Genomic DNA, 144,179 nt, shown 5'->3' with positions numbered 1-144,179 from the left:
TATAACTTAATTATAACGTGGACCGAACCTTTTTACTTCGAAACCGATCGTTGTAATAATCAAGTTACGTAAAAAAGATTTTACAGCAAAGAAAATTTTTAGATTCTTAAACTATATTGTTATTATTCTCAATATTATTAAAATTTAAAGCATTTCCTTCGTGGTTAGTCATTTTTACTTATTTATTTATTTACAAAATGTTGATAATATTAGCATATAAACACTAACCAAGTGAGTGATTATATACTTATAATATAACTTACTAATAATAATACTTTATTAATATAGCATATATTTTTTGAATTTTTAATTATTTTAATTTTTTATATAACATTTAAAACATTTTTTATGTAAGTAGATTAAAACAACTTCATTAATTGATGTGTCGCAATTGATTTGTTCTTTTATACATACTTACGTAAATGGTACAATAGTACCGTATATCGCTCACTTCTTTCAAGAACGTCATAAATCAAAAAACTTGATTTTTCAGTAGAACGTTTTCAAAGTTTAAAAATATAATAAAATGTATTAAAAATAAATATCAAGCCACTTACTGAACTTTTTAGTGTGCAACAGATCTTTTTAGGTAAAACCTGAAGGTTTTTTCTCCATTTGAAAAATATTCAGTATATTTAAAAAAATAATTAAACAATACCTTTTCTTCGAAATACAAAAACAACACTTTCTGCCCCGTAGCGGGTAAAATATTAAGTTAAAAATATGCCTCTTTTGCTGGGATATAGTAAATTTTTTGGGTATTCCGAAAACATGCACAAATGAAAATTGATGATTTTTTATTTATGACGTTCTTGAAAGGAGTGAGCGATATATCAAAAATGTTATTATTCACAATATACAGAGCATACGGTAAAGAGTTAGCGCAATATCCGTGGAACCTTAATCCCTGAAACACAAGGTGTTAACTTACCGTTCGTATTTCTAATTTTCTCATTCTTTTCCTAATCTTTTGTTTTACGGGTGTTTAATTTGTATTCCGGTGGCGTTTTCATCCCAGATGTCTAAAGCCGAACTTTATTATGTATCCCTTTTGCCTTACAAACATTTAGCTCGTCTTATGTAGTTAATTATTATCGCCGAAGATTTAAAAGCTTTGTCTAGAAAGATACCTTAGGATAATAATAACGAATTGCTTCAAACACCTTTCTTAACTTATTATTGTATTCTTGAACTTATTTATAAAAAAATATTTGTTTGTGTTTTGTGTATTAAAAGCATTATTAACTTTTTGGTATTGTAATATAACAAAGTAAACAATAAATGATAGGGAGAAATATAATCTCATTTATATTTGAAGCACTAACATTGTGATTTTCCGTTGTATAATTAAAACATAACTTTGTTTTAAAATCACTTTAAATATTTTATTATAACTGAATTATAATGTTTACCGGTTTTGAAGCTTACCGCTTTTTTATCAAGACTGATTAATCAGTCTTGATAAAGAAGCTGTTAGCTTCGAAACCGGTAGACATTTTAATTAAATTATTATAAAATACTTAATTATATTTAGAAACATAATCATTTTGTTGATATTCTAACTCTTGAACTGTTTCGGAAAGTTTTACTCTTATTTATATAATACATTGCATGGCAATATAAAATAATCGACTCGTAATAATGGTATTGTTTTTGCCTAGCTTAACTAACCTGTGACAGGCCATTTGCACTGAAAATGTTTACAATATTTTATTTTATTTTATCTTCCAATTTTTTGAGATATAACATATTTGTACACATAAAACAAACAAACCATCACCTCAGGGGTATGCAGAGAGATCACCATACTACTATATCTTTACCAAAAATCTTCACCTCTTCTTCATTCAGGCATCTCCTCATGACCTTTTATCATCTCCTCCACTGACCGATTATTCTGAGTCCTGATTTTCATTTTTTTTTAATTTATTACGCCATATTTTCCTTCTTCTTCCCCTGCTCCTATTTGCAACTACATTCTTCTGATTAATTCATTTTACTGACCTTAATTTTATTGATAATGCTTTGATATATGTTAGTAAATGTGTAAAGTATACAAAAATTAAACAAATGTTAAATCTTTTATTACTTTTTGGGGCAAATATTAAAAAAGCATTGAATATTTTTACTTTTTGGTCCTCCCTTAGCTTGGAACAGAATACTGAACGCAGATTTAATGAAAAACTAAGCTGAGATTCACGAGGTCAAGTTTAAAACAAAGTTTAATCGAAATCTGATAAAACTTAAAATATGGGCGCGTTATAAAAAAATAATTTAAAAAAATATATTGAATTTCAAACTATCGAAAAAGTATAAAAATAGAAATGTCACTGATGAGACGACTATCGCGTTACCCTCAGAAATTTACATTATTTTCTTCTAAATTTTCATAAAATTTACATATATTTAAGAGATTGTCCATGGTCTTATCCGGTTATATAATTTAATAGCTGAAAGATTTTGAAGTGGTTCCTAAATGACATCCCTTTCAGCTACCAGGCTTTATGTTAGAGGTACAAGCGTTTCTCTACAGTGTGCTCCGTATATAGTATAAATTCCGAAATCTTGGTGATATATTATTGCCAACAAGTATTCTCAAAACAAGCAAGACTCAAGTGGCAATGAGCGGGACATGTTGCAAGACAGGACTCCATAAGATGCACCTCTAAAACTTTTAGATGGAGACCTTGCGAGAGTAAAAGAGTCGTTGAAGACCTAAAAAAATGGTTCTATGACATAGTTCGCTGTGAGGGGTAGAAATTGGCTGCAAGAACCAATTTACCAAAAAAAAATGGAAAAGGCCTATATCCAGCAATTGAGAACATATTAAAAGCTGTCCTACCGCATTCCCAGATCTGATACATAAGTATCTAGGCTTTCTGACAGACCTTCTCTTGCAAAGCATTTTTTGTTGTTTTTGTTTTATGAACTAAGTTGCGAAATTAAAAGAAATCTTGAAACAAATTTGATTCCCGATTTTACTGTGAATGTAAATTCAAATGCTTTTAATATTCCAGTCCTGTTCCTGTCTTAGTAAATACAAGTTTGTAAAACCAACACTGAATTTTCTAGAAATGCCCGGTGTAGGCAGTGGAAGACAGAAGGCTTAAGAAGAAGATCTCTGAATAGACTTCAATAAAAGTGATAATTAATTATTACATTTTTGGCATCTTATGATGCATAGGCACTGCATCAAATGGATGCAAAATTAATTCAGTTGTTTATTACATGAAAGCAAGGTAATCAGTCCTGCATTTCAGGTAACAATCTAGGGTAAAATTAAATAAGTAACACTGAAAATAATATAGATCGAAAATTTAGTTAGGTGGGGAAGAAACAATAGTTTGCGTTTATAAGGAGAATGTAACCATCCAGACTTTCCCCACATTGGACTGCACGGCCAACCCCAAGAGATGGATTAACTGCTGGGAATCGACATTGCAGGGGGCTAATCTATCTTAAAAACAGGCCACAAGGCCTACACCAAGCAGAAGAAGAAGAAAAAGAAGAAAAAAAACACCAAAGTTTGTTTTAAACCTCATTTTGAATACCAGTATAAAAATAAATAATGAATCTCATTTTTGTATTCATTATTTGATGTTGACACTTTTTAAACTTTTTTTAGGGTGGAGACAAAAACCTCCACACGAGAGACAGGTTTTCGACGCCACAGCATTTGATAGCAAAAAAGTGTACAAAAGGTTTAAAAGTATAATCGGCTACAGGAAGTACCCAACACCATTGTCGGTCCGTCCTTCATAAACCACAGATACGTTTGAGTATCAGCGGATGACGAGATCTATTTATCGACACTATAAATTTCATATCTCCATGGGCATGAAGGCATATTGTTAAAATATCCACATTAGATGACCTTCAAATGTCGCAAACACGAGTTTGTATTATGATAAAGCGACGGATTACAAAGTATTTTTAAGATTAGCACCAGGAATATATGTTAGTAGCTGGAAAATTGTCTTAAATATAGGTTGGATAAAGAACAATCAGACGATTAAAAGAATGAAATAAAATAAAAAAAGTATTCTAAGTTACTAAACAATCTTCATTTATTCTCCTTGAAATCAAATCAAATGTACTGGGAAAATTCATCCTTCATACATCTCAAAATAAATATGATTTGTATTATTAAATAATAATAATTTATTTTGTACCTATATTAAAAGCAATGAAAACTTTATAGTATGGTAATAAAACACTCTCCTTATCATCCATCGTTCACTTTGTGAACAATAATTTTGTTCATAATAATTTTAGTATTGGGGTACTACCACTCCCAAAAGACCATATTCAAGATAGAAAAATGGCGAGAAACTGCTTTCATTTTTATTAAAGAACTTCTATAAAAAACAAAAAAGCCTGACGATTCACTCGCTCCTTTTAACAACGTCATATACCAAAAATCGCCAATTTTCAGCTGTGCATGTTTTCGGATTGCCCAGAAAATGTACTTTATTCCAGCAAAAGCGGCTTTTTATTAATTTAATATTTACCCGCTACAGTGCAGAAAGTGTTGTTTTCGCATTTTGAAGAAAAGTTATGGTTAAATTATTTAAAAAAAAAACTTAATATTTTTCTTCAAAAAAAAAACCTTTAGGTTTTACCTAAAAAGATCTGTTGTTAATTAAAAAATTCATTATGTGGCTTGATATTGACTATTAATACATTTTTTATCGATCTCCAGAAATATCCGTTTTTTGATAAATGACGTTGTTGAAAGGAGTGAGCGAATTGTATGATATTATATCCTTTCAGAGTTTTTCTACGGTGATGAAATCTGGACTAAATATCTCAAGTAATTAAAATGAGGTGCTATAGATAAACGTTAAAATAAGAAGGGATAAGAGAGTTTGAAACAAAGATTTTGAAAGAAACTAGAGCCATATAAAAACGGAATAATAATTTAGACGAAAAAAAATTTACAAAGAATTTTATTTAAAATCAAAAGAAGCAGATGTAGCATAGAAAGATGACGATTATCTTGGCACAAGAGATAGATTCTAAGTCGCTATTAAGAGCGACTTAAGTCAAAATAAAAATTTCAGTAGTTGTAGGTAGAAGAAGATAAAAATATATACAACAAACGATAAGAACGAATATAGTAATTTAACCAGCAATATTTTTTTTGTTATATTGAATTCATTAACCTTAAATAAAAGAAATAAGGAAGCATATTTTCGTTTTCGATCAACGAACACCTACCTACCTGAAAAAATCTCATCCATATTTGTTATTCATGAATCGTGACAAAATGGTGAAAACATAGATCATAAAGCAAATTGCTTTGTTTTTCAAAACATATTCCTTACAATTTGTTTTTATACTCTTTCATTTTTACAATCATATAATAATACCAGGATGTAAGAAGATCCTTCTTATGACCTTGCGAATTATTCCAGAAATAAAAATTATAAAGGATCTAATCCTAATGAATCAGCTTTATACAGAAATAATGTCTTGATTAGAAATTTTTACGAGTTTTTAAGAGTATTTTGACGTTCAATTCAGTACTACATATTTTGTATTGGGAAAACATCATATTAAATCGTTTATGAAAAAATCAATTACTGTTTAATATTTTGACTAATATAAAATGAACTCCATGTACCTTCTTTGTTTTTCAGTGGCTTAAGATAAAAAAATAAAATTCATTTCCACGTTATACATATTATGAAAGTTCAAACACGTGTTTTATTTTCACATGAATTAATTTTGTAATGCCTAATGAGGCCCAATAAAAATATTTTTTGATTCATTAACTTTCACATATATGGTACACCGGATTTTCAATTTCGCATTCCTCACGATACATTAAGTTAAATAAACATGGTATTTTTCATCCACGAAAGGCATAACATATTTAACGAGTAAATAAAAGAGATTAAAAATGTTTTACTTACTTTTATATCCATGATATTTTTCTGAAATCGTCTTTTTGTAAATAAACACTACACATTATCCTTATAAATAAAGTGTACTTAACAATAGACTTAAAATATTTAACTGTTTTTAAACAAATGTATTTTTAATAAACTATCGATTTGAATCTACTTTAACCAACTTAATTATGATCACTTAATTCAATTTATTTTACATATTTAACTAAACTTATCAATAACTTCACTTAACTTCATAAAAAAATTAAGTTACGTTTTTAATCGTTGAAATATGTATTAATTACAGCGAAAATAAACACTAAATATGAGATGTTCAGAGGACAAAAGACTGTTGAAGTTTTTAATCACCGCTTTCAAAACTTTCGACTAAAGTTTCGAAACAGATGAAACGGATAACGTTGTACGAGAAGGCTTTTACGCTGAGACGATCGCGCATACTGGCTGCCAGGAGGCGACTGTCGAGAGCGAATCTCTACAGCGAAGGCTTTTAGGGGTTGTTCTAGTCTAGGTGTTACGACTAGGTACAAGAGTACATTACAGTAGATATTTCTGATGTTTCTGTAAAAGGGGTAGGTGTGCACTTGATAAATTATCAACTTGACAATAAAGGGTGTTTTTACACACTTTATTTTAGTTACAGCGATAGTACAAAAAAGGGTATAAATATTTTGTTTTCAAGGAGCGCGTTTAAGTGTGTATTTAAAAAAAAACATTTTACTAACACTCTCCTTTTCATTCATCATTCACTTTGTATAATATCAGCTTAAGAAAAACACTATTTTCAATGTCCTTATTTTTTCTGTAATTCACGATACAGAGATTAAAAGATACTTTTTTTGTCAATACGATACCGATTATCATAATAACTGAGCATGTATCGATACTTTATATACGGCGATACTTTTATTGATACCAAAACGATATATAAGTCAAATCACAAAACAAAAACATGCTCATACGTATGATGAATTTGTATTTTAAACAAATTACAAATACAAAAATTTGTATTTGTATTTTTTCTACAAAAAACGTCAAAAATCTTAATTATGAGTTTCATTAAATATAATTACACTTAATTCTGGGTGTTTAATGTTAATCAGTAACAAATTAAATCAATAAAAATATCAATTACTAAAAATGATGTTGACAAAAATTGTTGTCTGGTTTAAAACTATTCAATTTTCATTTATGTAACTTCCGTAGAATTATTGAATTGGCTTAAAACTGACTTCTCTGCGTTCGAAAGTCTGGAAGTCATATTAAGTTTTAGTGGATGATTAATAATTTGGTTGAACATAAATCTAGCTCTAAAGGGTTTCATGCACTGCAAATCAAACTAATAATGAACTTAAAATTCATATGAATTGCCATAAATTTTACAATGAGACAGTTTTCTGCCAACGTACCGATGTCATATAATCTTTCTTTCTAGTTTTTATAAATTTATGAGTTTTCCGAAATGTGAGTGCATTAAACATATTTTTGAAACCAACATAGGTATGATTTCTTTTTGATAATAATTATTATTCTGGAAAAAAATTAGCATGATAGCAGACCTATGATATAATATAATCAATTGTTTATTCTCTAACGAAAAATAAAAAATAACGACTGTTTAACAACGGGTTAATTTAATTTAGATTAAACGTAAATTGCCTAGTCAATTTGTTGTATCTGGTACATTACATCGAACGTACTTTAAACACATTTCAAAAAAATATGTCATGAAGATGGCTAAAAACTTTAAAAATATATCCAACCAAAAAAAGTATTTCACGAACAAAACTAAAGTTTTGTTTTTTTTAGGGCTGTGCGACATAATTTAATTTCTGGTGTTGCAAATGCACATATAAAAAGACTTTTCTTTAAGGCACAAGGGAAAAACTGTTTATTTTTTAAATCGATAGATACAGCTTTCTGAAAATATTATGTACCTTTTTCTTCATTCGTTATACGAGAAAAAAAACGTAGATTTTTTTTCCACAATTCGATTATAAAATCTTCTATTAACATAATAAATTAGTATATATTTTTTAATGACGAAGAATAACGTCATAAATTACTATTAACCTTCCTTAATCAAAGTTTCTAAAAATTACACATGTTTTGACGGGGTTTATTTGATAGATTTCCAAGTCGTATTTATAGAAATATAAAATACAATAATAATACGGAGCTTGCGACATACGTCGGCAGTCAGTGGCATATTCAGATCACTTAAGCAGATTCACAGATTATCGGTGATACTTCTCATTCATTATCGGAAGAATTTAGTTCATTATTCCTGTCTCATTTCTTCACAGTTGTAGCACGCAGTAGTTAAAGTGAAAAAAAAGGCTTATGTTAACATAAATAACACACAGACATGGATCATTCGACCATTGGATCACGCGTAGATACATTTAAATATTCATTTAAACAATTTTAAAACATTTTAACAATTGTAAATTACGCGTTTTAAGTATCATAAAACAAAAAAATGTAAAGTTTGTCTAAGATTTTTTTATGAAGATTTTATTTTTTTAATCAAATTTCATAAACGATTATTAAGTCATGTAGGGACACATTGTTTAAGGTCGATTTCAAATCACTGTCTTACGTCCGGGTAGGTTAATAAAATTTAAGGAAAATAATAATAAAACATACTTATAAAGAGAAATAATTGTTCCTTAACGTTATCAAAAAGTTACGTTACAAAATTATATATGACAGATTAGGACGAAAAAAAACGTTAAAAGAAATCTTTTTTTATGAATTAGGGAAGATTGATGATTTTGTTAGGAAATTGTGTATATGGGGATTTTTTATTATCTAATAAGGGTTTTTGTGATGGATTAAGTTTATTATCATTGAGTGACTATATACTTTTATATATATATATATATTTTAATATAACTGTACATACACAAAATATAACATACAATGAAGCAATCTTGTGCACGTCACTGTGAAAGAAATATACTAAAAATATCAAGTGATTTTTCAAAATAAATATATTCAATATGAATGTTAATGAAGGTGTGAAATAAAGTTTGTCACTGGTGTTAGAGTTGAAAATATATTATTAAACCCTTATTTTAAATTACTGTGTTAGTTAGAAGTTTTGAGCCCTCGTATTATGAAGTTTGGACTATGTTCTGACACTGAAATATTAAAAAAGTTTACCTGCAAATATGAATACTGTTACTTTTCGACTAATTGAAATGACATAAATTTTTAACTTTATGAATATGCATGCTTTTAATGAGTACTAAAATATTAAGTAATAATATCTTCCAATAACGAAGGTTTGATATTCCCAAGAATAAACAATAAATATGGGAGTTGAACACTGCAATATATCGTTTGAACTTTTTAAATTTGTTGCCGAGGGTGTCAGAGGTCAAAATAAAATATAGAACAAAGGCAAAATAAAGGAATGGGTAAATGATCAAGAGTTAATTTTATGAAAATTGTAAAATGTATATATTCATAATTTTTTTCTCTTTTTGTGTGTATATTAATTAGGTTAAAATGCTTAAAAACAATAAAAAATGTTTTTTAAATGTTTTTGTATTTTGGATCTTGTAATATTTTTAAAACTTTTTTATAAATTGTGTCAATTATGATTAGTATGCTTTGCTGGAAGCTGCTTGTGTTGTGTGAATGTTGTGTTGTGTGAATGTAATTCTTAAATGCATATGTAAGGATTGTTTTAGAATAAAGTTGTTTCACTGTCGTAATATGTAATTTATTAAATATTTCCTCTGTTAAATTCCATATGATACTTCATGCTAGATATGGCCACGAGATTAAGATTTTATTGGAATAAGTCGTTACTTAATACGGTCATTTAAAGCTTATCGTACAAATTAGAGTAAAAATTCGGTAATTTTTTGCGTATTTCTAGTTTCTAATAATGTATTTGACATTTTACTTCAAAAACCCGGAAAGAAACAAATATAAACCGAGAAAAAGTTACGAATTTCATTGAAACTACGTAACCGAAACAGTTAGTCACCCATTAGTCACATCACTACTTTATACTACCCTTATGTAAAAAAAAGATACATTAATATTTTTAACGTCCCGAATTTCACAAATTGAGTTTTATTTCTTAAAACGGAAGCGACATATTTTATTATTTAACTGCTGACTCGTGTGAATGTTCATATAAAACGTTTGCGAATAATTTTAGCCAAGTCAGGGTAACTTCCTAAACTGTATAAGTATGCGCATATTACGAATATATTATTAAATGCCTTCCAGCTGGTACGGAATCTAAATAGGTATCTAAAATGCATGAACTATGCAATTTCGCAGGAATAATAAAGGTGTGGTATTGACAAAACGGGACTGGAATGGAGGAACAAATATTAATTAGCAAACAATCTTCAGTACCTATTGACTTTCATATCAACAATCACTTGGTAAAGAAGCAATATTCTCTCGTAGTTAAATAATTTCAAGCGATTTCAAAAAAAATAATATCAGAAAATATACAAAAAAAAAATATTATTTATTGATTCGGCATTAACTTTGTGGAATGAAATAATTATTTTATTAAAATTAAACACTTGAATATACCACTTGTCCGCCTCCGTAGTGTAATGGTCAGCACGCTCGGCTACCGTTCTGGAGGACCCGGGTTCGATTCCCAGGGGGGGGTAAAATAAATATGAGTGATTTTTTCATTGTAATATTTATTCAATATTACCCTGGACTGGTAACTGAAGCGGAGGGCTGATCACCATTCTTTCATGTGTGAACGATCAAGATAACACTGCGTTTATATGACGCAGTGCCCTATGCACCATTGGGGTGCGGATAAGGGTTTTATTATTATTATTATTATATACCACTTAAATGAGTTTTATTTATATATTCAAAAACGAAAGATGTTTCCATCTTCTGGTACAAAAATCTTATCTTTATATTCAATGAATATAAAGATAAGATTTTTATAAAGATAATCTTCTTTAAATCAATAATGAAGAAATGTTTAAGGGTTTTGTCTAAGCATTGTAATAAATCGTCTAACCAGTACCGAAGGGTGACAGCTAACTGTTTAATGGAAAGACATTTGATTTTCGTAGAGTACTTAGTATGTTCTCCATTACACGGAACGTCGGCTAACCGACGAGAGAACTATTGAGAATACAATTAGTTACACCAGAATGAGTAATACTCACATGTGTAGATTGTGTAATCTAACCTTGAAATATTTTCTTTCAATTAATTGAAAAAAAAGCTCACATTTCAAACAATTCATTAGTGAAATATTTCAATTGTAGCAGGTTTATTTAATATCTGAACATTGCATAAATTTTAATAAACTACTGTCAATCTATTTCTGTGATTGTGAAATAATACGTTTGTAATGAATTTAATGAAAACATAAATTATGACAAAGGAAATATTGGAAGCGTCTATTTCCTTTGAAATATGAAATAACAGGGTATTCATAAATAAGTTCAATAATTTTTAATACAAAATATTTGTATTGTATGTCATATTTTTGACATTTTTATGAGAAGGCAACATATATATATTTCATTGATGTAGTCGTATTTTTTTTGTTAAAAGGCGACATGTGATAACACTTGTTTATAAATTAAGTCACATCACTTTACTCCTTAATAAACTTCTTTAAACCCTTATCCACACCTCAATGGTGCAAAGGGCACTGCATAATATAAACCTAGTGTTATCTTGATCGTTAACACATGATGAAAATGTAATCAGCGTTCCGCTTCAGGTACCAGTCCTGGGTAGTATTGAATAAATATTGGAGTGAATAAATCACTTATACTTATTTGACCCGCCACTGGGAATCGAACCCGAGACCCCCAGAATAGTAGCTGAGCTGACCATAAACTACACTTGATAAACTTTTACAAAACTCTGACTGATTATGCATAAATCAATGCATAATTTGGCTATTTAAAACAGAGTATTTAAAAGTGCTGTGCATTCCAGACGATTTAGCTGATGATCAGATACAATAACTACATTCGTAAAGTGATCTTACAAGCTCTCAATTAGAGTACTTAATTTGGAGATAGTGCCTTTGCTGTTAAGGGATCTTTGGGATAGAATACTTTGCGAGAGTACGATAAGCTTTATTATAAAAATAATTATAATAAAAAAAAAACCCTTATCCGCACCCCAATGGTGCATAGGGCATCATTTAAACGCAGAGTTACCTTGATCGTTTACACATGAAGGAAAGGTGATCAGCCCTCCGCTTCAGGTACCAGTCCAGGATAATATTGAATAAATATTACAGCGAAAAAAACACTTATATTTATTTGACAAAATCAAAACTGAAAAGCTAGAAACTGATTAACTTCTTAACCAAATTAATAATTTTATTTACCCCAGTTTAATAACAGCAAGGCGAGATAGAATGGACCATTATTTATCAAAAATCATTATTTCACAAAATATAACATCAATTTATACTCAATTTGGTAGGTACCTACTTACATACAAAGCTTATATAAAAAGCTAATTTATTCTCATTCACCACTATAAATTGATTCACTTCAATAAATTGTTACAGATTTTTAAAATGGTAGTTTTTCAGTACTTCATTATCATAATTAAGGGTTGTAAAATGTGATCGCTTTTTACGAATGCAAAGATAAACTTTTATAGGGACGTTAAGTGTATAAAATTTGGAGAAAAAATGTCGATTAGACGATTAAACGATTATTGTCAAGGGATAGGCATGGGGTGAAAATATTCCTCGGCTACTTTACCTGATGATTCGCAGTTTTTATTTTAATATTAGACGATAAGCAGCGTACATATTTTATCAATATATCCGAACACAAAGTTTTACCAAAATTAATTTTTTAATCGAACCTGCGATATGTGCAATGTAATGTTTAAAGAAATAGACATCAATATGGTTTCTTTTAATACGTTTAAGAAAAATATTATTGTTTATTTGACTAGTTGATAAAGAAAATTTCCATTATTTGTTAAAAACATGTAATGTTAGTTTATTATATAGTTATACTTTTATGTACATGACAGTTAGTTTATTTTTATTTTAATTTTAAGATAAGTTAAGCGAAATCCTCTTACTGGAATGAAAAAATGTAATTTTTTAAAATTTTAATATATTACGTTAATTTTGTTAAATATTTTCTTGGTTTTCCAATAAAAAAACGGTTTTTCGCCTTCTTATTCAGATTTTCGTCTTCTTCTGCTCGGAGTAGGCCTTGTGGCCTATTTTTACTATTAGCCCTCTGCGATGTTAAATCCCAGCTGTCAATCCATCTCCTTGGTGGTCTGCCCGGGAGTCTTCTACCTCGGGGTTGGCCGTTCAGTGCAATAATTCACATATTAATTCATATTAAATAACAAAATAAACTTACTAACGATCATGCCACTTCAACAAAGGGGTAAGCAGACAGGATAAAACGCTACACTTATCTGTCTTAGTATAATCATTCATCTTCTCATACATACCCACCGATTATTCCGACTCTTGACCCTGACCATTTTCAAGTATTTGAAATACTCCATCATCCCAAGCTTTCTACTCTTATCCTCTTGTTCTACTACCAACCACATTTACCTCATAAGTGTGTTTTACTCATCTTTTATTACTCGTTCGATTTACACGTCCAAATTATTTAAAAAAACCTTCCTTCATTTTATTAAAAATGTCCATCTCTGCCTTTCATTAATTCCTTATATCACCATTCGACCATCTATCATACATCGTTTTGTCACACATTCCTCTGAGAGAACGCATTTTGACTTCTTTTTTACATTACTTGTACTGCTAAAATCAATTCGCGTCAATTATCAAAAACTTTTTTAATGAATCAAAATATTTACATTGCTTTACATTTTAAAAACTTTGGCGTAGAAGTTCGTGAAATATCCTCTATATGGTAAATGATTTTATAATAAATGTTATCGCTACAGCGCTCGGGCAAATGTTTTCACGAATGCATATCACGCACGATCCGTTTTGTATCTTGTTTTGGTTTTGTGTTTAGTATTTCCTGTCAGGCATACATTTTTGAGGCGATCCGTGATTTCGGGTTTTGATTGCAGATGAACGTTGCGGAAATTAGTCTAGTTCTGTCATACGTCATGCCATGGTGTGCTTTTATTATTTTTGTTTACCAATAACCGTCCCAGCGCAGGGTGAAAGTACACTTGAAAAGGTTGGAAATTTCAAAACAACATCCATGGTTGCCAGGTTGCAATTTAAAGAAATTATGATTGGTCCTTTAAATGCCTTTGTGAAGTCATTTAAATGTGCACTCTATAAATTATAATTTTCTACATAAAATCTGCTTATTGAGTAATAATAAATAAATAAATGTATAAATGATCTCCTTCTTTTCTGACAGTTATCTACACCCGGTGATGCAAAGGGTAAAGCAACATATCAACACAGTGTTATCTTGATCGTTTCTTACATGCAGACCAGGTGATCAATTTTGAGCTTCAGATAACATTTCAGGGTAGTTTTAAATTAATGTCAGAAGAAAAATTCAGAAATATATATTTAACCCCCCCCCCCCTCTCCCCTTTTTGGAAATCGAACCCAAGACTTACAGAACGGTAGCTTAACAATTTTACTATAACACTGCGGAGACGGGTAAAATAACTGATAAATAACATTTTTGAATAATTTTTATAGCGCTATTTTCGTATAATACTCTCTCAAAGGCATATTATCTTTGTATGTTAATTTACGAATTTTTGTTTTTACTGAAATACAACTTAGTCTTGTCTCCCCATAAAAATTGTTTTTCGAAAAAAATATTGTAGTAAGCTTCTTATTTTGATGTTTTAGAAAAATATAAGTTGAATCTGAAAATAAATTGGTTCAATTAAGTGGGTTGTTGTAAAAAATAAATTTATATTAAGAATTCCTCGAAAAGTTTATTAAAGTAAGTAAAATGCCTATATCAAATTAAATACGGCCACCTCCATTACATAATACAACCACCCAAGACATAGTATTTAGAGAGAGGCTATAAATTCTCTTAATGATCGACTAAATGGTGTTGGTTGGTGAAGGAAAATTACATTATGGGATTAAGCTCAGTAACCTCCTTGAAGATATTTAAGATGACTTATTTTCCAACTATTTATTGTAAATTTAAGGTGAGTTTAACTTCCTCACCGGATGTACCTATCTTAAAATAAAGGTATTTGAAAGGCCCCAGTGGTATTCACAGAAATATTGTATGTGATATGATGTGACCACGGCGGGTATGTATGAGGAGATGCATGAACGTGGAAGAGGTAAAGAATGTTTGCAAGGACAGAGTAGGGTGGCGTTCTATTCTCTCTGCCTATCCCTGGGGGGAAGCGGCATGATGATAAGTTAGTTTTTTTAAATAATGTGACAAGCGACGCGCGACGTTCAGTCAGGAGTACGTTCACAAATTGACTGCGTGAATTTTAAGGAAATTGAAAGAATGCGGTTAATAATTGCTGTCTGTTGTGGCGCGCAGTAGCTAGAGAGAAATAAATAAAATGTTTCCGGTAAACATAAATGGCACACAAAAACCTTATTTTTATCATATAAAAAAATTCTTATTATCTTTTTAAGGATTTTTTTAAATATGTAGATCACATTGCTTGAACATTGTGGAATACGAAATTTAGGGGAATTTCACATCTCTCTACTGGATAGGTTTAGTACATCCTATTTTTGGGTCTGATATAGATTTTGCTGGTGAAAATGTATTGAAGTTTTGTAAAAAAGCGAACGGATATAACCAATTTATTTAGCATTTTAAATAATCTGTAAATAATGAAATTAAGAACTAAAATTTAAACAAACAATAGAATCCCCGCCGTTGAAGAAGATTTAAAAACACAATACTGATAGAATACGTCGTCGTACTTTCTTTGTTTTTTCATATGACGAGATATTTCGTCTTACCCGGCTTAACAAGGTTAACAAATTAAGATGGTTTTCAATTAAACACATTTATTAAAAGTTGCTTGGAAAATATGTTTTGCAACTTCACCAACTTTCATCTTGTTGGACGAAATGAGAAATTCGAATGAAGAGCATTCGATTTAAGGAAAATCTTCACAACTTTGCCAATTTTCGGAAGCACTTTTAATAGAAGCCATATTAAATAACAAAAATGCCATTCTAGTCATAATGCCTGAATAATAGAAAAGTGAAAAAGATTTAAATAATACTTTTTTTATTTCACACTGAAAGATTATCAAATTTAAAATACAAAACTTATAAAGGCTTTGCTATGTTTCAAAACAATTTTTTTTTTATTCAAATGAAATATAATTTTTTTAAGGTAGTGTGAGTTCATAAAAATACATCTGGGATTATTAAAACACATATTAGCAGCATTAAATGAAAACTATATTGGCCCAGCCGTTAAAACAAGTTTAGCTCAAAAAAAATTTTCATTCCATGCTCCAAAAATATTTAATTTGCTGCCCGAAACCATTAAGATTTCCAGGAGTGATCAGGTCTTTAAGAACAGTGTCCGTCGATGGTTACTTAACATTGGAAGGGACAAGGTGGAAAGTGAGTTAATTAATGTCCAGGTGTAATTATCACATTGAAAAACCTTAAACTATAAATTATTTTTGTATCTCCTGTATGTTATGTTTATAATCTAATCATTAAAAAAAATATTATTAAAAAATTAAAAAAAAAAAAAAATTTAAATTTTGTATTACCATGTTAGTATTCGGCTTAACACAGGCCATGCCTAAAGAGCCGTAATACGTATAATAAATGTATATATGAAATGAATATGTATATTGAATGTATCTATGTATTATGAAAATAAATAAATAAATATATTTAAAAAAAAAAAGCTTTTTAAATATAGTTTAATCATTTGGATGAAGTGATCCATCATCTGAAAAATCGTTAATATGAAATTACTTTTCGACCTTTTTATACCTACATATAATTACGTACATCATTTCTTGGAAATATTAGGGAAGCTTACTGACTCCATTTGGCGATAAATTTTTAACCTATCAAAATTGGTGTTATGTGTAATCCACAACTACATACATACTTAATATATATCTAATTCAATTTACTTACAATTTCATTTTTTGGAATGGAAATCATAAATTGAACTATTCGATAATTATTTCGTTAATAATCCTCGCAAAAAGATGATTTTTACCGACCCATTGAAAAAAAATTGTTAAACAAGTTTTTTTGATAAAGCGCCTTAAATTGAGTGATTCAAGGTTATGTCAAATATGTAAGCGTTTTAATCCCCCAAATTAATATGCATAACATAAGCTTGACGGTTTTATAATGATTATTTTGTAATTATTTAAAACAACCAGGAAAAAAAAAGATTTTCACCACAACTCGTTGAAAAACAATAACGTTTATTGGTGAAAAATTGTTTTCGCTTCATTAAAATCAGTTTTCAATACATTCAAAATGAAATGATTTTGTGTTAAATTTATCGGAAATCAAAATATTACTGAGAAATGTTCTAGCTTTTTCATATATTATTTCAAATGCGGGATAACCTTTTTATGCAAAATACCAGTGTCTGCAATATTGAATGTTTTCAATGACTGAAGACAGGGAAAAAAGAATTTGCGATCAATTGGAAGGAAATGATATATTCTGCTGGCAAATTGATTCCTGATTTAAGTCTAGACCTTAGAATAAACCCAACATAAAACCTCAATCTCTAATATCTTTTAAAATCATATAAAATAAATACATTAAATTTCATTTGAGAGAGAGAGAGAGAGAAAATAAACATGGTAAGAAGAAAATTTTACAATCTTACAAAATATGAACTATCTTTGAATGAATATAATTTTCCTTATGATAATAATAAAGAATAGATCCCTTACCGCACCCCAATGGTGCATAGGGCACTGTTTCATATAAACGCAGTGTTATCTCGATCGATTACACATGAAGGAAAGGTGGTCTGCCCTCCACTTCAGGTACCAGTCCAGTGTAATATTGAATAAATATTAGAGTGAAAAAATCACTTATATTTATTAAACCCCCCTGAGAATCGAACCCGGGACCTCCAGAACGGTAGGCGAGCAGGCTGACCATTACACTAAGGAGGCGGACATAATAAATAAAAATTTAGACCTTATAATATTTTTGAGTGAGCTAGAGAAAAAACAAAAATAAAATTTTTTGATTTGCATTAAAACCCCTGACTTTGAGTCTGTAGCGGAAATCAATAGACCCCAGCCGGACTATATAAAGATGCATATACTTTTATTGTGCATATTATGAAAGGTAAAAGTGCTTCATAAATCCATTTCAATCCTTTTAGTCAATAATTTAAAAATGTATATTAATATTTTATGTTGAAATATTTTTTTTTCTTGAAATTAAGTTTTTTTTTCTTCTTTATTTCTAACCCTTACCCGGCAGCAGTTTATGCTATCCATAAAACAGTGTATTACTTATTTATCCGTGCTTCATTTCGGCCATTATTGTTTCACTGATAGGTACGTTAGCGTAATCTACATTTTAAGCTTGTTTTGATCAAACCAAGATGTACTAAGCTCGTATTATCATTGGACGTCAAAATAACGTTGGTTTTTGTACAAAACCTTTTTTGTTTATAATAATTAAGGATTATGCTCATTACTTATATTGATAAAAAACCTTGAATTATTCAAAGATATCTTTTCGGATAAGAAAAATAAAGCTTTTCTTTACTTTCTTTTCCCTAATAAATCCACGATGCTGGTTAATAATCATGTTTGCTCAAAAAAGATCAAAACATATTTAATGTATTTTGAATTTGTTTGAAGACAAACATATTTGAAAGGACTTAAATATAACTGGAAAATATCCAAATACTAGCACAATACAAAAATGTTGAAAGCAATAAAAAGAATTCTTTATTATATTAAAAAAAAAACCCTTAAACATGGTGTCATGGATAAGATTAATTGTAGAAAAATTTATCTCTGCATTTTTTGTGTTTTTATGTGATCAAACATCCACTGACCATTTTTTGTGGAGTTAATTTTTTTCTTGGTAAATACAAATATTTCTTAAAATCTATTGTGACACGTGTTTTGATACGTTGCACATAATTTTCAAACATCATATAACCGTGTTCTTAGACAGTTTAAAATGAAAATAATTTCTTGTATTTTTATTTCGACTTTCAACATAGATGAAGAAGAAAACAGAAGTTTGGGTATTTACAGGGCTAATGATCTGTCATAGGCGGTTATCAACAACATTTTGGAAATTTTATTCACAACATTTTGGGTACAAATTTATGAGGCGAATGTTAGTGGGAAAAGAAGCAGAGGAAGACCGTAAAAAACATGGCACGATCAGGTATGCCAAATACTTGAAAGTGGTCAGGTTAGGAGTCGTAACAATCGGCGGGTATATATGAAGAGATGCATGAACGTGGAAGAGGCGAAGAATGTTTGCAAGGACAGAGGGGTGTGGCGCTCTATTCTCTCTGCCTACCCCTGCGGGGAAGCGGCGTGATGGTTAGTTAGTTAGTTAGTTACATTTTGGGTATGTCTAAATCCTTATTCACAAATCTGGCTTTCTCTACATAGGAGTTATTATGTAGATTTTACTTTCTATTGAAAAATTTTTAGTAAATACATTGCAACCCTTAAATGTAAAAAAAAACAGTTTTTATTCAAATTCAATATTAGAAATATTTCCGAATGAAATTACGTTTTTCCGTGCAGGTGTCGATTCAATGTTTGCATTCATAAATCGATTTAGATGGAACCTTCTCAGAGTTGATCGCAAACGTGAATTTACGAAATTTCTTTGCGGATATTTACATTTCTGAATAATGGAGGATTCGGAAAGTGGTGAAATTTAAGGGTAAACAAGCAAGAACGAGTTCCTTAGACGAACTCGGTGATTTCAATTTAACCCCTTAAATTCTGGTAGCATTTTTGTATTTTATAATTAATAAAAAAAAATCATTATTAAATAAGAACATTATATTTATTTATTGACAAGCTGTAGAAAAAAATTCGCTATTACCTTTTCTATTGTATTTAAGGAAATGTTCTATACGTTATTTACATAAGTTATGCTAGAATAAAAAAATAATCTAGGCACAGATAGATTTACATTCATTTTAAGTAAATAGATAATAATCCTTTCAAAAAGTTTAATTTACATTCTGTATCATGGCCACACTTTGTTTTGGCTCAATATGGAGGAATAGAAAAGAAATTAAATATTAAGTACACATTTCTAATTTGTTTAATTTCACAATGCTTGTGTGTATATAATTATCTCACATATCGCTCACTCCTTTCTACAATGTCATATATCAAAAATCGTTTATTTTCAGCAGTGCATGTTTTCGGAATGTCCAAAAAATGTATTTTATCCCAGCAAAAGTGGCATATTTTAAACTTAATATTTACCCGCTACAGGGGAGAAAATGTTGTTTTTGCAGTTTGAAGAAAATGAATTGTTTGATAATTTTTTAAAAATATACTAAATATTTTTCAAATGGAGAAAAAATATTCAGGTTTTACCCTATTTATTGCTCAGTAAAAAGTTCAAAAATGGTTTTTATTTTTAATACATTTTATTACATTTTTGAACTTTGAAAACGGTCTCCTGAAAAATCAAGTTTTTTGATATACTATATGACGTTGTTGAAAGGAGTGAGCGATATGTAAATAAACACGCTATCCATCATCAGTTATGATTAGATTTGCGTGTATTCTAGTTAAGTTCAACAGGACTGGTTTCCAACAAAGAGTTTTTAAACAAAACTTGTCACAGTAAAAGCATCTGCGCATGTACAAATATTTTAAACAAAACTTGTCACAGTAAAAGCATCTGCGCATGTACAAATAAACATAGACGTATTCAAATGTAACATTTAATAAAAACTTCAAAATGATCTGTGAATTACTTCAGAAGACTTGAGATTTCGGAAGAAAGAAATTTTGAAACAACAATTTAACATGTTGATTATTTGAAAACCTATTTCATAACTTGTGACCGTCAAATACAAGTGCAACAACCTTCTGAAAAAAGAAAAAAAAATTATAAAACAGAAAAAGTCCCAATTCCCAACATCAAAAGCTGATACCATGTCTGTTGGTGTTAGAATAAACTTTTTACTCATTCAATTTCCTCTCTAAGTAAAATTTCCTGAAAAATGAATAAATATTGATGTACTGACTTTGAAAGATGCTCAGGGATGTTACATTATTTTTTAGAGTGATACCTAAATAAATGTTTATTGATGTCGGTGAAGCGAATAGATTAGTACTCATTCCATATACATAGTGGACTTTTTTTTAAATATTCACATCGATACTCAGGAAACTTACTGTATTCATTTAATTTATTTTTATTTTTGATATCTCTTCAAAGACGAATAAGAATATGGAAGTCTGGGCTTTTAATACGGGGCTGACGACTGTCATAGGCTGTTCACTTTACACACGTGTAACATTCACTAATTCTTCCTATTATTGACAACCACACTACTCAAATTCTGGGAAGTTGTATATATATGAACCAATTTCGAAACATTGTTCTTGAATTACTAGAACTTCACTTAAGACATCTATTGGTGAGATGATTCTTCTTCATCTTTGATGAGATGTCAAAAATAATATGAAGATAACTCCTATAATTGGAGATAATTCAGATTTGTGAACAAGTATTTGGACACTCTGAAAATGTTGTATTCATTTGACGCGGAGTTTTGATCTTAATATTATTAACTTGCTGGACCCGACCACACTGTGCTGCGACTCATACAAGTTAAATAGAAAAAAAAAAGTATTAAGGAACTATAAATATGTATTTTTATCATTTCATTAGCTAATCAATGAAAATGTAAAAAATCTGTTTACATCTTTTACAAACATCTTAGTTAAACCGTTTGTGGTAAATAATAGCTATCTCAAAACAACTATTGATGGCTCCCGTGAACTCAAACATGAAGTGTCATGAGATTAATAGATTTATATTATCCACTGACACTTCGTGATAGAATTGCATTTTTAATTTATTATTAGATTAAAACCAATATTTTTAGCTTTTCTACTTTTTTTATTTGACCAGCGACCGGGTTTCGTCGTTACCGACATCATCAGACTGGGGATGTCAGTAACGACCCAGTCTGATGATGTCGGTAACGACGAAGCCCGGTCGCTGGTCAAATAAAAAAAGTGGAAAAGCTTAAAATATTGGTTTTAATCTAATAATAAATTGTCATGAGATTTATGAAAAATGTATTACTTCCGAAAGTTTGCTTAGTATGGTCGTCGATCATGTATTAAATGGTGAATGTAACTCGTGTGTAAAATGATCACTTAACCAGCCTAAGACAAATCATAATCCCTATATATGTACATACCAATAATAATATATATTTTTCATCTTTGTTTTGATATCATTTACATTATTGAGTTTATTATTCATAAAATGTATACTAAATCGTTATTTTTATGTCGCAATCTTTAAGGACGTATTTTTCTCAACAGAATTGCAGCCGTGAGGAAAATGTTAGCTTTCTTTCTCCGTATAATAAGAGTGTCATCGTAAATACTTGTTATCGAATACCCTACCTTAGTAAACATATTTTATGATGTGTTTGCATTTGAGTACAGTTTCATTCGTATTCTCACGCGTAAGGGAGCAGAATTCAGAGATATCATAAAGACTTTTTCCCGAAATACGTAATGAATCTCACATGTGATAAAACTCGTATTACGAGCTTGCAAAGCTCAGGTTCCATAAATATACTGGAATATAAGTATGCCTATCCCTTCATTTTCTGTCATAAAAAAAATGATTTATACAATAAAGAGATAAAAAAGGCAATGGTGATATTGGACCTAACTATTTTTTATGATACGAAAAATATAAGGCAGAATATAATTTCTCTCACTTAATTGTGTAAAATAATAGCAAAAAACGTGATTATTTTTTTAAATAAAAATAATTAGTATACAAGAGAATACAGTGAAATTGACTCTAATCTAATAATTAAAATGTGTGCAGTAAATTTTCTTTCTTTTCTATTAAACCAAAATAACCGCACACAACGACGCGTCAGTAGGTAGAGCTAGTAATAAATAAAATTAAATAAATAAATCTTTAACGTGTGACCTTAAGAGGTCACAATAGATCTTATATGGACAAAAAGGATGCAAGATCCCTTGACCTTACAATAAAAGAATGGGAGGTCCCAAAACCGTATCTTTCATCGACTTTGTCTTATTTTTTCCCGTATAAATATTTTTAATGAAATATTTAAATAAAAAAATTAACACTTTAATATATTTGTTATGTACAGTTGTTTGAGGTTCTACATATTGAAAAAATATTAAAAATTAGTATTATTTATTATTATAAAACTGAACCACCCTACGTATCGTTTTGCTTTCATGACATTTGACATTTGTGTCGTAAAGATTATATCTAATAAATGATAAGCGAGCTTGTCAGATTTTCCTCGACTTCCAGAACTTTATAATTAAATATAATCTTATAGTAAGCGAGGAAACACACCACAAGTTTCGTAATTTTATATATACAAGTATTCTAAGTAATACTTCCGACACCGCATATCATCCGTGTACCATATTGTTATGAAAAGTTGAAAATAAACACATTAATAAGACTTTAATTCTATCGTGCATTTTGTTACTTTACTTAATGTGTTACTGTACTTGTACATAATTCGTAATTTGATACCAATGTATGTTTTATGAAAACGACTAAGAAAATATATTAGGTGAATGTGAGCGGGAGAACAGAACGAACACCGCCGAAAAAGACTCGGCACGATCAGATCAATCAGAGGCTAAAACCTGGTGGTGTCAAAAGTCTGCGTAATCTGAGGGCATGGTTGACTAGATGTATGGATGTGAAGTAGAAGAGAAGTGCGTGTCAGTATAGAAGAGTGTGGTGCTCCATCCTCTTTGCCTACGTAAGTCCTGAAGAGGGGAAGATAGACATGGTTGAAACATGTCCTTAGAATGCCACCTGACAGCGTTAATCCCTCATGTCTCTTTTCCAACCTCGAGGATTCCGGCGCCCCGGAAGACCGCTGACGACCATTCACCAACTATACTCAGCGGATCTTCGGAATGCCGGACCGACCTGGGAGGAAGCCAAGGGCAGAGTGACCTCACGTGTTGGCCATATGGTCCATCTAGGGAGCAAGAATGGGAAAAAAAGATAATTATTACTGAAAATTACGACGTTATTAAGTTCATATTGTTGTAAAAAAAATCCAAATAATATTCCCCCTTTCTTGTTAATCTATCTTAAGCTTGAAAGCTTTCACAATTAAAGAGGCTTTATTTTACAATCTCAGGTTCTGTAACTGAAATTCTAATTTAAGCAATGATCAAAAATGTAATAATGAATTAAATTAAGTACAACAATACCTCGAAGTTCTCAGAATACTTGATTTACAAATATACCGTTTTGTTTCTGAAGATAGATTGAACGTTATTCTGTTTTGATCTTCCAAAGATAAATTCATGAGAAAGCGACGTAAACATTTATTTTATAAAAAAATAAGTAATAATTAGTCGTAATGAAAATGTAAGTCAATACATAGATACAGAACTAAGAAAAGTATTAATAGTATTTCGTTCGACTTAAAAAAAAGTAATCTTAGCCCATCTGCTCTTACCCTTAGTGGAATATTTATCATACTTTGAAATCTACAGAAAGAAGGGGTTTAATAAGACAAAAATAATTAAGAATTTATTAGTTTCTGCTGAAGAAAAAGCTTCTTCACCAATGGATGTCTCTAGTGAAGTTCTAGTGATTCAAGAACAAGGTTTCTAAATTGGTTCATATAAATAGAACTATGCATAGAAACCAGCCTGTGACGGTCGTCAGTCCCGTAAATGTCCAGACTTCCATATTCTTCTTCATCTTTGATGAAATGTCAAAAAATAAAATAAAAATAATCAACATTAAAATTAACCTAAATTTAGAAATTAGGAAATTCACTTGATTAAAAAAAATCCTTAAATCACTCTCATAAATTTCGTTCCTTTCCTTCTCTTTCCTGCAAAATCTATTTTTTTACACCATTCCCTTTTTATTTATCTCTGAATGTTTTTAATAGTTTAATAATTATAACATTAATGTGGAATTGTTAAATTTGATTAATTTTTATTAATGTAACTATTTTTGTTAATGTAATGTAATGTTTATTTTTGTTAATGTAATTATTGTTTCAATTTACTTTTTTTAATGTAAAGTTATACAATTCCCGAGCAAATTTAAAAAAATAATGAAATCGAGCCTGTCATGAAATAAAATTATCTAGCTAACTCCAGAGGCAGAGTTAGTTTTGAAATACTACCCTTAAGTTATTCAACGTAAACGAATAGGAAAATTACATATTCAATTCGCGCATCCACCTAACGAATAAAGTAGATTTTTCATTATTTAGACGAGAAATAGAAATGGTAGTCGATTCCCCATTTCACCCTGACACCGGAGACGGTTCCAGACATTTTGGGTTCTAAGGCTAATTGTGGAGTAGTGTTTAGTATGGTTCATTTTGTTGTCTCGCATTAGAAAAGAAGAGCGACTTTTACTGATCCAGCTTTCAGTAAATTATGTTGTATTTTTGCAATCTAATTATTTCTATTAAATTGTATTTAACCCTTAACTAGCAAACTGCTGATATTCGATATACTGATTTTTGTACCTTTATTTTAGAAATTCATTTTTCTTATTAAAGCAAAATATGTTTTATCAAAAAAAAAAAAATTAAAAAAGAATATCTAGTATAAAAAGGTTTTTAAAGGTTTAAGTATTTTGTTTTACTGCCTTTTTAAGATGAACCTTGTCAATGAAATAATTCTTAATCTCTCACTGGGTGAATATTTTTCAAAAGAAAAAATGTCACGTTATTTCACGATCACTCTTCCAAAGAATAAATGTATTTGAACTTATTCAGAATCTCACTTTGACTTAATAAGAGTATCATAACATATTATTTAACAACTTTCTCAACTGAAGCCGTTTTATTTCCGAATCTATCAAATAGCAACAAACTTACGAATCCAATAATATGTATTTGCATTGTTTTTTTCAAAAATCGATTAAGTATGATCTTTATACACAAATGTATAATTCTGTAAGCCTGCCAAATACCAGGTCGTAAGCCCTGCGATGCTCATATTGCCGTCTTCTTTTGTATAAAAATGAATGTTCATTCTTTTCTAGTTGAGTAATTTTTTTTATTGAAAAAAGATTCCCTTCATTTTTTTCTCAAAATATGATATTTATGTATAAATATATGTAAATGGAAGAATATTTTATTTTACGAGTAGGTATAAGAACAGTTTTATGATTATTTTGCCCCAAAACTTGTACTTTTATATGGTTTGATCCGCTACTGTTATTTTGCCACTAAAGGTTGGCTCATCCGGATTACAAAGGAACAAACCTTCTTAGGGCTACACACTCTGGGATAGTAATATAAAACAATAATCGCTTGTAACATATCTTAGAAAAAAGGATGAAATTATTACTGAAACGGATATTCTAACCTTCAAAGAAATTATTATTGATTCGGATATTTTAACACGACGACCGATATCATTTTACTAAAAAAAATGTCACAAAAAAATGACACCTTAGGATATTTCATCTCTGCCCAGAATTCTTTTTAATCTGAGAGAAACCCATTCAAGTTTTTTTTTAATACAGTTGAAAAGGCAACAGCGATTTTTTTTTATCTTTTGAAGCAAATTTAAAAATAATTTTTGTATGAATTCTATAAAAGGTGAAGTCTATTATGCGTTAATGTTTCATCAAGTATAATAGAATTGGAGCAACACCTAGAGGCAGCTATGCAAGGGAAAGAGGCGAAGAAAAATAATGCCAGTTATTTTTGCTACCTCAAGGCTTTTCCATTATCAGATTTTGTATCGTCAGTATACATTATGATTTTTTAATGGAAAAAATCTAAAAATAAATCAACGCCTTATCATTATTACTTTTAACAGTGTTAAAATATCATAAATTGAATCTAAAAATAAAAGAAAATTTTAGTTGAACATATTGATATTTGTAATCTTTGATGATGAAAACAAAATGTTCGTTAAGTCGGATCTTTCTTTTTTTTTAAATCCAGGTAAGATTTTTTTCTTTCCACATTTTTTCATTTAATAAAAAAATTGTTCGAAATAAAAACATAGTTTTGAAAAGAAAAAAATGTAATGAAAAGAAATAAACTTTAAAAAATACATAAAAATATTCTCTATATTATAAAAATTCCAAAAAAAAATTTATTAAGAAACATATTCTTTAAAAAATTTGGAAAGTTGTGTTACCTCTCCGGCGCTCGGCGGTTGATTGAATTCTTTGCTTCGTTTTTTTCTGCCAAAAAAATCATAACATTTTTATTTTGATATCTTAACACTTCTTAAGAAAAACAAGAATGTCTGAGTATTTACAGGTCTTACGACCTTTCATGGACTGGTTTAAGTAATCACTTTTCACACGTGTTACATTCACAAAACCAAGACTGTAATAAGTCTTCAAAATACCTCAAAATATTCTTCAAAATACTAAATATAAATAATACTCCAAAATATTCTTCAGAATGTTGCGAAAATTGAGTTTTATAACAAGTTCTACTTTTGTTAAGAATATTACCTGCCACAAAAGAGGTACTATGAGAAGCAATATAAAAGTACACACATTTTCATTACCATTGTTAAATACCTTACTTTATATAGGTTTTGAATATAGCTTGAATGCTGCTGACAAAAATACGACATCGCGCAAATCCGGTACAAAAGCAAAGTGTATATAAATTAAGAATCAACAAAGCTCCTGTTTAGTCAATTATTAACTCCGCTTAAATACAAACAGTCGTAAATTATACTTTAGGTGACCGTTCCAATTTAATGCAAATCAAATAGCAGTACACTTAGAAGCATCCAGACATTTCATTGTAAAGGATCCCTTTGTATTGTGTCGGTAGGTCTTCGTTTTTAATCATTTTCATTAATAGAAATTGTAGATTTTCTCACAAAGGAAGATCTATTACTCGAGAAACTTTGATTGCGAGAATTGTGAGATTCCCTGAATTGTAACTTGATAAAGAGTTGTGTTCTATTATTTAGAACTGTCAGATGAAGGGAACAAAGAAATAGAAGTGAGTGGGAATGGAACGCAATCTCAAAAACATTATCCATTTAATATTTGCACAATCGAAACATATGTTTACTCAATTGATCTTACTATACAGGGTGTTTTGTCATAAAGGCGTTTATGTTTTTCTTTTAGAGATAACAGAAAAGCTATACAAAAATAATTATATAAGGGTTGCATAACATGATAAAAAAAACATCTTTTGTTGCAATATGCCCCTTAAACTCTACAGGCTTATACTTAGTTAAAAACTGATAATTTACCCCACGGGTATAAATATATAAATATATATATATATATATATATATATATATATATATATATATATATATATATATATATATATATATATATATATATATATATATATATATATATATATATATATATATATATATATATATATATATATATATATATATATATATATATATATATATATATATTATATATATATATATATATATATATATATATATATATATATATATATATATATATATATATATATATATATATATATATATATATATTTATATATATATATATATATATATATATATATATATATATATATATATATATATATATATATATATATATATATATATATATATATATATATATATATATATATATATATATATATATATATTTATATAAATATACATATATATATATATATATATATATATTTATATATATATATATATATATATATATATATATATATATATATATATATATATATATATATATATATATATATATATATATATATATATATAAAAATATATATATATATATATTTATATATATATAAATATATATATATATATATATATATATATATATATATATATATATATATATATATATATATATATATATATATATATATATATATATATATATATATATATATATATATATATATATATAAATAAATATAAATATATATTTTTATAAATATATATATATATAGGCTGTTATCGTATGTAAGTTGTAATTTTTAATAGCTCTGAAATATTGTGGGACATTGATTCCTTCGGTTGAGAAATTTGTGAAGTTTATATTGTAATTTATTACAATTGAACATAAGCGAGAAGAAAAATGTATGAAAACCATTGAAAAAAAATACTGTGAAACATTGCTATTTATAGATAAAATTACTATTTTTTTTGTAACAGGGAATATTTTAGTTTAGTTTATCAATAACACGCTCAACTACCAATTCAGACGAATATTAAAAAAATAATTAAAAATTAGTACTCAACCAGGTACTCAAGTATTACATGCAAAAGGTTGTATACCAAGACAATTTAGTAAATTAATTAAAAAAGTTTATTTTTCATTAAAAATATCTTGTTCAAATATCCTTAAGACTTACTAAAAAAATAGTTTGTTTTAAAGTAAAATAAATCAATTTTCCAGTTATTTTAAGTAAAGGATTTATAGAAAGTGTAAAGATTATATACTTTTTCAATTATCTGTACATAATAGCAGTCTTGCGTTAACCATATTTTCCCATCAATTTATGTTAACCTCTAAGGCTATCGCTTTACTAAAACAGAATTTGTGAGCTTAGGATAAAAGGATTTGAAATAAAAAATCCAAAAAATAATTTATAAACGGTTTAGATATTTTTGCTTCACTTCTAGAAATTTTATCGGTTAAAATGTTTAAATTAACAAAATTTTAATGTGTCCACTTTTTTGTAGCAACTAAATTGAATAAAACTTCAGAACGTAAATATTTTTTTTTCTTAATTCTAATACTTATTTTAGCAAAAAATTTATATACAAATAAAAAAAAACATTTTTTTCCTTAAGATAAGTATATACATACAAACACACATAGTTAGTGTATTACTTACAAAAGAAATATGAAACGCAAAGTACGGAAATGCACACCCGACAACCCTTTATATGTATTTCCGTTATTCTCTTTTCCTTATTTTAAAATCTTAGTACATATTTATCCTCCCTATTATATTTATTATAAAGCATTCATTCCTTAACATATTAATCTTCACTTACGTCGTATACAATATCCTTTTGCATATATTCATCCATTAGATTGAAGACTCCGAAATCAAACTGATCATGTCAAGACAGGCACCGCGCGTAGTTCGGTAGACGATTTACTTAGAAAATGGTGTCACGAATTCGATTCCCGCCGATCGCAAAATAAATTCACGAAAGATTGATTGATGTAGGTGTTTGCTATGTATTTTCACATTTACCTTCCCTATCCTACCTGAGGATTTTTTTCAAACCCTTATCCGCACCCCAATGGTGCATAGGGCACTGCATTATACAAACACAGTGTTATCTTGATCGTTAACACACGAAGGAAAGGTGATCAGCCCAGGTGATCAGCCCTCCACTTCAGGTACCAGTCCAGGGTAGTATTGAAGAAATATTAGAGTGAAAAAATCACTTTTATTTATTTGACCCCCCCTGGGAATCGAACCCGGGACCTCCAGAACGGTAGCCGAGCGTGCCGACCATTACACTACGGAGGCGGACAATATAATAGAATAGCCTCTTAAATAGAGATTAGACGGGTTATTCCTAAAAAAAAATAGATGTAATTAGTGATGAAGTAAAATCCCCGTCGACCTTATACAATGCCCTATGCACAATACTGCATTGGGGCGAATAAATTATTTTTTTCATTCACACTCACAAAACTGATCACTTCCACTTTAAGTGGTAGTTAAATAAAAATTATTCCTAAATCGTAGAAATGAATTTTGGTGTTGGAGGATTAAAAAATCTTTGATACTGACAGATTAGGGGTGAATTATCGACATTTAATTATGTAGTTAAATTTCACCCAAAGCGCCCTGAGCTGGAACAATTAGTGCTCACGGGATGTCATGTAACTCGAGTTATCCTGAAACAGATGGAAAAGGGACATTTACTGTAAATAAATGGGAGTTAAATTGGTTGAATCGCGTTATACATGAAAAAGTTTAATACCCTTACGTTTAATGTACATGTGCGATATAAACGGATTTATTTAACGCACAGATTTTTAAATACAATGCTGAAAACGAGTAAAAACAACAACGTTATTTGTGCGATTAAACATTTTAGAAAACACATTAGGGTTAATTTATTAATCACCATGTGAGCATTTTGTTCACTCTAAATGGAAATATTCATTTTTCGCGGATGTGTCCGGGGATTTTATTACTTCATCACATACGCCTTCCGACCGCAGTGTCAGGATGACGTATTATTAGAACGAGGTAGGGTTTACAATTGGGGTGGAAATATACTGTATGCTAAATGTCCATTTGATCTTTTATTTTTGATATCTATTAAATTAAGTAATTTTAAAACCTTATTATAAACTTTTGTAATGGTCAGCACGCTCGGCTACCGTTCTGGAAGTCCCGGGTTCGATTCCCAGGGGGGGTGTCAAATAAATATAAGTGATTTTTTCACTGTAATATTTATTCAATATTACCTGGACTGGTACCTGAAGCGGAGGGCTGATCACCTTTCCTTCATGTGTAAACGATCAAGATAACGCTGCGTTTATATGAAGCAGTGCCCTATGCACCGTTGGGGTGCGGATAAGGGTTCTGTTATTTTATTTTTATATTATAAACTTTTGCTCAAGTTATTTCAATAAAACATTAATTTTAAACCTGTTAACATATATTGTACATATATCGCTCACTCCTTTCGACACGTCATATATCAAAAATCGTCAATTTTCAGTTGTGCATGTTTTCGGAATGCCCAGAAAATGTACTTTATCCTAGCAAAAGCGGCATATTTTTAACTTAATATTTACCCGCTATAGGGCAGAAAGTGTTATTTTTTGCATTTTGAAGAAAAGGTTTTGTTTTATTATTTTTTTTACATTTACCAAATATTTTTCAAATGGAGAAAAAATATTCAGGTTTTGCCTAAAAAGATCTGTTGCACAGTAAAAAGTTCAATAAGTGGCTTGATATTTATTTTCAATACATTTTATTATATTTTTAAACTTTAAAAACATCTCCTGAAAATCAAGTTTTTTTTATATGTGACGTTGTTGAAAGGAGTGAGCGATATGTAATGCAAACATGAAAATTTTGTTTGTGTATTTAAACAATGACCACAAACTATGTTAAAGAGAAATAGAATGCCTCACCAATTTGTCTTTGCCCCTTCCACATTCATGCATCACTTAATACATACAATCTGATTATTCTGACTCCAGACGTAACCACTTTGAAGTATTTTAAATATTTGATCATGACAAGTTTTCCTTGGTCTTTTGCTGCTCCTATTTTAAAATAGATTTGCCCTATAAAATTATTTAACTGTTCTTTTTCTCACTCAATCATTCCACATGACCTAACTATTTCAATTCACCTTTTATTATTTCATCAAAAGCTTATCGTAGTAACAAAAAATCACTCCAATATTTTTGATAGCTGTCATTAATTTATAAGTGTATATAATAATATATGTATGTGATATTGAACATTTACATATCCAAATTATGTGAACATCCTTATGATTATTCACATTTGTTTCATAACATTTTTCAAATTTGCATTTAGAACCCAATTACAAACCAAATTTTACATAAGAGTTGAGTTTTTATAATAAATCCTCTTATGATATTTGTTTTAATTTTTGAGCAATTTGAGAAAAAGTTATGTATTTTATGACTTAAGGAAACAAAAGATATACGTCCTTCGATTATTTTTCTACAAAGCTAAAGATTAAAAACAAAATTAAATCCTTCTTCTTTGTTAGGAAGCAGTTTTTTATACATGTGTAATCAAATTGATTGAAATATTAAATTAAAATCCATAAATTATGTTTCCATATAAAGTTATCAGAGTGACTCGATTCGTTAAGCAACATTATTGAAAACATTTATTAAACGTTCGTATTCAAGCGAAAAAAATACTATTCTCTCGACTTATATAATATCCTGACTCAATCAGTATTTTATCGAAATAAAGGTTATTATATTAATGATTACTGTAGTAGAAGAGAATACTAATTAATAAATCCGAATGAATAATTTAATTATCAATATGAACGGAGTTACAAAGGCAATAATTAATAAAGCTTAAATGGACGGTTATATGTATATTTTTTTTAATTTATAAAATATTTATTAATTAAACATATTCGCCCAAACATGAATTGTAGTAGTTAATTAAACTCCGGTTATTTTTTTTAGTACCATGATACGAGTATACCAAGATATATTACAGGTGTCTTAATAACCAAGTATTTATTGAAGTATCTTTATCATGAAATTTTATTGCAGGTTTCGTTCAATAGGACAAGTCTACATACATCTCATACAGTTTTCAAGTATATGAATATAATTCAGGATTCGAACCTCGCATACAAGTACACATAAAAGTGTTTCTGCTTAGTAAAAACTTTCTTATAAAATAAAATAAAAATATCTAGAAGTTTCAGAATTTTAATAGTGTGGTTGTCAATCATGGATAGAATTATGGATAGAAGTGATCACACTGTGACGGTCGTTATCAATATAAAAGCCAAGACTTACATTTCCTTCTTCATCTTTGATGAAATGTCAAAAATAATGTAATAAATATTTTTTTATAATAATAATAATGTAATAAATACTACTAATTATTTATGTGAATATAAATAATAAGGCACAATCAAATTCAGCAGGTACGGTGTTCCAATTCGCAAATGATTTTGTTTATTTTTCTATTTTGGTAATTGATTCACGCATTACTTTCGAGCGGAAAAGAGAGCTTAGTTAATCTTTATTATCTTCGAAAATTTTCAACTTATCAGAAAATTATGTTTAATCAATCAACGTGGTACGATAAAGAACTAAATAGAATTTAATAAAAAATCATGATACATTTGACCAGTTATATAGTTTCCCATTTGTTCAATTGTTTAAAAGATTTTTGCCTTTACTTATCCAAAAAATATATCAGTCATAATCTTAACATAAAATATGGGTTTCGTTCAATGTTAATCTGAGAATCAAAGAAGGAAGCACTTCCGCCCCAATGAAAAGAAAAGCTTTTCTTATAAAACAAAAAGTCACCCCCGAACGAGAATACAGAATTCAGAAATTTTTGTGAAAATTTTAAATTATTTTTTCCCGTCTAATTTTCTTGATTTCTAAAGAAAAATAATTATTTTACCCGCGAACTTTGCAGAATTTTTCCGGTGCAAATTAAGAATTTATCTTTCCTTTTAAATTTTATTTTCTACGTGGTATATTAAAATCATTATATTGTTTTATTTTGTATACAAATTTTTAGTAAATTTAAATGGTACTAAACTACACTGACGTCAATCGTCATCCTATTATCAGGAGATAATAAATTGAAGGTGTACGCACCTTTTAGTTACGTTGCGTGAAAGAGGTGATTTATGTGGGGGTGAACAAAATAAAATCCGTCATAATGGTAAGATGGCTTTTATTATCTTCCTTCGATACGAGATGATACAAAAAGGAGGACACTACAGCTTTCACCATTTTTAAGACTTTAAAATCACGAAGGTACTGTAGACGGCTTTCTATCCCATGTTTAAATGGGATCTGACCCAAAACGACCCTACTAAAAAGATTGTAACAGTTGACTCCTACTCGCAAAGTCAAGGACAACGCGAAGCCCAGATGTTGAGCAAGGGAGTGAGGATGTGTTTTAAACTTTAAACCCACGTTATTCACGGCCTGTAATCATTTTACATAATATACCTAACAGTGTACCCGTTTTTTTTTCTAAATAAGGGTTGCAAAACCAACGGTCCTTACTTAAATTTCTAAAATAACAAGGGAATAATTTAAGCAGCGTTATTAAAAGCCGGGTGATTTTCGAAGAAGATATTAATTTAGCCATGAGGGAATGCTAAACATACCAAACAAGTCCATATGAAATCAATTGTATTATACTCGACTGCACTCGTGATTCAGAGTGTTATTTTATGTAAATTAATTATGAATTCCGATTCACAAAATCAACTTTGTTGAATATTTGCTAGCAAAAAAGGAAACCCTTTGCTTCAATGAAAATAAGCCTTTTAATTTTCGATATTTTAATTTGAATTTTAAATAATTGTAAATACATCAAAAATTGAAGAAATGAAGGCATTTTCATAAATTTTAAAAGGCAGTTGTAAACTGTAGTCCTCAAATTATAGTGGGACTATGATGTTTTCTATGTGATCAATCGACGATGTTCACATTGTTTGTGGAAAAAAAATTATTCGTTATATTTAATTATTTTGCAAACAAAAAACAGTAAATCATTCAAAATTAAACACTTGTATTATTGAATTAACTACATATTGAGTTTTATTTCATCTCATGGGACTAGTTTCGTTTTGTTTTTAATTTGAAAGTATTTTTTTAATAATCAACATGTCGTTCCACAACATTAATGCTTTTTCAGTAAAAAAAAACTGCATAATAAAATAATTGACTAAACATTCCTTAGACAATCAACGCTCATTAGACAAATTTTAATGACCTACTTCAATAATATTATAATATATATGCATTGATGGATTTATTTCATTTTATTTAAATATCTTTTTTTTAAACACCCGATATCAAAATGTTTATTTGGAAAAAGTGTTGAAAAACACCTTTGGTGAAAAAAAAAATTTGGTGAAAGCTGGTGGTCCCGAAAAACTCTTTTATTTGTTATTCGACCATCCTTTTGCACGCAAATCTAATCCGTACAAACTAGGCGTCAAATGTTTATTTCGGCCGGCAGTAAAAACAAATGATTCTCCATTCCCAACGAGTTGCGGTCTCCGGATTAGGCCGTTGTTATTATTCATAGCATAAAACAATCCGAATAAACAGAGGCAATTCACTCGGCCATAGTTTGCGGAACAACGAACTTGTATTATGTATTTCAATTGGCCAATACAACGTGACGAAACATTCACTTGGAACGGATCGAATCAATATGGGGTTAGAACAAAAAAATAAAATATAATCGTCTGAAACCACGATATAGACTGTGAAAACTGGTTCGTACTTGGTTATCAGTATAAACTTACCATACACGGAGATTTGTTAATATATATTTTTAATATTATGATAAAATTTATTTGCTATTGTATTAAACATACAGCTCACTCAATTCAACAATGTCATGTATCAAAAATCTTCAATTTTCAGTTGTGCATGTTTTTGGAATGCCCAGAAAATGTACTACTTCCCAGCAAAAGCGGCATATTTTTAACTTAATATTTACCCGAAGAAAAGGTATTGTTTAATTATTTTTAAATACACTAAATATTTTTCAAATGTAGAAAAAACATTCAGGTTTTACCTGAAAAGATCTGTAGCACAGTAATAAGTGAAATAAGTGGCTCGATATTTATTTTGAATACATTTCATTATATTTTTAAACTTTAACAACGATCTCCTGATTTTTTTTCCATATATGACGTTGTTGAAAGGAGTGAAAGATATGTCTTTATTTCGTTACGCTGTAGCTCTCCAAAAAAGATACTCTCGTACATTTTTTTTATAAATACTCGTATTACACTTAATTCACATAATCCTTGAGTAATGCAACCATTTTTTAATGTTTTTTTAAATGTTTTTTAATGTTGTTTCAGTAGTTACCATATATTGTTTTTTTTATATCCGCTGTAAGGCTATCAAAACCTTCAATTCTTAAATAATTTTTATTTTGTTGGAACAACTTGGGTTTGCAGATTGATATTAAAAATCATATTGTACTTGTAATTTTACATTTTTATTGTTTTTTCTATTATTTGAGAACTAACTTACCAAAAAAAATAACTGACTTATTATCACGTCGCTATTACCACACCACCAATCTGTCTTTGCACACAATCTTCGCCTCTTCCACATTCATACATCTTCCCATACATACAGCCGATTGTTTCATTAAAAATTAAAATTTGAAAAATTGTTTCGCCCCTACCATGTTCGTTTATCTTCTCACGCCGATTATTTCATTTAAATTTACATTTAAAAAAATGGTTTCTCTCTTGTGGACTTGAAATTCTTAACACTGTTTAATGGACAGTTTTTTTTTTAATTAATTACTTTAATCATTTTTATTTGTTCTGTTTTAACATTATGTTGTTAAATACTCTCTCTCATACAACAATACTGTATTGGAGAAGTGAGAGAACAATGGGATAATACACTCTTTACAACTCATCGATATCTCGTATGTGCTCCATTTTACGAGAGTGATCATCCTATATATGTCAATGAAAAAACTATTATTACTTGAACATTTATATAGGAGAACAAACATAATTTTAATAAAAAATTAAAAAGTATTATTTTGATCTTAAGTTAACAATGACGAAAAAAAATGTGTAATATGAATTAACCACGTATTTGCGCACCATTTAGTGCAGATAAGGACTGAAAAATAGTAAGCGTTTAATAGTAGAATCAGTTATAATATGAAATAAATTCGAAAATATGCAGCAGACTATAATTAATACTATGATAATAATATAACAGATACTATAATAGATTTATCTTGTGTGAAAACGTATCAACTGAATTGAATTTCCCGACTTTTGGGAATATAAGACTCTCTTAATCTTTTATCGTTCACTTTGTGTAATACAACTTTAAACACTACTTTGTGACTGCCGGTTTTGGAATAATAAATCCATCAAAAGTCATTAAAATAAAATGAGAACAGTCTGACATTAATACAAAAATAACATTTTGAGAGAGAGAAATAAAACAAATGAATCACAGTGGGAATATTTTTAAAATTGTCAAATAAAGTTGTTTATTTTTATTAGTGTTAGTGAATTAGTATTTTTTTAAGTGGCATTACACAACGTGAACGATAATTTTTTTTTTTTTTTTTTTTTTATTCATTTAATATATTTACATTTTTATTTATAACATAATAACATTTGAATCATTTATACATATGTAGAACTTTTATATTTCGATTCGCTGTGCCTCTCCATAAAAGAGTCTGTGCTCTTGTGCTTGGAAAGGGACTTACACTCGTGGTTTAATGTTATATAATAAAAGATATAATAGTTTTTTTAATATATTTTTTTAAAGATTTAAATGTATAGAGCTTTAATTTTTTTCTTGAGGATTTTTATATCATCTATTTTTTTTATTTCTTTAGGGAGTTTATTGAAATGTTTGATTGCCAAATATTTGAAGTTTTGCTGAAATTGCTTGGTGTTGCATTTTGGAATAGAAAAATCGTTTGAGAATCTCGATGATAAATTCTTTGTTAAATTTAAATAGTTGTCACCCTTTAGTATTTGAAAAACTGCGGTTTTTTTATAAATGGATTCTATATTTGGGACTTGAAATTGACTTAAATAATAATAACAATATTATATTACCATACCACAAAGTTAAGAATGCTTTTAATACACAAAATATTTTCGAATATACACTGATAATTGAAAAAAAGCAGCCTATACTGGCCGTAAGCCCTGTAAATGCTCAGACATCCATTTTTTTTTCATATATATTGAGATGTCAAAAAAAGTGTAAAAAATTAACACTTGAAGGTGATAGACAACAGCATGAACGTGTAAGAGGCGAAGAACGTTTGCAAAGACAGAGTGGTGTGGCGTTCTTTTCGCTCTGCCTACCCCTGCGGGGAAGCGGCGTGACGGTTAGTTAGTTAGTTAGATAGTTAAATTAACACTTCTTTTTTCCTTGAAAATAGATAATTTTAGTAGTTAAAATGTTTGGATTAATATTTAACTGCATTTTTATTACTTGCTAGCTTTTCTCCTTCGTTGACAAAACCTTGTATGTTGTAACCTTATCTGATTAAAAAAAAGAGTTTCATGGTTAATGGCTTTGACATACTTTGGTTTTGTGAACTGCATACTAATTGACAAGTAATTCCACAATACCTGACTAATCGATCGTTCTATTTATCTTGGATTATACGAAGATAGCATTGTGATGAACTGGTGATAAAATGTCATTTATTGTTCTTACAAGTACATTATACAATAAAATATAATATGACAATGAAAGAATGGTAATTTATAGGTTGGGTATATTTTATAGATATTTTCAAGCTATAAACTGCATGACATCTTCATTGCAATAAGATATTATAAAATGGAAATGTACTAGCAGACAATGAAAAAACATTTCTTGAAAAGATCGGACGCGAGGCGTGAAAGAAATATTTTAAAAATATTTACTATACGATGTCATTTCTCATAAAATATAATTAAAGTTTAAGATAAAATCATGCCATTAATTACAGATCTTAGTAAAAAATATGGGAGAAATGTCTAAAAAAAATAGCAATTTAATAACTGATTGCTAATCTGATAAATTCGTACAACTACGTATAATGTATTATGAATATTTTATAAAACTTGCACCCGAACCTCAGTCAAAATCTTACTCGCTGTCAAAATGATTTATTATATATACTTTTAATAATAAACAAGATACTTCATACTTTCAGCAAACTAGGGATAAAAATAATATTGGTGAATGAAGTAATTGATTGATTAAATTTCGAGAGAAAATTACTCTAGGAAAACTTACTGCTCCATTGAAAAGAATAAGAAAGTTTTAGGCACTCGTAAGTATAAATTTAATAGCGTCGAGAGTAAAATTATAATATTATCCAAGATCTACTGAAATATTTAGTCAAAACTGTAAAAAAAATGTAAAAACTAAACCTTTTATAAAATAATCGCAAATTTAGAGTCATCGCAAATTTTTATATACAAATAAATATGAGCTTTTTAATAAGTATTTTCATCGATTGAGAATATATAAAGTTCTCGAAATAGGCTGTGTTTACGTTAGTTAACTCATTGCACAGGTAATTATTATTCAACCATATCCGCTACCTAGGTGGAGCATATGGAGTCCACAAACTGTCTCCAGGCTTTTCTGTCGGCTGCCAGCTCCCTTGCATCCTCCCAAATCAGAAGTTCTGACGAGAACTGCCGTCGAGTTGTCAGCAGTGGTCGTCCTGGGCGGCGCGAACCTGATGCCTTGTAAAAGAGGCAAGCTTGATTTAGGCTCTCAGGAGGCATGCGGAGTACATGGCCAAGCCAACTGAATCGCCTTTTCAATCGCCTGTTGTGATGAATATCTCTTCATTCCTCACAAAGTCAAACCGCCGCACGCCTAAAATTCTCCGCAGACACCTATCCTCAAAGCTCAGTACACGGCTGCTCTGGGCCCTTGTATGGTGCCATGTTTCACAGCTCTATAAGAGAACAGGACCAATGCAGGCATTGTATAGGTGACATTTGTTCTTCACCGAGTATAAATCCGATCTATTTTATAGTAATCTATGTTAATATTAAAATGTTAATTTGTTATTATGTTATTATTAATCTATAATAACATAATAACATAATAACAAATGTTATTATTAATCTATGTTAATATTAAATATTAAAATGTTATTATTATTATGTTAATATTAAAATGCTCTTCGTGTAATAAAAGAAACTTTGTCTCTCTTGAGACATTTATTCAAATAATAATAATAATGGAATAAACTCAAGGGTTTTATTTTTTATATTTCAGAGAATAAATGGATTATTATAATGTACATACTTCAAACAACAGTATATTGTAAAATAAAGGTAAATACTATTCATGTTATTATAATATGGTTATTTACACATATAGAAACATATATAATAACATAACAATGTGGAATTGTTTAATTGGCTTTATTTTTATTAATGCAACTATTTTTTTTTTATTTTTTTTTAAAGCTGTTCATTTCCCGAACAAATAAAATAAATAAAAATATAATAAATAAATAAATGTTACTTGACACTTCATTTTTCTAATTTGTTATTCATCGCGTTTTCAGCAACGATTCAACTAGCAGCACTCCAGTATAATACCCAATTCCCCGAAATGGTCTTGATTTGGCGTAATTATCTTGCCCAAATGTGCACTTACATTTAAACACCGTAATAAATATTTCTATCTCAGCTAAATATTTTATATGCTCCATAAAGTACTAGAATACGAAATTAAATTGGAAATGAGTCCCTATTGACTGCTTTTATTATTTCAGTACGTAGATTTTATCTAGAAATCCTTTAAGGGTTGTACTGGACCACTTATTCGCTTTTTAAAACCCTCTACCCTCGTAATTTAGGTGTTTTACAATAATACTGCAGGGGCGGAAGTAATTTCAAACAGACCTTTTTTTTAATTCAAAAGCTTATAAAAAAAGTTGTATAAATCAGTGATATTAATAAAATATTAGTTTTTTTTTAAATTATTACAATTTCTACCTCAGTAGAGTTATGATCTTATTACTTTTATGGGCAAAATAAAATTATTTTTAACTATTTTATTATTTTATGTAAAAAAAGGTTTTAATACAATTTGAAACAAAAAAAAACACTTTTTCTGTGAATTTAATTTTCAAAAAAAAAATCAATTCTTTCAATGTTTACTTTTTTGATGACAAAAGTTAAGCGATTCCTGCTAACATTGAAATCATAAGAATTTTACAAATGCGATTTGATGATCAAAATACCTTTTTCCAATTATTGATTCAGCAGCCATTTTGTGGTAGTATCGATCCATTTTCAATTGTGAATTTTACTTAGTAAATACTATTTTTTTCTTAAAATCTATTATGACACATGTTGTGATGCATTCTCTATCATTTTCAAACACCATATGGGTAGCTAAGTCCAAATTTTGGTGTCCCAAAGTCACAACTCTAAAATTTGAACTTATCTTCACGTACGGTATTCACAAATGATGCGGAATTCATCGAAATATGTGTCACAATAGATTTGAAGAAAAAGTAGTATTTATTAAGTAAAACTTTAATTGAAATACATATTTACATTTTGGACATGTGGAACGTATGAGAGGGGAAATAATGGTTCAACAAATTTATGAAACAAATGTAGTTGGAAAAAGAAGCAGAGGAAGACCGAGGAAAACTTGGCACAATCAGGTATGTCAAATACTTGAAAGCGGCTAGGTCAGGAGTTGTAATAATCGTCGGGTATGCATGAGGAGATGCATGAATGTAGAAGAGGTGGTGAAGACAGAGTGGTGTGGCGTTCGATTCTCTCTGCCTACCCCTGCGGGGAAGCGGCGTGATGGTAAGTCAGATTTTTTTTAGTTGATAAAAGTAATGCTTAATTTTGTATTTTTCTAGATGGCGTTATAATATACCGTTTTAACTCATATTTCGATATAACTTAATGCTGTATTAAGGTAAAAACAAGTTTTCCATTTATCACTTCTTTTAAAGTGCAAGAGGGGAACATTTTAGTTCAACTTTGCACAGTCACCAACACTTTCCACTTTTGAAGTTGGCGTTGTCCTTTTAACTTGAACTCAAACTTTTGTTGACTTCGTAAATGGAACAAACCAAAAAGTAGATGTCAACTTTTTGAAATAGATATCTAGAAGATGCAGCTGGAAATGTATCCACGAAAACATAAATATGTTTCTAGTAAACAATGACTTTGCTTATATATTTTTTTAAATTATCCTGATGAAATTGAAAAATTCATTAAGAGTTACTGTATTTGGTATAACAATTACTACTCTGATCGTTTGATACACGCATTAAAATATAAAAAAAACCTTTTCAGCCATTTCAAAATATCATATGAATCAAGTAGATTTTTCATTTGATTTTATTACTAGCTGCAACCAACCACGCGTTGCTGTGGCTAAATCTCGTTAAATGCAAAAGGAAAAAATAGAAACCGCACCTTTCTTATGTTGAATTTCATAAGCCTTGTGAAGCAGTAACCTTCGTAATTCTTAGTGACAGTAGCTGTCAAGAAACATGCTTGTCACCGTGAAAAAATTTTGTTTCTGTTAGTTCAACAGATGGCACTGCCATACCTGAAAAATGCTTCAAATAGAAAACATATTTTTGTTTGGATGTACTGCATGTATTGAATAATACGTTATGTTTACTTTTTTGCTATGAATTACTTAAGGTTTTAGGTCTTCAACAAACGAACATTCACATTTTTATTTATGTATGTAGATTATATTTAATCCCAGTACTAACAAAACGTATATATTTCGAAGAATGAACAGTTAAGTTTTTACATTTGATTATATCGAGAAACGAAAAAAGTTTAATGAATATGTGTTTGAAGATATGTGTGTTTGATTCTATTAACCCCATGAGCCATAAAAAAAACTCTTTTCTTCGGCGGATTTAAGCACATTGTAAATTGGTTTTCTTATTCAATAAATCTTACAAATAGCTATTCAGATGCCTTAATTGATGAAATTAAAGCAGTTTTTGTTAATGGGTACCTATTAAATAGATTTCATGTTATAACAAATATTAATTGGTTATTTGTCCGTCTCCGTAGTCTAATGGTCAGCACGCTCGGCTACCGTACTGGAGGTCCCGGGTTCGATTCCCAGGAAGGGTCAAATAAATATAAGTGATTTTTTCACTGTAATATTTATTCAATATTACCCTGGACTGGTACCTGAAGCGGAGGGCTGATCACCTTTCCTTCATGTGTTAATGATCAAGATAAGATAGGTTTGAATGAAAAATTGGTTATTTATGTAAGTGCTTATTTAAAAAAATCTAAATATTTGAATTATAAAAAATATTTACGTCTATCATCAAAATACTTCGCGGATTATATGATTGTTTATCTGTAAAATTTTCAAATTTTTTTGATAAAGAAAATAAACAATTATATTTATCGATATAATAATTTGGCCATTTAACTTTAGGCTTAAACGCAATTATATAATTCAGTTAGCGCCTTGCAATGCAGAGAACTGGAAGTCAGGTGACGCCAAATTTGTTTTCAGAATATGTATTCAATACAAAAACGGAGTTTTAAGAAAAAAAAATTCAAAAACGTCAAATGTTACCTGGGCTTAAAGAAAATTAAGTTGCGGTTCATCGAATACTGGGCTTTAATAGCGTCGGCAAACTTGAATCATTTACATTTGGCTTGTTTATTACTCCGAATGTTTTAAAATTTAAATGGATTCAAAATTTCTGAGAAATCGCGAAGAAACCTAATTATGAATGAATACCCCAAAACAAGGAAAGACGATATAAAAAGAAATCTAATTTCCGAGGGAACGTAAACTTGAATATTTTATAAATGAGGTTGAGCAATACGTAAATAGGTACCTGTTTCCTTCGCAGGTTGTCTCTTCCTCTCCATTCTCTACCTATGCCATTTGAATATAAAACGTTTTACCTTTGGCTAATGTCTTACTTTCGAGGAACGAAATTGGAAAAAACAAATTGTCCTAACTACATTATAATGTATGAAAAATTAAATAAAAAACGTGCACATTTTACTAAAAAAAATCCTTAAAATGTATAAGTGATCACCTTGAGAGTAAAAAAATAGACAATACTGCGTTGATCCGACGCGGTGGTCCAGCAAAACTTTGACGTTGAAAAATATTAAGTTACTTCTAAAAAATATTGGTTTTAATTTTTATATAATTATAATTCACGTTTCTATTTGATATAAGTGAAACTCGCTGTGTATGTCCTGTAAAAAGTACAATAGTTTCTTTAATTTATATTTGAAGCACTAACTTTGTGATTTTCCATTTTAAAATGTAACTTTGTTTTAAAATCTCTATAAATTAAATTGATTTATAGTGATTTTAAAACAAAGTTACATTTTAATTATAAAATAGTTTTGCTCTGACTGTGGTCCATTCAAAGTATATTATACATTTTTTTTTAATATCTATATTTTCATCGGAAAATACTACTTATGTAGAACTTACTGGGTAAATACCCTAATAAAAGTTGTAGTATTTAACATATTAAATTAAAAGTAAAAATTTATATACCTTTACAACAAAGTGACTATTTAATCAAAGATATACTTTATTGATTTAATTTAAAATACAGATTTATTCAGTTCGCTCCAGATTTCTCACATTTTACACACTTGACTTCTTCTTAATCGATTCTACTTCTACTCAATCATAATAAATAAGTTTCTTACATTTATTTTATCATTTTTAATCTGATATTATCATGGAATGTATTCACTTTTAATCTAATATCATCATCTGAAAAAACAAATTGATATATAAGGCCCATTTCTCGTACATAAATCCTTGGTGCTTGCATTATTAAATAATTTTAGAACTGTAACTACTTTATTAAAGTTACGTTAGCATGTTCATAAATAACTTGTGAGGATTGATATTGTCTCCCAGTATTACGTGCATGAATTTACATTTTTCCCTATGTCTCTATATTCTACAGAAAATCCTCGACCGTATTCACGTTATTTAAAGGAAAATGTAGACAACGTATGTGAGATATTTTATATATTAATATTACACTCATATTCAACTCGCTTGATATTAATTAATGTATCAACTAAACAAAATTATTATTGTAACAGATTTTTTATAAGATTTGAATAGTTAACAAAACCTTTTTTTTTCAAGTTAACTTGGCATGATCAAGTATTTTAAATACTTGAAAGTGATCAGGTCAGGAGTCGATAATCGGCGTGTTTGTATGAATATGGAAGAGGCGAAGACTGTGCAAAAATAGATTAGTGTGGCGTTCTATTCTCTCTGTGGAGAAGCGGCGTGATGGTTAGTTAGTTAGTTTGTTATTTTTTATGATGCTTGAAAAATATTTTATCTTGTTTTTTTTTAAATGTTTACGTTTATGAAAGTTTAATACCACTTATGTGTTTAAATAATACTCGTACTAACAACTTTGTTTACTTGAAGAATGTGCATTTAACGCCTTATTACTACGGCACTAAATGCAAAGAATCCGTCCATAGAATCTTTAATTATACCAACAGACCAGTAAATGAACTAACACGAAAAAATTACCGTAACTCTTTCTCGACCAGATGCAGAGTGCATCGAAAAATGAGTCACAATAGATTTAAAGATATGGTGGATAAACCAACTAATTTTTTTATTTAACGTACATATATAGGTATTACCGCAAATATGACTGCCGAATCAATTAATGAAACTATTTATTTCAATCGACCAAGCGGAGAAAAGTGCGTCTTATACTAAAAATTGACAGAGATATATATAAGTAAGGAAAATAAATTTAAGAAAATTCACTGAAATCTGTGTTTTTACATATTCTGATTTTTTATTGCCTTTTGATACGGGGAAAAAATTAAAAACCATAATAAAGGGAAGAAAATTGTTGGTCGCATTTCTGTTTGGGTTTAATTTATTTGCTAGCGCTTTGAAATAGAGCACTCGAGCTAAGACCACTCTTACGGGAATAATACGTGCGCTGTGTATTTTGTGACTGACTACTCAGTTTGGAAAAGGATTTTTTTGACACTTAGTGCTTTTTGCATGTATGGTATTTATTCTTTAAATCTCTCTAACTAGTACCTACTCTCCGCGCAAAAGCAAATCTTTCTGTAAGTTTCCACCGCTTTCGTGCGTTTTTTTTATGTTTGAAATGATTAAAACATTTCCTTAATGGCTAATTTAACCGCTATTTCATATAAAATATAAAATACAACGAATGTATGGAATGAATTTTATTATTCACATTGTTGGATATGTCGAAATTCTTATTAAAAAATTATCGAATCAAATAATCTGGTGAAATTATAAGCGGGATGAAAATTGAAAATCATGTTTTTAGGCGTCTCCCGGTACGTAAAATCATCGCGCTGATATCTTGCAAACGTCTAAGTAAAAGGGTCTCTGCTAAATAAAATCTTTCTCAAACCAGCCGTAGATAACTCTAATGAAATCTAACAAGCGTCATGAGCGATTTAGATATGTTTATGAGTTCTAAATATTTTTGTAATGCGGTTGTCAATCATGGGTAAAATGTTAAATTTGTCACGAATGTAAAGTAATCACTTAACCAGCCTATGACAGGTCAAAAGCCCTGTAAATACCCAAAATTTCATATCCTTCTTCATCTTTGTTGAGATTTAAAAAAAAACGAACATTTTTTTATTTGTGTATTTGGCACTACTTTGTGGAAAAACATGATGGTTTAAATATAAAATTAAAACACCACAATTTGTTTCTTAATATAAACACGACTAGTTTCTACATTTAAATTTTTACTTACGAACAAGAAAAAATTCAAAATAATTTAATTATTTGTATTTTCACTCGTTGACGAAAACATTTTTAGTTTTCGAAACTAGTCTTTTTTACACCAATACATTAAAAAATGGTATCATACAAGTGTTTAATTAATTAATTTAATATTTCAATACAATTATCTTATTCGGCACATTTTAGCACTTGTATTAACTGCATTTACATCATTCCCATTGTACTAACTGCATTTACATAAATATAATTCATAAGTGAACGTAAAACACGCTCATCTATTTCTAAGGTAGAAACAAAACTTTAGGAAATACTATTAGTTTTTATTCCGTTTCAAACTACATTGAATACGATTTATTCTATTCAATATTGTATGTTGTATCGCCTGCTTTGTAATTTGATCAACGTATTTTCATTCTGATATTCTTCTCTTCGGCCAATTTGCCGTTCTTTTCAGCATCAATGAACGCCTTATTTTTCTCATTACTAGCATACAAAACAAGAATATAACATACGAATACTCAACATAAGTACGTCTGTACACTTTATTTTACATACTAATGTATTTTTTCCCTTGAGAATCAAATATGAAATAATAAACCTATTTTTACTTTTGAGGTTTTGTTTTCCGTTTTTATTTATTTTTATTATTTGCTGATACACAATTTTTCTGTATTTCATTTACAATTCATAGAAAACTATGTCGCAGTATTTTTTTTAAAAACATAAATTAAGTCGATCAATCAAACGCTATGGGTAATAATCCTAAATGAATATTACAAAAAATTGTTAATAAATATTACAAAAAAAACGCTGATACTTCTTTTGGGTCCCTTGGGAATAGAATCTGGGACCTCATTCATGATTGTAATTCATTCAAATAAACTAATTTCTACACTATGAACGCGGACATGTTTTTTTTTTACTTTAAAATTAACTCTTTAAAAATAAACATTTCAGATTATTAAACATTGACACTTTTTCACACCAAATCAATTTATTTTTAACAAAAATACACACGAACACACACACACACATATATATATATATATATATATATATATATATATATATATATATATATATATATATATATATATATATATATATATATATATATATATATATATATATATATATATATATATATATATATATATATATATATATATATATATATATATATATATATATATATATATATATATATATATATATATATATATATATATATATATATATATATATATATATATATATATATATATATATATATATATATATATATATATATATATATATATATATATATTTATATACATAAATATATTTCTACATAAACACTGGTATGTTTGTATAGAAATGTACAATTTTCGGTGTATTTTAGATGAATTGGTCGACATAGGTCTCACACGTTTCGATCGGCTAAAACAACTGCTTTGTAAATTTGGCAAACGTGCCTTTGCTATTGAGTGAAAGTGAGATGATCCCTAGAAAAAAAAAGGTAATTTGTTAGCTAAATCATTTTTACAATCTCCTTTTTCCCATTTTTTTATAATTAATTATTGTGAAGCACTCTTAAGGTAGTATTTAAGAAAATGGCCTGAAATTAGCTTCTAACTAACATACACTATGCGTTGACACATAAATATTCATGTGAGGACTCCCAAGCGTAAACGGTTTAACCAAGTACCCGCTTAAGGTAGTACAAAGTTTCTTTTTAAAGTAAAATGACTTTTTGAATGGGAAACATGTCTCACACTATTCCCAGAACACAGATAAAAAGTTTTTGTCCTAAAATTAAAATTTTACTAAATGAGACATGGCCAGTGTCACTTTTTAAGACTGTCATGAAAAAATGTTAACAGTTTTACCGCGTTTCTACTACAAAAATAAAGACCTTGTGTTATCTTTAAAAAAAATGTTTTTTGTGAAGAACCACACAAATCAATTGATCTCATTCTATTATATCGTGGGTATACAAGCAAACAAATTTAACTCGAAAATATGCAATTTTGATATAATGGTGCATGTTATAAAGTTTTCAGCGTTCTTTAAACTGGCAAAATACACTTAGTAGTTTGAAATATCATTCATATTGGGTTTTAAAAGTAGATTCAGCTTTAAGTTTAATAGCGGGTATTTTATTCAAGCTAACAGGGGTTTTAGAGTTACGTTTACGTTTTTTGCCAGTATACCCACGATATATTTTTGGAGGTTGATACACATTTATTTCTTTAATGAATAAATTATTATGTAAAAAATAATAATGATGTCACTTGATTTTCATGATTTTCAGAAAAAAATATTTACTAACCTAATTACAGTATTTCTTGACAGCTGCTTAAATATTGTTTTTATATTTATAAGCATTGTGAAATAAATCATATTACAAATATATGCTATCCCTTTTCTTTCTTTTCCATTTAACCTTAGTAAATTAAAGTACCGTGGAGCCATTAATAGCTAAAAATTAATATAATTGCAATAAGTGAGAACCTTCAATCTACGTCATGGTACCATAAACCAAGCTAAGACACAAAATGCCGAACCCACTTCTACTGGAACGGAAAGTCTATTTACTATAGTCAACTGTCCGGCTTCTCCTGAGGAGTTTTACGTAGTTTCCTCACGGCAATGAGCAAATGCTGAAAAGTTAGTAATCGGTCCATACTAGATTATCCCTCCTGTTCCCAACACAGATAAAAATTAAACATATTTTCAGTTGACAGAAGATTAAAATTAAACAAATTTTTAGTCGATAGAAACAAAAATCAAGTCAATGATATATAAAACTTGTACATAATAATCAATGTAAATAAAAGCAAATCGCATCTAAAAAAAAGTTAACAACGTCATAAATTTGAATTATTTTGAAACCATATAAAAGCGACCTGTTCAGAATTTTTTTATTGGTTACAATATATTTTACATTGAAAGTTATTGATGCATGTATGTTTATTATTTTTCAATATCGATCTGCAAGCTTTGCAATAAAATATCAGCAAACTATGAGATAACGAGTTTGAGCATTAATTTTCAATGCTTCAAAAGTTTTATTTTTATCGGTTTACTCAAACGTAATGGAGAATCGAAAACATTATCGAATTCGTTTGAAATGGTTTATTGAACTAAAAACACTTGTCAAAAAAATATTATCCGATTGCAATTCATCGGCTAATAAATCCAGTATTTATTTGAACTTTTTTTTTTCTCAAAATACTTATCGGTAAAAGAAAAAAGTAATGAATATGACTCACCCCTATACGTTTAAATTATTTGAGAGAATATCAAATAATTCAATAAATATTTTTTTAAAAAAAGCAGTTTTTGACTTAAGAAGAATCTCTAGAGAAGTTACCTACATGTTGATGATTATTTGGAAATCAAATATATAAAAAGAAGTTACAAAAATTATGTGGTCCAGATATTAAATAATGGGCAGAATGGTGAACATTACACAAGTGAATTAAGTGATTTTTAGCCTACCTTATGACAAGGTCTTTTATATTCTTATAAATAAATTTGTCCTATTGAGGTGTCCATAATATTTTTTGAAAAATATGTCGTTGTAAATCAAAGAAGTTATTTTTTACTAATTCTTAAATTTTCTACTGATTCCGAGTACAATTATAGTTTTGTTTCATTTTTATATTTACAATAAAGCTAGGATAGTCCCTCGTCTAAGTCAAACAACTACAGTGTGAGAATTATATTTGCATATTTTTTTATAAATCCTTTTCCGCGCTTGATGGTGCATAGATATCTGCATCATATAAACGCAGGGTTACCTCGATCTTTAACACATAAATGTAAGGTGATCAGCCCTCCTCTTCAAGTACCTAAAAATAAACCAGCCTGTAACAGATCACAAGCCCAGTAAATGCCCAGATTTTTATATTCTTCTTTACCTATGTGGAGATATGAAAAAAAAATAAAAAAGATGGTTTAATCATCTACCATTTCACTTCAAGATTTGGTATTTTAAGGAATGCCCCACTGAATGTAACTGAAATGTGGGTAAGAAGGTATATTATCAGGTGGTTTAAAAATCAATTATGACCTGTGACCTGTGAGCATTCGTATTCGATACAAACTTATAACTATTAATACGATTGAATGCGCTATCGATTGATTTTCATGGTGTTTGCTTACAAAAGAAAATAGGAAAACATAAAACTGAATAGAAATAAAGATAAAATTACAACACCACGTCCACTGTCGACATCCCATTCCAACTATTCACAATCGGTCTGTTAACAAGCTGCAACGAGCTATCCATTTTATGATCCAACCATACCTAGCCCTGCTATTTTTCTTCTGCAGTATTGTGTTAGGTATTGAAGTCTGCGGTGTCTCATACTAACGTTAAATGCCTTAGTGCAAATCGACCGGCAATCGGGTGACATGTGTTTCGATCGAATACGTTACAAAACGATATTTCGCTTTATCTGTGCGTACGATAGTGGTAAAAATACTTTTCTTGGTTGTAATATCAATAAAATTGATTATGTGCTATTGTGTTGACGATAAGTGTTTATTGAGAATATAGTAATAAAGTGAATTGTTTTATAGGTTGATTTCCTGGGAATTTTAACAATGTTTATTCGATTGTTAAGTGCGCATAACAAAAAATTATAATCCAATATTTGTGTAGCTCTTCGTTTAATTTATTAAATATTGATATCTCGACGTATATGACGATGAATATGGAAGTATTGGCATTTACAGGGCTTATAACCTTTCGTTGGCTAGTCAACGTGATTTAACATTCTACTCGTGATTGATTATATTACAAAAATATTATAAGTTTAAATTGAAAAAAAATACTTCATGTTACTGCATCAGCGATAAAAAAATCTTGATACTAAAAATTCTAAACTAGAATTTTAAAAAAAAAACAAAAAAAATATTTATTAGTACTTCATTAAGTCTATCCTTATTTTTGCGATTTCCTAAAACATTGTAGTAGAGAAAAAAGTGACTTACAAACACATTTAAAATAAAATATTTGTTCTTCTTCTTCAAACCCTTTTCGCACCCGATGTTGCATAGGGCACTGCATCATATAACCGCAGTGTTATCTAGGTCCAGGGTAAAATTAAAAAATTAATATGGTGAAAAATCATTAATAGAAAATGAAATAATTGTATTATACTCCAAAATAACCAATGCCTTACGTAGACCAAAAAATATGAAAAGATAATTTTGTCACTCTTTAATTTTTTTATATGCAAATAGTAACCGAAAGTATTAGCGAACTAATTATTTTAAAATTTAAATAGACGAAAACATACTGGAATGCTTCAGTTTATTATTTTTAAATTTTTGTCTAAGATGATATTATATTTGACAAAAATTATGGTGCGTACGGTACCGCACTTTTATTGAGCAATCCTTGAAACACAATTTTCATTAAATTGTGTTGAAAATTTTTCATTTAAGGATTGGCATCTTCATTCAAAACCATTTTTTTTATTACACCCTTAAAGTTTTTTCTACACAGTAAGTATAATTAAATATGTTTAATTAAAAATACAAAAAACTCATTTATGCCATTTTACTGATTATACAAAAAAAAACAATTTACTAGTACATATATTTTTATAATTTCAAAAGTTCCATTAAAGTTTTATTTTCTCACAGCTTAGTTAATTTTTAACAGCAGAATATTTTTAGTATTACATTAATATCGTTTGTTCAATAACCGATGACAAATAGTTTTAAAAATAACTGAACCCAAAAAATGAAATGCAAATTATACTTACAAATTGTTTTTTGAAAAGTGCAAGCACTCATGCGATATTTTTCTACATAAAAATGTTGACAAATGGTATCAAATATGAAAAGCGTGATATAATTTACGTTTTTTTCTTAATTAATATTAAAAGATCTCACATACACATATCTTATTCTACACATGTAAAATATCACATAGAATGTCCAGATGTATAAAATACGATTTCTAAGAGAACAGTGATTACGTATGTGGACTTTTCTTTTCCTATTTGACGTAGTTTATCAGTTTCAATCCAGTGATGTATGTAAAGCGAGGAACGCTTAACCTTGTCAGAGCAGTAGACAGACAAATTGGGTTGAATGAAGGTTAGAAAACGGACTAAAAGATGAAGGGATAACGGATTGTTTATTCAACTGTATAAACGTGAACCCGAGATCGGTCAATGGTAGACACTTTTTGCTTGATTTAAAAAAAAAAATAAAAAAAACCTTCTGAAAACTATTTAGGATAATTTATGTATTAATAGTTAAATAAAACACAAATTTTTTGAGTATACTAAGTTGTATTTTATTTTTTCATTAATTGATTTGACAGTCACTTTGTGGTCAAATCTATCCATTTTTGATTAATATTTTACTAAGTAAATACCATTATTTCTTAAAATCTACTATGACACGTGTTTCGATGCATTCCGCATCATTGCAGCATACGGTGTTTGAAAATGATGTGGAATGCATCGAATCACGTGTCACAGTAGATTTTAAGAAAATGTGGTATTTACTAAGTAAAACGTTAGTTAAAAATTATATTTTATTGTTAAAAAGCACATAAAAATTAATATTAAGACCATCGTTTCGCTTAGTTATGGTATTTTCCCATAACTAGGCGAAACAATTGTCACAATATAAATATTTTTTTAATGTTAATGTTTTTTAACAACAAAATACAACTTATATAGATATAACAATTAATACATAAATTAAAATGGAGTTCTATAAATTAAACGCCAAATCAATAAATAAATATGATCATTTCATTGAACTCGATAATAAATTCCTTAATTTTTTAGTCTGCTTCCATTTTGTAATGGTAAGCGTGTTTAGCTACCGTGCTGGTCCCGGTCTCAGTCCCGGGTTCGATTCCTAGGACGGGGGGTGAAAATAAATATTTGTAATTTTACACTCCAAACTGGACTGGTCCCTAAAATGTATGTAAGATTCTTCCCAAATTATTTTAGAAAAGATAAGATGGAAAACATTTTATTTTGAAGGCTAAAAGGTGAATGTTATACGTGTATTTATGTAGTAATCAGTTAAACTAGCCTATGATAGGTTGCATGATCGGTTAATTTTCAAAATTCTATTTTCTTATTCATCTGTGTTATGATTTTATTTTATTTTATTTTATTTTATTGGAAGGAAGAACAACAGTTACAACATATGATACATACAGAATACAAAAAATAAAATCATGAGTACCAATTATAGTTCTTCACAACTATACATAAGAGAGGTCTATATAAAGGAAGAGACATGAGACAAGGATGGGATAAAGAGAAAAGGAGATGGCAAGATATCAATATTTATTACTTTTAAATGATCAAACCCAAATTTGTGAACACAGATTTGTAAAAACTCAAAATATTGTCAATATTTGTAACTTTTAATGGCCTAACGCTTTGCCATGTAAATTATATTACAGGCTACAATACAAAAATAGAAAAATACTCAAATTAACGCCATAATTTTGAAGCGTAACAACATAATTCGACAATTGGTTTACCTATAACCTTGTTGCTTTCAACCCAATTACTCTTATTTTACATACCTAATTACACCATTCAATCGTAATTACAACAACTTTATTTCAACAATTATTTTACAAAAAAAATATGGGTAGATATTTAAACACACATTATATTATATTTTACATGACATGGATAATTCCTGTTGATTGAAACGTTTTAGTGATAAGTTATTTCATATATAAATGTAATGAAAAAATCAAATCAACATATTTTAAATTAAATCGTTTAATTTTCTGATAAAATTCCATTGTTAAGATTTCGACAAAATCACAAAGAATTAATGGTTTTGTTAATAATCATTGGTTTTATCTTCATTAATTTAAAATACCAATTTGAGGTTTTTGATGGGTGATTATACTACTTGCCGTACTAAAATAAATTGAAAAATTAATTACAATTGTCATTTTACATTTTATTTATATTCGAAAAATTATATTAAATAATAGAATTAACTCATTCTTCGTCTACTATCAGTAAACCCATATCAATCACCCATCATAAACCCATAAGTAGTATTTAAATCAATGAAGATTTATGTGAAAGAACTGAATAGGAAAAGTTTCAACTATTTTTGCGAAAAGTTATGGGGAAAATAAAGGACAAAGAGACTGAAGAAAGAAATCCTTACTCTGAAAATATAAGAAAAAATAAAGCGCGCTAAGGAGCTATTTGCACTGGCAACGGATCAGAAATGTTCCGATGGTCAACTTATTGAAAGCTATCTGAAGAAGAACGAAAAAAACATTTATTTTTTCTTTACTAAATCCATCTCATCTAGAATTTTTAATCTTTAAGGTTTTTTTTTAATCCTGAGGACTTGACCATAAGCTTCGTAAGTAACTAGTTCTGATAAATGTGGAGTGTTTTGCTTTGTGGCTGTGATGAACATAGACGAAAGAGATCGAAGAAAGTGTGAAGCCTTCGTAATGTGGATCTATAGACGAATACTAAGAATATCCTGGAGAGGCCACATTGCGAATGACGAGGTTCCGTGGAGGATAAAGGAAACCAGGCACCTGTCAAAGGTCACGTCAAAGATGTATCCAGAGTTGATGGGTCACGTGATGCGTCATGAAGATCTCCTGCACAGTATACTGGAGGGAATGGTTGAGAGGTCAATTTTCACAGGGCGTTTTCGCCAGGAATATCTTGACCAAATATGCAATGATGTAGGCTGTACCTCCTTTTAGAGCTGAAGAGGATTGTTGGAGATGCAGGGCTTTTCTAGAGGAAAAAAATGGTTTATACGCAATATGAAACAAGGATTTTTTTATGCGCTAAGACAACCAGATTGAAAATCATATTTTCGTCATATGGTGTTTCAATATTTTTGTCATATAAACAGTTGAATACCATAGGTAGGAATGTTAGGATTGGAAACAATGAAAAATACGTCACAAATACAAAAATCTTTTTTTTTTTTTTTTAATTCATTTCGTAAATGGTGGGAATTTAACCCGCGACGGCAATTATACGTCTGTCTTACTTTAAAAACCTTTCGGATATAACTGTGTATTCTCCATCATAAAATGAATTTTAAGTACCATGGATTTATGACCTGAGGGAACTCGCAAACTTAAGCAATGTTTAAGGTTACATAAGTACGAGTACACGTATACAGGGGCGTGCATTCCATGTAGGCAGAAAAACAGTGCCTATCATAACTTACCTGTGTGGCATATAAAAACACAACTGTACCTACCCTACCTTACTTAGTAGTACCTAGTTTACCTTACTACCTACCTCTACTGTTTCCCTGAATTAATTCTCCGTGCACGCCACTGCACGTATGGAACCCACGATACCGTATATATTACTACATTTCTGCTTTTTCTTCTTCCCATCCCATCTCCATTTAATTTGCAAACAGCAGTTATGTCTTTTTTTACCTTGAAATCCAAATATATTCCACTTCTTAATCCAAGAATCCGGAGCACAGATCTGATTATATTGCATTACTATAATTGATGATCACGTTTTATATGAAATTATATATCGCTCACTACTTTCAACAACGTCATATATCAAAAAACTTGATTTTTCAGCAGATCGTTTTTAAAGTATAAGAATATAAAAAATGTATTTAAAAAAATATCAAGCCACTTATTGAACTTTTTACTGTGCAATAGATCTTTTAAGGTAAAACCTGAAGGTTATTTCTCCATATGAAAAATATCAAGTTTATTTAAATAATTGAACAATTATTTTTCTTAAACTTTCTGGGTGCGAAAGAGGGTCAAAGAAACATTTTTAATCAAAGAAATGTGGAATTCAATTTTAAAAAATTAATATAAATGTAAAACTCATATATTTTCGAAAAAATGCAGCCGCGTCACACAACAATATTACTTTTCGTTATATTTAAATTAAGTTGTTAGAATTTATGCTGGTTTCAATTATGGTCAAGTTTAAATTATGCTTTTCTTTTCGACCTGAAATACAACATGAATATCTGGATAATCAAATTAATTCAACGTTTCTACAATCATGAAAGCAAAGAAAATTGGGAAAAATAAGAAAAATATAGCGAAATAGAAATACGAAAGTAATGTGAACAAAACTAGTATAAAAATAATGATTAACAAAGTACATATAAATACAAAAAAAAACATGAAATGAAATTGCAGTATAAAAACTTACCACTTGTATAAGACTTAATTTAAATAAATTAGTGTAAACGCGACTAGTTTTGACAGGTTTAAATACAAACTTTCACCAACAAATTGTTGTTCTCAAAACTAACCGCGTTTACTTTATAAACTCAAAAGTGGTATTTCACAAGTGTTTCAAGAATTTCATAATTTTATCAATCGATTTTATTAAAGACACAAAAATTATTATTGTCAATAATTCACCCATTATATTTACTTTTATTTATGTTACTAACTTAGTACATTGAAAATAAAAAAAATGAGGATTCGTAGAATTATGGTTTATTAAATTAAGTTTCATAATATTTTTTTCCGACTTTACTAAGCATATGATATAATGTGACATTCATATTTTGATTACTAGCAGATACAAGTATAAAGAAAATAATGTGTAAAAAAATATTTATTAAATTGAATTAATTTAATAATGAAGATATTTTTTATGTATCTAGATCAATGTTTTTTTTTTTTTTTTTTGTTACTAACATAAATTTTTGTATTAATTCAACATATGAATATTTTGATACAAATGCAATGCAAATAAAAACAATGTCAACAACACGCCACTGTGATGGAATTTCATAGTTCAATATCTAAGTGAAACTGTTCCAGCGTTCAAACTTTAAATTCAAAAAACAAAACTTTATATAGTTTTTAAATATACTAGTTTTAAGATATTTTTGTTCACCTTGTATTATACTAAGAATGACTTTTATTTATCCTTTAAAAGGCACAGTAAAAAGGGATATATTTTTGTCTATAATAGAAAATGAACCCAACCGGAAAATAAATAAAGTATTTTTTTACATTATTCTCTCGAGAAATAAAATAAAAGTTTTTTTAATTCAAATAGTCAACCCATTTTAAACTTAAGACTTAATTTTTTTTCAGTAAACGAAATCAGAATCCGAAACGTTTTCAATAAAAAAATATTCAAAATGGATGCCGAAATACAACATGTAACTTTCTTTACCTTGTTCTTAATATTTTTGTATTTTTAAACAAACTAGCTGTATATGAGCATGTATTGCGGTGGCTTAGTCTGTTCAAATGGAAAAAAAAGACATGTTTATCATAAGAATGCTTATGAAGTTATGAAAATATGAATAATCTATGCCTATGTATAAATGCTATTTTGATCGTTACTTACATGAAGGCAAGGTGATCACTCCTGCGTTTCAGGGACCAGTTCTGAGTAATGTTAAATACAGATTTGAATGTTTAATCACAAATATTTATTTTCACTCCCCTGAGATTCGAATACGAGACGGTAATTAAACACGCTAACCATTACACCATGGAGGCGGATATCTACATAAAACAATGCAATCAGAAACATTGAAAATACTTGAGTTAGCAGCGTTCGCTATGAGCAATGTTTAGTAGGTATTGCGTTTATTGCTTTTACGTGCAACAGGTGGTGCTGCCCTTAAGGCATTTTTTATAAATCATGTTTTTACTGTCATGCGCATATTTAAATACGGTGAAGGGATAACAATATTATTTCATATTTTTAATAAACCCACAGTTAATTATATTTTCATTTATGTACCATAGATGTTAAAAATTTTCGCACACACTTTTTTTATCTTTCACATACGTAGAAGTTGCTGTTAAATTAATATTATCATTTGTCGTTATCTGTCATTGTGTGTATTAATAATGCAATAAATGAAGGATTTTCGTATTAGCTTATCGAGCAATTTGCCTTGCATCATTCCGAAAATATATAAACAGTTATACATTAACATATTTTTCCACTTGGTACACACCTATGTATGAAATGAAATGCCCATCAATAAAATCGAACTTATTAAAAACACCAAGCGTTATTTTGAAATCGTTTGGGAGGGCGATCATTTAAATTGTGATTCTAGATTTTTGACACTCTTACTCTATGGCGATACCTCAAATAATTTATTAATACTATTTTTATTTAACCTGAAAATAGTATTAATCAAAAAAACATCTCAACATCTCAACTCTCAACATCGATGAAGAAGAATATGAAAGTTTGGGCATTTATAGAGCTTACGACCTTCCATAGGCTGAAATAGGTTCACAAAATCTGGATTATCTCCAATTACAGAAGTTATTTTCATATTATTATAATAATCATTTTTTTTTTTTTAAATGATAAAAATGAAAATGATATTTTCTTTCGTTTTTCATGTGTGTGATTATAATACAGAATTTGGACCTCACATACTAATAAAAGAGTTTCTGCTCAATTCAAACTTTTTTCCATCTCACCAATGTCTAAAGATGTCTCTAGTGAAGTTCTTGTGATTCAAAAATAATGTTTTAAAATTGGTTCATTTATACAGAACTTCCAAGAATTTGAGTAGTGTGTTTGTCAATAATGGTTAGAATTGGTGATTGTTACACGTGTGTAAAGTGATCACTTAAACTAGCATATGACGGTAGTCAGCCCCGTAAAGGCCCAGACTTCTGCATCTTTGATGTGATGTCAAAAAATAATATGTAAGAAAATTATTTTTTCATACATACCTTCACTGTTACTGTACTTTTGTTGTGTATAATTGTAATTTTAACATATTAAAAAAACGCTTAGTTAATTAAATATTTCACATCAAAATAGGCCTTGTTTACAAGTCAAGGTTTCTGAACATAGGAGTTATTTTTTGAAGAAATAAATAATTCCATAGTGGAGAAGGCCAAATTTGCGAACAAGAATTTTGACACCTCCAAAATTTTGTACTTAAAATAACTGGACAAATTATAAATTGCATTAAAAAAACCTTCTTTCAGGCGTCTCCCAATATGTAAAATAATTCGGTAAGGATATTACATCCACATAGATAAAAGAGTCTCTGCTTAGTAGCTTACTCAAATTAACCGTAGATTACTTCCGCGAACTCATACATGAAGCGAATTGAGAATCGTATGATATATGTATGAGTTCCAGAAAAAAAAGAGTAGTTGAATTGTCAATCATGGATAGAATTGTGATTGTACTACGTGAATAAGTGGTCACTTAAACCATTCTTTTACAGGTCGTATGCCCTATAAGTATCCAAAGGTAATAAGATTTTAATGTTTAAAACGACTATGTACAAGAAATTGAATTTGGTTTTTTCGTAAAAAAAATGATAAATTAAAATTCAATGTTTTTAATAAGGTAAAAAAATGAATCAATTTTATTACATATTCGAGATCAATTACATAATTTATTCAGAAGCTGAAATTACCATCACGCTGATGCTGTTTTATCACCAAGACAGTGAAATTTTTGACTTGCAGTGTACACATTTGCATTTATAGCGAATAAACCAAATTTTCTTTCATGCTAACTACACCCAACTGTTAATTATTAGGGCAGGCAATGTTTCAAAAAGTAAATTACAAATTTTAATTTAAAACTTTTAATAAATTTTCCTCTCTGTACTCCGTGATATTTTATTAAAGTTACTATAGAAATTATTAAAAGCGCATTTTATTCGCCTTCAACTAGTTATTCTTGTCTATTTTTGGTTGGTTGGAAGATATTGCTCCATCGCAATAATTCCCGCAATGTATTTAAACTATAAAATAAATTTATTACATAAATAAATATATAACATAAATGATTTTATTTACAGTATTTTTAGTGTGTCCAAATACTTAAATACAAGGAGATATTTTTTAATATTTTTTTTAAATCTCAACAAAGATGAATAATTATATAGGCATGTCTGGGCATTTCCGGGGATTACGACCGTCATATCCTGGTTTAAGAGATCACTTTACACCCGCGTAACATTCACCAATTGTACCCACGATTGACAACCACACTACTCAATTTCTTGGAACTTGCTTGAGCTGACTAGAATTTCACTACAGACATCTCCATCATGGTAGGATTGTTGAATGTTACATGTGTGTAAAGTGATCACTGAAACCAGCCTATGACGGTTTTGAGCCCCGTTAATGATTAGACTTCCATATTCTTCTTCATCTATATTGAGATGTCATAAAATAATGGAATCCTATTCATAAAATTTGCAGTTTTCTTCTTTTAATTATTATTTTAATTGATTCCTATAAATTATTCTAATCAATTGATACCACAACAACAATTGAAAAACTTTTTATAATATATAGAAATGACGTCATTTTAATAACAGCAATGTTCATACTATTACATAAACAACTTTTGCTGATCTTAGATTCGTTTTGTTTAAATAACTTCTTATTACGACTGCTGTCAAAACAATGTCTTAATTTCTTTCCGTTTTCCATTTAATTATTTACCTAATAATTCAGCAGAGATGAAAAAGCGACACAATATGACCTGTTATTAACTGGTTTAAATGATCACTCCTTGAACTGCAAAACGCTCATAATTTTACCCATGACTGACAATAACATAAATATTATTTCTCTTAAAAACATGTAAATTGACAACGCACAACGTTTTTTTTCGAAGAATAATCTTTATGGGCGACATCGGCAGCAGCGACAATCACAGTGGCATTAAAGATTCAGATTGAAAACATCACCAAAGATTGACAATGAGTGCTTTTGTTTTGGAAAGATCGACAGATATGGCAGACGTCACACTAAAATAGTAGATTGTGAATAACTAACCATACTCAATAATGATTTTCGAACTTATTAACTTATATTATATTATAACTTATTTGTTTTTTTTTTTAAATAACTCATTTCAATCTGATCCGATAATTTTCGTTTGTATTTCAATTTGTAAGTAAATGTTTGAAAAACAATTACACTGAAGGAAAACGACGTAAACAAATTAATTATTACGTAATCAATAATTTTATATACCTACTTCCGGGTCAAATTTGACCCACCATCGGAGAGTATGAATTGATTTGAAAACGTAGGAAACTCAAAAGCTATGGATAAAAAAAAATGAGAACCATTTATAAAATTAGTAAAATATAGCCCACAAAATAGCCCATTGTTTGATAAGAGATAACAGAATCATAATAAATAAGATAGTAGTAAAAAAATAATATCGCGTATTTTCTCATTAATAATAATTTTCGCAACTCAGTGAAATTTCGTAACATCTTTTGCCTCCAATCTCATAACTTGCTCAGAAAAACATAATTATTTACGATACGGATAAGATATCTTATGAATGTAATTGGGCAATGACTATTGCTAGTCGATTATTCTATATTTCACGAAGATAATGAGACTTTATTACGGATAAATATTTTACCTGTTTTATGTTTAATATCTAGACGCTCGCGTTGTGTGACTTGGAGTATCGACAAATTAAGACGTAAATGTGATTTTCATGTATCGTGTATCTTGTGACAAACTTGCTAGTGGTTGGTGACATAATTTTTTTTCGAATATGACTTCATCACGGTAGACCTAAAAAGGTCATTTAAATTTATCGTGCATATTAGTTTAATGAAAAATAAATCAATTTTAAATAATTTATCAGACAAATCTATATTTAGAAAAAAAATCTAATTCATGTAGTGAAATTCAAGTTTTAAAAAAAAAATGGAAAATGTAATATATTTATTGATTCGCCGTTTAATTTGTAGAACTTCATTTTAATTTATGTATTAATTTCAAATAAACACAGATTTTTTGAGTCTACTAAGTTGTGTTTTATTAACAAAAACACATTAAAAAATAATATTGTGTTATCGCATTTTCAAACGGCATTCGTTTGAAAATGCCACAACTAGGCGAAAAAAAATGTCGCAATATTAATTTTTGATGTGTTTTGGTTAATAAAATACAACTTAGTAGACTCGAAAAATCAGTGTTTAATTTAAAATTAAAACATAAAATAAAATAAAAGTGAAATATGTTTTTTTTATTTTATTTTATATATGTATAAAGCAAATATTTACATACTTATAACGTAAACAGTATTTTACTCCATAGTAATTTTATCATCAATTAAAAATTATCACCGCTTTTGCTCTGTATTAATAATTTAACAAACGGCTTTTGTAATTGTCTAACATCCAAGTGACTCTAATATCTAGCTACGGCTTATTCAACAAGCTTAGGCTTATTTTTTAACCGATTCTTAATTGTGAGTCGGATAACTCTATTTGATAAAAGTTACTACAATTTTGCTGAGTAATATTAACCCATTTTACTATATTTTTTAATGAGTGATATGTCTAATGAACAAAGAATATGTTGGTTTTTTGGAGTTCCGTCTATGCAATAAATAACTTTTGTAATATTTGTCCGCCTCCGTAGTGTAATGGTCAGCACGCTCGGCTACCGTTCTGGAGGTCCTGGGTTTGATTCCCAAGGGGGGTAAAATAAATATAAGTGATTTTTTCACTGTAAAATAAATATAAGTGTTTTCAATATTACCATGGACTGGTACCTGAAACGGAGGGCTGATCACCTTTCCTTCATGTGTAAACGATCAAGATAACACTGCGTTAATATGACACAGTGCCCTGTGCACCATTGGGGTGTGGATAAGGGTTTTATTATAACAAATCCTTTTATTTCACTTCAATAAAAAAACTTTTTTTAAAAGTGTGAATTATTAAAAAATAATCTTCAATAATATTAGTAGTTCTCAGGTGACAGTCCTTAAAAACAGAAAAAAAGGTTACTTTTAAAGTCAAAATGACCAGTGAAAACAGTGAATCCGGTGGAATTGACAGTTTGTCCGAAAAAAATACTGACATAAGTGATAAGCCATCTAAAGACTTAGCGTTTGATAGGAGGGGGAGTGATAGTAAACATGAAAAGGGTGATGTGACACATTCTGATGACCTGAAGGGGAAAGACGTGGAAAATGGAAACGATGACGTGTTAAATCCACGAGAAAAATGGCGCATTATGAAAAATGTGGTTATTCTAAGCTTAGCATTTATGGTGCACTTCACAGCTTTCCAAGTGAGTAATTTTGAATTTAATATTATAGCACATATGACTTTGTGACTCAAGTGTGAATTTGGGTCGAAACGTCAATTTGTCTTCAGCACATATGGCCATTATGTATATAGCCATCACACATGGCTTTTAGTAAAGTGCTAAAAATTTCAATAAAATTTTATTTTCTCACCATAAACTGTTTTTTTTAGTTTTAAAAAAGTAAAGAAAATACTGAATGATACTCATTCAGTATTTTCTATCTATAAATAAAACTTTGTCAGTATTTTCATCTAAGAAATACTGACAAAGTTTTATTTCTACATGGTAATATTAAGAAAGCATTATCCATTATGTTATTAGTGAATGTTAGTGGGAAAAGAAGCAGAGGAAGACCGAGAAAAACATGGCACGATCAGGTATGCCAAATACTTGAAAGTAGTCAGGTTAGGAGTCGTAACAATCGGCGGGTATGTATGAGGAGATGCATGAACGTGGAAGAGGCGAAGAATGTTTGCAAGGACAGAGTGGTGTGGCGCTCTATTCTCTCTGCCTACCCCTGTGGGGAAGCGGCGTGATGGTTAGTTAGTTAGTTTTATAATGTTATTAAAAAATCATTTGATATTTTGCAAATTTCTCATAAATAATGACAAAAAATACCTGCATTCTTTTTTTGATTTTGAATTATCCATGTGGATTTGTTATTTTTTTAAATTACCCGAAAAGCCCCTACATAAGGAGGCTTGTCTGCAGGTAGGATAGTAAGGATAGGGAAGGTAAATGTGAGAAATACATCAAAAACACCCAGACCAATCGAAATTAAATCATTCTTGAATTTAATGACTTGTTGATTATTTAAAAAAAAATTGGTATTTGTCGAGAATTCCAATAAATCTAAACAAATATTTTCATAGGTGTTTACTGAATATTGCACAAATACTAGAGTTCGAAAAGAAAAATTAATATATTTTTCATTTCAGGGAGCAGTAAACCTTCAAAGTTCCATAAACGCAGAGGCAGGACTCGGAACTGCATCCCTGGCATCTATTTATGCTTCACTTATTTTATCCAATTTGTTTCTTCCGGTTGTAATGATAAAGTAAGTAGCTTTCATATTTATAAAAATCATTAAAACTCCTTTAAATTAAATTTCACTAACAGAAAAATATATTTTTTCTATTCTTTTTTTTCCATTCTATCGACATTCTTTAATGTTTTTTTTTCATGAATAATAATATTTTATTATTAAATACAACATTACTTGACTTCTAAGCATCAGAATTAAAATAAGTTTTTTTTAAAGAATTAGTCATTTAAACAAATTGTATTTGCAACATTTTGAGTGTGTCCAAATACTTGTTCCCAAAATCTGGATTATCTCCAATTACAGGAGTTATTTTCATATTGTTTTTTGACATCTCATCAAAGATGAAGAATAATATGGAAGTCTGGGCATTTACGGGGCTGACGACCGTCATAGGCTGGTTTAAGTGATCACTTTACACACGTGTAACATTCACGTGTAATACAAGAGTTTCTGCTTAGTAAAAAGCTTCTTTATATCTCACCAATAGATGTCTCTAGTGAAGTTCTAGTGATTCAAGAACAAGGTTTCTAAATTTGTTCATATATATAGAACTTCCAAGAATTTGAGTGGTGTGGTTGTCAATAATGGGTAGAATTGGTGAATGTTACACGTGTGTAAAGTGATCACTTAAACCAGACTATGACGGTCGTCAGCCCCGTCAATGCCCAGACTTCCATATTCTTCTTCATCTTTGATGAGATGTCAAAAAATAATATAAACAAATTGTCATTGTAAAATTCTTGTGACGCGTTGTCAGAATCAGGAGTTCTTATTAATTCATGCCTCCTATTTAAAGGTTGAAATATATTTTTAACAGGATTTGTTTCTCTTTTGCATTTAATACCCTTTTCATCATATATAAATGATGTAGGTTCATACATCATTTATATATCATCACATATCCCTAACAACGATACACCTCTCAAATTTTAATTTATATTAAAATAAATTATCAACCTTGATACCTTCGAGATATATTTTCCAGCTCTTAATTTTTTGTCTTACTCATCGAAAAATACTTATGTTATTGCTTCTTTATTATTCATGCTTTAAATTTATTACTTAATTATGTGAAACTACGTTTTATTTTGTAAATATAATAAGGGTTGATTCGAGAACACCACATTCTTATTTGAACCCTAGTAATAAAACGCGGTCTGAATAGCCCTCTGGCTCTTCCAAAATTTTCAATTAAAGTTGCTATTTTCACGATTTAATTAATTTCTTCTGCTTACTGTATTTTGTTTTCGTCGAGTCAATAAATTATACACGTCTCGCAAAAAACCGAACTATTTTAGTTGTTTATATGGTAAATATTTGAAGCTACAATATTGTGGTTTTCCTTTTCAAAGCTAATTAAATCAATTTCGTTTGAAATCGTTTATAATTTATAAGACGGATAGAGCTTTTATAGTACACGCTGGCTTTCTCAATGTTTTTTTTTCTTCATAAGAAATAAAATTTGTAATAAAAATCTTTGCCAATTTGATAATTTTTTTTTTTTTTATCATTAGCCTACAGCATTTTATGTTTACTTTTCTAAATTCAAATCTGTAAGGGAACTATCTAAATATATTTTTTAAATATACCCTCTACGTGGCAAAATGTAAATTTGTAAAATTTATGAGAAGAAAGTGTTTGCTGTATTGTTTTTTTTATTTAACTTTTTTCGTATTGATTAAAAAAAAATATGTTTTGAATTTTATTCTTTCTTTCCTCTGTTATGAAAATTTTAAACCTGATGTAGGACTACTCACAACAATCGTTTTTCTACAAGAAAAATATTTCATGAAATCCTCTAATAATTCAACAAGCTCACAATCTTCATAAATTAAAACAGATACTCCAACATATTCTTTAATGAAATCAAAGAAGTGTTTGACAGATTTTATAAGATCTTTTGAATATTATTATTTTAATTGTAATGTGATAATTCTTGGTAGAAATCGAATATCTATTATATATTAAATTTAAATTTTTTCAAAGTATAACTATTACATTAACGAACAAAAATAAATCCTTTTATTCAATACCATTTCATTTCAATACCAGAGTTGTTTTCCATTCTGTTATTTTGAAACCGCCTAAGACTCTAAGAGATTGCATTTGCAGTTGGTACGTTCAGTTACCTCTGAAGCCTTTTCTAATAATTGCATGCCTTTCTTTGTGTGCTCATCAGAAATGCAGGCGATGGGAGATTTCCATATTAAACGTATATTTTCAAACGAACTGACTCCGCTCAGACAGCTCTTTCAACACCCACCTATCTACTTAAACTAGAATTTTCTTAAATCTCATTAAATCTAGTAAAATTTTGATTTTACAATGTAGGCAAGTAGAACCAATAGAATTTTATATTATAAAACATTATTCATTATTCTAGTATATAAATAAAACAAAATGCAATCATATTTTCCCCATATTAAATTAGGTAAAATGTAAATTAATTTAAAGAATTCCTAGATAGGAAAACCAGCAGTTTAGTAAATTAACATAAAGAAGATTGAAAAAAAAAACGAAGGATGTTAATGAATTACAAATGCTGATGTTTTATAAATGCAATTATACAAGAATTGTTAAGGTTTCAATTATATTAAAATTGAAAAACATGTATATTTTTTTAATATGTGCCGTAAATATAACTTCAGAAGATATATACTTCTCAAATTACCTTTTATACACTGTGTGATTAAAACGTCAAATATTAAGACATATGGCAACTTAGCTTTACTTAAAAATCTTGTTTTCTTAAAATTGAACAAATTTAGTTGTAAGTCAAATTTATTTTTTTCATGCGTGAACTCGCTACTCTTAACTTTAATACCCTTACACTATATGGAAATAAGGCAAAGCACACTTGTTTAAACATATTTTTGTGGGATCAATATATGTGAATTGTTTGATAAATTAATAAATGAATAAGTTAAAAATTAAAAAAAAAAAAGTACTTATTTTTTAATCCAGATTTGTGAACAAATTACAGATGTTGTGAATTATAAACAAGTTACTTAAATATTCTCAATGTTGTTAATATTTAAAGCATTTACTTTGAGGTTAGTCATTTTTACATATTTTTTTTTTACAAAAATGTTAATAATATTAGTATATAACCACTCACGGTGAGTGATCGTATACTAATATTATTAACATTTTTCTAAAAAAAAAAAATAAGTTACATAAAAATTAGATAGAAATAAAGTTTTCTCGAATAATAGTTAGCTACCTATTTATCCGCGATTGGTGCAGAAAAGTTTATGTTGTGTATATACTTATAGCACATGTCCTGGTTTCCAACCACCAGATAACTCTGTCCTTTTATTTCAGCTGGATAGGATGCAAATGGACGACTGCTCTGTCCTTTGTGGCGTACATGCCCTACATAGCCGCCCAGTTCTTCCCCCGCTTCTACACCCTGATCCCTGCAGCCGTATTCGTAGGGCTAGGGGGCGGGCCTCTGTGGTGCGCCAAATGCACCTACCTCACTGTGGTAATTTATACTTTTTAATTAAACCCCTAATTCACAATCACAATGTATTGACTAATTTTAAGTGCTTTTTCACAATTTTAGGTAACTTTAAAATGTATTTATTGATTGACAGAAAAAAATAAAGAAATGACACTCACCTTATCTTTATATCTGTGGTAATTCACTTTTTTAATTTAACCCTTTTTATGGCGTCTTATTCACAATTGCAACATATTGACTAATTTTGAACGCTTTTTAAGAATTTACGGTAACTTCAAAATGAATTTAGTAATTAACTAAAAATATGTATAAATTACACTAACTTTATCTTAATATCTGCGGTAATTTACTTTTTTAATTTAACCCTTTTTATGGCGTCTTATTCACAATTGCAACATATTGACTAATTTTCAGCACTTTTTCAGAATTAATGGTAACTTCAAAATGAATTTAGTGATTGACAAAAAATATGTATAAATTACACTCACCTTATCTTAATATCTGAGGTAATTTACTCTTTTTGTTTTAACCCCTTTTATAGAGTCTAATTCACAATCCCAATGTATTGACTAATTTTAAGCGCTTGTTCACAATTTCAGGTAGCTTTAAAATGAATTTTGTGACTGACTGAAATATGTATCAATTACCTTATCACCTTATCGATTTATCTGTTTTATTTTTTTGAATATACAAATCGGTGAAAATATTAATTGTATTTTTTATAATGTTTTGCATGAGTCCATTTTATTTTTAAAATTGTGAATTTGCCTCTCTTGAAGTTATTTCATTGAGTGTTTCTGCAAACAAAAACTTCTTCCATACTACTAATCCCAACTATAGAAATTACCGACGTAGTAACATGTCCGCCTCCGTAGTGTAATGGTCAGCACTCTCGGCTACCGTTCTGGAGGCCCTGGGTTCAATTCCCAGGGGGGTTAAAATAAATATAAGTGATTTTTTCACTGTAATATTTATTTAATATTACCCTGGACTGGTACCTGAAGCGGAGGGCTGATCACCTTTCCTTTATGTGTAAACGATCAAGATAACACTGCGTTTATATGAAGCAGTGCTCTATGCACCATTTGGTGCGGATAAGGGTTTTTATAATTATTAGTAACATAAAGTTGTTATTTTCAATTGAAGCATTTTTAAGCTCACACTTCCAAGATTTGAGTAATGTGGTTGTTATTTAACAATCCATATTTTTGGGAAAAATCGTAAAAGTTATATTATGTTTAAAATAATCACTAATACTAGTACATACAAATGCCCAGACTCCAAATATTTTAATCGTTTATGATTTACATTTTTTTTTAATCTTGATGATTATTTAAAATTTAAAATTATATCTTGTAGAAAAAATATTGTTATCATTTACACTAAAAAGACATTTCACTTGTTCAAACCAATACATTGAATTAGACCTCGCCAGTATCTCTGCCTGCTATTTGTGCACTGCATTAGCTTGTCAACGTACCTATATAGCATGCAATAGGCAACTGGCATCGCAATTATCCTTGAAAATTCATATTATTGTAAGAATCTAATAAAATACTGTTGCAGAGAAAGATATTAAAAACAATCTTTTTCGTCTAAAATGAGAAGTTCATCCTGATGATTTTCTATCTCGGAAGGTTAGACTTTTCAACCTAATTCAATACATTGTATTAGAGCTCGCTAGTATCTTTGCCTACCATTCGTGCACTGGATTAGCGTGTCTATTTCCTGCAATTGGCAACTAGATTCACAATTGTACTACAAAGTTTATATTAAATAAAAAAAAACAAGTGAATAAAATAATTTTAAAAAAGTGATATATTATTTTTTTTTAATTCACCAAAATTATGATTTTTATTATCACTTTTTTTATTTAAATATATAAATATAAGTAATCACTAGACAATTGGAACAAGAAAAAAGCGAGATACAAAGAATTCAGCTGTCCTATATTTTAATTGCATTAGTTATTTTGACAGCAAGACTCAAGTCTTGCGACTCCTGTCACTGCGCCATTGCCACAGACTAACTAATAGTATATTATGTTATGCTGTTACTATCTATCACTGCGGATTTATTAATTTTATGGAGCTCACCTATTTAAATTTTTTTTATTTATTTGCATACATTTATTTAAATCACAATTTATGCTGTGAACACAGTGAATGGTGCTCTGAAATCAGTTATAGCAAATAAAAACCTATCAGCGGAAGCTAAACTGGCAGTGCACAACGAAGTCCTGGTTCCAACTCTAATGTAAAGAAGTGAAACATGGAGTTGGCAAAAGAAGGATGAAAGTAGACTGAATGCAGTCGAAATGCGATCTCTCAGAAGAATGTGCGACAAAAAGATGTATGATAGATGTGAGAATCGTGAAATAAGAAAGGAATGCAAAGCTGCGATAAGCATTATCGATAAAATTAAGAAAGGTGTGTTGAGATGGTTTGGACATGTAGAACGAATGAATAAGGAAGGAACGGTAAAACAAATTTATGAGGCGAATGTAAGTGGAAAAAAGAGCTGAGGAAGACCGAGAAAAACATGGCACGATCGGGTATACCAAATACTTGAAAGTGGTCAGGTAAGGAGTCGTAACAATCGGCGGGTATGTATGAGGAGATGCATGAACGTGGAAGAGGCGAAGAATGTTTGCAAAGACAGAGTGGTGTGGCGTTCTATCCTCTCTACCTACCCCTGCGGGGAAGCAGCGTGATGGTTAGTTAGTTAGTTAATTACAATTTATACATATTTAGAACTTTTTTTTGCAGAGACCCAGCAAGCCACCTTGTGTGTCTTGTCGGTGGAGTTCTTTTAAAATACATTTTTCATTGTTTTTAACGATTTTAACCTAATATAAACACAAAAAAGAGAAAAAAAATATATAAACATTTTACCATTTTCATAAAATTTACTCTTGATCATTTACCCACTCCTTTATTTTGCCTTTGTTCCATATTTTATTTTGACCTCTAACATCCGCCGGCAACAAATTAAAAATGTTCGAAACGATATATATTGCAGTGTTCGACTCCCGTATTTATTGCTAATTCTTGGGACTATCAAACCTTCGTTGTGTGTAAATCGTGTATCATGGTTGTGTACTAAAGGATTTCGATATTTTTGTCTAGTTTGTTGTTCAACGATGATACTCATCCACAATATTTCACGTACCATTTAAACAAACTTTTTCGTGTAAAGTAAGACGTTCATCCTGACGATCTTCTACCTCGGAAGGCTCGACATTTGGGTTGTGAAATCTTTTAAAAATAAAGCATCCATTAGCCAGCAAACAGGACACATAACAAATGTCGCAGAGAGGCGAAAGAGACTATTGGACCCAGGTGTTTTTCTTACCCGTTGAAAGAAAGTACCTACCGATCGGGCAAAGTCGGTAAGCCATTTTTCCAGTAAGTGGGTTTGGTTTGGGGATGTAGGATTTGGGTCTTGGATAAAGTAAATACTCGTTTATATTAGAGGGAGGATAAAAACTTAGAGAAAAGTAAATAAATTATTATTTTTACTTCTTCCATACAGAATGGCGCAATGAATTCAAGCGTTATATTATTAAATTTATTACAAATAATGTTGTAAGTGAAAACAGACGAAAACTTTTTTGGAATTATTAATACCATTTAAGACGGAAGTTTATTAATAAAATTTTGAGTGTGTGCAAATACTTGTTCAAAGTTATCTCATTATCTCCAATTAGGAGTTATTTTTTACATTATTTTTGACATCAAAACAAAGATGAAGAAGAATATGGAAGACTTGACATTTACAGGGCTTACGTCCGTCATATGCTGATTTTCATGATCACTTTACATACGTGCAATATTCATAGATGTCTTTAGTGAACTCGCGCATACTGTGTTACACCAGTATGATCCATATATCTTTTTTCATGAATTTTAAGTCATGAATTTGAGTAGTATTATTGTCAATTCTGGGTAGAATTGGTGAATGTTACACGTGTGTAAAGTGATCACTTTAATCAGCTTATGACGGTCGTGAGCCCTGTAAATGTCCAGACTTCCATATTGATCTTCATCTATGTTGAGATGTCAAAAATAATGCGACATTTATTCATTTCAAGAAATGGCTTTGAATTTTTATTCATTTCTGATATCGCTCACTCCTTTCAAGAACGTCATAAATCAAAAATTGTCAATTTTCAGTTATGCATGTTTTCGGAATGCCCAGAAAACGTACTATATCCCAGCAAAAGAGGCATATTTTTAACTTAATATTTACCCGCTACAGGGCAGATAATTTCGTTTTTGCATTTTGAAGAAAGAGTATTGTTTAATTTATTTTAAAATAAACTAAATATTTTTCAAATGGAGAAAAAACCTTCAGGTTTTACCTAAAAAGATCTGTTGCACTGTACAAAGTTCAATCAGTGGCTTGATATTTATTTTTAATACATTGTGTTATATTTTTAAACTTTAAAAACGTTCTCCTGAAAAATCAAGTATTTTGATTTATGACGTTCTTGAAAGGAGTGAGCGATATGATCGATCGTCAATTTATACCAACCATCTTACAACTAGCTAATAGAAAAAAATAGTTATACCTCTAATGCATAAATTATTTGTTATTTTACTTGTAACTTTCGAGAATATAAGTGAGTAGGTACTCCATAATAATGTAATATATTCGAGTCACAGCAACACTAAGTCTGTTTTCAACATAGATGTGTATCATGAGAACACAAATATTTCTATTCAAAGAAAATTGTTTAACATAAAACATACTTCAAGTCTATACGAAAATGAAATTTGATAAAAGTAAAGCATTGGTAAAAACAGGACAGAGTTTTAAAGTAAGCTTTTAATATATTACGAGATAGAAATAACATCGAAAGTATGTAACTTATGAAATCTTTTTACATATTTTTTTTATTTGAAGTATGGATTCTGGCATGGGTAATCTTGTTTTCTAAAACGTATTATTGCTTGGAAAGTCAGCAATATTTTGATAAAAAAATATATTTCAAATTTGTGCTGATGAAATATGCTAAATAAAATATGTACAGAGAGAAAGTAATCTCAAGTTATGTACACAATAAAACGTATTTTTATCCAAATATTAACAAAACATGTTCAATATTCTAGTTGTATACTTTTCGCGAACACATAAACACACATACAGGGGCGTGCCCTCCATTTAGGCAGAAAAGCAGTGCATATCCTAACTTACCCACGTGACATATAAAAACGGAATCAGTACTTGCCCTACCTTACTAATTAGTACTAGCTTACCTTACTACCTACACCTACTGCCTACCCTAGTTAGTAGCACCTAGCTTACCTTACTACCTACCTCTACTGGTAACCCTAATTAATTCTCTGTGCACGCCACTGCACACACACATACACACACATACGCAAACGGGTTGGGATAAACACAACACGTTCGCAGAGATTTGATTACGAATATTCAAAGTTATACGGACAAATGATACTTTTATTTCAGTGTTTGTTAGATCTTCTCTCATCGCATGAGCAATACTCTCTTACATGCATATTATACCATTTTGAATACCAAATTAACATATATGTATTTGAACAAATGATTAAGGTATTAAATTAATCTAACATTAGATTTTTTCTCCTGTTGGATTACGTTTTTTTCTTAACATTTATTTATACTTGCTACGCTTCTAAGGTTCAAGATTTTCTACGCGTCAAACCTTCATAAGTAGTATGATACACGACTTTCACTAACGCACGTACGTCGTACGCCATGTTTGCTTTTTCGGCTTTTTTCACCGTTTGAGATACTCCAGTTATATTATTCATTTCCAAGAATGCACAAACTGTGACGTGATATAACCACACAACACGCTACTTGCTTTTTCAGAGATTTCAGGCTTTCAGCAGCCGACATGGTCGGAAATTCATGATTTTTCAGTGTTAAATAAAATTTTCTTTGTAAACAAGAAATTTTGAAATATTTCACTTTTTATTAAGTTTTTTTTTGTTTACGTAGTTAAATCCAACATCAAAAAGATAATCGTTTTATTTTTGTTAATCAAATGAAATATATCGATCAAGGAGCAAATAATTTTAATGTTATTATTTAAACATTCTAAAGTTATTTTGAGCAAACGCTTACCCGGTCTCTTGTATTTTTAAGGAGTATTTTTATAATTTTCTCGATTATTTAAGTATGAAATTTTAAAGAACCAAAATAAGTATTACTCACATATCTTTCAATTATACATTTTTGTTCACGTAAATCCATATATTTTTTTATGTTTTAAAATAACGAATCATTTGAAATCATTGCCTTATTATAAACTGAATTTAAAAAATTTAACTGTGACATATGTATTACAAATTAGTGTTAACAAAAATAAAACAAATAAAAACCTTAAAGCAAACAAAGAATATTTCTTTTAAATTAAAAATAAGTATTCGAAAACAAAAATGATCATTTTACACAAATTACATTCTCACGTTAAGTAACCACCCTATATGTTTGAGTATCAAATTAAACTGATCTGATCAAATTGGTCATCCAGATACTATATACAGTTAGAAGATTCAAAAGAGGAGGATTATTCTCAAAACATCAAAGATAATTCAATATTTGAATTAAGAGTGACCAAAATGCTCTCATCGTGCATAACTCCGGGTCAACACATGACTAGTTTCGGGGATCAAATAAATTCAACCCTTCATTATAAAGTACAAATATAAATGAAAATAAGAATCACACGTCAAGTTGTAATATATTTTTTCATTATTGCATTAATTTTCGGCAATAATATGATGATTTAAATATAAAAATTAAACACTATTTTCGAGAACTTCAATTGGTGTCATCAACAAATTAAAATACAAACCATTTTTAATGCAATAGGAATATAAAGTGCTGAAATGTGCCGAATAATACTTGTATAGTACCATTTTTTAGTGTAACAGGGTAAACATGACTAGTTTCGAGAACTACAGATGTTTTCATCAATATATGAAAGTTTAAACAGCAAAATGTATGTATATTTGTACAAATAGTATTTGGACACACTCAAAATGTTGTAAATAAATTATCTGGTCAAATTATAAGCTTAATAATAAAAACGAAAATGGTATTTTCTGGCGTTTTTCATGTGTGTGATTATAATCCAGGATTCGGATCTCACATACTAATATAAGAGTTTCTGCTTAATAAAAAGCTTCTTTACATCTCACCAAAAGATGTCTCTAGTGAAGTTCTAGTGATTCAAGAACAAGGTTTCTAAATTGGTTCATATATATAGAACTTCCAAGAATTTGAGTAGTGTGGTTGTCAATAATGGGTAGAATTCCGTCAGCCCCGTAAATGCCCAGACTTCCATATTCTTCTTCATCTTTGATGAGTTGTCAAAAAATAAAATGTATGTATTTTCACATATTAATGAGAACATATCAAGTTCTCGAAACTAGTCATCAGTAAACTAAAAAAAGTACACAGGTTTTTTTATGTAATAGTAAATTCAATGCGCAAATTATATATTTTTTATAATAATTTTTACTCTTGTTATTCAATTATTATTATATTTTTAAAACATATTATTAGAAGCTTTAGACAGCATCAACAATATCAACATTTTCGTTTACCCTGCAACAATGCCTGTTGCAAAAAGAGTTTTGGCATAAAATGACATAATAACTGAGGAAAAAATCAAGAAAAATATGAATGATAATAAAAATCCGACTAATTCAATATCAAATACGCTAACAAATAAACAAAAGCAATTCATTTTGCTGTATTATAATAAAAATAAGACTTTCAAGAAATTTACATTTCTATGAATCATCTTGCATTAATTACAGTCATATTAGATTTAGTTTCTGTTGAGAATTTGATGAAAAAAAAAAGTAAATATAAACATATTTTAACAACAATCTTCACGCATGATTTTGTTTATGCCTTCTTTATTTATTTAGTAGCAATAATATTTAAAATTATAAATTGTTTTCCCTTTGTTCATTACTGATAATATCAATAAACTCGTATTTATGGTTTTGATTTCCAATAATATTTACCATTTATTAGACAAAATGGTATTCAGTTGACATTAGATGTCTGTTTTTTATTCCCAAAATCGAATTGTTATTATTTTTTTTCTATAAGTTATTTATTTATCTGATTTTGAAACACGATATCGTTTATTTTTATTGCTATATATTACACTTAATAATGTGAAATTAAATACAAAGAAATTGTAAAAATACTAGGACAAATACATATTATGCAAGAAATGTTTTGACATTAAATCAAGTAAATACTATGAATCTGGAATATATGTAATATTATTTGATAAATATAAGGCTTGTTTAGAAATATATGTAATATTAAAAGCTTTTACATATTTGATTGCGATATATCATGACAGTATAAAGATCAAACTTACATATTTTTGTTTGATTTACAGGTATCGGTTGCTTACGAAAAACTATCAGGAATCCGATCTGAAGTATTGGTAGTGAGGTTTTTTGGTATCTTCTTCATGATATTTCAATTTGCACAAGTATGGGGGAACTTGATATCTTCATTGGGTAAGTTTTTTTGTTTTTTTTTTACTTTATTAATATTTAAAAACAGTAGGGGTAAATTATATACCTATGGAATAATTCGTGTTTTTAATGTATTTCTTGAATAATTCTTTTTGACTTAGATACAATACAGGTAAGAAAATTTTGATAAAGAATCATTGATGTTGAAAAAATAACAGTGGTAGGTTAAATATATTTTTTATACTCATTTTTGTTCAAACATACAATATCGAATTATTGTCAAAAATTAATTTGCCTGAGAAATGTTACTATATACTATCTAAATCTTAATAAATTCAGACGTTGTCATCTGGATTCGAACTACTAATGAAAATAAGAGTTTTCAAATTTTATGACTACATCTTCAATTTAAATTGCACGAGTATGTTTGCTTCACAAAAAATAATAAGCCTTTTTTATTAGTAGGTACTTTGTCTACATACACAATTACTGTGTACAACGGGTACAATTTTCGACATCACAACAAAATATCTTTACTTTTTAAATGTAAATATTTGATCTCTTTATAATTGTTTGAACAAAACTAAAAACATAGTTGTCTATTTGATTCAAGTAGTATTATGAAAAGAAAAAAACAGTTGGAATAGTAAAATAATTTACTTTTCACGAAAAACAAATACTATTTAACCGTGCGATTGAAACTTTTAAGGATGAAACAAATCTGATATTTAAAATTGCCGCACGACAAAAATATTTATTTTCTTATTTTTCTGCTTAGTGTTGGCCTTTTGGCCTATTTTTTAAGAGGAATTAGCCTTTTGCGATGTTGATTCCCAGCTACCAATCCATCTCTTTGGTGGTCTGCTCAGGATTCGTCCACCTTGGGGCTGGCCGTGCAGTGCAATGTGGGAGAGTCTGGATGGTTCCATAATCTTCACATGCGCACACCGTTGTCACAAAATTAGCATGAAACATTTTGTTAAATAAAATTTTATGTAACACAAACATCCACAGATTGTACAATATCAATATACTTAATTCACTAATTTCCGTTTTTTTTAAATGAAATGATATATCAAATCTCGTGTAGAACTTTCTATGTAAAACTCAAATCGTAACATGACACTTGTTTTTACAATTTAAATAGTACTACAATATGTGCTGGCGTAAATACAAGGAAAAAATATCAGTCATCCTTGAATATATACGCAAAAAAGCATATGATTAAATATTTGGGGGGAAAATAATCTTCTTCACCGTTTTTAAACGTTCCTCCGTTCAATTTAGGAAAATTGGTTTTGTTCTATTTCATTAAAGTTTCAAGCGAGGAGGAGAGTGTTTTCGCAGAGAACTCAAAATAAAAATATTTTTTATCCTCTCAGATTTTCCCTTGAGATTTTATTCATTCTGTTGTCAATCATTTTCAGTTTTCACTGTCAGAAATATTGTTTTTTTTTCGCTGGGCGTAATTTTCTATGGATCAAGATTACTCCCTGAGCGGTTTCTCGAATTTGTGAAGAAAACTTAGCAATCTTTGATTGCTAAAATAAATAGAATCTATTGACAAGAGAGACCAAGTGAGATATGAAACAATACGAGAATCTAGAGTAGTGGTTCTGAACCTTTTTTAAGTCATGAAGCACTTTTGATCATGAGGAAAATTGCGTTACACCAAAACTAAGGATTGAAAAAAACATACAATGATAAGTTAAAAATAACACTAATTTTGAAAATATATTATAAAAAAAAAAACAAAAACTCCAAAGTATCTTTTTGTGGCGAAAATTATTCAATGTGACACCTGAGCTTGTCGGCTTTTACAAATTTTAGCGATACTCATTTCACAACATGCAGGTGAAATTAAACTCTCTGCTATAGCATATGGTTTTAACTTAACGGCAATCGAATCAGCAACCTTAAATGAAGCTAGCTGTGCCATATCGGAAATATTCGCGGAGGACTTCCAACAAGCTCACGGAGCACCGGTTAAGAACCACTGTTCTAGAGAATAAAACCGTATCAATCGTTTTAATTTCTTATAAGTCAGATTAAATCAAATACTTGACCTACTTATATAAACAATGTAAAATTAAAATTTAATTGCTGTTATTCCTATTATAATGTTTTTTAGTGAAATTTAATTAAAATATAATATTTTTTATTATCCTTTTTATTATTTCTAAGCAATAATGAAAAATAAAATTTAGGTTATAATTTTGATTCGGGCTAAAGTATCATGACTGGCATGGACTTTAAAACCAGAGGTCTGTAATTATTTATTTCTTATGGTTAATAACAAGTTGCATGGGATTTTGAGAATACTGTAAAAGTCATACCCTGCCGAAAACCTTTGCATAGCCGTTGCCGGATCTTTCGAATTTTTTTTTTTTTATAAAAATACTTCAATGAGTTAAATAAATAAGAAATGTTATTTAATTCATGTTATTAAGATAAGATAAAATTTCCTTATTTGTCATAAATATGTTTTACCCTTGAAATTCTTTTTGACCTAGCAACATCGATAATTTAAATATACATATATGACCTCTATAAATTTAAATTTTGCACTGACATCTCTTGATGTAACTGGATTTTATATAATAAAAAAACAACTACATATATAAGCTGACCAATTTCCTTTTTTTGTACAAGAAATAAAAATAAATAAAAATGTATGGTTTTTTCCTAATTTATTTTACTTGATCAGTGACCAGATTTCACCGTTATCGTTATCACCAGACTAGTGAGATGTTATATAAACAACAAAAAAGGGGTTAAAAACTACATTAATATGATGGTTACATTTTAATAAAACTAATATAAAATCCTGCTTCAAACCCTTACATTATTTTTAAAGTAATCATTATTATAATTAACCTAGACTTGTTCCTGAAACGCAGGATTACCTTTTTTTATGTACGTAACGATCAAAAGAATACTGCATCGATACGGTAAAGTGCCTTACGCACCATTGGGTGCGGATAAGGTTAAGAAGATTATTGTTATACATGATTTAAATTTATTTTGTGAAAGAAATAAAATAAAATCATGGTTTCAACCCCTACCTTGCTGTGTTAATAACATAAAACCAGTCCGATGATATTGGTAACGATAAAATCCCGATCACTGGTCATATAAAATAAAAGTGAAAAATACTTTTTAGTCGTTATTTTATCACACATGTAGATAAATTTTTCATTTACCTGATACAAGTGACCTCATTTTAACGATTAAAATTAATACACATAAGGTTTAAAAAAAAAAATTGTCGGGTTGTGGTCCCGCGGTCAATGTCGCGGACTCTTAAGTCAGAGTTTCTCGGTTCGAACCCCCACTCTACCACAATTTGATACCTCTTTCTAATAATGAGCCGCTTAGGCTCACAGAAAAAGTATGAAATTGAAATATTTGTGTATATAATAAAAACACTTTTTTTTTTTTAAATTAAATTTTAATATTAAATAATCTTCGGCCTGACAAAACCTATGGTATATCTAAGAACGGGTTGATACGCTGACACGCCGCAAGGCAAGGCTGGGTAGGTACTTTGCTTTACAAGCGGTACACAGAAATGGAAAAGGTTTTTTTCGTTGTTTTAATTGGGCGTCTGTTCTAGCTTCATTAAAAAAACGATTAAGATTTTAACCACCTCGACCCGAAATACAAAATTTTTCAAGCAGTTGTTGAGTCCAGGTAATTTATGCAACGATCAACCTCTGAAGCAAGCTTTGCAATGTTTAAAAAGAGAGAAAAATCGTTTAACGCAGATTAATTAATTAATTTCCTTTTTTTTAATATATTTTATACATTAGTCACACATATAATATTCCCGTTGAAAATTTTCCATTTCTCATTTTGGAACATGGGATTAAAGTTCACAAAACTGAAAAACAGATAAGAAAGTGACAAAATAAGAAATCACAGGGCGAAATTTAAAATATAAAACAATAAATTATATTTTATTTTTTGCCATCTCATCAAAGATGAAGAAGAATATGAAAGTCTGGGCATTTACGGGGCTGACGACCGTCATGACGGACACACTCAAAATGTTGTCAATAAATTATACCTTAAATAGGCATATAAAAAATGATGTAAGAATCACGTTTAAATCAAAAAAGAGAAAATATAACTTGAATTTATATTTGAAACAATAACTTTGTGATAATAATTAAAATGTTACTTTGTTTTAAAATCATTATACTTAAATATTTTATTTTATATTTATTTATTTAAACTTCATGTACAGAAATTAAATAAGTACATTGGCGGGCTTATTGCTAAAAAGCAATATCTTCATACCAACAAAAACTTTGACTTAATTATAATGTCTACTGGTTTCGAAACTAACAGCTTCTTCTTCAAGACTTATTTGTACTATTATTAAGTATTAATCAGCCTTGAAAAAAAAGCGGTTTGCTTTGAAACCAGTTAACATTATAATTAAGTGATAATAAAATGTGTGTAGTGATTTTAAAAAATAATTTTCATTAGAAATTTTAATTAATCAGTAATACAAATATTTTTTCATAAAGTATTTTTTCTGTTTATTTATTTTGGATTCCTGATTGTGTTCTATTTTATATATGTCAGATATCTGGTTAATTTGGGTAGGTACAGGTAATATATTGCAAGAACTTTACTCCAATTTTAGTTGTGTTTACTGGCTCCGTATGTATTTTATTATGTCCTCGTGCATTATAATTATGAATTTCTCTGGTAAAAATTGGTTTTGTGTTACTGTGATTCGTTTTAAACATTATTTGACCCTTTGTTTTTGTAATCTTATGTTTTTACTTTTTGCTGCTCGTAATGTAAGAATTTACATTATAATAATGTGTATCGCTGTTTATAGCCATAATTTTGTGGGAATGAGATATCATTCTTATATTGCCTCTTAGGAAGTGTACTTTTTATTACATATTACAGGCGTCGTAAGGAAATCCAAATTACCAGATAAATCTAAACGGTTTATGATCCATATTAAAAAAAACACGCCCACATATCATACTATTTATTTGAAAACCTTCCATATCTCACCAACAGCTGAATAACATACATATATAACTTATTTATTTTTAAACATGTTTTTAAGCCATGAGTTAAAATATTATTATTGAGGAGATAAAAAACAACCTTCAAATACATATCTGATTTAGAAGTAAATGTATAAAGAAAAGTAAATTATAATTGAAGTTCTACTTGTTATTCAATTAGATTCAATTGAATTTGACTAACGCGGATTACTGTCAAATAAATGAACTTACTAAGATTATACAAATGTTCTTTGAATTCGAAATAAAACTTAACATAAAACAGAACAAAAAATTATATAAAAGTAAATAAAACGTATATTTTTAATTTTTAGTGAAACTTATTTTTTTATCATGAATACAAATATTTCAGTTTTATACTATTATTATCAGACTTGAGGCCCTTTGTTAAAAATAAATATCAAATTGAGGTAGATACAAGAATATTCATGATTTAACTCGGAGTCGATTTCAACACGTAGCCTCGTAATCATACCATGAAATGATAAACAAACTTTTTTTGTGTTGATGAAAATCCAGTCCTTTTTAAATTATTATATTTTTAAACAAACAAAGACAATAGAATGCTACACCAATATCTCTTTGCTAACAACTTTCGCCTCTACTACATTCACGCATCTCCTTGTACATACCCTCGTTAGCATTACGTTTTTTCTCTGCCTAACCCTGCTAGGAAGCTGCGTGAAGGTTAGTTTGTTACTTGAATTAAGTACCGTAGAACGGGGCTACATATTTCCCTTCATATTCTGAGTTTAATTTAGGATAAAACATTTTTGACATATGTTTGTGTGAAGTATGGGTATTTACAGGACTTATGACCTGCCATAGGCCGACATAACCAGTCTACGACAAGCCTCAAGCTGTATAAACCCTGACTCCATGTTTCTCTCCATCAATATTGAGATGCCAAAATGTATTATTAGAAGGTTTACGCTGTAAATATAAAGATCAACACAAAAACCACAAATGTAAAAAAAGAGAAACCGTAGAACAGGGATACTTGATCTTTGATGTGTTACTTAGGCCCGGTACAAAAAAATAGATCTGTGTATGGTCTACAATAATGAACGTATCGACATGATTAATTATTTCCTTGACAGGTGACACTTACTGTCACGATACGTTCATTATTGTAGACCAAATATAGTTTTTTTTTGTACTGGACTCAAGTAACACATCAAAGTTCAAGTAGCCTCGTTCTACGGTATGCTAATTTATATACAATGTGGAATAAATGTTTCGCTAATGTGTAGTATCATTAATGTATAAGCCTATGCGTTTTGAAACCTAGTCAAAAATGCACTAGTGAAGAAGGAAGTCGAGAGTACAAAGAGATTTATGCAGCATGCACTCGTTTGGAAATCCGTTCAGAGCCGAGCGCAGTGCTTAGCCTCAAATCTTCCTGAAACGTCATAACAGGGCCTTAGACGTTTTATTTCCAGGCGCTCAAAACATATTTCAAAGGAGATAGCTGCGCCAGTGTCGGATTCGGGAAGTCGGCGCAGGTTAAACGGCGGACGAAGGCGCTATTATATTCTCGTAAGTGGATTTTCGATTCAAAGTTATTTTCGCGATAAAATCAACAGCATAACAGGCTCGTTAGTTCCTACCTTAACTGCAGATCCGGCAAAATCCCGTATAACCCCTTAATATCGCTACTCGTGTTGTGGGAACTTTAGATTAGTTTTTAATTGGTACATAGATTACGCAAAGTACATCGTTCGTCAATTTACATCTTTTAGAAGTTTAATGCGATGGTATTTTAACTCGTTGCTAACAAAATTCCTACATGCATTCATGAAAATTCGTATCCAAACTTAGATAGGTGATGAATTTCCGGGTAAAACTTAAACTTAATTGGTATTTTATTAATACTCACTCAACGTTAAAAGATTGTTTAATATTTTATATTTCAAATTGTATTGTTTTGATGAATTCAGCATCATTATCGAACACAATGTGTAAAGCTTAATTTAAACACCTTGTTTTCTTGTAACTTACTTGAGAGTACTTACTTTAATCTAGTCGCAATAGTGGTATTACCAAATAAAATATGAATAAAAAAAACGGATAGATATTACTACAAAGTCACTGCCGAATCAATGCAAAATAATTTTATCGTATTATATTTGTGGATGAAAGATACCTAATAACCCAAAACTTGTCTAAGGGGGACCATACGAAATAGCAAGAAAGGGGATGTAGAAATATCAATGATATATTTGCTTATACGAGTACACTAACATCATCTTGCATTTATATAATTGACGGTCTAGTATGCATGGAAGTGAAGCATGATGTTGGCGAAAAAAGTATGAAAAAATACTGTATGTGGTCTAAATGCGATCTCTCAGACGAAGGGGGAGTAAAACGATTTCCAATAGATGTTCGAATGGTGATGTAAGAAAATAATGCAAGGCTGAAATATTACGATTTGATATTTATATAAAAAAAAAAATTCTGAAAGAGTACGTAAAATAGCTTAATTTATAATATTCTCAATATTTTTAATATTTAAGGCATTTACTTTGTGGTTTGTCATTTTTACTTATTTATATTTTAACAAAAGTATAACCACTCACCGAGATTTTTATGTCTACCGGTTTCGAGACGTACCCGTCTCTTCGTCAGGACAATCGTTACCACAGACGAAGAGACGACGAGATGGGTACGTCTCGAAACCGGTAGACATTAAAATCTCGGTGACTGGTTATATACTAATATTATTAACATTTTTGTAAAAAAATAAATAAGTAGCTTAATTTATTTTAAATATTGATGCGACAAGGATCCAAATTTTACATTATTTTATTATATTTTTTAAAACCCTTATCCGCACCTAATGGTGCATAGGGCACTGCATCAAATTGACGCAGTGTTATCTTGATCATTACTTACATGAAGGCAAGGTGATCACTCTTGCGCTTCAGGAACCAGTCCAGGGCAATATTAAATAAATATTACAGTGTTAAATCACTAATATTTATTTTCACCTCCCCCCCTGGGAATCGAACCCGAGACCTCCAGCACGGTAGCTAAACACGCTGACCATTACACCACGGAGGCGGACAATTTTATTTTTTTTTTTTTGATAAAATAATATGAAGTTAATTTTACATTAACTTCATATTGTAAAACTGTGCGATTCTTTAAATTTTGACTTGTGGTAAGTCGAATTTTTTTTTATGAAATTAAAAAACATTTTGTGTCAGCGGTACCTTTATAAGAATCATTTCCTTTTGTTAAACCACCGTAATTCAGGGACAATGTGCTCTATGGATGAATTGTAAAATATAATGTCGTAGAAAACAGAATAAAAGTTAAACGTAGAAAGCGATGCAAGAACGAAGCTAGCACAAAGTAGAAGATAAAAGAAAGATAAATTGATTTAGAAATCTGGAACCGGCGGACGACGAAAAATGTAAAAGACAGGTAGAGAAGGGAAAGGATATTTAGGTGGCCTACTTTCAAAATCAGCCAGATCCATGTAAGTCAAAATTTTACAAAAAAGCAAAATTCTCCCACCCCAAAATCTTAGCAGTGGTATGGACATGTGGAGCGAATAGATAGCAAGATAATGACTAAGAAAATATATGTAGCGAATGTGAGAGGGAAAACAGAACGAGGACGACCGAAAAAGACTTGGCACGATCAGATCAATCAGAACCTAAAATCTGGCGGAGTCAAAAGTCTGCGTAATCGGAGGGCGTGTATGACTAGATGTATGGATGTGAAGGAGGCGAGGAGTGTGTCAGGACAGAAGAGTGTGGCGTTTCATCCTCTCTACTTACCCCTGCGGGGAAACGGCGTGATGGTATTGGTAGTAGTAGTAGCAAAATTCTCCGGGTAACATTTATGCTTCAAAGATTTGTCTATCTTTAGATAAAAGAGTATGATTTTTTTTCAGTATTAAAAAAAAACACGAGACACAAACCGATGATGACGTCATCTTAATTTTTGACCTATCCCCGCTTTTTTGTTGGCCGATATGGTTCAGAGGGCAAGTTTCATTAATATACCGGAATTCGAGATAAAACGCTATTTTTAAGTATTTTTAGCAGGGTTTTCAAGTATATAAATATTTAAACTATAAAACCCACAATTGTCATTCCGATAGAGATTTATTTTTAAATATTATAAAATTGGATCTGGCGGATTTTGAAAGTAGGTGACACATTTAAGGAAAGCGAAGCTAATCCCGCCGTTGAATTTGTCATCCTGATGGTATTCTTTATTTAAACCGTCAGGCAGATGACGTTCTATAATTTTGTTCGCGTTTTACTCCTAATTTTGTTTGAATGAAGATTGATGCTAAAAAAGTGAATTAAATGGTGCGTGGTATAGTACTTTAAAAATACAAGTTTGCCTTTTCATGTTTAATTTAAACTATCTAACCAACTAACCATCACGCCGCTTCCCCGCAGGAGTAGGCAGAGAGGATCGAACGCCACACCACTCTGTCCTTGCAAACATTCTTCGCCTCTTCAATATTCATGCATCTCCTCATACATACCCGACGATTATTATGACTCCTGACCCGGCCGCTTTCAAGTATTTGACATACCTGATTGTGCCGAGTTTTCCTCGCTTATCCAAGCTTGGTTTGCGGTACTAATGTCCTTCACTATTTTGGACTGATCCCCTTGCCTTCGTGCGATTTAACTATCAAAATTACAGTATCGATACAATGCAGTGCCCTATGCACCATTGGGTATTGACAAAGTTTAAAAAAACAGGAGGATTAATCTGCAACTTTCCATAAAACGAGATAACTTGAGAAAGATTTTCCCGTAGTAAAGATTTTGAGGAAAGCAAAAAAGCAACGTTTTAATTCTTCACAAGAAAACTTTTCCCTTGAGAGTGCTGCTTTGTTGTTTATGCGAATGTCAACGGAAAGCCTTTTCTATTTAACAAAATTTAAGTATTCTTACCATAACAAACGAATAAAATAATTCACATTTTAGATACTTATCCGTTTTGGCTCCGGGCCAACCTACATTTACAGTGAACGCACATAATTGGAATTTGATGGGATTTATTTACTATTTCTTGCATAAATTAGATAAAACTTTCGTTAAAATATATTCATACAACACATTTCCAAATGTTCTGCTTAAAATAAGCCATGTCGAGAGTCGGTATGAAAAAAAGTGCTTAAAAATGTATTTTCTTTGAAAACAATACGTATATTCTTATAGTCATAATCTACAAATTGAAAGAAAAATTATTTATACTTATATGTAATGTCATTGAATCAAATGAAAAACTGTAATTAAGCTGAGTTTGTGAAATGAAATACTGTAAGAAAAACATTTAACCCTTACCCAAACCGAATAGTGCATAGGCAACTGCATAGTATCGATGCAATTTGTTAATTTTATGAAGGCAAGATGATCAGTTCTGCGCTTCAGGTACCAGCTCTGGGTGATATTAAATAAATATTTGGGTGATGAATTGCGATTATTTATTTTGACCGCCCTAAGACATGAATCCAATAGCCAAACAATCAAATAACTGCAAGCGAAGGTGGATACTTATTATTTTGTCTAACCCTTTATATTATCAAGTCTAAATTAACCTGATTAAAAAAACTTAATCAGTATTTTTCATTAAAAAAAGAATAGATTTAGCAGTCACTTTGTGTTTAAATCTATCCATTTTTTATTTAAGTTTTACTTGGTAAATACCACTATTTCTTAAAATCTATCATGGTATTGTGTATATTCCAACTAATAAAAAATAAATAATTAAATAAAAATATTAAAAAGCTCCTTACCCTCTTTTCAACCTTCAACGTACTAAGCATACAACTCTAAAATTACAATAAGCGTCACATACGGTGTTTGAAGTAAACTCTAAAATTTATAATTAGCATCACATACGTGTCATGATAGATTTTAACAAAAAGTGGTATTAACCGAGTAAAACTAATACCACTTTTAAGTATGAAAAGTGGTATTATTTTTATTATTATTAATTAACCGAGTAAAACTTAAGTTAAAAAATATTTACTTTTCTTTATTGATATAAAATAACATTATGAGATTTCATATGAACTAAACCCAACCAATTATATAATATTATATCATGGTTTATGTTCTGAAATTTGTATCATTATGGAACACAAAATTTTCATTATTTCATCGCTCGGCTATCAATGAAAAAAGGTTGATTAACAACCCCGAGGCTATCGTAATGAGCCCCTTGTATGCCCTACAATATTTGTAGGCTTAAGGTTTCATTGATATTTGTATTTTTGAAAGTAAATTAATTTTCCTACAAATTTTATTATTTTGACATAACTTTTTGCATCCGGTTCGTTATTTTAAAAAAATATTAAATTTACATTATTAATGGTTTTATTAACCCTAATAAATGTGTATTAATGTAATTTTCCATTGACGGCTCAATAAAACAGAATGTGATAACTTTCTTACAACTTTAATAATTAAACATATATCTTTTTATTAATTAATTCGACCGTCACTTTCAGGTTATATCTATCTATTTTAATAAAAGTTTTAAGTAAAACGAAAATCGAAAATAATTTAATATTATTTTATTAATAACAGCATTTAATAACATGATGTAAATATCAAAATGGCTATTACAAAATTTTATCTTTTTAACATCCAAGGATCAAATTCGTTTCTCATTTTTTCAACTGGTGCTTATTTTCTCCCAAATGAAAATTGACAAAGATAAAAGTAAATTTTTCAGACAAGATGTTGACAGTAATTTTATAAAGTAGTGTGGCAATAAAAATCAAAACGTGGAAGAGGTTTAAAAAGAGACGTTTCATATTGTTAATGTTCGAAGAACATGAGAAATTTATTTCACAGGGAGGAAATTTCGAGAGTAATAAAACCCCAACAGGCTTCTTACTACGGGGGTCGTAATGTTACGTACTAGAATTCGGAATATACTGAAAACGAGCATTAAAATATGTGAAAATAGTATGGAACACGTGCTTTACTCAGTCAGAAATGGGTTCTACACAGAATGGGCTATGGAAAACTTCTACTTAACCGATTTGCAATGTTCGATCATTCGACTATTGAGATTACTCCAATATGCACCGTAAATGGTTTTAGAAGTATTGAATCAATAACCGTATAAGCGTGAAATATAAGTGTTTTTGATTTTTTTTCATGACACAGATGTAGAACAGGTCAGAATCAATAAATGTTTTAATTTATTAATTGGTTTAACGTTCAATTTGTAGAACTCCATTTTAATTTATGTATTAAATTTTATATGAAACACAGATTTTTTAGTCTATTAAGTTGTATTTTATTGTTAAAAAACACATTAAGATCAATATTGTGACAATTGTTTCGACAAGTTATTGCTTTTTCAAACGAATGTATCAAAATCTTTGTTTGATTTAAAAATGAATACATAAACTAGTTTAATAACCAGTACGCCACTTCTCCGTAGGAATAGGCAGTGAAAATAGAACGCAACACTAATTTGTCTTTGCGAACAAAGTTTGCTTATAACACATTCATGCATTTGATCGTATGGTACATTACCCACCGAATATTTCGATTTTTACTGTTGTTTTTTTTTCACAAAAAATAATATAATCTTCATTTTGTAAATAACTCTCCGTTTATTAATAACTTAATAAACTCAACCATTTATGGTTATGAGGAGTAGCGTGTGAAAGAAGGTATGAATTGAATCATAAATAAAATTTAAGTATGAGTAGTGTAGTTGGCTATCATGGGTATAATTGGAATGCATCGAAACACGTGTCACATTAAATTGTAAGAAATAGTGGTATTAACAAAGTAGAATTTAACTTTAAAAATGAATTGCCGAATTAATTACTAAAATATTTTTTTTTACATTTTGACATCCAAACACAGGTGAAGAAGAAAATGGAAGTAAAGGTACTAACAAGACTTTGGCCCGTCATGGGCTGAATTAAAAACATGCATTATTACTTGATATATCTAGATTATTTCTTAAATATAATTAATATCTTGCAATGGGTTATGCTTAATGTGAAGTACATAAAAAAATATAAATATACTGTTAAAATGTATAACTAAATAAATACAATACATACTTTCTTAATACCATACTTGCCTTAGGTAAAATATAAAGGAAATAGCCGTACTACGAGGTGGATAAAGTTTTCTAATAAAAGTTGAGTGTAGTTTTATTGTTTTCAAGTCAAATAAAATTATTAATTTAAACATTAAATCAGTGTTATTTGGCAATGTAAATATTTCTCTTTAAAATTTCCTTGAAAACGGAAACCGTGGCAGTTATATAAAGGAGACTGAGTGCTTGATTGTTTTTTGATGTAAAATAGTAAGCAAGAGAAAATAGGTCCTCTGGAATAAATAATTAGCCACTATTTTCCCTTGTGTGCTATAAAGCCTAAGGAACTATCAAATACTTGGACCAGGATAAATATTTTTCTTTTATAAATATACGGTTAGGTAAATTATCAACTACCCTTAAATCTTTATATGAATTTTAAAACATATTAAATATATTGTTTGGAAATAAAACAGTGTATGCAGAGTAAATACAAATATATATATATATATATATATATATATATATATATATATATATATATATATATATATATATATATATATATATATATATATATATATATATATATATATATATATATATATATATACTTATATATATATATATATATATATATATATATATATATATATATATGTCTGGGCATTTAGGGGGCTGACGACCGTCATTGGCTGGTTTAAGTGATCACTTTACACACGTGTAACATTCACCTATTCTTCCCATTTTTGACAACCACACTACTCAAATTCTTGGAAGTTCTATATATGTCAACCAATTTCGAAACGTTATTATTTAATCCCTAGAACTTTACTAGAGACATCCATTAGTGAAAATCTAAGAATTCAAAAAATTATATTTTGCAATTTATCGATACTCTTTTTCTAAAAGCCCATAGCTGGTAAATTGATGAGAATGCAAATATTTCCCGAGTAGTAAAACTTTACAAAATTGATATTTGTGTTATGATTAATATTTAAAAATAACAGTCACTTGGGGTTCACCATTTAACGAAAATTTAATTAATAAGAGACGGACCAATTCGGGGTGAAACCTTAAACGTATATTACTGAAAATCGGTATTCGGCTACTCTTTACACAAGAAAAATACGTTTTGTCCCATTTCTCGTTAGGTGCTTTCATTATGAACGTTTAAAAATAGCCCGCAGGGCCAACAAATTGACTTATATTAGTCCAAAGAGCCAAATAACGTCGGCCCGACGAATTATCTCACGGAAGCCTGGAGGGGTGATTAAGGCTTGCCCTAAGGCCCAATAAATGGACGTAAAACAATAAGGGCCCAAAGAGCCAACTAATGTTGATCAGATGGGATAATCTAGGATATAAAGTAATATTATAATAAAATGGAATCCAAAGTATAATAAAACAACAAAAAAACATAAAAAATACCAATGAATTAGTAATTCGTCAAGTTTTTGATACGATTAAAATCATTATTATCTTTAAAAAAACTAACCAACAAACCATCACGCCGCTTCACCGCAGGGGCAGGCAGAGAGAATAGAGCGCAACACCACTCTGTCCTTGCAAACATTCTTCGCCTCTTCCACGTTCATGCATCTCCTCATACATACACGCCGATTGTTACGACTCCTAACCTGCACACTTTCAAGTATTTGGCATACCTGATCGTGCCATATTTTTCTCGGTCTTCCTCTGCTTTTTTTCCCGCTAACATTCACCTCATAAATTTGTTTTACCGTTCTTTCCTCATTCATTCGTTCTACATGTCCAAACCATTTCAACACACCTTTCTTAATTTTATCGAGAATGCTTATCTCAGCTTTGCATTCCTTCCTTATTTCACTATTCGCACATCTATCATACATCGTTTTGTCGCACATTCTTCTGAGAGATCGCATTTTGACTGAATTCAGTCTACTTTCATCCTTCTTTTGCCAACTTCATGTTTCACTTCCATACATTAGAGTTGGAACCAGGACTCCGTTGTGCACTGCCAGTTTAGCTTCCGCTGATAGGTTTTTATTTGCTCTAACTGATTTCAGTGCACCATTCACTTTGTTCCCAGCATTCACTCTCCTTATTATTATCTTACGTTTTCTTTAAACTGTACATGAAATAAAAACTGTTCTGATATAGTACAACGCAATGAAATTTTTAAAATTATATTTGAATTAATTTTTTTAGTGTAATTGTTTTTATTTAATTTCGATTAGGTAATTTATAAACCGCTTCAAGGGAAATTTCTCATAGGAAACCACCTCAAGGGTGATTAACAAATTACAGTTATTTAAACTGACTTATCATGTAAAAATTAAAAATATTATAAATTGTAAATAAGTTATAATTTATATTATTAATAAAAATATACGTACAACATATGTGTTTGAATGCACATATATTGTAATTTTTTTGTAGTTGTTTTATAATACCTTTTGTTTCTGACAATAGGAGTGATATATAATATAATATCTCACTCCTTTTATGTATGTGTGATAGATAGGGAAAAACATGAATTTTTAAGTAGTTTTTTTTTACCATTGTAGCAGCGCTATCTGTAAAAACTAACAGAAACTATACATTGCTTATGGTGGACAGGTTACTTCTTGATAGTTGCTGTCACTCCATCGTTGTTTGAAAGATTAATTAAGTTCATTCTTTCACAAGGACCTTAAAATAAAAATAAAATCATATTTGAAATGTTTGTTTTCTATTTTATCCATTCAACCTTATTGAACTACAGAAATGCATGGCTGGGTACAGCTAGTTTTTAAGTAAAGAATCTCAAAAGCAAACCAAAATCGTTTCTTTTTTAAAACAAATTTCGTTATGAAAAATTTTTCATCACGGCTTTAAACCTCGGGAGAAAGTGCAAGAGATGGATATATATTTTCTCATTTCAGCATTTCAGGGAGTAGCCAAGAGAAAACAAAAACCCAATTTGAAGGACTGGGAAATTTTCCTTCATTATGCATTCCTCTGCGTCTAATTTTGCGCAAATAAAATAGCAATGTCGTCGTTATGATGCGTGTACGAATTCACTTACGAAATGAAATACGACAATATAAATTTAAATGAACCATTCTAGCGTTACATGTCTTATTTGGTCAGAGACTCTTCACAATAAATTATTATATTAATATATTTATTTTTATATTAAATTTTTATGGCATGAATTTCACTTACTTTTTTGGTGCCAATTGAATTTTATGGGCTTAAGTTTTGCATGATAATCACCTCATTTCTACAATTTTTCCAATCATATTGCAGCATTCGTCATCAAATCTAATGCTATTTTTACTACCTTAAATCCACGTGACTATTCTAACTACGGTTTATGCAACATCTCCTCGTAACACTTCTATACTTAATTCCAAATCAATTATCTTTTTTTTAAATGTTAGTTCATTTATATGACAATAAATGATAGTTAATATATATGACAAAATATTAATATTCCTTAGATTCTTAATTTATTGCACGATAATAAAAATTAATTAAAGAAAAAATCAGAAATGTCTTTAGTTTTTTAATCAGCGCGCTCAAATACATTAAATCGTATATTTTACATGTCATACCTTTATTGAATAAATAGTTATTCAATTCGACAGTTTCATCCCTTCAATAAAATGACAAACTCTGGCGCTTTGAAAGCTAAATTCCGTTAAAAAGTATGTACCATACAGAATAAAGATTGAACAATTTCTAAATTACCAAATTTATTGAAACGTGGTACAATGTATACCCAAACAATAAATTATATTTAACCCCTTTATGTACGATATAATTTTAAAGTATGTACTGTTTTTAAAGACAATATACAAAATTTATTATACTAGAAAATAAAACAAGAATGATCATTGTGTTGAAAAAAATCATTTTAATGTTAACATCTTTATTTTCTTTGAAATTGGTCTATTGCAAATGCCACAAAAGAGAGGAAATAGTATAATAGCTTATATCTTTATTAAGATTTTAACAAAATATTGTTAGTATTTTTCTTTTATCGTAACATTTTTTAAACTTAATGCAGAGGACCTAAATAAAATATTTATCAAAATAACATGTTTATACTCGTATTACATAACCAGACAAATTTATCAAATCGGGGTGGAACGTAACTTAGGAATAACATCATTAGCAGTTGTTTGCCGATTGATGATGAGCCCCAAAAAGTTTTTTTCCCAATAAATTAAAGGATAAAATAAAGCAAATCGTCTTTCTTCCTAAAAAATAAACTATCACGTCTTCTGATCCTACAAACCTTAAATCTTCAAAATTCTCTTGAAAAAAGAAGTAGTAAAAATAAGGAGGAGGGATTCAAAGCAACAAGGGGTGTTTTTTAACTTGCTCCTGAAACGAATTCAGTACGTTTTGTTGGGCATCTCTTTACTAATTTTTTTATTAATTTTATTTTATTCTGATATCGTGAGGTAAGGAAAACAATGAAGGCGATACTGGAATGAGCATGTTAATAGAATGTCAGAAGACAGAATTCCACATATCACCCTTCAAGGTAACCCCCAGGGGACGCAGACCCCCAGGCAGACCTCCAAAGAGGTGGAGAGATAGCCGTCAGTCAGCATCCCAAAAGTGACAAGCGGAGGCACACAGGTCCTAAAGATCTATAAAAAGAAAAAGTAGAAAAATGTATTCTGTCAATTTTTATTTCAGTTTTGAGTGATGGTACATCTGAACCATCATCTGTGGATCCTGAAATATGTGGAGCCAATTTCTTAGCCAGCGATTCTGCAGGAGAAGCTCTACCGTCCCAGCCTATAGAGAAAATCCAAACGATCGCTGGAATCTACCTGGCTTGTATGGTTGGAGCTGTTGTTATAGTCGCTGTTGGCGTAGATCCCTTGACGAGGTACGGAAAATACATTATTAATTTCATGTAAGCTAGGCTGGGCTTAGCATATACCTAGAAAAGATGCTCGAGTAAATTGCATGTACGCTTTCACGAGTTTTTTTTTATATTTTATAAATTTTGGTGTTTAACTCTAGAACACTACCCTCAACTTTATAGGCATGAATACTACCGTGGGGTACCTGAGTACCCCGTATATACTCAGGTACCCCAGTTCTAAGACGTCGATTTGATCTATGAGACATATGACTAACAAAAACGTAGATTACTTGTCATGGAAAATAACAAACTTATAAACATACGTAAAATAGAATACTAAAAACATGATTTTAAGTGATATAAAAAACATAATATACCTGATAAAAGAGTTTAATATATATTTAAAGAACAATATGTAATTAAACTTACCAACAAATAACAAAGTTCAGCCGCCTTCGAATTTGAAAAAACTTTGACAACTACTACCGTGGGGTTCTAGAGTACCCCGGGACACCCGCCCACACGTCTGTACCTGCGCGACACTAGCGTGCGATGGACAGTTCGTCGCAGTAACTAATAATTAGAGATTAGCTTGAATGGCGCAAGTGTGGTTACGATATTTTTTTTAAATATTGGGTTTTTAAAATCTTGTGGGGTACTCCAGTACCCATGGTAGCGTTTAAGAGTTAAATATTAATATGTTATATTCTTTATATTCCTTTCTTAGATTCAAAAATCTTTTTTACTAATATCTATCGATTAACGATTCTTTTTTCAAAACATTTCTGACAACTGTTTCTCCCTTCGAGGCTATTAGAAATTGCTTTCTATAATTTCTGAAACTGTTCTGTCGATGGAGTTTGATAATTTAAAACGAAACATTTGTCATTACAAAAATACGATTACACTTATGGATTTTTTAATGATCATGATAAAATAATCCATTAGTGGAATCGTATTTTTTTAGTTTTTTTAAAAAAATAATATTTGTATCGATTTATTAATTTTTATTTACTATAACTCATTTCTAAAATTTAAAATAAACGAAAAACATTCAAATATTACAATTTAATCGGGTTGTGGTCCCGTAGTTAGTGTCACAGACTCTTAAGTCAGAGTTTCTCGGTTCGAACCCACTCCACCACAATTTAATACCTATTTCCCATAATGAGCCGCTTAGGCTCACAGAAGTAGTGTGAAATTAAATTATATGTGTCAATAATAAAAATACAAATATTTCTCTCAAATTTAAAAAAAAAAAAAAAATTTCTCAGGTATGATAAGAATCGTCAGGGTTCCGGTACGGGATTATCAGGAATGCAACTCCTTGCGATCACCATGAAATTACTTAAAGAGAAGAATCAACTTCTAATCCTCATTATCACAGCTTGGCTTGGTCTTGGACAAGCTTTCGTGGGAGCTGATTTTACTGCTGTAAGTAGATTTTTTAGTTTTTTCGTTTGTTTTAAAATTATTTATAATTTTTACCCTCGACTTTGATGTTTTGATCTACGGGTCTTTTTGCCATGATATTTCATAAAAAATGAAAAAGGTACCGTAGAACGGGGCTACTTGAACTTTGATGTGTTACTTAAGCCCAGAACAACAAAAAAAATCTGTATTTGGTCTACAATAATGAACATGATTCATTGTTTCCCTGACACGTGACACTTATTGGTACGATACTTCGATCGATACCACGGTCTAATTTTTTGTTGTACTGGACTCAAGTAACACATCAAAGTTCAAGTAGCCCCGTTTTACGGTATGTTTTCCTTTTAAATTATGATTCACCTGGTGAAAATAAGAGTTAATTTTAATCTTAATTGTCAGTATGCATTAAAGTAAAGACGGTAGAAGGCGCATAAATACTATATGAAAATAAAAATGCAAAACATGATCTTCTATTTCCAATCACAATTAAGCTCGAATAATTTATATAAACAATTTATCAATTTAAATGAAAAAAAAATCCATGATCATATGCCACTTTTGATTTCATTGATGGTGGTATCCCTTGATAATATCATCGTCATACTTTAACACAAAAATGATTAAATTAAGTATCCTTTTTCATAAATATATAGTTATATTTTTTTAGGATTTTGTAAATAATAAATTTTTACAGAAAAAAAAACGAAAATCACCTCAGATTTCAACTAAAAAAAATAATATTTAGTTTTAGGAATTTCTATGCATGTAATACTAGGTTATTTTTTATTATTAAATTGCACGATTATGTTTTCATGTATTTTTTTATTTTTTAAGAAAGATGAATATTTGTTTTTTTATTATTTACAAAAATTCTTCAATGTCAAACTACTTATGTGAGCCTAAGCGGCTCATTATAAGAAATATGAATCAAATTGTAGTAGAGTGGGTACGAAACGAGAAACTCTGACTCAAGAGTCCGCAACACTAACCACAGGACCACAACCAGACACGTTACACCGCAAAGTGCCAATTTTTATACTTAGGTAATCTTATTTGACTTTATGTCCACTTACATACTTGTCACGTCAGAGTAATCGGCTGTTCAAACTCAAAACACAGTAAGGGACATTTTTTTATACTGTTGGGTAAATAAAACAAGGTTTTTGTTGGATTGAATTCTACATTTATTTATGAATATCTTAATACGTGACGCGTTTCGTCTTCTTAGGACATTATCAAACAGAGTGTTTGATAATGTCCTATGAAGACGAAACGCGTCATATACATAAATAAATGTAAAATTCAATCCAACAAAAACCTTGTTTTATTTTGAATGTATTACCCAACAATTCAATATGGAATTCTACCAACTGTCTGCAGTTACAATAAATTAAAAAAATGTAGTAGGTTTTTTTTGCATTTTTGGACCAAGTAGATCCTAATCCAAAAATGCGAAAAACGTACTACAAAAAAATGTCCCTTACTGTGTTTTAAATTTGAAAAACCGTAATCTTATAACCTCCGTACGGCGCCAAGTCGACACTCAGTATTCAAATAAATATTGATCACCATTATGTAGAAAGGCTTCCGTGGCAGACTTTTCGCATTATAAAATAAATTGCTTATACCACCAGCAGTATATTAGATTGTCTGGTCTTACTTCGGTTCACCGATGGCATCGGAGGGTAATGTAATAAGCTGTGCTGTAACGCTATTCCAAATGCATTTATCTTTTCCAGTCGTACGTGGCTTGCGCCTGGGGTACAGGCAACATTGGCTACGTGATGATCAGCTACGGGCTGGCCAACTCCATATCGGCTGTGGCTACCGGCTCTCTTGTTAAGGTAAATACTAACGTATTGACATTTTTGTTGATGTTTATAACTCTGCAAATAATTTGCATAAGACATTTTACAACTGAGTCAAAGAATCTATCGTTTATTTAAGAAAAAAAGTCTTAGCATTCCAAGGTTTACAATTTGGCTTTTGGCTGACTGAAAAGATCATTTTTATTCACTTCTGTAACTTATAACATTCTACCTTTTACTTGACATTTATCATTTAATCAAGTTTTTAAAGAAGTATGGATATACACCGTTACTGGATTTTTTTGTATGTTTGAAATTTTTGATAGGTGTTGAACTCTGGCTTACAATGGTATCAACAATCAAGAATTTGTGAAGTATATAGTCATTTCTGATGGAGCAAAGGGAAGAAGTGTTCAGAATTACTTCAAATATTTTTTGAAAGCAAAAAGAGCCTGAATTAAATGTAAAAATTTAAATTTTATAAAATTAAACAACTTTGTTCTAACCACTTTTTGTTGAAAACAAGTTATAAAATGTGCCACAAAGTATCTGCGAAAAACATTCAAGAAACTATTTTTTTTAGATCAGTTTTGGCTAGGCCACTCTGAAATGCATTATTTGTGCACTTACCCTCTTCCATATACAATGGTACATGGGGCATTGTGTCTAATTGATGCATTTTCTTGCTAAAATATGTGTATTTATAAGATCATATATCAATACTGCGTGAATCCCAATTAACAGTAGAGTGTGTGGAAAATCATCCTTGCAATTGCAGATTGCAATTATAATTCCAGAAACGCATTAATAAATCATATGTGATTGAAATAAAGGTGACTATTAAGTTAAAACGATTTTTAATAATACAATTTTTGGTAACGTCACTCTTCACGTAAAAAAACACACCACTAATTTTTACATATTTAAAAATAATTTTTCTTAACAAGATATTTTTAAATTTACTGAAAAGCATGTATTTTTCATAACTATTTTAATTCAACCGCCTTTGATTTACACTCTATATAATCAATATTCCCTTTTCTAGAAATAATTTCAAAATAGTTCAAATACCCGATACATTTTTATACGGCAAAGGAATATAGATTATTGACATTTCGTCTTCTTGTCTTACTATAAATAAAGCAACTGAGTTTTTTAATACTAAGCGTTGAGATTCGGTAAGTAAATTCAGTGGAATATTCAGCCAGCGTATTGTTATTTGGAAAAGTTTTATTTAAAAAAAGCTTTCAGACGCGAAAGAGAAAGTTCAAACACACTTTTTACGTTCACAAATCATCCTGATGAAATTCGCGGAATATTTTTAAGGTCAGAGTTTGAAATAATGTTATAAGTACTTTAGAATTTGCGCGGTTTTGTTTATACTGCAATGCAAAATACTAACACTTAATGGAATGCTCTCTTTTTCCTCCAACTTGAAAGGTTTTTACGAAAATGGCTTTCAGATGTTTGTATTTTCAAATGAAAGTGTTATTTCTCAACTAAAAACAGGTAAAAAAATATTAAAATTTTTCCTTGATAAAACGATTTTTTTTCATATGCAATAACTGAAATACTCAAATGTTTGGTCATAATTAACCATATAATTGAATATTTCAGTGAATAAGTTTTTCAAAAATCGCTTTGGCGTTTAATATTGTTTTTTTTTTACTCTTATCCGCACCCAGCGAAACATAGGGCACTGCATTCTATCGACTTTATCTAAATCGTTAAAAACGGGAAGGCAAAGAGATCAGTTCTGTGCTTCAATTATAAATCCAGGGTAATTTACAATAAATATTAGATAAAAAAATACTTATACCCCTGAAAATTGAACCCTGGAACTCTGTAGAATATAACGTTAGCCAAACGCGCTAATCACTATACTATGGAGGCAGACAGTTCCTTTCAATCAGATATAAGTCTTTTAATCAAATTCAACAAAAGAATAAAGAACGTTGATCTCAAATATAAAATAAAATTTGACGTTCGTCCCTTTTCGATACATATATTCATTATATTTTAATAGAGTACATCAATAAAAATGTTTTTCAATACTGCGAGTGTATCATAATTTTGTTGATTAATATAATAAATCATATTATTTATTTAATATTTTCACAGGACTTTTTACTATCTTTACTAGTTTATAGAAAAAAATCCCACCAAAAAGTAAAAATACCAATTGATGATGAAACTGTAAGTTTGTAAACCTATAGATAAGAACCTATAGATAGAATCTGTAGTTCTTGAAACTAGTCGTATTTACATTTATGTATTCAAAAAGTGGTCAAACACGAGTCTTTTATTTTTATATTTCAATCGTCATGTTATTACACAAAAAATATGTGTTTTGAAATCTTTAATTCCTACATACTGAGTCTTTTTGGTCCAATTTGCTAAACTACATGTTACGCTTTTTTATTGTGGCGTTTGAAATAAATTTGTGAGTATCTCAGGAACTGCTTTTTATTTATAAATTATATTCAAAGCACTTTGTGATTTTTTATTTTATAATTAAAATGGTCTTGATAATGAAATGGATAGCTTTGAAACCGGTGACATTATAATAAGGTTAAAATAAAATATTTTCAGTGGTTTTGAATCAAAATTACATTTAAATTATATATTTTAAATATGCTTTATATTATTTTTATTTTCTTACAGATTACTGGACGCCTTCCTGTTGTTTTATCAGCTATGATACTCCAAATTGCTATAATCATAGCTCTTCTAATTTGGAAACCGAGATCAGATCATGTTCCGATCTTTTTTGTCATCGCTGGTCTATGGGGAGTCTGCGATGGAGTGTGGTTGGTGCAAATTAATGGTAAGATTATTTTAAAATATTTTACTAAGCCTCTACTCGTTTACAAGTGGAGGCGTGGGCTATATTTTAATTATATATTATAGGTCTGGGATGAATTATTATTTTTTTGTATTGATTGGGACACATGAAATACAAAAAAAAATACTGTCGGGACTTCGAGACTTGTGATTTCAGTACACATTCAGCTCATCAATCCTTAAATGCATACCGATGCACTTCTCCACTATAATTTCAACAACAATTTCACATAATTTGAAACATCCTTAAGTCAACTGCAATTGTTATAATTCACACTGTTGCATATTCATCACACACCTAGGAGTTAGAATTAAGTCAGTATTTTGTTACTAGATGGCACTGTAAGTACTTTCTTGACGTTTATTTATTGTTGTAAAAATAATCATGCATTTAAAGGTTAAAAATACAATTATTAAAAAAAAGTATTTTGAATGATTGATTTTTAATTCTAATCTAAACTTTTAAACAATATCTAAACAATATCTAGTGGTTTTTTACTTGTCTATATATATTTCTTTAAAAAATTGTGATCGTTTATAGAGGTGTCGTAATGCAAACTTTATTTTTGCAAATATCTGTTACTAGGTGCATGTTACAAAGACAAAAAATAAATTGTCAGGCACATGATAGTATGTATATCCAAATTATCGATGTCTCAACTTCAGATGAAACACTTATCGTTTATATACGAAATACGAAGAAGTCTGAGCAACCTAGGGCTTACGACCTGGCATTTGGCTGGCTTAAGTGATTACTTAATGCACTAGTGTAACATTCATTCATGCGGTAAATATAACACTATGAAGAAATATGGATAACTTTACAAATTTCCCAGAAATAAAATGTACTTTATGGAAACAATATGAATCCATACTCCCTGTGACTAGACATTACGTTTTTATAATTGGATTGAATAACCATCGAAAGTTTTTCCACAGCTGATACATTGCTTCCATTATGGCATGTATCCAATTGAAAATAAAATTTATTAATATCAGTTATTCGACCAAATTAACTGTATTTTATTAATAAATTTATTTATAAGCGAAAATTACAGGAGAAAATGGAAAAAAAAAACAAGTTGGGATCCTAAATCTATTAACAAATTTAGTATAATTGCTTTACACTTAATTTATTCAAAGACTTAAGTAAAATTGGTAATGTTTCATAACATCTACATAACTTTTGATTATTCAATATCAATCTATGATTTAAGAAAATAACCTTTATAAAATTTCGTTTTCAGTTTAATACTTAATAACTGAATGCAAAATTTGTCAATATCTTTTTTATTATTATTATTATGAATGTTTTAAATGAACCTATTTTTATTTATTGTTTCGGCATTAACTTTGTGGTAAGACATGTTACAATGATTAAAGAAAACACTTCGTTTTTTACCACTTGAGTTTTATTATAGACTACATGTTTCAGAAGTTAAACTTCCATCATTCAGCTCTATATAATAACTATTATATTTTATTTATATTGTATTTTAGTTACTATACAGACCTGAATGATGGAAGTTTAACTTCTGAAACATGTAGTCTATAATAAAACTCAAGTGGTAAAAAACGAAGTGTTTTCTTTAATCATTGTTAAATGAACCTAGTGAGGTGATTATAAAATTATAAATGAGAACACTTTTTTAACCACTTGAGTTTTATTTTCTAACGATTATTTTCGGAAGCCACTAATACTAATAAATTAATAATAATAAGTGATAATAAAAAGCGTGTTTTAGTATATATTATAAATAAATTAAAAAAAGGAAATCATAATATAAACCCTTAATAGTATATATCAATCTTACATCACAAGGGGTCACGTTCAGATGTTCTGCATTATTTTCATTGTCTTGACTTTATCGCCGAAATTAATTCAATAAACACTACCCTAGAAAAATGTGTATTAGGAGTCGAGAGAGGAAAACCACTCACGTTTCTCGCTTGGAGATTTCCGGGACCATTTCTGCGAATAATGAATGGAGACGTTTTCATCGATGAAATATAGTGAGCTTAACACGCAAAGTGTATTGATGAAAAAATAATGAAATATTTTTATGGATCTATGAAAATCATGTTATATTTTCGATATCGTGAATTATATACGTAAATAACAAAAATATCTGAAATGGAAAATGAATTTGATCATATGCATCAACGTTTCTTGACCTTAAGGTTAACCTTTTTCCGCTTTAACAGATACGCTTAGAGCAGTGGTCCCTAACATATGGCTCGCGACCGTATGTTGAAGAAGAAAAAGAAAAAAATGAATAACTTTTTGAATTTTACAAAATACCACAGTGCTTTTCTACTTCAACATAAAATTTTATTTTCCCTGATTTATTCTTCATCTTAAAAACTAAAAAGTCAAAAATAAAAATAAAGAATAACTCCTAAGCGAAGAATATCCAATATTTGTTGACAAATATTTGGACACACTCAAAATATTGTGAATAAAAAATTAAATAAAAAAATTGTCAAAATTATAAATTTAATGCAATATTTTAAATCATCTCCTAGTGAGTAAAATAATTCAAGAAAGAAGAATACAAATATTTCATGAAGGTTTCCATTTGGAAAAATAACTTACTAATTTCAACATCAGATCTCACCAACGAAGTGACATGGAGTTGATATATACAACTTCCAAAATTTGAATAGTATCATTGTCAAACATGTGTAGAACGGCGATTGTTGCACAGTATGTAATTTATTTATTTTTTCAAAACATTTTACATACATAAGTCACATATATAATATTCCCGATGAGCAATTTCTATTTCTCATTTTGGGACATGGGATTAAGGTTAACAAGACTGGAAAACAAATAATAAAGTTAGAATATATTTTTTTTAAATAACCAAACCATACATGGCAAAATATAAAGCAATAAACAGGTAAAATAAAGAGGCATAAGAAGCATATTTAAAATAAATAAATGAGAAAAGTATAAGGTAAGAAGCATATTAAAAATGAAAAATGAGAAACTATAAACATGAGAAAAATATAAAAAACATAACGTTAAAACAAAATAAGAAAATATGACTAATCACTACATATATATGTATCTTTCCACAAAGTTATTTTTCAGATCATTTATTTTGGATCACCGAATGGGTTCTATTTTATTTATGACAGGCAGCTACTTGATATTTGATTACTTCAACCAGCCAATGCTTTATCGTAAGCCCTGTCAATTCCCAGATATCCATTGTCCTCTTCTTATATGTTGAGATATGGATAAAAAATATTAGATATGGATATCCAACGAATATTGGATAGAGGACTCGAATAGCTTCATCGTCCGTCATCTTGGCTCTTAAATATAGTCACGTTCTCAGGAAATAACAGTCCCACACTAAATCATTATAAGCTGCACGCTAAGTACTTCAATCTGAGAGCTAATACCCCTATTATTTCAACGCGACCCTTTAAATGAACCCTTTTCCCTAATCTTCACTATGTAGGTATGTGCAGTAAAATTAGTTAACAGTCTGTGGCACATACTTTGGAAAACGTTTTGTGATGGAAAAGATGGGGTCGTAGTAAAATCTGATAATCATTATTCAGGTAACCTCACATACATAAATGCTAAAATATCTATACAAATAATTTTTCGAAAAATCATGTAAGACTTCGGCCGCTAGTGGATGTTGTTTTACAATTCTTATTGTATTTTGGTCCTCGGGTGGGCTAAAACTGCGAACGATTAATATTTTGTGTAGTCGTAAGTGTGTGAATAGTGGTATGGTAGTGACGTGTGTAGTATTTTTGCATGCTAGTGTAGTGGTTGTCCTGACGAAGAGACGAGTATGTCGCGAAACTGGTAAACCAATGTCTCAATCAGTGGTTTTTTACTAAGATTACTTTCATTTTTGTAAAAATATTAAAAATATTAATAATATTATAAATACTCATTTGTTTGAAATGTTAAATCAACTAAAATTATATTTCTCTTCATATTCTGAGTTTAATTTAGGATAAAACATTTTTGAAATATGTCTGTGTGAAGTATGGGTATTAACAGGACTTATGATCTGCCATAGGCTGGCATAACCAGTCTATGACAAGCCTCAAGCCTTGTATATACCCTGACTCCATGTTTCTCTCCATCAATATTGAGATGCCAAAATGTACTAAAAGAAGGTTTACGCTGTAAATAAAAGGATTACCACAAAAACCACAAATGTAAAAAAAAAGAAATACCGTAGAACGGGGATACTTGAACTATGATGTGTTAATTGAGCCCAGCTAAAAAAAATATTAAATCTGTATTTGGTCCACAATAAGGAACGTATCGACATGACTCATTGTTTCCCTGACAGGTGACACTTATTGTCACGATACGCTCATTATTGTTGACCAAAATAGATTTAAATCTCGTTTTTATACTGGGCTCAAGTAACACATCAAAGTTCAAGTACCCCGTTCTACAGTACATGAGACCGTTGTTTATAGGACAAATTCCAGATTGATTTTATCCATACGTTGACTCTTACTGAATGAGGGTGGATGTGATAATTTTAATTTGAAAATCTAATTTGTATTTGGTGCTGCTTCCTACCGAGACCGCAGACTTTTACGGCTAAACCCTTCTCTTATTTAACAGCCTGTCACAGTAGAATCGCTCCAGGAAGGTCGTGAGTCGTGACGGAAACGCCGGGAAACTTTCATTCGACAACTTGGCCGCAGGACTGTACCATATTACTTAATCAGCATACAAGAGCGTTTCAAATATTACTCTGCGTCGTCAACTCTCGCAGATTATTTGGAATTCATGTCGTTTGTTCGCTCGACATTTATTACGGCTAATGGAAATTTTGTATTTTTGATTTATCCAAAGCAAAATGGGGCGGGAAAAACACGAGTCAAAACTTTTCAGAAATGTTTGAAGTATGAGGATGTCTGTTTCAAAAATTAATCATTATAATCATTAGAAACGATTTTTTTCATTCACGAAGAGAATAAATGAAACCTTAACCTTTCCATGCATACCATCCCAACCGTGAGGCTATAAAATACCAGGTCAAATAGCGTATGACCACACGCTTAGGACAAAGTGATTATTTCAAATTGATAATATTTATTGTTAAAAATGTTGATTATCAATCCAAAAAAAATATTTAAAACTAAAAATTTAATGAGTGAAGAAAGAAAAGTAATTTTGGTTTTGAGAATTAATATCAGTAGTAATAAACAGAAGCAGAGGAAGACCAAGGACAATTCGGCATGATAAAATATTTCAAATACTTGAAATTGGTCAGGTCAGGAGTCGGAATAATCGGCGGGTATGTATGAGGACATGCATGAATGCGGAAGAAGCAAAGATTGTTTACAAAGACAGATTGGTGTGGCGTTCTATTTTATCTGCCTACCCTTGCAGAGTAACGGCGTGATAGTTAATTAGTTTTTTTATAAAATCTTTTGGTTCCAGGCCATTTGCATTTACATTCTTCCTATAATATTAGCAATTTAATATGTCAATCATGTTGGTTGCCAAGCATATCTGCGTCTAGTACGTCTCCAGAAATAATCTTGCCATTCTCCACCCTCTTGTCTGAATAAAGCCTAACCACAAGTAAATAGAGAAGCAATACAGTGTTTATCATTGTAATTAGCGGAGGGATAATCACGACATTCTCCCGAATTTAATTTGTGAAAGTGAATTTAAATCGATCCACTAATCAACCCAACATTTAGCGTCTCAGAATATCCTTCCAAAATCTACCCAGCTTTTTAGGATTCATAATTCGACCGATATTCAATAAAAAAAAATGTGCGTAATCTGAACTGGTGTCAGCCAATTAATCTCAATATTTTTACCCCGCAAAATATCCCGAAACGAAACTAATTACACGAACACAATAGAAACCCATTTTACGAAGAAAACAAAATGAAATAATCAATCTTCCTTTGTTAAGCGCGAGGCGAGAAGATTCTGATTAAATGCTTCTGTAAATTTTAATCAATATGCTCTGTCTACTCATCAATCCCGGATAAGTTAAGATATTTAGAATATTTTATTTAAAAAATATAAACGGAGAAAGGTTGGCAAGTCAAGTACATAAATTCTTTAATTTCCGCTAACATTACAGACGATGAAATAATATCGTGTTCATTTTACGATTTTTCATCTGAGATTTTATGTATTTAGTTAAACAAACATAATTAATTCCATTTGATGTAATATTTTCAAAGTAAGTTGTCTCAATTTTGGGTCTTGGGTGTTTCTGACGTCATAAAATTTTATGGACAAACCTCGTGAAATCTACATAATTTTTGGGGTGTATTTTATTAATATTCATGGATATAAGAGGTTTAATTATAATACGTGCTAATTATATTTTCCATGAATATCAAAGATAGCGCGTGGGTTACTTTCATGTTCTCAAATATTAATTAATTAATTAATTATCAAATTTCATTTTAAATACGTTCCACAAAATAACGATAAATAAGATATCATAATTACTCCGTAATTAATTTACATGAAAACATAAACGTACTTTTTCCTATCTAGTTTAATTTCCACCACAAAAATTGTTTTGTAATGATAATGTGAAATTGTTATTGTATGTTTAATGAAATCGATTACAATATACTTTCAATTTTAAAGGAATAATAATTTTTTGTATATTTCCACGAGAATTACATTCAAGAAAATCAACATATTAACAAATATTTTATCGTATAGTACACTCTTTGTTTTTAAATGTACTATCACTATCATCACTTAATTCATGGAAACAAATTTTGTATACTTAAAGCTAAAGTATAAGGCTAATCATCTTAGCCTTCATACATACATACTTCAAAATTCGACATCCAGGATAAGGCAAGTCTTCAACCAATTCAAGATAATTTTTGAACGCTTTGTACCAATGATATACTTTCTTTCTCGATATTGAGGAGTTTTTTATGCGTTTTAACAAGAAATTTCATTCACAATATATAAAAAATTATGACAAATTATTTGCTTATTTTTTTCTCCGTATTAAAAATCGCCACATAGTGAGTTGAGTAATTGAGTATAACCAATTTTTCGACTGCTAACAACAAACTGCCGAATCAACGAATTTACTTAATTTTACAATTAAATAAATGAAAATGTATCAATTATTTAATTATAATGTGTCTCATAATACAAGTTAATATCAAAAGATATGAATTTCATCAAGAAATGTTATCAACTTGAAATTTACGTTTTGTTTTTTTTTTTGTTTCCAGCTCTTTGCGGAATACTATTCCCGGCCAGAGAAGAGGCCGCATATAGTAACTTCAGACTGTGGGAATCCCTCGGATTTATCATTGCTTACGTCTACTCACCCTACCTGAGAACATACATCAAACTGTACATTCTACTAGCTGTACTCATCCTCGGGATAGCGGGATATGTCATGATAGAGATTTCAGAAATCAAAAAGAAGAGACTCATGAAGCTGGCTAAAGATGGAGAAACGAAAGGAGATGATACCATGGCAAGGACAAATGAAGGTTTTGAAAAGGAGGAATAAAATTAAAGTGTAAATAAAATACAGTATTATATAGATCCTAACTGAAGAGCCATTATTTCAGGTGCATAACCAGTTTACTGTAACATAATATTTTGTTATTTTAAGATCTGTAATATCCCAAGTCGTTATACAATCCGTTGAAATGTGAAATAATCGTTCGGAGAAGGTAATATGTATATTTGTTTAATTAACGACATATTTGAAGAACAAATTATTAATAAAAAAATATGTATAAATGTATAAGCTGTCGTTGGTGCCAAATGAAAATAAGAAAAGTATTATTTTTTTATTTGAAAATAAATATCACAAATATGTTAATTCAAATGATAAATAAGACTTTACATACGATTTAAAAATATTTGAATAATTTTCATTGGTAGAAAGGTTTTAATAATTCCCATATTTATTTTACCTTGTATGTGAACAAAACATTTGTATTGTAGCTTAATTTATTGTAAATAATTCTAATTTTTAAGTAAACAAACAAACAAATATGAATACTGCTTAAAATACTATTGTTTTTAGTGGCATATATAACTGTCTACCATCTGAGCCATTTAATTGTTTAACCATTTTATCATTTGAATCAGTATTATTAATAAACTTTTTTTATTTATTTGATATACCTTTTTGTGAAAAGAATAAATATTTTTTAGTATCACTTTGTTTTTTTTTTCATATTGTTGAAGAAACCTATCAGTTTATGACTTGTAGTCAATAAAAAAGTAACCACAATACATTGGAAAATATTGTCTTGATACTTAATAAAAATATTAAAAAAACAGACTTCCACAAGTTATCCCTCATCGTCACGCTACGATGATAATGAAATGCTGAAAAACTGAATATAAACTTTTAAGAGTTTTTTTGGCGATCTTTATTAAAATGTCTCGATGAGGTCTCGATAAAATGTGACATTTGAAATAAAGACATTTAAATGAATTTCTTACATTTGGTTCTGGATTCAAAATTACAGAGTGATCTTCAGAAAAACCTTGTCATGATTATTTTCCATTCACATACATTAGTTTTTTTTCATCACTTACAAAAAAATAATAACATAAAATAATAATTTTTTTATTATATCAAATCAAATAATTAGAACAGAGTGAATTTTAATAAATGTAAATGAAATTTAATTCATGGTTTTTAGTTAATTTTTGTCTTATTCCATAAATGTGTTCGTTAGTTATATCCGTTAGTGAAGATTTTGTGGTAATATGTTTATATTTATATATATATATATATATATATATATATATATATATATATATATATATATATATATATATATATATATATATATATATATATATATATATATATATATATATATATATATATATATATATATATATATATATATATTATATATATATATATATATATATATATATATATATATATATATATATATATATATATATCTATATATATATATATATATATATATATATATTTATATATATATATATATATAAATATATATATATATATATATATATATATATATATATATATATATATATATATATATATATATATATATATATATATATATATATATATATATATATATATATATATATATATATATATATATATATATGTATATATATATATATATATATATATATATATATATATATATATATATATATATATATATATATATATATATATATGTATACATATATATATGTATACATTTATATATATATATATATATATATATATATATATATATATATATATATATATATATATATATATATACATATATATATATATATATATAAATATATATAGTTTGTAGGGTGTAAGAACAGAACTTAGTATTTTCCCTTAATTCATTTGTTGGCGATACCCAGGAAAATACCGTGTCGGGAAGAGTTGTTTGGCAGCCTTATAATTCGAGCTGTTTGGCAAGTATCACTAGTTCTACCATCTTATATTATTAGTTCTAACAATAAACTCTTTTCCGTTACGACTATGTTTACATTCTTACGTGTGTCGTGCCGTGAGCCAACATATTACACGAAAATAGACAAACAAAATCTACTGCATCCAAAGAGTACTCATATTTTTATTTAAGACGAAAAATGAGATATTTCATGGACTGAAACAAACTTTTAAATAAAATTTGATGAAAACATCGAAAAAAGGCAAAGAGATAACCTTGTATTGAAAGATGTTGTAGTTCATACCGTCTGTAACATGTAAAAAGGGTATACTGTCAATAAATTAAATATCATAAATGCAATAAAAGTTCACACAGAGAAACTCGAATGTGCGTCGGTAAGTTGTAGTAAAAGTTCGTAAAGAGAAGCGCAAGAGATATAAACACGTAGAAATAATGGATACAGGGCCCTCATGAAGTTACCCCGACACTGTAGAGCGAGTGGTATATTTGGTTCAGCATACTTACAACATACTAGTATGTCTGCCCAGTGGATACGCTAAAATATACAGATTGATAGGCTTCCGGGAGAGGCTGATGAAAAGCTCTAATTTCATCGTAAAGCAGCTTGTGGAACACAGATAGAGGTCAGACATGTGGCAGTACTAGAGCGCAGTGTTGCAATTGCCAGCGAACTGATCTTTTCACATCATCTTTAGGGAATTTCACTGTGAGATGGTATGAACAATGTTTTTGTTTTGTTTTATTATTGTGCTATTTTTTTAATTATTTAATAATAATAATAAAACCCTTATCCGCACCCAATGGTGCATAGGGCACTGCGTCATATAAACGCAGTGTTATCTTGATCGTTCGTTTGAAGGAAAGGTGATCTGCCCTCCGCTTCAGGTACCAGTCCAGGGTAATATTGAATCAATATGACAGTGAAAAAAACACTAATATTTATTTTACCCCCCTTGGGAATTGAACCCGGGACCTCCAGAACGGTAGCCGAGCGTGCTGACCATTACACTACGGAAGCGGACTTTTTATTATTTAGTCATTAATAAAATATGTCTCACAAAGACAACCTCTATTATTTGGAGTAAATAAGGATTAAGATAAAGAAAAAAATGGGTTTGTACCAGGATTCCATTTGCATTGACAGATAAGCTTTCGGTGTAGGGCTTTTATTTGTTAAGAACAACTGATTTCAGAGTACCATTCCCTTTTTTTCTTCTGCCTCTCATTTCAACATCATTTTTGATTATCCGTCCTTAGAAAAAGAGAACAAGTGTTTGTATCTTTATTCAAGTTGTTACAGATTCTCGTATAAATATATATGTTTAGGTACAATAAATAATATTAATAATACCCTTATCCGCACCTAAGTGGTGCAAAGGGCACTGTGTCATATAACGCAGTGTTATCTTGATCGTTTACACATGAAGGAAAGGCGATCAGCCCTCCGCTTCAGGTACCAGTCCAGGGTAGTATTAAATAAATATTACAGTGAAAAAATCACTTATATTTATTTGAACCCCCTTGAGAATTGAACCCGAGACCTCCAGAACGATAGCCGAGGGTGCTGACCATTATACTATGGAGGCAGACAAAAAAGCACTTAGATATAAGCACCAAGAACTATCACATCATGTATTTTTACTTCCCAAATCATACAAGTATTATCGAGATAATTAATAAAGTCATGTACCATGATTGATTTCCATTGAAAATTGTATTAAACATTCATTTGGAAGGGTGTACAAAATACACCTGGGATCTTACAAGACAAAGTTGTTTCAAACGACGCCTAAAATCAACTTGACGCTGACGTGATGTAACAATGGACTCAATTCCCTTTGTTCACGGACATAATATTACAAAACAAACAGAGGACTTGTTTAAAATAATATTTGGTCTGAAGACTTTTTCAGTTGACGCATAAATACAACCTCCAAAATTTTAGTAGTGTAATTGTCATCACGAATAGAAGCACTAAATACAGTATGACACAGCATGTAAAATGATCCCTTGAATGTTTTTAGTAGATATTTTGTGGCACATTTTATAAACTTTATATAATAAAACAATTTTGTTTTTAACCACTTTTTTATTTGTACATTTTTTCTCCAACTCCAAAACTCTGTCACCATCAGGGTTAAATATGTACTATACAGAGTATATATTACCCTGATTATGACAAAGTTCTTGTTGAAACCCGTTGGAGAAAAAAAATACCAATAATAAGTGGTTAAAAACAAAATTCTGTTATTTTATAAAGATTGTCAAATGATCACAAAACACATTAATCATCATGAATATCAAGGTGGTTAGGCCTGTAAATACTGAAATATTCATGTTTTTCTTCACGTGTGTTGAAATATCAATAAAAAATAAACATGTTTATATCTCCTGTCAATAAATAGACATAAAAGTAAAGTGTATATATATATATATATATATATATATATATATATATATATATATATATATATATATATATATATATATATATATATATATATATATATATATATATATATATAAATATATATACAATATATATATATATATATATACATATATATATATATATATATATATATATATATATATATATATATATATATATAAATATATGTTATAACTAGCTTACTAATCATCACGCGCGAATAGAGCGCCACACCACTCTGTCCTTGCAAACATTCTTCGCCTCTTCCACGTTCATGCATCTCCTCATACATACCCGCCGATTGTTACGACTCCTTTGTATATATGTATATATGTAAGTATATATGTAAATATATATAAATATAAATGTATATATATATATATATATATATATATATATATATATATTAATATATATATTTAAATATATATATATATATATATATATATATATATATATATTTATATATATATATAAATATATATATGTATATATATATATATATATATATAAATATATATATATATATATATAAATATATATATATATTTATATATATATATATATATATATATATATGTATATATAAATATATATATATATATATATATATATATATATATATATATATATATATATATATATATATATATATATATATATATATATATATATATATATATATATATAATATATAAATATATATATATATATATATATATATATATATATATAAATATATATATATATATATATATATATATATATATATATATATATATATATATAATATATATATATATATATATATATATATATATATATAATATATATATATATATATATATATATATATATATATATATATATATATATATATATATATATATATATATATATATATATATATATATATATATATATATATATATATATATATATATATATATATATATATATATATATATATATATATATATATATATATATATATGCTAATATTCCATTTATCTCTGAAACTTGTAACTTGATCTTGTGGTTGGGTGTCACGTGTCCAGATCAGATACATACAAATGATTAAATCCGCCTTCAAAGCATGTTACTCGTGAGTAGAAATTGTAGTTATATTATTATACCTATAAGCTACCTACATGTAATCGAAGCAGACAACTACAGTGTTACTACAGGTATTATGCCACTATACCTACCTACTTACGAGTACATTAATACGTTGTATAATGGACAGCTATAACAAAGGGATCTCAACTTTAGAATGTTATACTAAGCACTTGATTGATTTTCATAGAATTTGCTTGAAAATCTATTGTTGTTTATTATATGTTTGGTTTGATTTTATAATATGCTTTTGATATTTCATAAACAACAAAATCATTTACTTTCAATTCAATTTAGTAAAATCTATTTTAACTATTTAAGTATTGAAAAATAGTTATAAAAGAAAATTAATGCGTGGTTATTTGTTTTCTTTTTTTATACTTTAACATAATTTTAAGTTTCTATTTTTTTCAAATTCATTTTTTAACTATTCTTGTTGTATATTTTTATATTATTACACATTCGTTATTTATTCCCTTTATATATTTTCCTAGTGGAATGTAATCCAACTTCTTTTTACCTAATAATGTTTATTGTACCTAACAAGACTTAAGGATTTAATTTATTGATTCGGCATTAACTTTGTGGAATGACATGTTGATTATTATTACAAAATTAAACACTTGAATATACCACATATATTCTATATATTTATTATCCTACATATGCTCTTAAATAAATGTTTTGTTCAATAGTTTTAATTTTTACCAGGTAATGAAAACATCCATAAATTTTCAAAACTAGTCGTTTATAAATAAAACTCATAAAGTGATATTTTCAAGAGTTTAATTTTCTAAAAATAAGACTTAAGGAACCCATTTCCTATTGAGTGATGGGTTACTTTGTATGTGTATACATATATATTTATTTATATATTTATATATATATATATATTCATATATATATATATATATATATATATATATATATATATATATATATATATATATATATATATATATATATATATATATATATATATATATTTACAAATATAAAATGTAAAGGATATTTAATGCCTAATGTCACGTTAAATAATATACAATCCGAAAAAAAGTTATGAAGCCATAGTCCCAGATGACGACTGACCTAGACAAAAATTATTACAAATAAAGATCACTAACAGTTTGAGAATATCGGAATCATCTGGATCCCGAAGCAGGCTCTAATTATTTCGGTAGTTACTCACGAATTGGAAGCTCAATCCAAAGCAGACTCAGGGTTATAGGTGACGCATAAATGGCAGCTTTAGTGGACATCGAGTGGGTACCTACGCATAAATAGACACGTCTCGTACTGCCTTGTCGTGTTTTCAAACTGTGCTGTGGTGATTTGTTTTCGTTGATTTCCCGACCGGACGGTACTAGGAATACATAGGCACCGTAGTAACCACGTATGACCTTAATTGAAAAACGAATTAGCTCGTCTGACGACGAATGTCCAATAAATACAACACTTACACAAATTCTACACCCAAGCTTTTAAAAATATTATTTACTTTTAAAAACATTTGCCTGATGCAAGTGTTTAAAAGATGCTTTCATAAATATTTTTTTAATAATAAATTTAAGCCAACAGCATAAGCCGAATAAAATTGATAAAATGTTTTATCAATAATTAAAATGTAACTTTGTTTTTAAATCAATATCAATATTTTATCAAAACATAATTATAATGTCTACCTGTTTCGAAGCTAACCGCTTTTTTGTCAAGACTGATTAATCTTGATAAAGAAGCGGTTAGCTTCGAAACCGGTAGATATTAAAATTATGTTATAATAAAATGTGAATAGTAATTTTAAAACAAAGTAACATTTCAATTATAAAATGGAAAATCACAAAGTTAATGCTTCAAATATAAATTATATTTTTTCAACGTTTATATCTGAGATATTATTAAAAGAAAAGTAAATATTGTGTGCTTTGATTAAAAATTATTCTCTCAATATATCGAACATTGACAGCCACAAAGCAAAATGAAATATAAACTGACTGTAGGAAAAGAAAGTGGTTGATACGTTTGAAAAAAAATTGTTTTATTTTGAAAATCAATCGTAAAGTCTGTTTCGAGAATTGGCCTATTATTGAGTGTTTTCTGTGATGTCAAAAAGTGTTTAAATATTAATTGTTGTATTGTATATGTTATAAAACAGATTGGAGTGTCGTTCTATTCTCTCTGCTACCTCTGAAGAGAAGCGGCGTGATGATTAGTTTGTTATTTAGTTAGTTAAATGTATTATTAAAAAAATCTAGGACTTTTGACTGTCGAAAATATTATTATCATTGCAGGTTATATAAATAAAATTAAAACGATATTTCAGTAATCAATATTCGATTAAGATTATTTTAATACCTACATAAACATAAACATATATCAATTGTAAATTTTGACTTCGTTTAAAATTAATGAAGTATTTAAAAAAGTTAAAACCGAGCGCATCTGCCAAATTAAAATATTTAATCGATGTTTTTATCTGATATATGGATTTTCGACTCTCGGAAGTATTAATATCATTGCAGATAACAGAAATAATATAAGTTTAAATAATAAATATTCAAACGGTGTTTGAAAATTATGCGAAATGCATCGAAATATGTATCACAGTAGACTTTAAGAAATAGTTGTATTTACTAAGTAAAACTTAAATAAAAAAAGATAGATTTTACCACAAACTGCCTACAGAATCAATTTGTAAAATTAATAAATTTTCGATTAAGACTATTAAACCACCTTAATTATCATATACGCATATAACTTTTGGCTGCATCAAAAAAAATTAGCCTGTTTTTTTCTTCGTTTTCTCATCGTGCTTCTCAACGCAGAAGATTGACAATCGTTTTGTAAATTTTCCCTTTGTCTACAGGTGCTCTAAACATCGGCTTTATGCTAAAGTGAAGCCATTTTCTCAAGTTCTTTTTTAGCATGGATATATGCATGTATTCTTACTACGCTACGCTTACTTTTGAATTAGCATTGTAACAATATCCATATAATGTCGTATTTCCCTCCAATCATAAACTAGCCAAGGTACTTTAGCTTTATTCTTTGTATAGTCTCCATCCATAACTTTTCTCTCATTTTACATAAAACCTTGAAATATCTTCGCTACAAGCTTTTTCAAATGGATGATATTTTAAACATTGCTGTAAGGCATTACTTTTCAATGTTATTAATAGCGTACAAGTATAAGTAGTAAATACTTTAATCTCAATCTAAGTTTGAGAATAAAACGATGTTAAAACCTTTCAAAGCTTTTCTTTGGCGTCGAAATCTAGACTCGCACCCAAGCTACTATAAATGTTTCTTTGCTATTTGTTGTAGATAAGGTGAGAGTTCAGATTTCGATGCCAAAGAAAAACTTTGAAATGATGTAATATCGTATAATTTTTAAGTCTTTACTTGTAAATTTTCATATTAAAATTTATCCTAAAACAAACAAATTTTATCAAATACATAAAATATGCAAACTTGGGACACAAAAGATCCATCAGTATGGTCACGAATCAGAAATTGGCCTACATAATATTTGCATGTACATATATCTGTATTATCGAATCCTGTCTACAATACAAACCTTTCAATGTTTGGCCAAAGTCCCTTTGAATCCTTCAACAATAAGTTATATTCATTTTAGGAATGGACATCAAGAGGTACAATCCCCAATTCAATGAAGCATGAAGAGATAAATCAATCCCTAACGATTAAAACCATTTTCTGCCCCAACAGCCTACATAAATGTATTTATGATGAATAATTTTATAGTCTTATAGCGTCTATGGAGAACATCAATATTCTATACTGCCCTTATATTTGGCACGATTCCAGAACAACAACATTGCTTATTTTACTCACCCCAATGGATGTCAGATGGTAAAGTAATATAAAATATCTTATGCATCACGAATCTTATTAACTTTCCATTTGACGTTTCATTCCAAAAATGATACCTCTTTTAACGAAATTCCGAATAAAATTTAAATAGTAATATTATATGACAACGTCTGTGATCTAGATTGTTTGTATTATTTATTAATTCGGCATTAACTTTGTGGAATGACATGATTATTTTATTAAAATTAAACACTTGAATAATCCACTTTATCGAGTTTTTTTTATTATTTTCGACTAGTTTCGAAAACGACAGTTGTTTTCATCTTCTGGTAAAAATTAAAACGAACGAATAAAAATATATTTAGGTGTATATATAGGTTTAAATATATAGAGAGGGGGGTTAAGGAACAATATTTTTTGTAAAAGGAAACATTGATAATAATGGTGACGTATTTTGAAACAGTATATTATTAATTATTGTTTTATCTGAATTTAAATATACTTTTTAACCTGTATATAAACCTAAATATATTTTTATTCGTTAGTTTTAATTTGTACCAGAAGATGAAAACAACTGTCGTTTTCGAAACTAGTCGTAAATAAAAATAAAACTCGATAAAGTGGATTATTCAAGTGTTTAATTTTAATAAAATAGATTGTTTGTCATATAATTCTCTTATCCTCATATTTAAAATTTATCGATATACAATATTATTTTAAAAGTCATCATAGTATTACAATGGAGATGTGATTTTTTTATTTTCATTTAAAACTGAAGGGATTGTTAGTGTTTACCAATTTAATTCTTATTGTTTTGCGTATAATTTTTAAATAAAATTTGACTGAATTTTTCTCCACTTAGAAATCATTTACACCTATATTTTTTATTGAAATCTCAACATAAATTAATAAAAGTATGGAGAACTGGGTATGTACAAGGTTCTAGTTTGAGTAACCATTTTATACACTATATAACATTAACCATTTTATCCATTTATGACAATCACACTACTCAAATTAAGTAATTTGTATTTATGACTTAATTAAAAAGATCAATAAATTGAATATTAGTCGGTGGCATCTATGGTTCATATTAATAACATTTTATCATAATAATTCACGAATTAATAAAAAAAAACATAGTTAACATATTGCCACCAAAGATGTCGCCGACCAAGTAACATACGGTTGGTCTTTTCTATAAGCATAAATACAACGTTTTAAAGAAGCGTGGTAGTAAATAAAAGATAAAATGGTGAATATTACACAGTGTATAAAGTGATCACATTAACTAATGACAGATTGACAGAAGCCCTATAAATATCCAGACATTCATATTCATCTTAATCCATGTTGAGAAACATTATTGCGTTTTATATACTTTTCACTTATATTAAGAATATTGTAAAAATCTATGATACGAGGTTTTTATTAATTCTCTCTTCTTTTTAAATTGTCAAACCATATGGATGACCAGATCTCAGATATTATTTTTATTGTAAATTTAATCATTTTCCAAATCAAGTTAAATCTGTATACCTGTATACTCAACCAGTTTGATTTATTTCTTTGAGATATTTTAAAGAACTATAAATTAATAAAATGCTCATAAAATTTTCCCGATCAAACAATTATATATTGTACCTATTTGCGTACAAATCTTACCTAGAAGGCCAAAAGACATTAGCGCTGTGGTGGCCAATTTATCAACTACTTATCACCAATCAAAATGTGCGAATAACAACTGTCAAAATATCGAGAAGTTAACATGTGTTAAGTATGATATGTGTAAAGTAAAGTAATGTTACTTTTGGGGTGCGGATGATAATTAAAAATGAATGCTGAAAACATGATCACGGTCTGAACTGAAATATTATTGGAGTATGCGGAAAGCATTTAATTATTATTTTCCTTCTTCCTAGCTCCAGCCCAACTTGTCGCCTTTGTCGACTGTTGAGGTCAGCTCTTCTCGTCCTCAGGTTGTAGGTCATTGTCATTAGCAACGTCACCTAGACCATTCGAATCATGTTTTCGTTCTGTAGCATCCAGAATTCTTTAGTCTAGATGTCTTTCGAGGAAGGTCCATGGTGATTGCCTGGCTCATAATATGATCTGGTTTTCTGCATCCTATGTGCCCATTCTATATCAATTGTCTTTCCTTTACCTTTATTGATGTGTGTTACACCCAGGCTTCCACGAATGTGTTTACACATGGATACTTGTAAGAATTTATGTATCACAATAATCTCATAATAATAATAAAACCCTTATCCGCACCCCAATGGTGCATAGGGCACTGCTTCATATAAACGCAGTGTTATCTTGATCGTTTACACATGAAGGAAAGGTGATCAGCCCTCCGCTTCAGGTACCAGTCCAGGGTAATATTGAATATATATTACAGTGAAAAAATCACTTATATTTATTTGACCCCCCCCCCTGGGAATCAAACCCGGGACCGCCAGAACGGTAGCCGAGCGTGCTGACCATTACACTACGGAGGCGGATAATTTCATAGTCGAGTTTAACTGTTTGTAAAACACTCCTATTTTATTTATATATTTTAACATTAAAAGGGAAAAATATTATTTTCATGTCTTAGAGTAGAGTTTTGAAGAAGTGTATAAATATTTATACGATGGAAAACGTTCTTATATATATTTTTCTTATTCTCTAGTTTGCAGAGTAAATATAATACCTTATATTGCTATATATACACAATTCTTTTCGAGTCCAAGCTAAGAAGATTATTAATAATCCATATAGTGTTGATGGATGAATGACAGCGGAGGCTGGATAATCGAACATTTTCAGAAAATTCTGAAAGGCGATAGATATTTAATGATAAAATATATATTTAACGTTAGTAAAAGAATAATTCATTTATAATACATGAAATATCTAACTATAAATAACCATCACGCCGCTTCATGGCAGGGGTAGGTAGAGAGAATAGAACGCCATATCACTCTGTCCTTGCAAACAATATTTGCCTTATTCATGCATCTCTTACATACATACTGACTTCGGCATATTCAAGTATTTGAAATACTTGATCATGTCAAGTTTTTCACAGTCTTCTTTTGCTCCTATTTCCATTTCATTCTCCTAATAAATTTGTTTTACTGTTCGGTCTTAAATCATTCGTTCTACATGTCCAAACCATCTCGACACACTTTTCTTAATTTCATCTATAATGCTTATCTCAGCCTTTTATTCTCCCCATATTTCACCATTCGAACATCTATCATAAAATATTTTACCGCACATTTATCATACAATATTTTATCACACATATGTAGGAAAAAAATACCAAAAAAAGCTGGTTGAAATCAAAGTTTTAGTTTTATTTAAAATAGTCAATATCTAGCTCACTCGGATTTGTATACCTGAACTCGTATAAGTTAATGTTAGCTATTGTGTACGAGTTCTTTGATTAAATTCAACTAACATTCTAACGTTACTTACAGGTACCTGCACCAATTTTGCATAATAACTACCACGTAGACTTTGCATACGTGGTCTACATCACAATACATGTAATGACAAAATAAACCATCCGTAAAAAAATCTAATATTTTTACTAATTTGGTAAAATCAACGACATCTATATAAATTAAATGTCTATATAAATTAATCTATACAAATTAAAATGTAAATATTATAGGTGTTTGAGACATTGATATGAAACATGTATCTTATATTTATTTATTTATATTTATTTAATTTTCAAAACATATTTAATACATAAGTCATATTTATAATATTCCCGATGAGTAATTTATATAATATTTTTCATTTTAGGACATGGGATTAAGGTTTATAAGGCTGGAACACAAATGAAAAGTTACAAAAAAGATATTTTTAAATAACCATAACTAATACATGGCAAAATATAAAAAACAATAAACAGGTATATTAAATAGGCATAAGAAGCATATTTAAAAGATATGAAGGAGGAAAATATATGACAAGAAGCATATTTAAAATAATTCAATTCAAACCCTTATCCGCACCCCAATGGTGCATAGGGCACTGCATCATATAAAAACAGTGTTATCTTGATCGTTAACACGAAGGAAAGGTGATCAGCCCTCCGCTTCAGGTACCAGTCCAGGGTAATATTGATTAAATATTAGAGTGAAAAAATCACTTATATTTATTTGACCCCCCCTGGGAATCGAACCCGGGACCATTACACTACGGAGGCGGCCATTTAAAATAAACAAATGAGAAAATATGAAAAAATGAGAAAATATAAAAAAACAATAGGTAAAAACAAAATAAAATATCGTAATTTTTATCTGAATGAAGATGGAATCCTGAGCATCCCCGGGCTTACGACCTGGCATTTAGCGGCCTTAAGCGATTACTTTTACATACTTGTTAAACGTTCACCTTTTGCCCATTATTGCATTAATTTTTGAACCTGTATATATGCCTCAATTACCTTAATTGTCTTAATTACCTTCCATATGCTAGTACAACTTATACAAGATTTGGAAATATGGCTGATTATGGCACCAGCAGTTGAGAAATTTGTGGAATATTTATTTGGCTTGCTCCGTTTATTGATATTGACGTAAATTGAATATAGCAATATTTGAAACACTAATAATATTAATTTCGATAAAAATGTACCTATATGTTTTTTTGGTTAAAATATTGTATCAGCTAAATTTAAAAAGAAATTTTGACACAACGTTGCATTGAAATACGCGCGTGTTTTTACATTTTACAGTTTTGTGACGGGTGTTTTTATCTATGACAGGTCAAAACATTTTTTTGACCGCAATGGCAGTGACATTTGTTGAATTAATAGTAGTACACACAAAACTAAATATTGCTCATAGCGAAAGGTCTGATTCTTGACAGCTGCTAAAATACTGTAAAACACAAGCATTATGAAATTAAATTATATGGTCTCTCTTTTCTTTCTTTTTCATTTAACCTGACGGAGTATGGTCGGAGTCGCAGTAATGCATGGCTGGGCTTGTGATTTTCTTTATTATTTTACGAAAATAAAAATTATATATATTATCAACATCTCAAAAAGATAATACTCTTGCAAGTAGGTACATGTCACATATTTTAATATCAAAGGAACCCTTTTTTTCTTTTACAATATTCTCTCCTAAACTCATTAAAACTTTTTCTACCGCGAGTTTTTGTGTTCCGTTCAAATAGTTTTAATAGCACAAGTTAAGAAAAACTATTTTCGAAGGTTGACAACTTCAAATCTTCAGTTCGTGCTGTAAAAATACATTTTGTTTGATGGAAATCCTCTTATGTGTTCATTTTATTCTAATTAAAATGTAACTTTGTTTTAAAATCAAATTATAGTGATTTTAAAATAAAGTTACATTTTAATTATAAAATCTTAAATCACAAAATTATTCCTTCAAATATAAATTATATATCAATTTAGTCTATTTATCAAGTTGAATAAACAGAAAATAATATCGTTTAATGAACAAATTCTAAAAAAACCCACTGTGAAAAGGTATCATTTTAACTTCATTTTACAAGATCTTTTAATTAATTAAATAACTAACCATCATGCTGCTTCACTGAAAGGGTAGGCAGAGAGTATGGAACGCCACACCAATCTGTCTTTGCAAGGAATCTGCCCCTCTTCCATACTTATAGATGTCCTCATACTTGCCTGTCAATTTTTCCCCCATTTACTACTATTTTACTTTATCTCCATTTACTATTTTATTTACATCTAGATCTCCATTAATTTCTTTGAAAAACCATGACTTTATCATAATTTGTCAATATTCACGAACAAATCCTTGTACACGTTATACGAGTATACGTTTGACACCAGCTCTTTAGAGATCTTTTCTTCAATTATTTTTTACATCTCATCAGAGATGAAGAGGAATATGGAAGTCTGGGCATTTACGGGGCTGACGAACGCCATAGGCTGGTTTAAGTGATCACTTTACACACGTGTAACATTCACCAATTCTACCCATTATCGACAACCACACTACTCAAATTCTTGGATGTTCTATAAGTATATACGAACCAATTTAGAAACCTTGTTCTTGAATCACTAGAACTTCACTAGAGACATGTATTGGTGAGATGTAAAGAAGCTTTTTACTAAGCAGAAACTCTTATATTAGTATAAGAGATCCGAATCCTGGCTTATAATCATACACATGAGAAACGCCAGAAAATACCATTTTCATTTTTATTATTAAGCTTATAATTTGACCAGATAATAAATTTACAACATTTTGAGTGGGTCCAAATACTTGTTCACAAAATCTGGATTATCTCCAATTACAGGAGTTATTTTTTTTTTAACATCTCATCAAAAAGGAAGGAGAATATGGAAGTCTTTTCTATTATTGATACAAATAAAAAATAAAATGAAAGATTTAAAAATTATACAAAGTAAATAAAATGTCTTTTGTACATGTCAATTAACAAGAACATAATGAAACACGTAAATAACATATTAAATAAATAAGGAAATGATTTAATATCATGCAAAAGTATAATTAAATAACAATGATTGTAAGTCCCTCCAAAAGCAAAATAGAGGTAAAAATAAAATATGGAACAATGGCATAATAAAGGAATATGGGAATAATCAAGAGTTAACTTCATGAAAATTGTAAAATCTTTATATTCTTAATTTTTCTCTCTTTTTTGTGTGTATATTAGGTTTAAAAGAATGAAAAATGTATTAAAAAAGAACTCCACCGACAAGGTGGCTTGGTGGGTCTTTGCATTTCTTTCAAATATGTTTAAAATTGTGATTTAAATAAAGGTTTACAATTAATGTTATGTCATGTTGATGTTATCAATTAAAACTTACACTTATACCTAAAAAAAATTTAAAAAAACACAAGAATTTAGTCTCTTTTATGGAGAGGAACAGCGTAACTAGTATTAATATACGTTAAAAGTAGAAATGACTGGCAAATGAAATAATTTACAATATTTCATTTTAATGAATAAAAATGAAATTAAACAATAACAATTTCTTGTTATTCAATTATATTGTGTCATGATTATGAAACTGGTAAGATTATATTATTTTTTTGAAGCATCGATACGTTCGGGTGAATGAACACGAAACAAAACCCGTTTTTGAAATATCTTCATGGTTATTATCGAAAAATTAATGTAATTTAATATCCACATACAAGTACATAGCAAACAATTTGTTTTTAATAGCGCAAGCAGGTAATAGAAGCGTAAAACGTTTGGGATATTCTATGGGCAAAATAAAATATAGTCTACCAGGAGACTAGGAGTAAAAAATGTCCTTGTGACATTATTCCGTGCCACGTTTCGTACGTTGTCAGTGGCGTACGTAAGCCCGTACGCCTTTATAAATGATGTTTAAACACATTATTATCCTTAAACCCTGGTATATCATTATTTTAACTACACTATCCCTACAGAATCAGAATATCTTATGGCCCATTATTCTCGTTTACGGGTTTAAATTAAAACCCTTTTACATTAACTGTCGAATATGTACATTGCAATAAGTGAATAATTTTCATCAGCTTAAATTTTTAATTTAAGTTTTATTAAGTAAATACTATTATTTCTAAGTAAAACTCAAATAAAAAAAATAGTTAGATTTTACCACAAAATGACTGCTGAATCAATTAATAATATAATCTTCAATTTTAATGAGTTACATTTTTACAAAATAACATTTTATTTACAATATAATACATGAATAATGCTTCAAAATTGGTTCATATATATACAACATATGAACCAATTTTAGACCTGTAGAACCTGTAGAACATCCAAGAATTTGAGTAGTGTGGTTGTCAAAAATGGGTAGAATTGGTGAATATTACACGTGTGTAAAGTGATCACTTAAACCAGCCTATGTCTATCTTCAGCCCCGTAAATGCCCAGACTTCCATATTCTTCTTCATCTTTGATGAGATGTCAAAAAATAACATTTTACTTAGTTATACTTTTCCGCTTTTAGTTACACTGGGGTAGGCAGAGATAATAGAACGCCACTCCAATCTGTCTTTGCAGACAATCTTCGCCCCTTCCACATTCGTGTATCTTCTCAATTATTCACCCAGAGACTCAAGAAAACTTGGCATTATCAAGTATTTCAAGTAGTTGAAAGTGGTCAGGTCTGGAGTCGGAATAATCGGGATGTATGTTTGAGAAGATGTATGAAATGTGAAATAGGTGAAGACTTATCCGAAAACAGATTGGTATGGCGTTCTATTTTCTGTACCCCCCCCCCTACTGCGTGGAAGCGGCGTTGATGGTGAGTAAGTTCTAAGTACTCAAGTAAGTAAGTACTTTTTTTTCTTAAGTACTCTCTTATGGTGGAGAAAGTCCAAAAGAAGTTTTTGAGGTATCTCTTCATGAGAGAGTACGGCTATTATCCTTGGCTTTACCCGACCCAGTTTCTCCAGGGTGTGCTTGGCTACAATAGTTTAGAGACTAGAAGGAATGTGTATTTGATTACGCATTTTAATCGATTGTTGCGCGGTATGATCGATAATCCTGAAATTATCTGGAGCATTGGTCTGTATGTTCCCGATAGTTAACTGAGACAGCGTCGGCATAGATTGTTTCACATTCCTATACACAGGACCAACCTGCCGATGGTTATGCCTGTAGGAAGAGCTACCGCTATGTTGAATAATATCACATTGGATATTGATCTGTTCCATGTGTCCGAAGGAGGTTTCCAAAGCGGGATTCTTCTACACCTTTAAGTCTTATAGCTTACTTTTAATATATACGCCTTGAATATTGTTTGTTATGTATATATTATTTTTTTTGTTGAATAAATTGAATTGAATCGAATTGAATTGAATTCTATTAATAAATAAAGTGCTTTCGTTTCTATGGCAATCAATATTGTCTTCCTTGATATAGTAAGTATGTTATTAATTAAAACTTATTCATAACGTAATTCGTTAAAGGAATCTTATAGATTACTTTTTCTTATGATAAATATTTTCCTTTGAGGCCTCCTTTTGTCTGCTTCCGTAGTGTAATGGTCAGGGTTCGATTCCCAGGGGGGGATCAAATAAATAAAAGTGATCTTTTTACTCTAATATTTATTCGATATTACCCTGGACTGGTACCTGAAGCGGAGGGCTGATCACCTTTCCTTCATGTGTAAACGATCAAGATAACACTGATTTTATATGACGCAGTGCCCTATGCACCATTGGGGTACGGATAAAGGTTTATTATTATTATTATTACCTTTGAGGAGCTTTTGTTATGCGCCACTGCTTCCGATACACGGCGCAAACAGGATTGTTGCCTCGAGCCAAATGAATTATTGTAATTAATAATCAACAGTATCATAGTATTGTGCCAAAAAAATGTCCATTTAGTTTTATCCACAAAAACAGTTGGCGGTTCTTCGCTATCCACGTTTTTACTTTGCGCGGTTTCGGTTAAGACGATTGTGAATTAATCACGTTGCGTTTCCATACTGCTTGTTTGACTATTTATGAAAAAAAAACGTTTTCTACAAAAACGTTATAAAACTGAAATAAAGTCTTATATTAATTTGTTTACATTGTTTAATTTGAAATAATTTAATTTACTACATGTTTGGACCGTTTTTGTATTAAAACTTGTTCAAATAAGTCAACTGAACTCAATCAACAAATTGTTTATTATGTATACATTACCGTTAGAATATCAGAATGTAATGTTTTATTTGAAATAAAGAGTATATATTTTAAAAAAAAACTAAAGATGATATGTTTAAAATAAAAATAAAAATCATTTATGTCTTTTAATAAATACCGATTCACCTTGAAAAATTATCGCGTTTGAAAAAAATATTTATGACGTATTTTAAAGGAATAAAAAGAAATGCCGAAACCAGGGATCGAACCAGGGACCTTTAGATCTTCAGTCTAACGCTCTCCCAACTGAGCTATTTCGGCTAGCGGACGATGTGCGAAAATACATTGTTAGATAATATAAACAAACTATGAAATATGTTACGTCATAATAACATCTGATATTATTATGTAATACGTATTAGTTAATAAATCGACGATCTCTTCGTTCAGGATGAGTGCCATTTATAAATAATATGCTTATAAATGTATGAAATGTAAATTACACTGAATTCCGACACAAATCAATAATAATAATTTTAAAAAGCCTGGAATATTTTTCTAATTTCTTGTACTTCAGGAAATATTACCACACTTTGTAATAATTGTATGTGCGTGCGCGTGTGCGTGTGCGTGTGCGTGTGCGTGTGCGTGTGCGTGTGCGTGTGCGTGTGCGTGTGCGTGTGCGTGTGCGTGTGCGTGTGCGTGTGCGTGTGCGTGTGCGTGTGCGGGTGCGTGTGCGTGTGCGTGTGCGTGTGCGTGTGCGTGTGCGTGTGCGTGTGCGTGTGCGTGTGCGTGTGCGTGTGCGTGTGAGTGTGCGTGTGCGTGTGCGTGTGCGTGTGCGTGTGCGTGTGCGTGTGCGTGTGCGTGTGCGTGTGCGTGTGTGTGTGTGTGTGTGTATAGCCATTCAGCCTAGCTTCCTTATTCAAGTCCTTAAAAAATGCATTGATTTATTGAAAACTCTTTATTCAACTAAATGGACAATACAATTAACGGCTATTGCCATTAAACGACGTCTTACAATAAACCAAATACTGACTAAACATAATATCTTGACTGTAAATAACCGAAATTCGTTTTTTTATAATATGTATTTAGATTGCTGGTCAGATAACAAATTCAACATTATGTAAAATAAATTATAATGACACTAATTTTAATAAATTTTTGCAATGCAATTTTATGATATGAATAAGAATGGAGGTAAAAAATAAGGATATGTAAAAATTGAGAAGAGAGAGAATATCAAAAAAGATAGGAGTGATATGAAGGACTGGTAAAGTTCTGCGGATATGTAGTAATGTTTTAGACGTTTCTTGAAAGGCATCATAGAAGGTGCACTTTTCACGTAGAGAGGTTATTCATTCCAGAGTCTGGCAGCTTAGACATGAAAAGAATTACCGAAGAACATTGTGGTATAGCGAGGAATAGAAAATATACCCTCTAGAGAAAAGCGAAGCGATATACGTTGATCAAAAAAGTCCATAAATTTTTCAACAAGATGTTTTGGTGCACCGGCGTTGTGGAGAATATTATAAAGTTGTAAGAAAAATTGCAGGTTTATACGCCAACTCAAATGAAGTCATTTTAGTTTCGTGCGAGATGGGACACATGGTATATTTTTTAGCTAAAAAATAAAGCGACTTCTGTATTTCTTTATACAAATGCTCCAGATCCATAACCTTGGTTTTAGCATCAAGATGTCAAATATTATAAAGAAAAACAGATGAGACAGATTTATTATTCGTCTTTTTTATCTTTCTTCTTATCTCATCAAATTGATGCATGTCAAATGTCAAAGTGCGCTTTGCGCTTTAGGTATAATGTTAAATAATTATTTGAATGAAAAAACACTATTTTCTATTTGATCTCCCTGAGATTGAACTCGGGACTTCCATTACAATAGTCAATCGCTTTAACCACTACACTACGAAGGCAGAATTATTTCAACTGGTTGGAATGAAAATTATGTTTTAACATCTCAACATTGATGTAGAAAAATAGGTAAGTCTGGGTAAGTACAGGGCTTGCTACATTTTATCTTGCTGTCTTGCTAGCTATGTGATCACTTTACACAACTGTAACATTCACTATTTTATCCATGTTTGACAATCACACTACCTTAAATTTTGACAGGTTGTAAGCTTGGTATATACCCAGACATCCATATTAATCTTCATCAATGTTGAGATGTAAAAAAAAGTAAAATAAGTATAAGTATGTGGAAAATTCGGACACACTCAAAACGTTGTGCAGGTGTGATCACCTTCTTTTATCTTCATTAACAATCAAGATAACGCTACGGCAAACCTGTGCGGTTCCATAAGCACCACTGAATGCGTATAGGAGCCAGAAAGAGATTAAAATTATGATTAAATTTTGTATTTTCTGCGACGCAATTTTAATGTGAAAAAATCCCTTCAAGGTCTCTTCATATATGCACTTAAACATGTAAGCCTTTGTGTAATAATAAAGATGTATTTTTTATGCTTTTTTAAATGACTCAGCTCTCTGATGACAAATAATCGCGGACATTGAGTGAAGTTAGATTTTATTGAAATAGACATTGAATAAAATGAGATTTTATTTATACTACATATAATAGTTTATAATGCAAAATATGCATATAATCGCTACCTGCATAAGCCGGATAGGGATTTGTCCAGTGATGCATATCGAAAATATGAGGCAATGGTATCAATTTCACACTGTATGAATGAATAAGTACATCGTTAGCTTTAGTTCACTTGGCAATATATTGGGAGATTTTTCCAGAACGATGGCGAAATCGGCTTTTTACGTAACTCAAAATTACAATTAAAATCATAGGATTCAACAGTCATTTTGTGGTGATATTTATGTATCCATTTTTAATTTGAATTTTACATGGCAAATTTCACTTTGTTTATTCTTGCGTGTGTTTCAATGCATTTCATGCAACATCATTATCATTCACTGTATATGAATTTTAAATTTTTTAATGTGCCCATATGATTAACTATTATTCTAATAACATCCAAATGGCACAACTGTGACATTCAGACTAAGATTCATAAACATTGAATGATAATGACGCTGAATGCATCGAAATACGTGTCACAAGACATTTTATAAATAATGATATTTACTAAGTAAAACTTACATTTAAAATGGAGTGTTCCATTCCCTAAAATAAATAAATTTGTTTGAAAAACAATATAACCCAATTTATTTATTTTAATCGCAGAGATCTCTGTTAAATAAAAAGTTTTCTCAGCTTTCGCATATATGTTCCTGAGAACTCACATCGCTCACTCCTTTCAAGAACGTCATAAATCAAAAATCGTAAATTTTTAGTTGTGCATGTTTTCGGAATGCCCAGAAAATGTACTATATCCCAACGAAAGAGGCATATTTTTAACTTAATATTTACCCGATACAGGGCAGAAAGTGTTGTTTTTGCATTTTGAAGAAAAGGTATTAATTAATTATTTTTTTAAATATACTACATATTTTTTGAATGTACAAAAAACCTTCAGGTTTTACCTAAAAATATCTGTTGCATATTAAAAAGTTTAATAGGTGGCTTATAATTTATTTTTAATACATTGTATTATATTTGTAAACTTTAAAAACGTTTTCCTGAAAAATCTACTTTTTTGATTTATGACGTTCTTGAAAGGAGTGAGCGACATGTGAAAGAACGTGTCAATTATAGGATTTATACAAGTTCCAAGATTTGAGTAGTGTGACTGTCAATCATGGGTAAAATTATTAATGTTACACATTTATAAAATAATCACTTAAAACAGCCTAAGACAGGCTATAAGCCCAGTGAATACCCAGACTTCCATATTGTTTTTATCCATTTTGAGATGTCAATATGAATAAAATTGTATTTTGTCATCGAATATTTGTCAAGAAAAAAAGGTGAAATAAATGCAGCATTATTACAAACATATTTTAAAAATAGTTTAAAACGTTTATTTTAAGTTTTATAATTTATCGATTTGTATACATTTTTACAGATTTAATTTATTGAAACAAATGTCTTGTCACGTATTAATTATGAAAGGACTTATAGAAAAGAGAATACAATTAAGGTATTTTTTAAAATATTACACTAGTTGGTATTGATATATATTTTAAATGGAAATTTCATTTTATTTAGCAACAGCGGTAACTTTAGGGTTTTAGACTTTGCGTTACAACGTAAAATTTTAAAGGCAATTGTGAATTTTTGTAAATAACTAATGTAATAAAACCACTAGAGGAAATAAAATAAAAATATTTATTACCATTTCATAGATAATAATGTTTTAGATGTTTCCTGAAAGTAAAAAGGAAAGTGCCACATAAAAATATTCATGCGACAAAAAGATAAGTATAGACCATTAATTTTTTTATCAAGTACCTACAGAAATAATTAAGTACACAGTTTAAATAAAGACCTCAATTTTTATGCAACCGGAATCCATGAAAACAAGACAACTTTCACATTAAAAACTTGACTCATAAATTTAATTTTTTACAATGATATTTGTACTGCTAACAATGCTGTTGAAGAAACCTTGCACTCTTTCCTGCCTTAAAGTATTAATCTTTGCGTTAATCTTACACTGAGGAGGTGTTGAACTCTGCAAACACGACATCGACCAGCGGTCACCGGTTATACCCAAGGTTAATGGAATGGACAATGGGAAAGGTTTAACTGTCATTCGCAGTTTATTTGTGGTTTTACTATACTATTTATTTCAGGTTATTCTATACTTTAACCCGTTCGACATTCAGTCATTTTAACTTTAAATTTACATATTTATTTTTTAAATATATTATTATTAAGAAGATTTGTATTCATATCTTAGCATTGGTTTTTATTGATATCTCAAATGGAAATTAAGAAGTCTGGGTATTTACAAAGCTCACTCGTTGCTATTGTAAGGTATTGGTGAACACTGGATATGATTTATAATATTACCTAATGTATTTATCAACAAATGTTAATATCAAATAACAGAAACACGTTTTTTCATAAAAAAATATTAAACGCTATTTATTTAACACTGAATATTCCTAGATTTTCATGACTAATACATTATCTTAGGCTTTCCAATGAGGGAAAACATTATAAATACGTAAAAATTAAATATGTTTGTACCTACCTCCACATATGAAAAAGGATTGAAAAGTTCCGATAAGTAATAAAAGAGCTGTTTTGGACTGCCGAAAATAGAGACATTTTCTCACAACGCACACTCCTTTCAATAACTTCATATATCAAAAATCGTAAATTTTCAGCTGTGCATATTTTTGGAATGCCTAGAAAATGTACTATATCCCAGCAAAAGCGGCATATTTTTAACTTAATATTTACCCGCTACAAGGCAGAAAGTGTTGGTTTTGCATTTTGAAGAAAAGGTATTGTTTTATGATTTTTTTAATAAACTAATATTTTTCAAACGAAGAAAAAATATTCAGGTTTTGCCTAAAAAGATCTTTTGCACAGTAAGAAGTTCAATAAGTGGCTTGATATTTTTTTGAATACATTTTATTATATTTTTAATGTTTGAAAACGATCTCCTGAAAATTTAGTTTTTTATTTATTTATGACGTTGTTGAAAGGAGTGAGCGACAAGTTATAGCCAACTTAAGAGGGACCCGAAAAAGCAAATAATAACGGTGTGCTGTGTACATAATTATAAAAAAAATATATAAAACGTAGGTATTTAAATTGTATTAATTAAATGTGTACACTACTCCTACACATTTAGTTTACATTATTTAATTACCTGCACATTCGATTATATAAATTTCATGAATGGATAGAAAATTTAAAAGAAATACTATAATGGCCATTCCGGGTTAGAGGGTAAATATAAAGACTCATTTATGTTGATTTACGCGTTTATTGTAATATTAAAACAGAATGTTTCATTACTGTTTAAGCACTTAGTTGAACGACCATTATTATGCCGGCTATAAGCCGGACAGAGCAATTAGTAAAAACCGATTAGATATGAACATTGTATGTTTTTACTTGTTTTCAACAAGTTTTATATAAAATACAAATATCCACCGCCAGTTGTCATACGCTTCGCATTTTACGCTTCATGGATTACATTTTTATAATACATGTATTCTAAAAAATCATTAAAAGATATTTATTAGGAAGAAATAAATGTTTTGAAGAGACTGATAGAACAATAAATTATACGTTAAATTATACGAATGCGTGTAACTGTGTATTAGTCGAGCGCATCCATTCTGCTATGTAAATAAAACCTATAAGGAACAGAATTGAAAATATTTCATTAATTGATTATGCAATTTTATAAAGAGTTTCAATTTGATATGAAACATGTTTGTTTATTATGGAAGTCTAGGTACCCCAAGGCTTATGACCTGGCATTTGAGTGGCTTAAGCGATCACTTTATGCACTTGTGTAACGTTCACCATTCTGCACATTATTATACATTCATATTGCGCTTACTCTTAAAACTTGCTCACTACCGCATACCAATGATGCCTAGAGTTCCACATATATGTTTCATATCAAGTTTAGACACTTACAAAAATACATTCTCTCGAAGCGTGAATAATCCAGTATCCGATAAAATAAAATATATTAATTGTTTAATATCTATCCGTTTGAATTTAAGTTTTACTCTCTTATTATATTTTAACATCTCATCAAAGATGAAAAAGAATATGGAAGTCTGGGCATTTACGGGGCTGACGACCGTCATAGGCTGGTTTAAGTGATCGCTTTACACACGTGTAACATTCACCAATTCTACCCATTGACAACCAAACTACTCAAATTCTTGGAAGTTCTATATATGTGAACCAATTTAGAAACCTTATTCTTGAATCACTAGAACTTCACTAGTGACATCTATTGGTGAGATGTAAAGAAGCTTTTTACTAAGCAGAAACTATTATATTAGTATGTGAGGTTCGAATCCTGGATTATAATCACACACATGAGAAACGCCAGAAAATACCATTTTCATTTTTATTATAAGAGTTTCCGCTTAATAAAAAGTTTCTTTACATCTCACCAATAGATGTCTCTAGTGAAGTTCTAGTGATTCAAGAACAAGGTTTCTAAATTGGTTCATATATAAAGAACTTCCAAGAATTTGAGTAGTGTGGTTGTCAATAATGGGTAGAATTGGTTAATATTACACGTGTGTAAAGTGATCACTTAAACCAGCCTATGACGGTCGTCAGCCCCGTAAATGCCCAGACTTCCATATTCTTCTTCATCTTTGATGAGATGTTAAAAATAATATGAAAATAACTACTGTAATTGGAGATAATATAGATTTTGTGAACAAGTATTTGGACACACTCAAAATGTTGTAAGTTTTACTCCGTAAATACCACTATTTATGTAAATAAAGGTATTTTACAAACAAAACTTTAAAAAAAATCAGTTGGTGTTGTCAATTGATAACAAAACTTTAAACGAAAATGAATGATGGAAAACAATTAAATATTTTAATTACTTTTCTAATCATACTTGTCATAGAAAAATATATATGGATATGGTTTTGGCTAGTTATAGGAGTTTCAATTCTTCATTTGATTCTGGGGATAGGGATGAAAAATACTGGGATAGAACTCGATGTCAACGACAACTTTTGACCTTTACTAAATCGACCTCATCTCTTGACCTTTCTAACCTCTTGATTTATTCATGTGAAGTAACACGAAATAGCACGAAGATTGAAATTAAAATATGAAACACTTGTGTAAGACTACTTTTATGTTAATAAATGCAAACAACTAATTTTGTTTTATTTTCATTGGTTAGTGAGAAAAATTTTAGTAGTGTTACATTAATGAACCAAAAATTAATTTATTCAAACTCTTGATTGATTTTTTCGATTGAAGGGCCGATGGAAATATAGGCGAAGGTTCGTGGTAAAACTTGCATCCAGTTGACATTTTATTTCGATGGATCACACTGTCATTTTTTGTTTACGATGAAGCGCGTATTAATTAAAATAATATCGAAACTTACATCGTATATGGTTTTTGGTGTTTATAATGTCTCGCAGAATAATTTTAATGAGAATTAATCTAAGATTCTTGTTTTAAAAAAAATGTATTTTGAATTCATTATTGTTATACCATCATAGATGAAGATGAATAACAAAGTCTAAGTATAAAAAGGGCTTACAATGTGTCGTTGGCTGGTTTAATCACTGAAATTGTATTCAATTGTTTTTAAAACCTATTTAACATATTGTCGCTATATTTATTGCTACTTGGGCTTTAGCTAAACAACTCATGTAATTTTCAAATTTCCTAGATAATGTGTACACCAACGGTAACCCGATTGAATCGTTAATACAAAGGTAATATTTATTTGTTTAAAAGAGAAATATTTATGTTTTTATTATTTACACAAATATTTCAGTTTCATACTATTTCTGTGAACCTAGGTAAAAATAAGTATAAAATTGTGGTAGAGTGGTTTCGAACCGAGAAACTCTGACTTAATAGTCCGCGACACTAACCACGGGACCACAACCCAACACAATTTATAATAAATTTTATCATGTACCACATAAACAAAAAACAAAAAGCACACATCCTATAGATAAATTTGCTTTCAAATACAATAGATCCTAATATGTAAATAATGGCCGCAAAATTATAATTACATTACCCAATTTCTAAGTTCTAAAATTTGGTTTTCAAATTTGTGGTTTCAATCAAATTAATACACTTGATGAAGCTAAAGCAACGAGCAGACAGAAAGTTTAATCCATGAACTGTGATATACTGCTATTAGAATTTAATTAAATATTCATAACTTAACCATACATGTTTGAGTAAAATTCCTATACGAAACAAAAGTAAATGAACTGTATGCTGATTCAATTAAAATCGGTTTATATTTACTCAAAATTTAATCTAACAGGAAATAATACATATCATCCATCAATACATTTAATACAAATTTAATTTAAAAATATTTAAATTGAATTTAAAATCAAATTAATTATTTTATATGAAATTACGTTTTATAAAATGTACCCTTCTTTCCATTTAGCATAGCAATTTGTGTGTGAATATGTATTTTTTCTTCGAATCTTATTAATAACTTTTTTCAAATGAACTTACATTGAACAAAAATTTCATTAATTAATTAATTCAAATTAGTATTGTTATTTTTTTTTATCTTACAGAAAATAATAAAATTTATCCAATCGTGTGTAAATAAGTATACTTTTGTGAGAATATTTTTTTCATCGTACCATATTTTCCATCATTCCTTTTTTAATGAACATGCAACGAATTAAAATCACAGTAACATCGTTAGAGATCATTTGATATTAAGGTCTCTGCATACTAATAATATTGGAAAGGATTGATAACAAGATATACATGTGTGAATGTAGTTGCCTTAAAAATACGGCGAAATAATTTAGTAGTTCACGAAACTCATACAAGTCTCATCCAAGTGTTTAATTTTTTTGTTTAATTTTGATGTTTACCCTATCTTGTTAAGTAGGTATCGCGAAATAGGTGCATACTCTGAATTTTTTAAAATTAAAATAATATTTTTGTTTTACTTTACCGTTGTATTTTTTCCTTTCTTATTGGGTAGGTGTTACAGGGAAGGTACATTTAAAGATGACAAAAAAAATTTAACTTAAAACTGTATCTGGGGGAGAGAGTTTTTTTGATATTTTTTTTACTTTTAAAAATTTTATATCATAATCGATGTTATAAGTAATATGCTTTCTTGAATAAAAATAAATGTTTTCACCAGTTAACATGATTTATCGAAACATCGATAAATTTACATAAATCGTGTTTTCAACATGTTTTGATATAAATCATGTTTTGTATCGGCCGTACATGTACGGCCATACTTTGGTCAGGTTGAGATTTAAGGGTATTTTACCGCATAAAAAAGTATAAGTCTCTTTGACCGCAAAAGGTTTAGCATTCGAAGGGCAATAATCATAGTTAGTATTGTTTCTCCACGATATTAATTTCAATAACAGCCTTGCAGCGCGTAGTCCAAGTAGGTACTAGCAGTTAATATTAAATTCTAAATCCTTGGCGACCAGTCACCCACCGTTTACATTTGATTATTAAGCCTAAAGTATCCTTATAAAATGTCGTAGTCCGATTTCATCTCAAGGATAGGATGGTTGTGTGCTAACACAAGTGCGCTATCAGTTGGTAATAAATTATTAAGTGGGGTTTAAGTGTAATCTGGATAAGTGTTTTCGGTGAAACTAATTCAATAGTGCCCTGTTCAAATTAACCGGTATGTTGAATTATTAAGCTCATTTTGTGTTATTAGTATTGCATGGAAAATATAATACACTCCAGATATATTTTATTTATTGTTTCGGCATTCATTTTGCTGTAGGACATGATGAAATTGTAAAAGAAGAATACTTGTTTTTACCACTTAATTGTGTTTATTTTATTAAAACGACTATATTTAGAAGCTATGCTTCCATCTTCAGTCTTGTTTTTATTTAGACCTGTAGATGGAAGCATAGCTTCCGAAAATAGTCGTTATATTAAAATAAATACAATTCAAGTGGTGAAAATCAATCATATTTTTTGTACAACTCTAGATATGTTTTTGAAAAATGTTTGGAGACAACTTTATATCCTAAACTTTCGGAATGTTATTAAGACCGTTTTTATTACATTAAAAGAGACGTTCTTAATACTGTTTTTGTTTAAAGCGCTGTTAGATAAGACAAATCAGGACCTGTCAAAAATTGTTAATAAAATGGACATTAGTCATGAAGAATTCTCCTCTGCATAGGGTATGTATATATATATATATATATATATATATATATATATATATATATATATATATATATATATATATATATATATATATATATATATATATATATATATATTTATAAATATATATATATATATATATATTTTAAAAATATATAAAAAATATTCAATAACGAAAATAATATACTTATTTCCCAATTTTTGTTTATGTTTTAGTATTTGGCCCATCATTGTTATGGCAATGTTTAATTTATTGAAAAAATAAAACAGAAAGCAAACATTACTAATACATACCTTTATTTCACAGTGCTTGTGAAGTAATGAATATAATTTAAAATCAATGTAACGACAATGCAATCGAAAACGTTGAAAATGATCAATGATAGCAGCTGTCAAGAACTACGGTCTTTGGTTTGGGAAGATGTATGAATAAGGGGAAGAGGCGAAGATTGTGACGTTCTATTCTCTCTAAAAACAATAAAACCATTTTTCTGTAGTCTTTCCAAATATAATCTAACGAATACACCAGATTCATTCATTATTATTCATAAAATTATTGTAACGTTATAACTGAAAGTGAAAAAACAATGGTAATTTTGACTGGGAATCGAACCCAATGTATGGTAAGTATTATTAAACGTGCTCACCGTTGTACTTTGGAGACAAACAAACTATTGTACATAAATCCGTCAGAAAATGTTTGCTTATTATCTCAATTAATTAACATTAAATTTGATTATAATATTTATACATACATTTGTTTTTTATTTTTATTTTAATAATTATTTGACATTGACGCTGCCAAATATTTGTCATTGTTTTATTACACTTTTTTATATAGGCAAGTGCTTGTATTATGTTAAGCTTTTTTATTTCATTATTAGCATTTTCGATCAACTAGATTATATCAGAATATTGGATCGTCCATATTAGATGACGTAATGAAATATCAAAGTCAAGGCGTTTTGATCTAGAGATTATTTATTAGACATAGGTATCAGGCATATATATTTTTTATTATATTAATCGTGCAATAATCACACATATGCAAATTTGGATCAAAGGTTCGTTTAAGGAATCAAATTTCATCTCTTCTCTAATGCAAATACGATAAAAGTACATACATATTTATCTGGTACTTAACAAATTTATGATTTTAACGTTTTTCTTTAAGATGTAAAATTGTGATTACTTTTTGAGTTATTATTCCGTTGGATACAGTTTTAATACAAAACGCTATGGTCATTTTTCCTGGGCTTTTCGTAAGAGTATTTTTTTAAAGATGGAATGTAATCATTTAACATAAATTAATAAAAAAGGCAATTAATTGTTTAATTCAATTCAAAAATTATAAAAAAAGCAATTAAATACAAAGGTTTGCAGAATAATATCGTTTAAATATTCCCGAGTATTCAGGAATACTAATTATTTACTACGAAAAAATACACTCCACCAGCACATTTTTATTAATTGTATCACAAAATGAATTAAAAAGCATATTATAACTTACGTAGGTGTAAAATTAAATAATTTTACTACAATTTCTTTAAAAAAATAGAGGTCATTTTCATCCATTTCTCATATAAGCATAACTTCAACAAGTTTCTTTGAGATGTTAAAAGTATATTTTGTGGGTTCAATAAAAAATTTTTAACCTCAGGAAATAATTTAATTTAATTAACATAATAAATAAGGTATTAAATGAGGTTCGTTTAAATATTTTTGTAGTTTGCTTTAGTATTCCTAGATTCCGTTTACAAAGTTTATTAATATTTCCTGAAATACTAGATTTTAGGAAAATATTCCAGGCTTTTCTAAATTATTACTTTTTAAAAGTTATAAAGTCGTAATTAAGTATAAATTACGTTTAATAATTATGTTTTGTACAATAGATTGAATTAACCACAATTAATTATTTTAACTGTCTTTGAATAAAGATAATTTAAAATGAAATGTTATATGGCAAAATATACAACTGAATGCGCTGAAAACAATTTCTTTAGATATTCTTCTTGGCTAAAATACAATGCTTTTGTCCTTTCAAATATCGCAAAGCGGCTATCTTAACATTAAACAGCTTTTCTCGATTAAGTGTTCTCCCAGTATAAAGAGAAAGTAAATCGAATGTTCTCAATGTAACTGCTTCCCATATTATAAAATAATCTCGCCCACAGACGACAAAGACTCTATTCTATTATTAACCGCTGTGACAATAGCATCGTGAAAGGAAACCAAGCCTTCGTCCTTGTATTGTTTATATTGTAGATAGAACATCCACGAGGAACAGTAATGTATCTGTGCATTTCATTTTGTAATTTCATTAGATTTTCTGCTTCGTAAAATGATAAGTCCTCTTGGCTAGCATCTTGAAGGTTCCAGGGTTCGATTCTAGTATAGTCAACATAAGGATGGAACATCCAGGAGGGACAATAATATATCTGAATAATTAATAGAATTAACTTATAACTGAGTTTTTGTTTTTATTTTTTAATTTTAATTTTAAAATAAATAAAATTGGTTTTTACCTTCCGTATTTTAGTGGTTACTGCATTTATAAGTGCAAGCATGCTGTAGGTTCCCGAGTTCGCTTCCCAGTGGAGTCAAAATAAATATCACTGGTTTTCTACTCTCACATTTATTTAGTATCACCCAGAACTACTACTTGAAGCGCAGGACGATGCTTTTCCACCTTGCCTTCATGTATTTAAAGATCAATATAACGCTGCATCATTTTGATGCAGTGCTCTTTGCACAATTGTAAGCTAATAAGCCAAAAAGTTTTTTTTTGTGATTTGGAAAATGATTTTTTAATGTTTGATGAAAAGAACATATTTAAACTACAAAGTAATGGAATATTAAAATTTAATTAAATGAATGTCAGATATTCTCGAAACTAGTCATGTTAACATAAATTTACTAAAATAAAGTGTTTTTTACAATTTTTATTTTATTTAAAACATTATATTATTCAATAAAGTAAATGACGATTAAAAAACTAAAAATATAAATATTGCTTAAAATTTAAAACAGAGTACTTTACGTAAAAATTCGTAACAACTTTAAGCAAATCAATAAATAGTTTATGTATTTCAGTTAAACGTATCATTTATTTATTTATTTTTTTATATTTGTATTTACAAAAAGCGGAAGACTTTTCAATGCCAAATAGTTTTAAATGTAATTCAATTATACGTAATTATAAAGTTATTGAACAAAACTATGTATCTTTGCCGTTTAAAAACAATTATAAACTCTGTTTAAATACTGTTGTATGTGAAAAAAATATTAATTACGCCTTGATTCATCACTTCGCATTAAACGCAAATAAGACAATAAATTTAATTACACATTTACCCAAATATTGCTAGTTGAAATAAGTATAAAAACAAAGGATAAAAAGCAATTTGCAATATATTTATATTACGTTATAGTTATTTATGTATAACTTGTTGTATACGCGTTGCTGGAAAATGTATGTTTTTAAAAAAATGTTTAATATCACAATGTTTATTCGTCCGCCTCCGTAGTGTAATGGTCAGCACGCTCGACTACCGTTCTGGAGGTCCCGGTTGGATTCCCAAGAGGGGTAAAATAAATACTAGTGATTTTTTCACTGACATATTTATTCAATATTACCCTGGACTGGTACCTGAAGCGGAGGGCTGATCACCTTTCCTTCATGTGTAAACGATCAAGATAACACTGCGTTTATATGACGCAGTGCCCGATGCACCATTGGGGTGCGGATAAGGGTTTTATTATGTTTGTAAAGCCATGATAATATGTTTAATCAATTCTAAGAAATAACAGCTATCAAAAATCATGTTCTTCATTTGCAACGCTTAGTGTTGCATATTTTGCTGCTACTTTCAACAGATGGCGCAGCCATTGAGGTAAAAAAAAACTGTTTTCAAATTAAATGTTTGTACCAGTCACAGATGGCAACGTTTTGTTAAAATTTCAAAGCAACTGGTGAATTCCTAAAAGAGATTTAGGAATTCTTTACTTTTATTTTGGATTTTAACAAACGTAGGTATATTTACGTTTCAATTTATGTATGTTCATAGATATTTAAAAAATATATGTATTATTTTGAGTTCTGTCAAGGATATTATAAAATTTCATATTTTTTATTTATTATTTATTAATTTAATTTAAAAATAAACTGCAACTTATACTACATATGTATAATAAAGTTGGAAAACCTGTTTAATCTTTGATCAGATTCTTTACTTTTAATTTATTGAAACATGTCGATATATCATTCTCCTTTTTTTCCTTGTGACATTTATGTACATATTATGCAAATTGATAGAAGATAATTCTTTTTGTTATATCTGCAAGTGATTCTTGATAATGTTGAAAGGATAAAATCCTATTCAGTTGATTGACGATTGTATTTAGTTATTTATATATATTAAAAACCAAATTAATATCATGTTTTGGATATCGTAAATTCAAATTTCTGGTTTCTACTTGCCTAATAGGAGGTACTTACCTTTTGTATGAGATAAACATATTGTTATTACATAAAAAAAAAAAACTTAATTTATACATCATATATTACTAATTTAATACTGCAGTGTTGATGGAGCGGAAAAACCATTACAATAAAAAGTTTTTTTTTCTATATATGATTATGTAATATTTAATGATAAGAAAATATTGGTAAATGAAAAAGTTAATTCCCATGAATGTCGCTTTTAATAAATGGAAACAAATTATAATTAAATAAAAAAAGTTTACAGTCACAGTTGCAAAATACAGCTCTAAGCTGCCTTTGTGATATCGAACTAAATCCGAAATAAATGTTTTTTTTGTTTTAAACTTACTTACTAAAAAAAATAATGTTAAGTTAATTTGTTAACGAATCATGTTTGTTGTAAATTCGTCGCGGAGTCAATTCCCAGGGGGGTTAAAATAAATTTTAGTAATTTCACACTAATTTTGATTTAATATTATAATATATTAGGAGTGATCACCTTCATATAAGTAATGATTAAGATAACACAGCGTCAATACGACGCAGTGTCCTATGCTTTTATGGCTGCAGATAAGGGTAAGGTCATGTTAGGTAAAATAAAAAACGATTTAATTTCATTTATAATTTTTAACAAAAGCCATACTTGATCAGTGTTATGACGCGGCCAACATTGGGTAAGACATGTTTTTAATTAATTTCAATATCAAAGATTCCCTTTTGTTTTACCAAAAGCTTTTGAATTTGTAATTATTATCAAAAAAATATTGATTGGACAAAAAACTGTTGATCAATGTGTTATATACCATGTACATATATTTGTTATGTACATATAATTTATTCTATATGATAAGTTTATAAATCGTGTTTAGGACTAAGAGTTTTTTTGAAGTTGTCACAGTCAACAAGTCCAAATGAATTATAGCAACAAAAAGTATATATCAACTTACTAAGATAAACAAATAATTGTTCAAAATTCGAGACGTTTCTTTAAAACATTGTTATACTACAAATGAAATGTGTTTATACATTTGTATGTTTTTACATACATTTATATATACATATATATATATATATATATATATATATATATATATATATATATATATATATATATATATATATATATATATATATATATATATATATATATATATATATATCTATATATATATATATATATATATATATATATATATATATATATATATATATATATATATAAATATGTACCCATTTATCCATATGTT

General features: G+C 29.2%; 2 protein-coding genes and 1 non-coding gene across 4 annotated transcripts in view; 2 read left to right on the top strand and 1 right to left on the bottom strand.

Annotated features, from left to right (window-relative positions):
* Positions 1 to 51,419: 51,419 nt before the first annotated feature.
* Positions 51,420 to 109,420, top strand: LOC148312820 (UNC93-like protein). 2 transcript variants are annotated; one of them, XM_088273454.1, is made up of 10 exons: positions 51,420 to 51,565; positions 63,834 to 64,159; positions 65,116 to 65,234; positions 68,547 to 68,709; positions 77,111 to 77,234; positions 94,979 to 95,174; positions 96,428 to 96,587; positions 98,327 to 98,431; positions 101,060 to 101,222; positions 108,473 to 109,420. In XM_088273454.1, exons 2-10 carry the CDS (start codon positions 63,887 to 63,889, stop codon positions 108,757 to 108,759), a joined length of 1,590 nt encoding a protein of 529 aa, XP_088129580.1. In that variant the 5' UTR covers positions 51,420 to 51,565; positions 63,834 to 63,886; the 3' UTR covers positions 108,760 to 109,420. The 2 variants fall into 2 exon arrangements, with proteins under 2 accessions (XP_088129580.1, XP_088129586.1); XM_088273460.1 differs by having other exon boundaries at positions 51,477 to 51,565; positions 63,831 to 64,159.
* Positions 109,421 to 127,920: 18,500 nt separating this feature from the next.
* Positions 127,921 to 127,993, bottom strand: TRNAF-GAA (transfer RNA phenylalanine (anticodon GAA)). The gene has a single exon. It is a non-coding gene; the product is annotated as a tRNA-Phe (tRNA).
* Positions 127,994 to 137,796: 9,803 nt separating this feature from the next.
* LOC148312817 (UNC93-like protein) overlaps positions 137,797 to 144,179 on the top strand; it is a 96,981-nt gene continuing 90,598 nt past the window's right edge. The window contains exon 1 of the mRNA XM_088273444.1: positions 137,797 to 137,946. The gene's annotated coding sequence lies outside the window, so the exon portion shown is untranslated. The remainder of the gene's footprint in view (positions 137,947 to 144,179) is intronic.

This window comes from Brachycentrus maculatus, unplaced genomic scaffold (genome assembly GCF_059751285.1).
Source record: "Brachycentrus maculatus isolate JH-2025_06_01 unplaced genomic scaffold, ASM5975128v1 h1tg000032l, whole genome shotgun sequence".
NCBI classification, from domain to species: domain Eukaryota; kingdom Metazoa; phylum Arthropoda; class Insecta; order Trichoptera; family Brachycentridae; genus Brachycentrus; species Brachycentrus maculatus.
This window is presented reverse-complemented; position numbering and strand designations above follow the sequence as displayed.

Bases quoted from the DNA above. Each gene is read 5' to 3' on its own strand.
- LOC148312820 (XM_088273454.1), top strand. From the start codon at position 63,887: ATGACCAGTGAAAACAGTGAATCCGGTGGAATTGACAGTTTGTCCGAA. The intron at 68,710-77,110 runs GTAATTTATACT...TTTGATTTACAG, and splicing joins AATGCACCTACCTCACTGTG to GTATCGGTTGCTTACGAAAA. The intron at 77,235-94,978 runs GTAAGTTTTTTT...TTTTTATTTCAG, and splicing joins GAACTTGATATCTTCATTGG to TTTTGAGTGATGGTACATCT.